General features: G+C 32.1%; 8 protein-coding genes and 1 long non-coding RNA gene across 10 annotated transcripts; 3 read left to right on the top strand and 6 right to left on the bottom strand.

Annotated features, from left to right (window-relative positions):
* Nucleotides 1-36,392: 36,392 nt before the first annotated feature.
* Nucleotides 36,393-39,381, bottom strand: LOC101219328 (glucan endo-1,3-beta-glucosidase, basic isoform). Its single transcript, XM_031881428.1, has 2 exons — nucleotides 39,260-39,381; nucleotides 36,393-37,455 (listed from the first exon to the last, which is right to left on the bottom strand). Exons 1-2 carry the CDS (start codon nucleotides 39,327-39,329, stop codon nucleotides 36,515-36,517), a joined length of 1,011 nt encoding a protein of 336 aa, XP_031737288.1. The 5' UTR covers nucleotides 39,330-39,381; the 3' UTR covers nucleotides 36,393-36,514.
* Nucleotides 39,382-48,661: 9,280 nt separating this feature from the next.
* Nucleotides 48,662-52,470, bottom strand: LOC101219568. Of its 2 annotated transcripts, none has more exons than XM_004142507.3 (3): nucleotides 51,918-52,470; nucleotides 50,492-50,833; nucleotides 48,662-49,674 (listed from the first exon to the last, which is right to left on the bottom strand). In XM_004142507.3, exons 2-3 carry the CDS (start codon nucleotides 50,818-50,820, stop codon nucleotides 49,020-49,022), a joined length of 984 nt encoding a protein of 327 aa, XP_004142555.1. In that variant the 5' UTR covers nucleotides 50,821-50,833; nucleotides 51,918-52,470; the 3' UTR covers nucleotides 48,662-49,019. The 2 variants fall into 2 exon arrangements, with proteins under 2 accessions (XP_004142555.1, XP_011660237.1); XM_011661935.2 differs by having other exon boundaries at nucleotides 51,976-52,470.
* Nucleotides 52,471-64,137: 11,667 nt separating this feature from the next.
* Nucleotides 64,138-68,489, top strand: LOC101212560 (homeobox-leucine zipper protein PROTODERMAL FACTOR 2). The gene is made up of 7 exons (XM_011650251.2): nucleotides 64,138-64,695; nucleotides 64,809-64,916; nucleotides 65,420-65,623; nucleotides 65,762-65,939; nucleotides 66,641-66,915; nucleotides 67,958-68,053; nucleotides 68,139-68,489. The coding sequence occupies exons 1-7, from the start codon at nucleotides 64,138-64,140 to the stop codon at nucleotides 68,487-68,489; spliced, it is 1,770 nt and encodes a 589-aa protein (XP_011648553.2).
* Nucleotides 67,917-88,033, bottom strand: LOC101219811 (AP-5 complex subunit zeta-1). Its single transcript, XM_004142508.3, has 16 exons — nucleotides 87,791-88,033; nucleotides 87,443-87,583; nucleotides 86,251-86,342; nucleotides 82,040-82,136; nucleotides 74,925-74,968; nucleotides 74,587-74,675; nucleotides 74,387-74,478; nucleotides 74,152-74,298; nucleotides 72,815-72,962; nucleotides 72,628-72,704; nucleotides 70,514-70,585; nucleotides 70,068-70,115; nucleotides 69,851-69,978; nucleotides 69,605-69,764; nucleotides 69,209-69,419; nucleotides 67,917-68,979 (listed from the first exon to the last, which is right to left on the bottom strand). Exons 1-16 carry the CDS (start codon nucleotides 87,899-87,901, stop codon nucleotides 68,930-68,932), a joined length of 1,707 nt encoding a protein of 568 aa, XP_004142556.1. The 5' UTR covers nucleotides 87,902-88,033; the 3' UTR covers nucleotides 67,917-68,929.
* Nucleotides 76,138-82,032, bottom strand: LOC116403560. The gene is made up of 2 exons (XR_004216362.1): nucleotides 78,542-82,032; nucleotides 76,138-77,936 (listed from the first exon to the last, which is right to left on the bottom strand). It is a non-coding gene; the product is annotated as an uncharacterized LOC116403560 (long non-coding RNA).
* A 6,577-nt stretch (nucleotides 88,034-94,610) lies between the features above and the next one.
* Nucleotides 94,611-98,729, top strand: LOC101220046 (glucose-6-phosphate/phosphate translocator 2, chloroplastic). Its single transcript, XM_011661933.2, has 5 exons — nucleotides 94,611-95,754; nucleotides 96,143-96,368; nucleotides 96,662-96,884; nucleotides 97,522-97,735; nucleotides 98,273-98,729. The coding sequence occupies exons 1-5, from the start codon at nucleotides 95,239-95,241 to the stop codon at nucleotides 98,282-98,284; spliced, it is 1,191 nt and encodes a 396-aa protein (XP_011660235.1). The 5' UTR covers nucleotides 94,611-95,238; the 3' UTR covers nucleotides 98,285-98,729.
* Nucleotides 98,730-100,575: 1,846 nt separating this feature from the next.
* On the bottom strand, nucleotides 100,576-104,505 carry LOC101220286 (tryptophan synthase beta chain 1). The gene is made up of 5 exons (XM_004142510.3): nucleotides 104,044-104,505; nucleotides 103,210-103,566; nucleotides 102,157-102,599; nucleotides 101,960-102,054; nucleotides 100,576-101,203 (listed from the first exon to the last, which is right to left on the bottom strand). Exons 1-5 carry the CDS (start codon nucleotides 104,389-104,391, stop codon nucleotides 101,028-101,030), a joined length of 1,419 nt encoding a protein of 472 aa, XP_004142558.1. The 5' UTR covers nucleotides 104,392-104,505; the 3' UTR covers nucleotides 100,576-101,027.
* Nucleotides 104,506-114,942: 10,437 nt separating this feature from the next.
* On the bottom strand, nucleotides 114,943-117,636 carry LOC101220513 (septum-promoting GTP-binding protein 1). The gene is made up of 6 exons (XM_004142511.3): nucleotides 117,039-117,636; nucleotides 116,803-116,923; nucleotides 116,606-116,702; nucleotides 116,490-116,529; nucleotides 115,547-115,630; nucleotides 114,943-115,348 (listed from the first exon to the last, which is right to left on the bottom strand). Exons 1-6 carry the CDS (start codon nucleotides 117,456-117,458, stop codon nucleotides 115,184-115,186), a joined length of 927 nt encoding a protein of 308 aa, XP_004142559.1. The 5' UTR covers nucleotides 117,459-117,636; the 3' UTR covers nucleotides 114,943-115,183.
* An 18,016-nt stretch (nucleotides 117,637-135,652) lies between these two features.
* On the top strand, nucleotides 135,653-143,127 carry LOC101213036 (pentatricopeptide repeat-containing protein At4g32450, mitochondrial). The gene is made up of 3 exons (XM_011661932.2): nucleotides 135,653-135,854; nucleotides 136,323-138,651; nucleotides 142,786-143,127. Exon 2 carries the CDS (start codon nucleotides 136,439-136,441, stop codon nucleotides 138,632-138,634), a length of 2,196 nt encoding a protein of 731 aa, XP_011660234.1. The 5' UTR covers nucleotides 135,653-135,854; nucleotides 136,323-136,438; the 3' UTR covers nucleotides 138,635-138,651; nucleotides 142,786-143,127.
* Nucleotides 143,128-144,179: the final 1,052 nt, after the last annotated feature.

The following is a 144,179-nucleotide window of genomic DNA, read 5'->3' as shown; positions in this document are numbered from 1 at the left end:
CAGTAGAGGCATGGATCAGATGGATTGAAAAACATATAAAGATACATTGTATTAAATAATGAAGGTCTTTAACAACGTACAATATAACTAAATACAATGTAAAATAAATAGTAAAATAGAAAGAGAGAGAAAATAAAATACAAGTTGAGAGTGAGGGATGGATTCTTCTCCTCTCAAACTCTAAGCTCTCGCGTTAGAATCTGGTCGGAGAAGAAAGAGTATTGTACAAATGGTGGTGAGGCTAATCCTTGCCACCAACTCACTTAGCTGCTAGCCCATGCAGGCCCCCTTTTTGGTCTATTCAGACCTCCTTCTCTTGGTGGGGATGAAGTGCTTTTATAGGAATTTTTAGGTGATAACTTCTATTCCTTTGAGGTTGTCAGTGTTGATTTTGATCCTATGAGGTCACATCACTCCAACTACCATTCTTGTCCTCTAACGAGCCTTCCTCACGTGATGATGTGGTTCCTCGTCTGGAGATGTTAATCGTCTAATCAGTTCTCATTACATAACCCTACGCGAGATGCCTCTTTTGATTCACTAATTTCTTTCTTTATTCATTATCCTATGTTTAGACATGTTAGTCGCGTAAAACTGGCATTATACTTATTTAAGATGTATTTCTAAATACTTATGTATTTACAACGTTAGTTATGCGATCATTTTCTTATGCATTTTAACCTCATTATTCTAATAAAAGAGATTCAAATAATGGATATTTATACACGTTATCAGCAGCAAGCAACTTGTGTGTGTATGGTCGAGAAGGATGAATAGAACCTTCAAAGAGTGTTGGCATTTTGGTTATGGCTAAGCGAAAAGAAGGCTTCCTTAGAGGTTTGCTACGCGAGAAGGCTTCCTTAAAGGTTAGATGGACATTTAGGACTTGGCGAGGAAGCTTGTATAGAGGTGAGGTTGGTGATGAGAGGTTGGGTGTGAAGGTCATGACCATGAAAAATGAGGTTAGCGACCATACAAAGTAAGGTTAGCAAGTCGTTTGGCTTAGTGTTTGACACTTTGATATTTTGGTTAGGTGAAATGATGACGAGATAAAGACGATGGAGTACTTTACAGGTGTCCTTGCATGCTTAAGTTCAATTTCGGCTAATGGGAGGTGTCAATGAAAACTCATGTAGGGATTAGTATAAATAGGTCACTTCAAATGAACATTTCTCTCAAACCAATTGTGAGTTTTGGCTGAAATTAGTCTCAAACATTCACAAATTGAGTCTACTTTCTATATTGAGGCTGCAGGTTTAATATAGTGAGAGAAAGATTGAGTTTGAGTTGAAACAAGAGAGGAAGGTCATTCTCGAGAGAATATTGGGCAATCTTCACTTCAAGGAGGCTACAAAATGCATTATGTGAAGTTGTTGGCTGAAAGTTTGAGGTAAGGACATTAAACTTTTTCCACCAATTGTGTACAAGGAAATATTCCAATTTAAGTTGTGGGTTTTATGTAATTAAGCTCTAAAGTGAAGTTTAGGGTTCTGGCCAAAAAAATGGTAATCTGAGTAGTGTGTTGGATGACTGAATGTTAAGTTGTTGCTAGGCGAGATGGGTGTAGAATTTGGCTTAAAGAGGTTAGCATGGTGCATTTGGGCTTTTGATGGATGCACAACATGCGTAAGGCATGCGCAACAAGCACTTCGCACAAAGCGGAAGCGTGCGAGATGTCAGGCACATGACTAGGGTGAGGCACAAGGAAAACCTCTTGTGAGGTTACCACAGGTAGCCTATCACGTACGACCAAGGCCTACTGCCCACCCCCTCACGTTAGCCATGCTAGTTAAGTGAATTTTAAGTTGTTTTTTTTTATGTTTTGAGGATTTTTAGTAAATTTATGATGTTTTTATGATTAAAAAGAATTAAATGAAATTATTTTTCGTTATTTCAGGTCCAGAGAAGATTGGGCAAGTTTACAGACCAAGGGTCTAAGCTTCTTTCTGTGACTGACAAAATGAGTTTAAAGTTGATTTCTAATTATGATTTATTATCAAGTGTTTAAAGCATGCTTTGATGTATGAGTATTTGAGTATGCTTATTTAGAAAGTGTTTCCATAGCACGAGATTAAAAATATTTGATTTCTAATTATGAGTTATTATCAAGTGTTTAAATCATGCTTTGATGTATGAGTATTTGAGTATACTTATTTAGAAAGTGTTTCCAAAGCACGAGATTAAAAATATTTGATAAGCATGTATTTCTTGATGTATTTGTTAACAAAATTAAGCAAGTATGTTTATGATTAGTTTTCAAAGTATTTAAGTATGCTTTAGACTATATTATTCGATATATATAGCAACCCTTCGAGGGATATGACCTATGCACAAAGGTTCATTTGATAATGATATTAAGTAGATATCTAATATCTTATCATTACGACACATATTAATGAGATGAGGATTCTACAGATGCTTACTTTCATCTCAAGAGATGAGGTACTATACGAACATCTAGTTTCCATCTCATTCTAGTTATAACGAGAAAGGGCACTACTGATGCCTAGATTCTGTCTTGTAAATATCAAATCACAGGATGAGGACCCACAGAGTTCTATGATTTCATCCTTGTGATTCATGTAGCATAGTAATAAAAAATAGAAAGAGGTTTTAATGATATGTTTTATGATTTATTTGTCTAAAAGCCAAGATTTAAGTTAAATTGTTTTGAAAGCATGTTTTATAAAATTGTCATTCATTGGGCCTTTTAGCTCACTTTTTCCAAATATTTTTTCACATTCAAGGTAGAGGTCGGGATCCACAAGCCTGACCGTTATATCCAAGTTTGCTGTGCAAAGTTGTAGATGGTTTTACTGCTATTGATTAGTACTTAGGTTTACTCATGTTATGTGCATGGGTGGTTAAAGTGTTAAGTGAAGTTTTCATTTGGTCTAAAAGAATAGTCTGTAAAATCAACGACATGTAGCCTTGACTTCTTTTAAGTTTATGTAATAAAATCTGTTAATGTACATTTATCATGTTATTTCGCTGCGTAATATAGATTTTATTCAAGTTCTTAAGCATTGTAAAAGGTTTAGAAGTCATGGTCAACTAAGGTTATTCAAAAGGGTAATAATGTCACAGTTAACTTCACGCCACATCTCTAGATAAGCAAGCAGGTGCTCGGGGTGGGATGTGCAATAATAGTTACAAATAGTTTAGTTCCAAATTGTTTATGTGAAGACATGTGAGTGGAGATATCCTATACAAAACAAAGAGTGTGTTTTTAAATCTATTACAAAATTTGTTAATTATGAGATTCATGTTTCATAGGATGATGATGTGCGATTCAATATTCTTAATTTGGAGCCTATATGTGAGATTAGTCTCGAGAGAGCCCAATTCACCAACTTAACAAACCTATCATTTTTGGAACTTGACTAAATCGAGAGCTGGGAGTATAACTTAACAAGATGAAATTCACTCATTTTCATATAGAAGAAGTAGGTGAGTAATTCTCTCAAGTGTCAATTTCAAGTTCTGAAAAAAGGGTCCACCCTTTCACTAGTTCGAGGGTGACTTAGTTTATGGTTAAACCATACACAAATTGACCCGTTGGAGGAATCAATGGCGGTGAAGAAGAAATTATATAGTAAAATATAATGAAAAAAATAAAAAGGAAAAGAAGGATAATGTACGGAAGTAAGATAATGAAGAAGCTAAAAGAGAGTGACCTGAACATTGGACGTATGAGCAAAAGTTGGAGTAGTAGGAGGGACAGCCAAAGGGAAATAATCAGAACCCAAATGATTGGTTACAACTGCAAACTGATAGCAATTAGTATTGTATGCATTATCCTCACTCATCAAATTCCCAATTCCTGCTTCACACCTGTATTCATAATCCTCATCACAACAAAATGCAAATAAAAATTAAGCTTAAGTTTCATTATTATTTCAAGCTTAGTCTTGTAAAAGTCATAGCTTAACTACTAAGGATGTATTTGAAATACATTTTTATTTTTTAATTAATTTAAAAACTGAAGGACTTTATAAAACATTGGAATGTTTGATAACCACTGAAAAAATAGGTTTCAAAACACTAAATAGTTTTAAAAGTTTTTACTAAAAATGAATTTTTGGAAAAACATTTTTAATTGTTTTAGCAATTTACTATATAATTTCATAAATTTTTTTTGTTAAGAAATTGTTGTGGTACATTTGTTTTGGATTATGATTGGTTGTAGTAACTTACGGGAACGAAATTTGTGAAGAGGAATCATGGTAATTAGGAGGGTTGAAGTTCATCATCCCTTGATCAAAGTTCATATTCCCGTAGCCTTCTCCTTGTGCTCGATTCACCTACATATAAATAAAAATAAAGAAGGTTACAAAACAAATGTGATATCTGTGGCATGTAGAAAGTTAAGAATTTAGTCTTCATAATCAAAAAGTATGAACTTATCCTTATAATTTGATGAGAGTGATGTTTTATCAAACCATAGTATGTCACCCCACCACGATCACCATTTTTTAGAAGTGCTAATTTCATTTTATAGTTCTCACTATGAGTTGAGTGAGAAATACACAAAATGATGGTCCTCAAATGACAAGTAGTCAAATATTCAATAGATTTAAAATAAAGAGAAAACTTGACAAGACCACAAAGAAATCACACACTCCCCCTAGATTCAAATCCTTTAATTTAATTAATTTAGAAATCAACCTTTGTGTTTTTTTTGTTAAGAGAATTTGCCTAGCAATACTTGACACTTTTGATGACTTGTAGAAATACAAGTTATTGTAGCCTTTGGGTAGAATAATGAAGCTTTAAAACATAAAAAATGAAGAAAACATGTAGTAAAATAGATAAAATAACATTGTTATCTGTTACAGACTACAAAAGAGTTTTATGCCTATTTATTGTCTTTTCCATGTATATGCATGCATGCTTTTAGAGAAAAAAGAGAAGCGTAGCTAGTCGACAAATGTCAGGCAAGGAGGCACACGACCAACAAGACAATCAAAAGCATAAAGTTGGGTGCTCTATATCGGTAGCTAGCGAACAAAGAGTTGGTGTGAATGCTAGAAAAGGACGAATGTGACTTCTACAGCACGAAGCAACTTTTTCAGAAAATTAATGAGCCAGGATTGTGACACAACATGTCAATCCTCCCTATATATAGAAGACTACTTCTTCAAGAATCGTGTGTGAAAATCTACGGAGAGCAAGCTCACTTCCATCCTCCATTTATCTTCTTTGTTTCAGATGAGAGTTTAGAACATAAACGCGAGATCCCCCTTTAGTGTAGGAAAAAAGCAGATCTAATGAGTATGAGAATTCTAGAAGAAAACTACCCTACAATGACAGTTATATATCTCAAAAAATGAATGGAAGGAAAAAAAACTGTCACGAAATATAAAATTTCGCGTTTTTGGCGGGAAAAGACGGAAATTTTCGGAAAACACTTTTCGTGACAGTTATTAACTGTCATAGAATGTTACTCAGAGGCTCAACACAATTATGTATTTCCAATTGTAATTTTTGTAATTGTATTTATACCATAAGCTCCATGACCGAAAGACTAAAACTTTATTCATAAATATAATTTATTTATACTTCCATTCTCCTTTTTTTTTTTTTTTTTATCTTTCACACGGGCCTATTTAAGTATAAGTAAGTAGAGGTAAATAATTTAAAGAATGATTAATGTTAGAAAATCAGGATGTCTACATTATTTGTCTTGTTCAGTTAAATGCAACTATTGATGTATTATCTTATTTGAATGAAAATATAAAGTTGTTAACTATTGTCACTTGATGCATGATGACTTGGATTTAGCTAAATAAGTGAAAAAATGATTGTAGCAATACAATCTTTTCACCGTACATATCCGTAGCATACATATTAGAAATACGAGTGTGTGCAGTGAAGGCACCAAGAGGTTGCTCGCCTTAATATAGGATAGGTTAGGCATAATTAATTCAAGGATTAGACGGATTCCAAAAGGCGAGCTAGTATGATGAAAGCACCGAGAGATTGCTTGCCTTAAAACTAAAGTTAACAAATGCTTCATGTCACCCCGATGCATTTAGTTGTCCTTACTTTACACTTAATTATTTAAACATTTCCCACACATCATCGTCAACGTACATGAGTTCATATTCCAGCATATCTCACCGCAATGTCCACCCTGCTACTCTATCACACATAGTGTGTAAATATATAGCATAAATCATATTGTGCATATCACTTATACTGTATAGATATCGCATGATCTTAGGATGCATAGTTAACCTATTAGAATCACTAATTCCTCATGTTTGACTCTGACATACCTAAGAAACCTCTCTCTTCACTTACACTTGGGTAAGAGAGGGAAAAACGTATACTCAAAACGATGAATCGATGTAGTTAGCAACATTTAGGTAGGAATATGCACCTTTTATCGCATCAACGTAGCTTAATTGTCAACTTTAGTTGCATAGTTAGAGTCTAACCATAACATATACACAAATTGAAACCAAACCACACTTGATAGTCTATTAGACTTGAAAATTAAATAACTCATTAACCTAATTAACATCATAAATCAATGAATTAATCAATAAACAAACAGGCCCACTGTTGTCTCATAGTCGACAAAGGTAATATCGTCCATCATTCGTTTTCTCTCTCAATTTGTTTCACTTTTTACACTTTAAATTTAGCATTTAGTTAATTCTGTCAACTGAAACCTCCCATCTTTTACTACTTTCTTAAAGACAAATTTTACCTTAGAGAAACTCTTTCTTAGACTCCCATGATTCTTGCTAATGATACACTACCTGAAGTTCATGCTCGATGTTATAGATGTTTTTTGTCAATTAGATGCCTTGACATCCTTATAAGTTGATCAAATCGGAGACGAGATACTCTTAGAGCATGTGTTACAACAATATTTTGGGAGGAATGACAAACATAGGAAAATCTATCAATATACTATATCATTGATATACTCCTAAGAACGAAATAAACCATCAATTGTAGGCTTCAAGAGCTATAGTTCAATTTTCTATATCTTCAAATTCCATTGCACTGTGTCATACTTACTAATAGTCTCGAACTCATTTATTATATTTGCCACTCTTCAGACTTCAAAATTCTACTTCTTGCCACAAATATCACTTGTGCTTATGAAAGTGTTTTTACGTGGAAAAACCAAATATTACTGAGCTCCTAGGAAAGATAGTCAGCCCACATAGATCCGCACCTTTGTTATTGTAGTTTGCCTCTTCCACAAGTTCGAAATGAAGTTTTTGTATTCCAATCAAATTTGTAGATGGGCAACCCACAACCTATTTTGCTCCTTTGAAAATAGATGCATCCAACCATGCTATTATCAAATCTCATTTACACTTAATTGATCTCAATTTCATTTAAGATTTCTAAACTGAATGCCAGAATAGTTACACAACATTGCACGGTCCAAGTGCTGCTAATAGCTAGCTACCTTTACCAAAAAAATTTGGTGAGAGGAATTAGAAGGTAATTACGAGCGGAAGCATTAAAATAATGTTTATGTTCAACATAAGTTTTATGTTAGGTTGAAAAGTTGCAACCATGCAAATTTTCTATACAACTTTCCATGAAAGAAACAGGATGAGTCATTTCAAAGAAAGAAAGAATGATAATTAAGGAAATTATATGTAGATAAATCAAAATTAATCAATTATTACTTTAAAACTAAACTTCATGTCCACATGGCGAAGAATTGCAACTTTTCAAATTTCTCTATACAACTTTCACGAAAAAATGTTGGTATATTAGATAAAAGAAATAAAACATTCTGAAAGAAAGAATGTCGAGAGTAAAAAGTAAAAAGTATAATAAAGTGAAATAAAAGATTTGGTGGATAGAAAGAAAAAGAAAAAAAAGTTAGTCTCGAGCATGCAACTTGAATATTAAAGTTGAAAAGATAATGGCTCAAACAATACTTTGTAATATGTAAATTTAGTATAGCAGAAAGAATAATTATTAGCTATTTAAGTATAGGGAGAGACTTACATTAGCAGATGCAAAGAGGCGTGCAGAAGAGGCTGCTGGGGAAGTTGATTTTGAGAAACAAGTGCCTGAATGTTGTTGGCTAACAGGTGGAGTGCTCACTTCAATCATTTGTTGACCACTATTAAAATGAAATTTGTCATGCAATTTATATTTGCTAACTATACGTTATTTATGAAAAGATTTTAATAAACATTACAATTTCGAAGTTCGAATAAGAGGAGGTCAGCTATTAGAATCATGTTTTAAATCTCATTTTTATCTTTTGAATCATTGATATTCTCAAACGATCAAGAACTAGTTTATGTAAAATAACTTAAATATAATTGTGATGAACTTGCTTGATTCTTTCTATTGATGTATGTAAATATTTATACATAATAAAATTAGATAAATATGGTAAAGTATAATGAAAGATAATTTACAATAATGGGCTAAAACACGATCTTGAGCCAAAGATATAGCAGAGTAGTATCACATCATAATGTTGGTGTAGTTTTCAGAGGAACACAAAGATCACAAATAAGTTGTCAAATCCATTAAAGATCGACAGTAGTAGTGGCAAGAGAACGATATTCTGCTTATGTGGAAGAACAAGAGACTGTAGGTTACTTTTTAGAAGACCAAGAGATTGGATTAGAGCTGAGGAAGGCAACGAATCCTGAGGTGGAGCGTTGATAAGAAGTATCACCTGTCCAATTAGAGTCACAAAAGGTTTGGAGAGAGAACAAACCTTTGCAAAAATGGATTCCAAGAGTTGCAATACCACATAAATACCGGAGGAGGATGCATTTAACTGTCAAAAAGTGAATGACGGTTGGTTTATGCATTAATTAACTAACACGGTTTACAGAAAATATGATATCTAGGCAAATAAATATGAGATATTGCAGGGAACCAACTAGTTTGCAATATATGAATTGGTCATTAAAAGGGGGTGCAGTGGTGTAGAAGTCCAGAGAAGTAGACATTGGTGTGGTACAAGATTTTGCATAGGTCATTCTGAATGTGTGAAGAAAACCATTGAGATATTTGGCTTGATTGACAAATATGCCATTACATGAGGAATATATTTCGAGACCAAGAAAATACTTTAAAGGACCAAGATCGGATATTTTGAATTCAAGAGCCAATTGAGTTTCTAGAAGGGAAATATAGGAAGAGTTTGGGTCAGTGATAATGATATCATCAACATACAAGAGTAAGTAAGTGAGAGAAGATCTGACAGATCGAATGAATAAAGATGGATCAGCAGTAGAAGCAACAACACCCAACATAAATAAATAAGAGATAAAGCGTTTAAACCAAGCACGTGAGGCTTGTTTGAGGCCATAAAGACTCTTGTATAAAAGTCACACGTGGATTGAACATATTTTGTTTTGGAAACCAGTAGGTTAAGACATGTATACTGTTTTCTGGAGAACACCATGAAGAAAAGCATTTTTTACATCTAATTGTGTCAAGGACCAATTGTATTGAGCGGCAAGAGCAAGAATAATTCGTATAGTAGGTTTCTTGACAACAGGACTGAAACTTTCGGCAAAATCAAAACCTTGTACCTAATGATAACCTTTGGCAACTAGGTGCGCTTTGTGACGAGCAATCGAGCCATCAAGATTATATTTTGTGCAAAAATTCATTTGCAGCCAACAACATTCATAGATGGATGTCGAGGTACTAAGAACCAAGTACCTTGTGTTTGAAGAGCATTGAATTCCTCACACATTGCAGTTCTCCATTCAGGATACTTGGAGGCTTCAGTGTAGGATGTGAGAGTTGGGAGAGAAGTTGAGATATGGAAGGCTTTTAGTTTAATTTTTTTTTTTTTTTTTACCTGAGTTTGCATGGCATGAGTATTACGAGGAGGAGTTGGAGTTGGTGTGTTGGTGATGGCAACATCTATCTCATTTCTTTTATCATCAACAGATGAAACATGCAAAGACTGACGACAAGTATTAGTATCCATAAAAGGTGAGCAAGTATGTCAACAGTGGGAGGGTTAGGAGTAGGAGATTGTATGGAGGATTTATGATGTGGAAGGTTGAATAAGGTGAGTAGTAAGCTCGGATAAAAAAGGGATTGAGTTTGGGATGAGAAAGAGGTAGAAGACTGGGCAAAAGGAAAAGTTGTTTCATGAAAGATAACATGGCGGGAATCAATGGTTTGTTTGGCTAATGAATTATAACAAATATAGCCTTTAAAATTGTGAGGGTTGCCCAAAACTACGTGCTATGTGGTTTTTGGTTCAAGTTTATGTTTGATGTAGGGTTTTAGGAGAGGATAACATACACATCCAAAAAATTTTAAATAACACAAATCAGGAGTATTACCAAAAAGCATTTCCAATGGTGATAACATTTAAAGGGAGGGGGAGGGCATGCGATTAATAAGAAAAACTGTAGTAAAAAAGGCATAAGGCCAAAATTAAAGAGGTGACGATATTTACGTTCTATAATGTCATTTTCTTCAGTATATAAGGACATGATTTTTTATGAGAAATACCTTTGGAGTAAAAAAAAAAGATTGTAAAGAATTGTTGCAAAATTCGCCACCACCATCGAATTGAAAAACTTTCAATTTCTGAGATATTTGATTTTCAATAAAGGGATCAAATTTTTGAATAATAGAAGGAACATCTAATTTATAAGCAATAGGAAAGAGCTAAGTGAATTTGCTAAAATTGTCAATAAAACTAACATAACATCGATTTCCACTAGAAGAGATTATTGGAGAAGGACCTTATACATAACTGTGAAGAAGTTCAAGTGGTGTAAGAGACGTGGAGAAAGACATAGGAAAAGGTAATTTAGTCATTTTTTCTTTTAAACAACTAATGCAATTGCAAGTAGAAAGCGAAGATGACATAGATAAACCAATGTGAGATCAAATGGAACTAAGAATCCTTGGAGCAGGATGACCTAAACGAATATGTCATAGTTATGAGTTCTTCTGTTGCATAAAAATTACAATTTTTGGAATGCATGGTAAGAGGTGAATAAAGTAGAACTAAAGGGAATGGGGTACAGACCATTGATGCTTTCACCAGTATATAAAGTTTGACTGATGACTTTAATCTGAACGAGGAACCATTTAGTATCAAAAATGAAAATGAAGTTATTATCAAGACAAAATTTATGAACATATAAGAGATTTGTAGCAAGTTGTGGAGCATGGAGTATCTTAGAGAGATTAAAGACATGAGTGGGATTTGAGAGTTTACTACTGCCGATATTTTGAATATTTAAAGGTTGACAATTTTCTCACTATAATAATTGTTAGATAAGTTGAGATTTGCCAACACATTTGTCATATGAATGTTACATCCACTGTCAAATAACCATAAATTATTAGTATTTTCAGTAGAAGATTGAGAATTCATAGAGTTTACTGCTAATTGAGAGGGTGGATGTCGGTCTTGATAAGAGAAATTCATGCGGTTGTAGCAATGAAGAGCTCAATGTCTTGGTTTCTGACATAATATACATCCAAAGAGCCAATAATTTGTTTCAGGCTCCAAAGTAGGCCCATGTGTGGGAGGACGCCCAATAAGGCTATGGTGAGGAGATGAATTTGTTAGTGGGTGAATTGGGCGTAAGGGATTATTAGGCCAAGAGTAAGTAAATTGGTTGGGTTGGCCAAAATTTGTTCCACGAAAATAATTAGAATGATTTCAGGAATTAAAATTGGGGTTACCATTTCGTCTTCCTCTTTTGCAGCTGCCATTAGATTGAAAGTGAAAGGTTTGTACTGCTGCTATTGCTGTGGAAATGGGTTCAATGGAGAATGATTTAACTATGGTGGATTCTTATGAGATGACTAGTATGTGAAGTTCTTCAAGACATATGGTACCACTTGGAGTTCTTATTGATATTTGAAAGGCATTGAAGGGTGGGGGAAGGCCATTTAAGGTATGGACTAAAATTTCTTCATCTTCTAGAGAGGCAGAGCTGGCAACAAGCTTGTCAACGAGGGCTTTTATTCAAGAAGTGTATTGGTCGATTGTTTCAGTTGGATTTTTCTTTATGGTGTAAAGGGCATATTGGACATCTAGAATATTGAATCTAGTGTTGGAAGAGTATCATTTTTCTAAGGAGAACCACAGTTCTTTGGATGAGGTTGAGTCGATGACATGAGCAAGTGTAAAAAAGGATAAAGTTGTGTTTATGAATGTGATAAGGGCTTAGTCACTGGAGAGCCATTGAAGAAGTTTAGGATTGGTTTTAGGCGTGGTTCCAGTGATCGTTGAAGAAATTTTAGAGGACAGGGGAGGGAATCGTCAATGTGACCAAAGAGAGAACAAACTTTGAGGATGGAAGAAACTTGATATTTCCACACAACATAGTTGGTGGAGTCTAAATGAAGGGGCACGAGGTTGCAAATATTGGATGACAAGAAGAGGGTAGAAGTAGGAAAGAATTTGTTTTGTGATGATTCTGTGGAAATGGGAGTTTCAGTGGAGATGGGATCAAATTGGGAGCTAGAGGCGGCCATGGAGAAGGTATGTAAAAATTATTTTATTTTGAGGTATGCACTGATACCATGTAAAATAACTTAAATATAATTGTGATGAACTTGCTTGATTCTTTCTATTGATGTATTTAAATATTTATGCAAAATAAAATGAAATAAATATGGTAAAGTATAATGAAAGATAATTTACAACAATGGGCTAAATTAAAGGAGGAGATATGGGATCTTGATTTATTTCCTAATAGTTTGCAATCATTAATAAATCATGGTGCATGCTCCGTGATTTAGTTAGTTCGAAACTAGTTCTATAATTTTTTGTCATAGATTCTTCTCGTAAAGTCATTGTGAGTAACTTGTCCTTATTCCTTTTTCAACACAATGCACGATCTTCTTTCTTGCTTATAAAAAGCAATAAAAAGGTGTTTTCTATTTCTTAGATTTTTTTTTGTTTCTATTATACGTTAAATGTGTTTGGCTGATGCAATAAATGGATAAGATGCAATAAATTGATAGGTAGGAATCAAACATTGAATGGAATTAGAAGAAGAAACTTAATCAAATAAAATTGCCTTATGAGGAGTAAACTGTCACTAGTTAAGGCATAAAAAGAAACCCAAGAACGCATGGAAAGGACACATCACCACTAGGATCTACACCAAAATCTGTAGCTATAATAAAGGGCCGCTGACAACACTCTACCCTAGAATATACTTGAAATTTTGCAAGACTTGGTGCAACGTAAGAGGTTTTTTTTTATTTCTTTTTCCTTTTTTTTTACAGCAATATAACACATCATCATTTTTCCAACATTAATATGACTCTAGTGTTAAATTGTTCAAAAACATAGGTGACAGTGTTAACCAATCTGAGTACGCTAGTATTATAGGTAGTTTGAGGTATGCTGTTGATTGCACTAGACCAAGCATAACTTACGCTGTATGATTACTATGTAGGTTGACCAGCAGACCTAGTCTAGAACACTGGATTCTATGGAAAGACTAATGAGATATCTTAAGAAAACACAAAATCTAGGATTACATTATCAAAAGTTTTTCGTTGTACTTGAATGTTACAATGATGTTGATTGGAACTCCCTCTCAGATGACTCAAAGGCTACAAGTGACTATATTTTTAATATAGCAGAATGAGTTGTTGGTTGGAAATCCAAGAAACATAAAATCTTAGCCTAATCAACAATGGAGTCAGAGATGATAGCACTAGCTACTGCTAGTGAAGAAGCAAGCTGACTTTGAAGTTTGCTATCAGAGATTCCCACATGGAAAAGACTAGTACTAGTCATACTAATCCAAATTGAGAAGCAACGGTAAGAGACGATAAATACGTCGTAAGTACAGTACCATTAGAGAATTTCTCACTATTGGTGTAGTGGTAGTGATTATGTACAGTCTAATGACAACTTGGTTAATTCTTTGACGAAAGTACTAGCAAGAAATAAGGTTTTTAAAACCTCGGAAAGAATGAGACTCAAGCCTACTCAAAATTGAATCACTGTGTGGTAAACCCAACTTGAAAGACGAATATCCTAAGAAACAAGTTTAATGGGTAGTAACTAATTATAAGTAATATGACGAGAATCATGCTAAATTATTAGGAGTTCCATTCTTATGATTTAGTGATTAGCATGACATTCTGAAGTGTATGAGAAGATTGAACTTTGTTCTTAATGAAATCTATACTACATATCAAGTAGGGTACCTAGCTACAGAACTACTCTTGATAAATTTACCTTGGTGAAGGTGGAAGTGAGGGTCTCTTCCTATGAAATTCTAGGCAAATTCGTAGAGTGTTCACTAAAATGGGATTACGTGCAAGCCCATAAAGCACGAACTATTTTAGAACTTCAATCGAATAATGTTGTATGTGTAATAGCGTTACAAGTAAAGTTTAAAACTACGAGTTACTTTTCAATACTCTAAACTATTGTCACTATGTAAAGGCTCAAGTCATCATACACATTTACTTAAGCACAGTAGTATAGAGATAGACACTGCTCGATGAAAATGTTTTAAAAAAAATTCAAGTGGGGGACTGATGGTAAAAATTTTCCAAGTGGAGGATTATTGGATGAAAAGCTTGTGAAAGAAAAATATATTATTATTTTATTCCCACGTTGTGCAATGTGGAAGTCCCTTCATATACCCATTGATTCATCCATGGGTTTGGACCCTTGAGGCACCCATGTTTTGGAAGGAGGGAGGAGATAGACAAATGTAGATATGCCCATATCTCCACGCTGCCATCATCCGGGGAGGAATAAAATAATATGTATTTTTGCTAGAATATTTTTCTTTGACTTTTGACTTTCCAAAACCAAATTGTTATATAATTAACTAATATAATCGTTTTTATTTTCTGAATTAATTGATAATCGTTTTGGATTTCTAAATTAATTGGGTATTAACATGTCATTAACCTTGTGACCGTTGGTTGCTGCCTCTCCACTTCTATATATACAATCTTTCTCACCTAAACATAACAAAAAAAAAAAACAAATTCTCCCAATTTCATATTCTCCTGAAACAAAATTGCTTTTTGCATACCAAGCAACAAGTATCGTTTTAAGTTTGGTTTTGGTGCAAAAACCAATTAAAGACCAATATTGTTTTATCTTGGGGATGACGAGGCTATCATTAAATATTGTTTGCACAAACAGAGTAGAGTCGCGAACGTCTTAAAGAGAGCGTGATTCGCGACCCAGTTGTCTACTAATATGTTTTCTGTTTTGCAGTTTCTGTTTGACCAAACGATTTAATTATTTGTTGTTCTGATTGGTATGCGAGATTTTTTTGTGAACGGATCAGGAGAGGAACCGTATTGTACATGAGATACAAACCAAAGTGCAACAACAAATCAAATAATTCTTGGGCGTGAACAGGTAAAACCACTCATAGAATTTACTCAAGTTTTAAATGTCCTAGGAAGGGAGGTTTTAAAGGCTAACCATGATGCAAACCAAATTAGGGTTAAGAAATCGACATGATAATATTTTACACACAAATTCAACTGGATTTCATAAGTTGCAAGAACAGAACTACATTATGTTGTGTTGTGTTGATATTAAGGAATTATAAGTGTTTCTTTCATTGTTTTAGTAACAATGGGTAACAGTATTCTATCTAAATATGGTCACATGTAATAGATAAGAGAATACTAAAGATTCCAACCATAGAATTTTCAATTTATCACATAAGTACTAATAATTAAGTCAATTAGATCTAATTAGAATTATGTTATAAAATGTTTTTATATTGAAGGATTATTCAAGGAGTTGGAAATTTCTAATTCAACTAAATGAAAACACATAAATAAGGAATCTTCATCCATAAACTTCTAAAAAATCTAGAAAACGTACCCATCAATCATATATTGTATGTACCTCCAAACAAAAGTAACAAATACAAATAAAATATACATTTTAAAACTTCATATAGACAAAAATATAACTAATAAAGACTACAATCATATTTAATTAATTTAAAATTTCCTAGGCAACTTGGTCATCTCAAATATATTGAGCTATACTATGGATTAGTCTCATATATGGCCTATTAATGTGGTTGTGATTTATATACGTCTCACGTTAATAGATTAGTATATATATATACTCCAAACTATGTTAAACTCCAAACAAAAGTAAGAACAAAAATGGATACTTTTCTAGATTTTCTTAGGCTAATCCATAGTATATAGCCTCAAAAGATATATATATATATATATATATATATATATATATATATATATTATATTACCAAATATATGGCCTATTAATTGCATGCTAAATGGTAATCACCAAAATGGCTTTTTTTTTTTTTTTCTTCGTAGTGCTTTGAGTTAGATATATTTAAGAAAGAAGTACTTACGAGGGAAATTCTAAAGTTGTTGATTGAACTTCTGTTTGCTCAATTTCAAGCGCATTTGGTTTTGATGAATCAATAACTAAATTTGTTGAAGATGATTCTCCTTCCTCCAAATGTCCCTTCAAGTTGAGAAAGAATGTCAATAAATCACGAGACCTTAGAATAGTAAAAACAACCATGTATGCAAGTGAAATAATGAAATGTATTGCATCATTGCTTTACTAGATTTTTTATTATCTACGTAAAGATTTATCATCTTCTAGTCTAATATATAGATATATTGTTTTGATGATAAGATATTTAAGAAGTTTAACATTAATATACATACGTTATTTAACTAAATAAGCTACATTAGTGTCTTTAATCTCACTAATTTATAATGATAAGTGAGTTTACATGTCCATATTTGTTGGATTTCTAAAGATTCATGCATCCCACAGCATTAATATTTAGGATCAAAGAGATGTGAAAAGAGGAAAAATCCCCTGAGACCTGGTGTTGCGGTGTCCTAAGCAGATAGAACACTGTTAGTTATGTGATCCCAACTTCCCTTACTTTGTTTTAATTAATTTAATTTGGTTGTTGAGATTGTTTGTTCCCCGTTGAGTAATCATATTAATGTTATGATAACTGCTATTATACAATTTAGTTATGATTGTTGAGTTAGTCCATGGTTAGCACATTGTTTTATGTTGTTATACCCTCAGTCATTAACATTAATTATAACGTTGTTCCCTTTTGTTGTACCCTTAGTTGTTCAAATTATTATATATGGTTGTAAGTGGTCATTGATTAAGGGGAGTAATCCTATTAATGTTATGATATTTGTTATTATACAATTTAGTTATGATTGTTGAGTTAGTCTATGGTTAGCACGTTGTTCCCTGTTGTTGTTCCCTCAGTCATAACATTAATTATAACGATCAATTACTACAGGAGCAATATAATCTATTATCATGGGTCTAAGACCTTCAAGACCTTCAAATGTGATGTTATTAAACCACCAATTCAGGGGCTTGAACATACGACCTCTCTGGACCACTTGTTCTGATACCATATTAAACCAGCAATTCATTCAAAAGGTTAAGCTGGTGGTTGAAGGAAAATTTAATTATATATCACCAACAGATGTTTTGTCATCTAACTGGGTTATCAAAGTTATTTTCGATGTGTTTGATGTAATTTTATGTGCTTCCGTAGTTGTTCTTTCTATTATTAACTGACGGTACAACAATAGTACTACAATAACTAAGTGTGTTTTCTCAATCATGCGACAATGCCAAAATCGCTTGTGTGTGGTGTCGTGTCACCATCAAAATTTACAGCAAAGATGTATGTGCGAACATCGCAAAGCTGCAAAAGATTTGTCATAGAATTGCTACAATGTTCTATTTTCTATATGTAATCTCATTCTTTCAAGGTTAGAAAGTAGAGTAAATTAGGGTATTTTTTAGTTTTAGGCTTGGTTTTGGCAATATCTTTTCTTCATTATTTTGGGGAATCGTAAAGATTATGGCATCGAAGTTCAAGTTTGTATAACTGACTAGGCAGTCCAATAACGATTTTGAAATATTTGGGGGTATTTGCTTATGGATTAATGATGAGATTTTGACGATTTTTCATGGGTTCTTGTTTTCTATTTCCTTACTTGAATCCCTATGCAATGTATGTTTTATTAATTTGACAGATTGGTAATCTCAGGCATAGGTTGTTTAGTATTCATGTTATGTACGTTGAGTTTCGTAGTGAAAGTGTGCTTAAATTGATTAGCAAATAAGTCTGGTTGTACGTTGTGGATATGGTTTGCATGAGATAATTTTCTATATCAGTGAATAAATTACACTAAATAAGAATCTTTTACACAGGTCAATAACTAAAGTCCAATAAATATGAAGTAGCCAGAATGAGTAACTATATTCACGAGGACACGGGTTCAAATCCTTCCGCTCTAAGTTGTACTTAAAAAGACTTTCTCGAAAAAGGGTTCTAATCCCCACCCCAAGTTGCATTTATAAAAATCTTTCCAGAAAAAAGTCCAATAAAGGAAAAATACGTAAGAAGGAAAATAATAATTAGCAACAAACCTATTTTAGTTATAAACCCTAATTATTTTTGTTTGACATTCTCCTTTAAACACAATATGGTAGAATCACAAACAACTTGAGTTTGCTAAGAAAATCCTAAAATGAAATCAACATATTTTGGCTAGAACAAAAATATAACCATTAAAGAACATAAACAAGAACATTGGTAGGACTATATTTGATATGATTTTAGTGTCTAACTCTTTCCCCACATCACTTTATAAAAACAACTAAGAATCGCTTAAAATTGAACTAAAACAAGCAAGAACCGACCAAAACAAAATCAAGGGCAATTTAGTGAGGTTAAATTTAGGTTTTTGTGACCTAAGAAAAAATAAGTTGGTGAGGTTTTTGCATTCAAGGTACATGTGATGAATAGACGAGTTCCGCAAGGAAGAAAACTAATTTCATTTTTTTTTTCTATCACTAAGAAATGATTTTCAAAAATATATATTTAGAACTTGTCACTCACTAAGCATTTGGCTTACATTTTGAAAATATTTCTCTCTTCCTAGATGGTAAAGAGTTGCAGACGCTTACAGAAGTTGTTGTCTACCCTATTTGCCACATTGAATCTCGAGTTCCTTTCGTCGAATAGTTTGGAGAATGTTAGAACTTGTGTAAACATTCATAGCCAGTTTGTACATGTTACAGTAGGTTTGTGGCATCCAATAGTATACTATTTTTGTGGAATAGGGTTTTTAAATTGTGTATTGCTAGGATCAAGTTCAAGACTAAGTGAACCATACTCATGTTGTATGAGGCATTGAAAAACTAACAAGAGTATGAATGTTTGCTATGCCTTCTCATCTCCCAAGTTTTGAAAATTTAGTTACTTGGCGAATGACTCTCGATGTTGAGTATGTGTTTAAGTTAGGCATCAAGAGTGCCACTCCAAATGGGGATGTTGGCATTTCACTCAGCAGTTGCATCATCTCTTAGTTCAAAGTTGGTGAATCGATAAGGAGAGTGTCAACACATATTATAGACTATTTGTGACCATTCAAATAGTCGTATCTCTAATTCAAGTTTATTTTTCAAAAGAAATGTTTATTTGTGAAACAATGCAACTCTACATGAATTGTTACACATCATTCAGTCTAACAATATGATCTATTAAAATAAGAGGAAGCTTTTAGAAAATTCAAGCTAGTTTTTAACGAAATAGGTAGGAAGATAAAGTATGTAAGGGTAGATAAAGGTTTAGTGTTTTGTGTATCGTAATTAAATTTCACAAACTACCCAAATCTAAGAAAATCATGAAAAGTTTTACTGTTGTGTACACTCCACACCATAATGGTTTAGCTAGGAGGTTAAATAGAACAATAATAATAGATCATATGAAAGATCGTTTCACACCATACTTCCTTTGAAATAGTTCTTGAGAAAAGTGGCTCAGGTAACCTTTTATCTCAACAGTATAATAGGATTATGTGTCTCCTACTGTAGGCTCAGTGACTACTTAGAAGATAAGGCTAGGGAAAGCTCCAAAGTTGTTCGGGTATTTAGTTTATACTCATGTCAAGAAGAGAGAGTAGGATAAGTGACAATTGGCTATCATTAAGATGTTAAGTGGTAGAGGCTTGGTAGTTGGAAGAAGGAAGAAGGAAGAAAGAAAGCGTAATTTGAAGAAGAGTGACATTTAAAGAAACATAAAATGACACTTTCTAATTTGTTATTGAGCATCTAAAGAGCAACTAGTTCAACATGTTGATCTAAAGGTGATTTGATTTTCATGCACAACCACCAACTATTTTAGGTTATAAATCACAATCTTCCCAATTATATCAATTTCACGTTGAACCATAAGAGAATTTTGATTGATAAGGAAATGATTGCTGAAAAGTGTTCTCATAACAATCGATTATCGAACTATTAGCTTATACATGACAAACTTAAAGATGGATGGACAATCTCGACAATGTTTATTCCTTTTTTTTCATTTTTATCTTCTTTTTTATATTATTATTTAAAATTCTTTTTAAGTTAAGATAAAATGTTATCTTTTTCACAAGTGTATAGACAAAAGTAAATTTTGTCAAACAAATTATTCTCCAATATTATTAAATTACCAACCATTCTTATTATCTAGGAATCTTGGTGTGAGTTTGTTTCCTTACGAGAATTTATATAAGTGATATTTGATGGGTATGGTAGCTAATGAAGAAATTAATATTTAGAAGATCCGAACAAGCTCGTGAAGGGAAGCCGGTCAAGGTGAACGTTTAATGGATATATTGTATTTCGCTTGATATTGAAGGCTTCTTGTTGTGATGTGAACTTTGAGAAGATAAGAAATATACATGAAAATCATTAAACTGAAGGATCAATTCACAAAGTCAGGAGGATCATGGACTAGTCTTAAAAGAGAATCAGATTACCTTCAGGGGAGCCTGAGTTTACTTTTAGTTATGGTTATAGCTATTTTATGTAACTAGGTGACATAAGTTATAAGTTACAAGTGATGAGTCAATAATATTTCTTATCTGAGCACAGAAGCTTCTCAGATGTAGACTGTATTTGTCGAACTGGATTACCAAAATGTATTGTGTTATTTATCTTCTGTGTGCTTTAATTACTCTGGTAGTTAAATACATGTATAACACGGGTGTTTAAGCTTCTCACTTCTCAACATGCATCAAATCAAATGAAATTATGAATGTTTATATAATCAAAGTATAGCAAATTCAAAAGTATAACAACCACGTATAATTATATATATTCACCCATGTAGTTCATTTATTCAAAACTATAAAAATGAGAGATTAGTAGAGATAAGTACCCCTCCATGTTCCATGATCTCCCCAGCCAGTTTCACAAGAGGATCACCTTCTTCAGTTGCCATTTCAACTCAATTCTCTGCAAAAAAAAAATTTAAGAAATAATAATACATTTTGTAATACAGTTTATTTATTAATTATAGTATGATAATACTTTTAGGCAATATATATAATACTACTCATCTTTAAATTCTGAGTCAGTAGTTCAATATTTTAATATTTCATTCTGTTAATAATACTTACTTGCATTCCAATTATTCATTCTCCAATTAGTAAATTATATTATTCATTTTGAAAGAGTAAATTAGATGCATGTAATCAATATTTTCAGATATAGGAAAATGAGTTAACTTATTTATAAATATAACAATATTATACTTTCTATATATATATATATATATATGATAGGTTAAGATAGATATAATCATAAAAATGGATAGATATAAAGTTAAATTTTAGAGGCTTTTACAAAAATAGCAAAAAAAATTATGATAATAGAATTCATGTTATATTACTGTTTGATAGTCTTTCGATAGTCTTATAAATACCGTCTGATATCAGTAATTTTTTTGTATTCATAATATGCAAAAAATAGGTGCTATGAACTATTTTTTCTAAATGTTTTTGTCATTTGATGCAATTTTCTTGGATTTTATATCAGCAAAGTTTTTCATTGTTATTTTTGTGGGAATTATGTTAATTTCATATCCTTCTAATTTTATGAGTTTTAATTTATAGTTTGTTATCTTCGAATGGTAAACCAACACCATTGGATAGAGAAAAAACATCTTTTAATTATATAAATATTTTTGTAGCTTTTAAATGGCAACAAGTGAATCAAAATATTTACAAATATAACAAAATGTCATACATAGTAATAATTTGTTATATTTGGAAATATAACAAATATAGCAAATATACCAAAATATAAAAGTTTGAATTTGTTATATCAGTTTTACTACTTAAAGAATTGTCCACCAAATACAATGTTGTTTTTATTTTTTTTTATTATTTTTTTTCTTTTCATTAGTCATGCACCCAACAAAAATCCCACTATTATGTTATTGCATTATTGTTGATTGCTAATTCTCATACTACTTTAAAGAGGGAAAAGAAAAAGGAAAAGGTGAAAGGAATTTTTTTAATAAATATAAAAATAATAAACACCAAAAAATGATAAATAGAAAACTCATCAAGTTTGAATAATAACTCAATGATTTTTTTATAAAAAACTATTGATAAATAAATAGAGAAACAAAAGTGAATACTTATTTTGCACGTGTCGAAGTTAAAAGTGATTAGTAGATAATGTACCGTAACGAATCCTGTTGAGATGGATGTACGTAATAAAACTACGTTATCACCATATTCTTTAGATATTATGTATGAGTCAATGATTTTGAAAATAAAAAAGATTGAGAATGAGGAATAAAGTAAGATAATAAGTAGGATGGATTAACTATCTAACCAAATATTTTCAATACAAATCTAAAGCTTTATATGAAAACTATTAATTCATATGACAATCCCAAATCAGAATAATTTAAACTTTAACCTAAAAGAAAATGCAAAAAAGTTATAGTGAGAGAAAGGTTCATACCAAATTCCTGAAGTCTCTCTTAACTTCTCCCTATTCTTTCGTGAGTTAACTCTTGTTTTCCTTCCAACTTTATATTTTGGTTTAGAAAGGCAAGTGAGAGTATATAACAGATATATTTATATTATATATATATATATTAAAAAAAGTTATTTTCTCTTTCTTCACAAGGAAAACCCTTCCTTACAAAATAGAAAAATTATATAAAATGAAATTTCCAGCAAAGGATGTAGTTGGGTTGAGAGAGAGCAAGTATGTATATATATATATTTCATGAATATTTGTTTTGTAATAAATATGAATGTGATTTAGTTTTAGTTGGACCAATAAGGCAATAAGACAATGTATTTACTTTGAATATTATCATATAAGTTTAATATTTTTTTTTTTTTTGTTAAATATTCAGTTGTAAGTAGATGCCTTTTCTTTTAAGAATTAAAAGGTGGATCTTGAACGGAAAAAATTTCTCTAAAGAGATGACTTCTCGAATAATTCTAAATCTATGACTAGATAACATGCAAGGGTATTTTTAGAAGTAGCAAAATAAATTAAATTATAGGTACATGAGTAGAATGTGCATGTCCCTATTCTTGGATTCAAAGTCCTCAAACGCAGCCAAAGGAAATTTTTGCACCTAAGCTCTTCTACAGTCTCCTCACACTCTTCCTTTTTTTTCTTCGTTGCAATAGTTGATTGTAATTCTGAAATATATAACAAATTTAATATCAAACATACATACAATCTACCATATATACATACAATATAAATACAACAACAAGAATATATACGTACATCGAGAGCTCTTCATCCATAAATTCTTACAAGATCAACAATCGAACACTTATTTTCTTCAAATTTTTACACATACAACCAGAATTTACACATACAAACTCATACAATTTTCACATAAATTACACATACATAAATTATACATACAATCTAAAATTCAAATAACACAAAATATCAATACACACATTACAAATACTGTGTAATTTCATCAAATTTATCAATTTCATCGATTCAACGATCTACCATAAACATACATACAATAACAATTTCAATTTCAATTTACTTTAACTTATTCCTACAACATATATAATAACATACACACAAATAAAAATTTCAATTTACAATTTAATTGTAATAAAAATACATACGATATACAATTTTTGTAGTGTCTCTTAGGACGTTCTTTAGCCCCATGCCTTTTCTTGTGTTGGGATAACCTCAAATTTTTGTAGTGTCATTACTATGTAGTTTTTGATTATTCTTCATTTTTGTGATCTACATAACATTGTCAATCATCTCATTGTCACTATGAAAAATAACCTTTGGAAGCTTAACTATAACAACAAAATACTAAGTTGGTCATTGGATCACCTTTTGATTGTCATTGAATTACATTTAAAAAAAAAAATTAGTTAGTTTTCTAAAATAGACATTTGATAATAGGAAGTTTGCAAAAATAGCAAAAAAATTATGATAATATAGCCCATGTCACCTACATTTTCTAAACTATAAAAACAGCAAATTACCGTGATTACCATCTTATAGCATTAATTACTAGTCATATTTGGCAAATTTGCAATATAAAAAAAATTGTTATGAGCTGTTTTTCTAAATTTTTTTGTCATCTAATGCAATTTCCCTTTGATAATTACCTTCGGATTGTTATATTCTACTTTTCTTTTTCCATTTAATTTAGTTAGACTTTTGAAATGATCATTTAATTTGATTTCCTTCTAATTGTCATCTAAGTACCTTTTGATTGTCATTTAATTACCTTCGAATTGTCATATAATTACCTTCTGATTTTCACAAAATTTCAAAGTCCAACAAAGTGGATCATAGCTCCACGTGATACCTGATTCTCTTTTTCCTTGTTTGTATTCTGAAGGTAGCAAAATTCAATCAGAAACTTCCTCTTTTGTCACCGTCGTCGTCGCTCTGTCAATATGAATGGAGTAATCGAGAAGAAATCAGAAGCTTAGTATCTCATAGAATTGACAAAGAAGAGGTTTAGAGATTCCAAACTTAAGTTTGCTCTCAAGTACGCAAACCAAGCCCATCACATCAATCCAAACTTTGACCGCGCTGCCAAAATTCTCACTTTCTTTTAGATTCTTCGAGTTGTCCCTAACTCTTCAGACGACTGGTGCCAAATTCTTCATGTGGATGCATTCACTCACATCAACACAATAGGAAAGCAATAAATATTTATAATTTTCCCTATTCAATATGTTTTACCCTAGTATACAGAAGTAAGGGTCGAACATAAGGGAGTGATTTTGGATGCAGGGTCGAACATAAGAGAGTAATTTTGGATGCAATCTTTATCATGGGATAAGGAAGCAAACAAAGGGGATTTGAAATTTAAAATGACTCTTCATCAAATTGTTCACGAGTTTAACTTGCTTAAATCCTCCAACAATTTTTACAAGATCCAAGACCTCTAATTGATGAGAAATGAACAATCATGCATTTGTGGAACTTGTTTCTATTCCCAAAACTATGAATTGAAAAGGTTTGATAATTACAAAATTAAAAAATAAATCTTAGAATCATAGCAGGACTTAATTAAATGCAAGATTCTTGTGAAAGTAATTTTGCAATCAATTTTTGACTTCATTTCCACAAAAAATTGTACATGACATACTTGAAGGGAATGATAAAAATAGTAAATTGAATTCAATCAATCAAGCTCGACCAACAAAATGATGGGACCAAATTCAATTATGCATAACATAAAGCAATTCAAACAAGAACTCAAATCACTCCTTGTTCAAGAGTTGTTATTTAAATTCTAATAAGAATTGCGAAAGCATTTCAACAAAACTTAATTTCTCAAAAGAAATGTATATATATTATATACAAAAAGCACAAGATGCTTTAAGAATTCAAGAAACGAACTTAAAAGAATTAATTTGGAAACAAAATACAGAAAAACTGAATTTAATGTTCTTGAAAGAAATTAAATGAATTGTACAACAATCTTGACAAAATTAATGAAAAATCTCAAAAGAATTGCAAATTCCAATGCTCTTACCTCACAAAGAACTTACCCCCCTCTACTTTAACCAAGAAAATCTGTTGGAAATAGATGTTTGTGTGCAGAGAAAAGCTAGGAGAAATTTATTTCTTTTAAGAGGAAAGTTGTACAAAAATTGAGAGGATTTGAATTGTTGAGAGAAATAATGAATTGATGTCAATTTTTGTGAAAAGGAAGGTATTTAAAGAAAAATTAATATATGAATAACCGTCGACTGGATCGATCCGAAACCTTGACCAGTGTGAATGGAAAACGTTGAATTTCGTAAAGTTGCAACTTATTTACAACTCTCCCATTGGAGAAATTCGTCAAAAAAATGTCTTACAGGCTGGAGATTTGAAGCCACGACAATGACATCCAACGCGTATAATACATTTGAGAAATGATCGTTTAGATTCAACTATTTCTCCCTATACGATTGTTTAGATTTAGATAGTCAAATCTAAACAAATTTTTTCATGATTTTTTTGGTCAGCAATCGTTTAGATTTGGCACACGATCGTTTAACTTCATCGTTTAAATTTGGGTAGTCAAATCTAAACAACATGTTTCAAGATTTTTTGGTGTGCAGTCGTTTAGATTTGTCACACGATCGTTTATATTTAACGCACATCATTTAGAGTTGACACACGATCGTTTAGATTTGATTGTTTAAATTAGGGTAGCCAAATCTTAACGCTTTTTTCAATATTTTTTTTGTATATGATTGTTTATATTTGGAACATGATAGTTTAAATTTGGCTATCTTTTGTACACGATAGTTTACATTTGGCAATTCAATATTCCAATGATTTTTTCACTGTCTTCTATATTTTGACACATAATCTTAAAAAACCAAATAATAGTTTAAAAAAATTGCAGAAGAAAGAAAAAGACGTTGAGAAGGAAAAGAAAAAATTACAGAAGAAAAGAAAAATACGATGAGAATGAAAAGAAGAATTGCTGAAGAAAGAACGTGAAAATGAAAGGCAAATGGAAATATTTAAAACAGTTGCAGAAAAAAGAAGAAGATGATGAAAAGAAAAAAGGAAAAATGCATGAGATAGCATTTTGAGAATATGATATAGCAATTATAGCCCATTGGCAAAATTTTCACTTCTCCATCTTAAATTTGATATTATTCCTAAACTAACCTTCAATAATTTATTTTTCTTCCTCTTTTTAACGCCCTACTCATTATTTATTTATGCTCTCATTTTTTAATACCCTAGTTATTTGTTTGTTCTTATATTAGAAAAATTATTTATTTTTTGTCTTAATCTTAATTTTAAAATATCAATAGTACAATAATTACAATATGGAATATAATATAATGGTTGTTGATCGGAGTAATTTAAATTTATTTGTGATTTTTTTTTTACTTTCTTCGATGTGTATTTTGAGTTGAATCTAATTTCAAATGATTTTGTTTTATTTTTTACATTATTTTTTTTGTTTTACTTTGTCTTAGTTTCGTATATCAGTGTTGTAATATACTTATATTATATGTATTAGTTGGTTAATATATTTACTACGTGATTTTTGTTTTTTCAAATCTTATGCAGTTCATTAGAGTATTATTAAGTATATGAATGATGTAACTCACTGTATCATTATCAAGTATATCAACAATATGATGTTAAAAAATATTAGTAAAGTGAATCATTATCAAGTATATGAATCGAGTTTACAAGTGTGTATATCAATAGTACATCAAATGTATAAATAGGACTTCAAGCATATCAAGTGCATTTAATTAATCAATTATATAAGTGAAAAATACAAAATGTATATGCATTGTATCAAACATATATTAGTAATGTTTCGATACCGAGTGTATTAAAGAGTATTAGGTGCATTAAGTGTATCAATCAAATTTATCGGGTGTATCAAAAAGTATCAGGTGTATCAATTGGTGTATTAGACATGTATAAGGTGTATTAAACGTATATTAGTAACAAGGGTATTTGTGACATTTTACCTCTTGATGTGTGGGCTAGGTTTCGTTTTGTCATTTTCGCAAATAATAAAATGTGTGATATGGACTTAATTATTATAACTTATTTTGCCAATTTTGCAAGTGCCCCAAGAAAAAATACCGTAGAAGAGGAGAAAAAAAGTATCGCAAAAGAAAAAAAAGTATCGCAAAAGAAAAAAAAGTATCGCAAAAGAAAAAAAAAATCGTAGAAGAAGAAAAGAAAAAAGATCGCATCAGATAAAAGAAGAAAGATGATGATAAAGAAGTTCAAACTTGAAATTATATTTTTTGAAAAAAGGTAAATTTCTATGGACTTTTTCATTTTGTTATACGAGGTCGTAAATATTTTGCTCGTTTGTTATATTTTTTATTTGTACAATATTATTAATAACTTTTGTCATATTTACAGTATACTATAGAGATGATAGAGACTTAATTTTATTAAAAGATTTGACTGTTAAATGCAAATTCTCAAAATTTATTTCATTCTCTATCGTACAATAATAAACAACAAAACCGACCAAATTCACTTATTCAATATTATATTTTTAGAGACGGTGGAAAAATTAACACCAAAATTTTAAATAATAACTCGATTTCGAACCATTTTTAAATGGGGTATTTTTAAAAATAGCAAAATAATTTAAAATATTTACAAGCTATAACAAAATTTTGAATTCTATCAATAATAATATTTTATCACTATAACATACCAATGACGATCAGTGATAGAATTTGGTATATGTTGGAGATATTTTGTAAAATTTGTTATTTTTGAAAATTTTCATTTTCAAATATAGTAAAATGAATTAAAATATCTATAAATGTGTAAAAAAATTCAAATTTATCTATGATAGATACACTATCGGTGTTGGAAGATTTCTATGAGTTTCTATCATCGTTTATCACCAACTATCAGTATTATCATTTATATAATCTAAATTTTACTCCCGTTTTTATTTTCAATAGTTTTGTCATTTATCATGATTTACCTTCGATTTTTATATATTAAAGAAAATTTTTTATATTGTGTAATTTTATTTATAAACATATACTTCTATACAACATAATAAATGAAGGTGTTGAAGAAAAATAACAATAAGTGTGACATTTTTTTAAAAGATGAAAACTACTCGAGTTTTGTAATATATATACAAGCATTTATTCTATGTAATTATAGTAATTTTTTTTATTAGGCAACATATTAATAGATTAATGTAATCTCTTCCACATAAAGAGAGAGAGAAGAAATCTGAGATGTATTGTCCTAAAAAGTAGTGTATATAATTCTAAATAAACACTCCAAACTTTTGATGGAAATCACAAAGAAATGGTTCGAATTTTGCACAATCGGTTTGTGAAATTCAATTTTGAATTCTAACATGAATGGCAAGTGAGTTGTACCATAAACAATCCAAATATGTCAACTAAATATTCAAATATGGTGGTAGATATTCCCTCTCAACTTGGAATAATATACTAAAATCTTAACTCATTAATCTATCGAATATTTTACGACTTCTTTTTTTAAAATAATGCTAGAGTGAGGATTTGAATCCGAAACCTTTTGTCCACAAAAGCATACAGGTGTTTGTGGTGAATTGTAGTGCAAGAATCTCATCCATGTCTTCCCTTTTGAAAAAATTATATCAATAATTCACTTTTCAAACTAGTTACCAAAATATTATTCTTTTTATTTTTCCCTTTTTCTTTTCTACAGAGTGAGTATTCAAAACTCGTCCTATGTTTCTTTTGTTTTTTCTCTTTTATATTTAATTAATTTTTATTTACAACTTGTAGGAAAATCATACTACTGATAGTCATTGATATGCTATAGCGTGTAAATATTTTATTTTTAAAAATGATCAAAAATAATTTTATTTTTTAACAAAATTAAATTCTATTTCTTAAAAATTTAAATATTCATTTATTTTTCTCTCTCCAATGAAAAAGAATTATTATTTATTTTAAAATCAATTTTATTGTTATTAAAACCTATTGAGAATATACTCATTGTATTTTTAAATCGACAAAATTTTGTTCAACCTTTTTTTAATTTTAAAATTTATGTTTATGTTAATTTTTTAACTTACGGATATTTGTCGTTATAATCCACTAGTTTTTTTATTAATTGAAATCCATAAGTTTATAGTAAGTGCTCTTGATTGAAAAATAATTAAAGGATGAAATAGGGGATCTAATACAACAATTTAACAATTTTCATACAAAGAAAAAAAATGAATGTATAATTAAAATTAATTGTTACAATTTTATCTGATATCAAAGTTAATTAAAATATTATAAATATATTAGTTATATTTAAATTATATTGACGTAAACTATATTACTTATTATTATTATTCAGTACTTAAAAGATAAATATATGAGATACAAAAATTATAAAAAATATATGTTTTTTAAAATATAAATTAGATAATAAAAATACAAAACATCTAAATTTTTAAAATTCAAACAAAATCGAAACAACATTTATTATCTCATTTATAATTTATAATTTAAAACTTAAAACATTTAAAATTTGAAAAACTCTTGTAATTTACTATTAATATATTTTCCAACTAAATTATATTTTAAAAACAATCTATAAATCTCGTACATAATTAAATCTTGTCAAAATTTTGTAATGACAAATAACAAGAAAAGTATATGTGCTAATATAGTATTTATGGACCAAACAACTTTAATGTATGTGAAGATCCCGTCAACATTTGTTTGTTTATTTTTTAAAACAAATTTATCAGTCATAGTTAATGCTAATAATATAAATTAAACTCTAATAGCATATATATTTGTATGTTTGTTTTTATTAAACAAATTTATCAATCATACTTAATGCTAATAATATAAATTAAACTCTAAAAAATAATCTAAAATTATATAAATTACAAAAAATAAAATAAAATAGATCCAGCCACTAAAAACATATACGATCACACTAATCACAAAAATTACATATAATAAAATTACAAATATTTTAATTTAAAGAGGATTCTTTCTTTTTTTTATATATTAATTAAATAGGGCTAGTCTCCTCTTTTTTTTTTTCTTTTTTTTTTTTTGAATAAAGGTTAAAATCAACAATATTGTGGTAAAAAGTTTCACAACAATAATATTTTGATAATAGGTTTTAAAAAATACATTATTACGGTATTTTATCCCTTTTCATAGTTATTTTGAATTAAGTATTTTCCTTTACATACAGCAGGTAGACTAGAAATTTTGCAAATATTTCCATCATGATAGTGTTGGTGATATGATGGTGCATTAAGGATTACGTAGTTAACCCATTTAAGTTTTCTACATGAAGATCCAGGAATTCAATGATGTTAACAGCAACTACAAAATATTTATTTCAAGAATTCAATGATGCATCTTCAACTCTCTCCCTGTCGTCCTGTCTCCATCTCTCTCAGCTTCCCCTCAATCTAAATTTTGTTATGTTCTTGTTATTCTCCTTAGGGCTTTCATTTCTCTGGGTTTCAATTGATTAATTTGTAATTTTCCTTTAATTTCTCTGTTCTTATTATGCTACAATTGTTCTTATTGATTAATTTGTCATTTTCCTTCAAGTAGCTTAAAAAGTCTTTTTTCATCTTTTTTGAATGAATTAGTTGTGCAATATTATTTTCATTCCGACTCTAATACTTGAGGATGGATGGAGTTGGAGGATTTTGTAATGAATGTAGCTCTTGCATCCAATGCTCTTCCTTCTATTGGATGAGATAGTTTTTAGATCTCACGGTTATACACTTTTTTTCTCTCTTGACAAAATAGGTCTGATTCTAGTTTCCATGTTTCAGGAGGCATTGAAAAGAAGGCTAAATGCTAGGATATAATATGCCAACTTTCTTCAGGATATTGTAAAGGAAATGGCCAAATAAGTCTAAAACTCCAGAAGTGGAGAAATTAAAAAGACAATTGAAGATCTCGATGAATTCATGACTAAGACAACTAGATTTTATCCTTCATTCCTGTTGTATGTGTTCCAGTTACATCTTGCTCAATGAGAGGGTGTTATATTATGTTTATATAGGCTAGAAAGGGTGCTAGTGTTAACAATGAGTAAATTTTGGGATTTGCCAAGTTAATTCAACGATGAGCTTACATTGGATAACATAAGCAGGTCCAGTTTTTATTTATTATCTAAGTTCGTTCATCTTTTAGCTTGTGTGTTTTCAAATATATCTCCAGTGAACCTCCATTCATTCCTATCATAGAGAGATAGGAAGAAACTTGTCTGAGGTTTGAATTTTGTTTGCGTTTGTTTGAATTTTCTGTTTGTTCTGTTTGAATTTTTGCTGATTCTACTTTTTTTTTTTTGTTTGAATTTTATGTTTGTTGATCTATACACTCATTCATTCTTCTGTTTGTTCTTTTTGCTGATTCAGTTTGAATTTTCTCTATTCCATTACAAATGTTGAGTGTTTCCGGCTTTGTTCTTCATTTTATGATTGAATAAGTGCAAGTTATATCTACAACTTGGTTTTATGAATTTTCTGAGGTTACATCACACGTTTACACTCTAACTTTGGTCTGTTTAGGCTACACATAGATGGAAAGTTTAGGCTATTGTTTGAAGTATAGGCTAACTACATATATGTACATGGTTCATTGATATATATATATACATATATATATATATGCAATATGTTAAAGTATTATTAGTTCTTTGATGTAAAAAGTTTAGTTGATTCAATTGTTCAATTAATGTGTACATTAGCATATTTGTACATGTACTCTCTTGCTTTACTTATTTATGTTCGACATTGTTGATACTTTAGCATATTTGTACATGTACTCTGTTGCTTTACTTATATATGTTCGGCATTGTTGAACGTCAAAACAGGTGCATGATAAATTATGAGGATATTTTAAAATATATAATTTAAAAAAAAAAAAACACTTGACATGCAAAACGTGTCAAGAGTAAACAAATTATTGACATGTAAAAAATGTCAACAAATCTTATCTACTTGACGTTTATAAACTGTCAAGTATAATTCTACTTGACACTTAAAAACTGTCAAATAAAACCCCTCTTATTCTTGACACTGGATTACTTGATGTGTAAAAAGTGTCAAGTAATCTCATATACTTGACGCTGTTTACCTGTCAAATAAACTAACCTTACTTGACGCTTAAAAATTGTCAAGTATACCTCTCTTATTCTTGACACTGGATTACTTGACACATTTTAAAGCGTCAAGTAAACAGATACTTGATCGTTTTTAAGCGTCAAGGAAAGCCAGTTTTGTAGTAGTGATGTCTCGTAAACTTCTCATGTCACGAGGCCCTTCACTTGAACTTGTAGATGATGAAGATGTGTTTTGTTGTGGAATGATTGGCGATGTTGATGGTGTTGATGGAGAAGCAATGTCACTAGGCTCATCATGATCATTAGGAAAAACAAAAAAATTGTAGTCTTCTGGTTCATCATTTCAATTCCATAATGCTTCTTCATCAAACACAATATCTCTGCTTACCATCATCTTCTTTACAACAGGATTGTAAAGTTTGTAGCCTTCTGAGCTTGCATCATAGCCAACAAAAACATGTTTCACACTTTTATCATCAAGCTTACTTTTGATTTGGTATATGTGCAAGCCATACATCCAAATACTCTCAAATGAGCAATGAATGGTTTTCTTCCTGTCCATACTTGTTGAGGAGTTTTGTTCCACAAGCTTCTAGTAGGGAAACGATTTGACAAGTACACTGCACATTCAACAACTTATGCCCAAAATTCTTTTGGCATCTTCTTGCTCTTCAATATGCTTCGAGCCATGTTAAGTATTGTTCGATTCTTCATCTCAACAACATCATTTTGTTCAAGAGTAAATGGAACTGTCATAGGTTGACGAGTTCCATTTTATGTGCAAAAAGTTTTGAATTCATTTGGAGTGAATTCATCTCTCCTGTTGATCTCAATGCTTTTATGTAATAACCACTTTCTTTTTCAACAAGGGCTTTAAATCTCTTGAACATGTCAAATACTTCTGATTTCTCTTTGACAAAATAAACCCAAGTTTTTTTTACTGAAATCATCAATAAATAATAAGAAATAATTATTCTTACCGAAAAAACTTGTTTGATCTGTCCACAAAGATTAGTGTGAACCAACTCTAGTGGTCTCCTTTCTTTCCAAGACGATTCTTGTGAAAAACTCTTCCTTGATTGTTTGTTGTAAAGACAATCTTCACAAAATTGATCTGGATGTTTAACATATGACAACCCTTTCACCATGTCCTTCCTGGCTAATACTCTCAAACCATCAAAGTTTAAATGCCAAAATCTCAAGTGCCAAATGTAGTTTGGATCTTTCAAATATGACTTTAAACATTTCGCAACATCAGTTTGACTGTTTAATAAAAACATTCTATTTTTTATCGATTGCACTTTAGCAATCATATTATCATAATTATCTCTTATCAAATGACTATAATTCTTCATCAAAATATTATAGCCTTTCTTGAAGAGTTGTCACAAACTCAAAATGTTGTTTTTCACATCAAGCACATAATAAACATTAGAGATAAAATCATGCTTTGATTCTTCAAATCGATCAAAATTTTACCTTTTCCTCAAACTGGAATTTACATGGCATCACCAAATACAACATTGCCACCAACATATTCATCAAGCTCCACGAACATTAATTTACTTCCTCACATGTGATTGCTTGCACCACTATCGAGATACCATGCATGATTTTCACATGTTTCCACACCTTTGCATGCTAGAAGCAATGATGAATTACCACTTTCTTCATCTTTCTCAGCATAATTTGCATTTCTCCAACTCTTCTATTTCTACATTCCGAGGAATAATGGTCAAATTGATGACAATTATAACATTCAACTTGTCTTTTGTCATACCTCCTGTCATTATTTGATCTTTCTCCATTTGACCTCAAATAATGTTGTCTTCCACGACCCCTTGATGAATTTGAGTTTGAATTACTCTCATCAAATTTTGTTTTACCATAGGTTCCTCGACCACGATCTCTGAAATCACCACGTCCATAATTACCACCAAGTCCTCGACCTCGATTGCCTTTTTCTAGGTTGTCTTTCTTGTCTTTTAATTTCAACTTTGACTGAAAAAGTTGCTCAGTCGCCTGCTTTTTCTACTTAAGAAGCTTTTCTTGGCTTGTAAAGAACTTATAAGTTGATCAATGGACATTGTACTCAAATCTTTTGATTCTTCAATATCTACAACAATAAAATTGAATTTTTCATCCAATGAGCGAAGTATCTTTTCTACTACTTGCTCATCACTTATTGTCTCACCATATCTTTTCATTTCATTTACTACTGCTGGCAATCTTAAAGTATAATCTAAAACTGATTCAGACTTCTTCATATGCAGTGATTCATAATCACCTCTCAATTTTTGAAGGCAAACCTTCTTGACTCGATCTACTCCTTTATACGTATTCTCCAAAATTTTGCATGCTTGAGGTGCAGTAGTCGCTCCATAAATTTTCTCAAAACTTGAATCATCAATGGCTTGATGAATGATGGTGAGAGCCTTTTGATCTCTTTTCTTTGTATTTTGTAAATTTTCTCGTTGAGCTTGACTCAAAAGATTATTAACAATGTCCCACACATATCTTGTGAACCAAGTAGAGCTTTCATTTGATAATACACTATCTGCTATAATTTTCTTTCGTAAGTCGATGTAATTGGAAGGGAACTAAATTGTTGTTTGCCATTTGCAAAAAAAATAAATTATACTCCAAACTCAAGCTCTGATACCACTTTGTTGGAAGCGTGTAATGAACACCCCAAATCGATAATCACCAAATAGAATATTTAAGAGGAAAAATAAATTTTATTGAAAAACTTTAACTTTTTTTATGTGTATTCTACTCACACTTAGATAATTTAGATTACAATATTTCAATCCTATTTATAAGATTGTCACAAGCATAACTCATATCACAAATTAAACACAACAATTTAAAACCTCCACTTAATTAATATGAAACTTTTACTAAATTAACTCTAAATATTTTAACTCTCATCCTTTACCTTTTTCTAACTCTCATGAATTAATTCACATATAACTTATTTATTCAAAGCATGTTTATTTTTCAACACAAACATTATGTCATTGTTAATTTCAAATCTTGTTTCAATGAATTAAAATTATGTTTTTGTACGCTTGTGGCCGATGCATGGTTTTTGCTTTTATTTATCATATGACATGTGACACTCGATTGCATGTTTAAGCATTATGTTAGGTTAGTTGTCGATTGAATTAGTTTCGCATTAATCTAATCAACTTAGAATTAAACAAATTGAACGATTAGGTTGGCACTTGAAAGTTAATTATTTAGCTTAACATGTCCTAGATCTTAATGCAATTTATATATAATTGGAACCAAGCATACTCTTCATCTTCTTAAGCTAATCTAATTAGATTTTTTTTATTAGATTGGTTATGAGAAAGCATGCATTAAGTACTTTGAATATATATATATATATTAGCTAAGCTTGGTTCATTTGATTATTGAATTCAATCTATTTTACTTTTCTATCATTAAAGAGATATATAGTTGGATAGGATGGCATATTAATGGTTGCTTTTATTTAATAGATAATTAGGAGTTATTTCCAACATTACAAGCTCTAAGAGATTATTCTGAAAGCTTTAATTTCTTCTTATATCTATATCGATTCTATCTGAATCAATTGAAGTTGATTGGATATTTAGATTGTTTGTTTGGAAAGAAGAGGCCAAAATGCTTCTCCAATTCAGGACTTTTTTTGTTTTCATCAAACATGGCAAAAATATAAGTCTCAGTTGGCCTTCCAGGGCGTCTAGGAGTTCCTCTCTTAACATGCTGGATCAAATTATTAATGTAAGTCCTTGCATTATTGATCGATGTAGCCGTTCCCCCCGCTGACGGCCACCCACTCTCTGATATCACGATCTCTAAATTTCCTCCACCGACCTTCTCCAACGCTGCGTAAAGTGCATCAAGCATTGCATCAAATAAATTCTGGTAAAGATATTGGCCATCGTTGACCACAGTTGACGGAGCTGTGAAGAGGGCATAGTCCAAACGAATGTCCCTTGGGTTGCCAATGTAGCTAAAATAAGGATACAAATTGAGAAGCAATGGAGATCGGTTGTTGTTTAGAAACCTAATGATGGGGTTCATTAATGGCATGACTTCGTTTTTTATTGTGCCTCTAGACGGAGGGTACGAATCGGCCATAATACTGGTGGCAACGGCAGTGGAAACTTTGATCTTGCCCAACCCGGCATTGTTAAGTGCAGTTTGGATGTTTACCATTGCTGGGACAACGAATGAGGCAGCAGAACTAGATGGTTGGACTTCATTGCCAACGGCGATGTACCTGAATCTCACGTTTGGGTAGTTTTTGACATTGTTTTGAACCCACGCATTGGCTTCAGTCTGGCTTGAAGCGATTCTTTGGAGGTCGGAGTTGGGAACGCCAAGCATGAGCTCAATGGGGGAGCCTCTAAGAGCATCAAGTGAACCTCTATTTGGATCATAGAGTCTCATTCTTTTGATGTTGTTTTGGTTGAAGAGAGTCACCACTTCTGTTTGGGGTGGAAGGTTGTTTCCCATCTGTCCATAGCAAACACCAATTTGTGCATCTTAAAACAAACCACGACAAAAGGTTAGTTTGCTTTGAAGACTATAAATGATTAGGTGCATGGGAGCAATAAAAATATAAAAAGAAAGAATGAAAAAAGAAAAAGTATTATATTCTTTTACTGTTTAGTATATAAAAAATGAGCTCTTGCAAAAATAACAAAAAAAAAATATGATAATAGAACTCATATCATTCATTTTTTAAATTGTAAAAGTATCAAAATAAAAAGTAGATAACTCTATAATTATTATCTGATACCCCTTCAATAAAGCTATGATTATTGTCTGATAGTTTGATATCACTAATTTATCATATATTCGCAATATTAAAAAAGAGGGAGGGAGGGAGAGAGTAATTAAAGTAATTGGAAATCAATTAATATACTAAAATTATCTATATTTTTATATTTAAATTAGTTTTTCCTTTATTACTTGATGTATTTAAATAATTTGTTTGTTTTAGATATTTTTCAAAAATATCAATACAAAAATATTAAAATTATTTACAATATATACTAAAATCCATTTAGTAATAGTAAATTAAATTGGTAAATTAAAGAGATTTTGTAGAAATAGAAGAATTAGAAAATGATTTACCCTTGATAACAAAATTTTATTCCAAATCCAAAATAGATAACTAAAATTTTAATCTAAAATTAAATTCATACGGTAAATATTTTCCATTCTTTTATATTTATGTAAATTTGTCTGAATTAAGTTGGTAAATAATTTCAATATTTTTTTGCTATAATTTGTTTAAAAAAATCCAACTTTTGTTGATTTTGTATTACTCCTTTTTTCTTTTGTTGATTTTTATAATCAATACTTCTTTTTCCTTTTCTTTTGAGTAGTTACTTTTTTTTCTAAACTATTTATTTATTTCTTACTTTAGTATGTTTATATATGAATTTAGCTCTCAATTTTAAATCTATACATTATTTCAATTTCTACTGTTATATTAAATTTATTTAATTTGAAATTCGAATTCTGTAAGAACAATTTTGAAAACGAAAAAAACTCACCAGTCACAACGTGAAATAACAAAATTATTTTTCAATTAATCAGTCACATACGTGAAAAAAGAATATTATACTCAATCTAAATGATCTTGTACCAAATCTAAACGATCTTACATCAAATCTAAATGATATGAATATAAATATAAAAACAATATTACTCAATTTATTTTTACCAAAAGAAGCAATAAATTTGATGGACCACACATACCACATACTCTAGAGCTCAAACATGGTAGATATTTAGTTGTAGTTTTAATATGGATTATACATTCATTTGATTAATTTACAAGCTTATATTTTATTAAATGTTTTACTAAAGAAGCAATAATCTTTTTAGATTTTGAAAGTGTTATATATTTGAGTGTAATATTTATATTATCGAAAGTAATTTAAATCCAAGCCAAATTCTTAAAATAAAAAATTAGAAAATTTGGCTGAATTTTGAAAACAATACTCAAAAGTAGACCACAAATAAAAAAAAACAAAAATCAATTAAATAGAAAGTGGAGTTTCTAAACTAAGTTTTCAACCGTGAAGAGTTCAAGAGAATAAGGTTATTGAATAGAGTTTAACAATTTTATATGGGAACTTCAATAAAATTTTAGAAATGAAGCAGATAAATTTCATAATATATAGGAAAAACAACAATCAAAATTGTTGAGTGTATATACAAAAATTATATTGTTGATTCTTGATCATTTTGCATACAAACAAAGTTGAAAAGCATTGCAAAGAGAAGAAGGACAAGAATATTTTTAAAAAATGCATGAGAGAGGAAGAGATATACTTGTTAAGTGTAGGTTTGGCACAAGAAGACCAAGAAGGCATAAGGAAATGATGGGACTAAAATTTGCCATTGGATAAGTAAGAAAAAAAAAAAATATTAGCTTTCCCCTTTTTATAGGTAAGAGAAATACTTGCATTAACATAAAAAAGAAAAGTAAAACAAAAACAAAAGACTTCCACTGCTAAGGGACTTTATTAGCTTCCAAAAGTCAATAAAACTCATTATTGTAAATCCTAAATTCTAAATGTTGTTATCTATTTTGTCACGGTTCAATCGTAAAAAATAGTAAATTTGATAAAATAATTATAACATATAAAAAAATTAAAATTCTATCAATAATACACGTTGATATGCTTCTATTTGTGATATTGATAGACAGTGATAAAATATACTGACATGAATCTTATTATCATAGAATGTTTTTGCTATTTTTGTAAGAACCTCTTTCTATAAATGTTTTGAAAGAATCTTGAGAGGAAGGGATAATGTTATTTGTTAGGCGTGGTTTGTTTCCCGTTATTTTTTCATAAGATTGAAGACACGTTTAGAACATGTTCAATAAAGAATCTAAAAATAAAAAATTGATGAAATGAAAACAAAGTTGAATTTTATGTTTTCAGATTTATTCAGAAATTGAATTTTAATTTAAATAATTGCAAACTAGTCGTAGTTACTCACTAAATATTAGTTGACAATAAACTAATAATAATTTGTTTGTGAACGTGATTTTATATTTAATGGGTCTTTTCAAAATTATAACAAATAGGCAAAATTTATACACGATATAAAACGGTTTTGAAAACGAAAAAAAACTCACATTTCACAATAAAAAATATAAAAAATGCTCCGTGTTTAATTGACATTCAGCAAACGTAATATATTTGCGAATCGATCATTTAGATTTGACTATTCTTTCTTATACAATCGTTTAGATTTGATCGTTTTAAATTTGGATAAACAAATCTAAACGATTCTTTTCAAAAAAAAATTGGTATGCGATCGTTTAGATTTGCACATGATCATTTAGACTTGATCGTCTAAATTAGAGTAGTCAAATTTCAACGATTTTTTTTCAAGATTTTTTGGTATACGATCGTTTAGATTTCGTACACAATCGTTTAAATTTGGCTATTTTGTATACAATTGTTTACATTTGGCAATCCAATATCTCAACGATTTTGTTTATTTTATATTTGGCACACAATCTTAAAAAAGCAACTATCAATTTGAAAAAATAGCACGATTTTGAACTAAATAACAGTTTGAAAAAAATATAAAAAATACTAAAGAAAGAAAAAGACGATGGAAAGAAAAAAAATTACAGAAGAAGAGAAAAAGACCATGGGAGGGGGAAAAGAAAGATTGTAGAAGAATGAATATGAAAAGAAGGAAAAATGGAAATATTTAAAAAAGAATTGCAAAACAAGAAAAAAAGACGATGAAAAGAAAAAATATCGCAAAAAAGAAAAACAAAAAAGATTGCATAAGAGAAGAAAGATGATAATAAGAAATGGCAAACTTAAATTTTTTTTGAAAGAAATGGTAAATTACATGGACTTTTTCAATTTGTGACACGAGTCAAAAATATTTTGCAAGCTTGTTTTATTTATAAATGTTAACCTAAAAAATTATATGAATTATTATTTGTAATGTCATATAATGTATAGAATAAATGGTAAATTTGTCCCTATAGTTCGAAAGAGAGTTTATAATTATTATTTACCTCATGGTTTGATAAAAACTTCATACGTAGTTCCAATGGTAGAGACAGTTTAAGAGGATTTAACAATCTATAGAGACTGTATATATCGAACCATACGAACTTATTAAATTTTAAACTTTAAAATCACGTAGACTCACTTTATTATTTACGATAATTTTAACTCTTATAGCAAGTTCTATCACTAATAGTAATTGATATGGTATAGTGACATAAGACTATCATGGATAAAATCCATAATTTTTCTATAACTTATAAATATTTTAATTCATTTTGTTATTTTTAAAAATACTCATTAATTATATCTATTTAATTACGTTTAGTCAAATAAGTATTCTTTTTTTTTTTTTTCTTACTAACTAAATGATGGTAAATTAATTTAGATTAAATTTAGAAAAATTTTCAAAAACACCAAATTTTACAAAATATTTATATAGCAAATTCTATCATTAATATTTTAATTTAATTACTATAGCTTCTAAATATTAAAATTTATTTTGCTATTTGAAAAAATGTAATTAAATTAGAGTAATTATTTTAGTAAACATACATATTTAAATTTGAGACATTAATTATCATCCACATATATATTTGAAAATTCAACTTGCACATTTCCTTTTATATATTAATTTAACGATGAATTTGATAGATGAGGGTAGGAAAGGGGTTTTAGTCAAAGGCCACCATTAATTTTGTCTTCTTTTCTTTTTTTCTTACCAAACTTGTAATTGTATTCTTCATTTTCTCAGCCAACTAAGATGACTTTTCTTTATAACTCCCAAAATATCAGTCTTCTTTTATTAAAATTAAAATTAAAATTACGAGTTCATCTTAAAATTTATGATTGATAGAGTATGAAATTTTACTTTTATTGTGTAGATATTTTAGTTCACTTTGATATTTTTGACAATACCTCAGTTTTGAAATTATATCATCATTTTAAACCCTCAACTAATATATAAGTTTAACCTTAAACTTTGGAATGTATAAAATAACTCTAAACAAATAATTGTATCAATTTAAATTAATTTACTTTTATAAGGATGAATTTAAACCGTGAGAAATTTACAAATTTTGTAAGTGAATTACTTTACTTGTTTTCAATTAAACTTGCAAATTGTTGTTGTAAGTGAATCACTTTAATTTGATCCTTTATTATGATTATATTTTTAAATGGTCAATTATGCATGTGTAAACATCTATTAATGTCAATTTAACAAAATGCATAAACATCTATCCATGTCAATTTAACAAAATTTACAATTGTAATTGAAATAGCAAGTTTTCAAAGAAAATTTAATTAAGAGTTTAAATGGATTGTTTTATTTAAGTTCAGAGATTTATTCTATAAAATTGCAAACCTAACATATATTTATCTCAAATTTAAAAAGAAAATAGATAATTTAAATTTATATATTTACTAAAGTTGAAAGTTTAAATCTGTTTAAATTTGATAGAACCTAAAATTTAGAATATAAATTTCTATTTGTTCTAAGAATAACTTATAGTCTTTAATTTCTCCCCATCACTCTCTTTTACTTTTCAACATTGATTTTCATCTCTTCTTGGAGTCCATTGACTTAACTTGTCTCTATGAACAACTGTGTTTTAATGTTTATTTCACATTTTGATCGATATATGTGTATTTTAATTTGTTTCTTAAAGAAAATGATAAAAGATCTTAATATATTACGCTCAAAGGGGAGGCACTACAACATAATTATCCTTGCCCTTACCTAAAAGACATGTCATAAGAAATGGTTAATATTAAAAATACTCAATAAATTGATCCACTAAGTGCACTTTTTAACTCTTCTAATTTGTTTGCTACACTTCATGATCTTCTAAATACTAAACTGCTACAAATTAACCCAAAAATCTGCCATGCTTGATGTTTTTCTCCAATCTTCATCTTCCCGATCGTATATCACTCAATGGCAGCCAAGGTTCTTCTTCTTCAAGCAATTCTCTCTAATTCTTTTGTAGAAAATTTGATGAAAAACTTGGTAAAAATGGGATCACTGATCAAAATAAACAATTTGCTTTCCTTTTCCTTTGGATGACCGACAACCTCTCTTTCGTTCACCTTATTATCTTATGTAAACCCTAAATCTAACCTTACTTGAGAATTTCTATGTTCTAAGAGAGAGCTAAGTTTAATGAAAGTTGAAAGGAAGTTGTTGTTTTGTTGTGATTAGGTTGCTAGTGGGAAAGAAGAGTTTAAGTGAATTCTAAGTGTTGAGACTTAAAAGGTTGATGGCCAAGCGAAGAGAAGAAGGGTCGGTGATTAGATGTTTTGTCATGTCGTAGATGTTTTGGATATATCTAGGGGACAAAAGGTATCATGTGAACCTCTAAAGAGTACGTTTTAGGCATTTTGGAAGGCAAGGAAAGCAAGACTTGCCGTTTTGCAAGAAGTTGAGGTGCAACATGAGTTCAAAGCCACCATCTGTCAAACTAGGTGTCATGGCAAGCCATGAACATGCAAAAGTTGAGTTATGCAGCCAAGGCAAGACAGGTTAGTTAGGCAGCAAGAGTGTCAGACACACAACAAGGCCTGTGTTAGGATTTATGAGGTGAGTTGATGTTCAAGGCGTTTTGGATGACCTTTAGACTTTCAAAGGGAGTAAGTTGAGTGGAGAATAAGTGTCCATAACATGGAAGGCTTCAAATTTTGGCAAGTAGGAGGTAACAAAGTTGGCCATGTAGCGAACTCTATAAATAGGTCATTTTCAAATGAAGGTTGCCTCATTTCCCTTGTGGGTTTTCTATGATTTTGGTCTCAAAAGTTCACTAAAAGGTGTTGTTTGTGAGGTGAGGCTGTCAAACAAGGGGGACGTGAGGAAGATTTTCATCAACGTGAAGGAAGAGGAAAAGATCATTTTCGAAGGGTCTAAATAGTGTGGATTAAATTTCTTAAAGGCTACAAAATGCATCACTTCAAATTTGAAGTTGAAATTTGAAGGTAAGCTAGTTAAGACAATTTTAAGAAAATTTATAGGAGTAACATTTTCACTTCAAATTTGAAGGTAAGCTAGTTAAGACAGTTTTCAGAAAATTTAAAGGAGTAACATTTTCATTTTGATGGTAAAGAGGTTTTTTTGGCCTTATTAGCACGCATGTGGCATGGCCAATGCACATTCAGGTCGAGTGGGTCGCACCCTAGGCCATTTGCACGTAGGACGTTTGGATGCTCACGTAGAAAGGGGCGTAGCACTTGCCACGTGTTCACGAGGAGCGCGACATGGCAAGGCAAGCACACGGCCAGATACATTAAATGTCTATGTGCGCACGTGTGTTGTCTGCCTCCTATGCCAAGTGTCTAGCTGTGTCATGATATCATTTTTGGTTTTTTTTTTTGGTTTTTTTTTTTAGGCTTTTTAGCTAAGTTTGGGTGGTTTCTGACTTTAGAGGATTAAATTGGACTTGAATTTTCTATTTTCAGAACAAGAGAAGATTGAGCAAATTTATAAGTCGAGGAGTTAGCTATCATGTGGGAGTGACAAAAATGAGTTTATCAAACTGATTTTCTAAATTTGTTATACTAAGTTGATGTTTAAAATGATTTCCCTATCTAAGGTTCCATGTTATTAATCGATAGCGATCAGACAAAAGAGCTCATTTCCAAACGTGCTCCTGAAGGTCTCATGGTCTAGGTTTTGGTATCTCACCAGGTAGCAGGTAGATATCCAAACTTGTGACAGCCCTCACATACTATTTTAATGGACTGAGACCACGAGAAATAATTATAGTCATTCAAATTTTCTCCTACAACTAACCCTATGAAAGTTTCCATAGAGCCAGACAAATAGTTTGCAATAATTAAAGTAGGAAAAGAGGTTACCGAATTCACTGAATACATCGGTTGACCGGAAGAAATGTTAGAATTCGATGTACTAAAATTCACTATACCAAAAATAAACTAACCGAAAGTTGATGTGCACATAGCTAAACGACGCTAGAGTTGGATGGATATGTAATAACTAAAGGTAATTATGAAAGTCAGCTTGAAGAACAACAGTGGTGTCAGTAGCGAGAAAAACTAATGACTCTAGAGGCAACTGTGGCAAAAGCAAGGTTAGCGCAGAACAAATGTTATATTGCACCAATTGATTTTTGTGATGATTGTTAGGTTTTTGTTGATGATTGCTAGGGTTACAATGAAAGTTACACAAGAAGAAAACTTTATAGGCTCTAGCAAGTCCTAATACAACAAAAGGAAATAAACTAGAGTAAAGTAAAATACTAAAATACTCTTGGGGCTATAAACAATCAACAAAGCACCTTATTTCGAACACAAACTACCACAATATTTTAAAAAAAAAAAATTGATGTATATCATTATAAAACACATCAACTCAATCACCAATAAGAGCTTAGCTCTTCTAGCATCTGTATGCACCTAAGGACAAGAGGTCCTCAATTCAAATTTTCAACCCCAATTTGTACTTAAAAAAATGCATATCAACTCAATCTAGTGCATCATTATCAAATTTACCAGCAGTAAATCAATAAAGTGTATCGTTATTAATATTATCAATCAGTATATTAGCCATATCAATAATAAATGATTGACAAATTTATCGATAGTTTATCAATTAAATACATCATTATCAAAGAATATCAAGTATATCATTAAGGTTTATCGAGTTTACAATAATATGAATGAGTCCATGATTTGCAAGTATATCAAATATAATAATTCAACCCATCATCATCTAGTATATCAATTAAGTGTATTGTAGTAGTATATCAAGCGTATTAGGTGTATCGAGTGTATATCAACATAAAGATGGCATTTGCGACATTTTTCGTATTTTATGGATGGATTGGACTTCGCTTTTTCCATTTTAATTTGCAAAGAAAAAAAAAACATGTGGATAATGGACCTAATTAATGTAATTTGCTTTGGCTTTTTTTTTTTTCAAATGCATCTTAAAAAAAGTTGAATTCTTACTTAAATTCTAAATATAAAAACTGTTTTTTTAGCTTCCAAAGCTTGACTTGAGTTTTGAAAGTGTTGATAATGAACCAAAAAATGTTTAGATGGAATAAATATTTATAGCCTTAATCTTCAATAATTAAAAACAAAAAAAAAATATCAAATGAACTCCAACAAATTTCTATACGTTGCAAAAACAAGACACAATCAGAACACAAAAAATCAAGAAAGTATAATATTAAAATAATAATAAGAAAATTGTAAAAAATAGCAAATTTAACAAAATATTTACAACATATATCAAAATTTTCAGATTCTATCAATAATAGACATTGATAGCCACTGATATGCTTCTATGAGTGGCGTTGATAAACAGTGATAAAAGTCTATTAGTGGTTATCATTGATAGAATCCAAAATTTTATAATAACTTGTAATAATTTTAATTTATTTTGCTATTTTTTAAAATATCCCACCGTATAATATATAATGTAGAAAGAAAGAAAGAAATAAGAAAATAATATGGGAATTAAGAAAATGAAAATCTCATTATTTTCCACTTTCTCCAAATTCTTTGAAAAATCCTCGGATATATGTGTTATTACAAATCCACTAAAGTCCTCTGTTTATAGAGAAAATAACTAGTGGTGAATTACTTGGCCACTGAGAGATGATGTCTTCAAGATACATGTCAAGGGTGTTGGATGATTAAGGAGAAGATATGTGGCAAAATAAGTTAAGAAAAATTTATACGTTATAAATGCATCTTGAGTTTAGGTTCTTGAGAGGAGAAGAACTGTGTCTCATCGCGTACTGCTCTACATAGCCTTCTTGCCCCCAACTCTCTTCTCATGAACTTTCTTGATCATTTGTTACATGACTCTCTACATCACGATCATTCTTCGAAATAAGTCTCTACTCTCAATCGTTCATTGCAATGTTTAAATGATCTTTCTTGGTCCTTATTGCGTAGTAGATAAGATATAAATCTCATTAAACTAATCTCGTACCTCCGACTTTTTAAGGTTCCCAACTTCATTAAGATTAAATGCATTCATTGAGTCTCCTCTTGGTCACTTGTCGAAAGATACACTTAACCCTAGGGTTGGCTCAAGCAATCACAAATTACTCTGGTACCTTGAATCTCTTCACGTGATCTTTGGTTGAACGCATGACTCCCTCCCACACATGCCGCCCATCCCTTCCCTCCCCCTTCATGACTTTTCCTCAACATAAGCTCCCCCACGAACAGACAATCGCCACCCCCTACTTTTTCTTGCAACGACAACAAATAATCGTCGCTCCTTTCATTTTTCTTGACACAGTCTCGACAGTTGCCACCCCGTTCCACCGCCCCCTCATTTTTCTTGCCAGCCTCGTCGTTTTCCTTTTCATCCTAAGTAAGTTTAACTTAGATCTAATTTTTGTTTACATGTTTTTAGATGTAAAAAAATGATAGATCTAGTTTAATTTTTACTTGTTTTTAAATGAAAATTATAGTAGATTATTTCAAGATTAGTTCGTATATGTTTTGAGATTGAAATTATAGTAGATTGTGTGGGGGTAATCTCTTCAATTTGTTGAATTTCTGGTTTATGAGATATACATAAAATTTTGTTTATAATGCATGATTGAAAATAGTTTTTGGGATGTAAAGTGTAGAAGGCATAAGTCAAGTAATGGAATGATTGAGGATGGAGTGTGGCATTATTGTTTGAAATGAATTGTTATTAGCTTAATTTTTTTAATTTTACAATTAAGTATGATTATTAGTTTTTTTTAGAATGAATTGTTCCTAATTTGTATAATTACAAAAACACTCGAGATATTGGGGATGTAGTTCAAAGTTAGTTAAAACTAACTTTGATCTTTTGTGTTTTTTCTATAGGTCTAAGGCTCTAACTAGTTGGAAAGAATATAATTGAAAATGGATAGAGATTGGATTCATCCTTCACATAAGTTTTCAATAACTTAAATTTAGCTATCCAAATTCAAATTTAAATGTATAGTTGTTTTTCTTTTTTTTTGAAAAAACCATTTAGATTTGGATAGCTAAATTCAAATTTAAATGTACAATTGTTTTTCTTTTTTTGAAAAAAATCATTTAAATTTGGATAATAGTTATGTACCAAATAATAGTCAAATCCAAACGATAGCTTACTAAATATATTACGCACTCTAAGTGCCAATTAATCACGAACATTTTAGATATTTTCAATTATGAGGTCTATGGACTTTTTCCATTTTTTAAATTGTTCTATACAATGAGTAAATATTTTGTTGTTTTGTTATATTTTCTAAAAGATCTCTATATATTACTTATAAAAGTATAATTAGATCGATAAATAAATATCACTTTTAAAAGTAACAACCTGAATTATTTTTATTCACCATGTTAATAAGGAATCAATAAATTTGTCAAAATATCATTCAAAATGAAGACAAGTTGATAAAATTTTGCTTCCAGCGATGCAAATTGATAATAAGGATAGTCTTTATTTTATTCCCTCATGTTGAGTAATGTATTGAGTGAGTAATTTGTCTATGGAATGGTTTTGAGTATGAAAAATAAGGAATTGAACATAGTTAGAGTTGTAGAATGCACACTTATAAACGCCCAAAGTATTATATCTATTCTTTCTTTAAATTCTCTTTATAAAGAAACAATATTAAACTTGGGTTTGGAGGTAACTGGAAGATGAATTTGTCATCAAGCTAGCTAATTGTTATAAAAAATAATATTAAAGAAGAAAAAAAAATATTTTTTGCCATAAAAAATTATCCAAAATCCAGACTATTGAATAGAAATTACACAACGAACATACAACAAAAGGAGCCTTACATACAACAAGAAAACTCTAAGCCTTGGGCTATCTTAGCACACTGTGAGAAGAGCCCAGGCTAAGCACTCTAACAAAGACATTTTCTTCTTTCTAGTGACAAACCTTTGGGGTTGACATTTTCAACTTCTTGAATGGTTTGGCCAAGTGCATTCTCAGACACCAAGACTAGAAATATAAATTGCTGATATCTTTCTATATTCATCTTTCACATTTTGGGAACTCAGTCCGAAATGATACAATGAGTGTGTTGGTAATACTAAGGCTTTGATCGTCTGAACTCAAACCAGATTTCGTAGTGATTAAAGAGCAAGCTATCGTGTGTGCGCTTTCCTAGATATTCAAGTCCTAAATTTGTGAGACGCTTCGTACATTCCTCCCCTCCTAACCGTGAACAGAACTTTATGTTATGGGACACAAAAATTCGCCCATCGTATGGCTTTAATTTGTTAGAAAGCCTCTCTAGTCCAACCCACACAAGCTTATCAGGTATGTGAAGGAACACAGCACTAGCATATATTAAATCATAAAGAACTTCAGAGCCAAATTTATTGAAGTTCATGTCCTCCCCTTTCACGATTAATGGTCGCTTGCTTAAGAGACCTTGAGATGGAAGCTCGTACCTGAAGGCAGCCATCATAGAGAGTTCATCCCTCTCGAGACAATGGTAATGTCCACGCTTAAGGTATCGAATGAAATGCAAGCCAACTCGTAGAGTGCCACATCCAATCTCCAAAACATGTGCATTTGGTGTTATATGAGAGAACTCGGCTAGGAATTCAAACACATCTCGCCCGCCTGCCCACGGTTCACCATAGTTACTGTGGTGCTCTTCAACCAGAAGCTCACCAGGGCATGGAAGTGCTGTACGGTTCTGATCCTCTGGTCCCTCATAATGTGATATACCCTTGAATCTATCATGAATTTTACTATGTCAATAATGGATGAAGTATTCATATAACGCACAATATACATGATTCACGAGAAGCAGAAAGAGCAACAAGTTTAAATGAACAAAGAAACAGCAGCAACACAGATACCAAAGTTACAATAGATCAATGAATAAGTAATTTGGCCGACATAAATCATAAGGATTCATTCAAGGAGTATTATTGGATGACATTCTAGGCAGAACATTCAAGGAAATTTTAATTTATACCATAGAAATTATTTTAAATTTCCATTCATATTCCATAATGATATAAACAATGAACATGTAAAAACAAAGAAATCCAAGTTACAATAGACCATCGTTACACTAGATCAATAAATAAGTAATTCGACCAATGAAATCCACAAACATCAATCAACAAGCTTTGACGGAGTTCTATACAGTGCATACAAGCAAGTTTTATACGTTATCATGAAAACTACACCTTTTTCATGAATATACAAAATGATGTGATGCCCAATTCTACCTCTTTTCCATTCAATTTCCGAGAAGACAGTGCAGAGCTTCCAATGCTGTTATAAACCATGCAAAAGAACCTAAGTAAATAACTATCACTAGCAATCTTAGGATGGCCTAAGAAAAATTCTTATCTATACTTCAGGTTCAATTCTAGAGAGTCAACACAAATGACTTGTATACAACCACAAATTTGAGATTAACAATCAAAAGTGGACGGTGCAAGACAACTAGGTAAAGCATAAAAGTTTAATTTTCAATTTGTTAAATTAGGTTTGTCTCAGACGAGAGGAAAAGCTATTAGTTATAATACAAATACTCACTGTCTGAGATCTTCAAGCTGTTGAGCCCTAGTGCGAGGGTTGATGCCTTTCCGAAGCACATTTTCATGCATCTGCAGCCCATTAGCTTTGATTTGATCCTTCAACCAGTCAACATCGTCCTTGTTCGTTAGAACCCCATCGCCAATGTGGGCTCCATTGCTGGCAGCAGTGCCGGAGACAACAATACGGGGAGTAACAGGGCATGAACAAGAGGAGAGATTGGAGATAAAGAAGAAGCAAAAGAGAATCACAGCAAAGCCGGTGAGTAAGAGCACTGGAAAGGTGATAACAATCCCTTTTGGAGACGTTGATGAGGACCACAACGCCATTAACAGAGTACAACTGACAAAAAATGCAAGTTTCAGGCCAAGTGTATCTGCCTACAATGGGCTTCTTGTAAGGTGAGAATCTTAATTTCAAATAATAATAAAATAACAACAATAATAAGCTTAAATTAACAATTTAATCCCAGAAGTTTAAAGCTTGTGTTTATTTGATCATGAACTTTACAATTGTCTAGTAAGTACATGAACTTTATAACTTAAAATAATAGATTCTTCAACTTTCAATTTTGTATCCAATAGGTCCTTAAATTTTAAATTTTGTGCTATATAGGTCATTGAACTATTTAACATTTTAAAAAATTCATGAACTCCATAGATAAAATTAAAAGCTCTGCATCACATTCGACATGCAATTCAATTCTATATCTAGAACATACTTTTTCTTTTAAATTGAACGTTAGACTTATTAATCAAGGAATTAAAATTTCAAGGACAACCTATAAACATATAAAAAGGTTCAAGAACCTATCAACGCTTTTACTAAGGAAATTTTCAAATTTCTTAAAGTCTTGATCTCATTCAATGGGATCTTGAAGTCTACTTACTCACTCCCTACGGTATATAAGATCTAACCTTATAATGACATATCAACCCTCAACCAGTTATACTCGAAGCCCTAATATTTTTCTTACTTTCCTTAACACAAAATCAGCCTAAACCATTTCTACCTAAGACCCTAATATCCTCCTTACTTCCTTTCATACAAACTCAGGGCCTTCTAACCCTTCTTTCTAGACCATGCTTGCCCAATGACCACATGAACGTATACTTTCACATACTTACTCATTATGCACCCTCAAACTACAAGCATGAAACATACAAAGCATTAAGAAAACATATTAAAGAAGCAAAAAAGTGTTAGCATTTCATTCTAAAAGCGCTCTTAAGCTAGTTCATCAGCTCCTGAAACAAGAAAAACTAGATTCTAAGGTTAAAACTCAGTTCTTACCCACGTCGACCTTAAACTTAATTTCAATCACCCTAACCTAAATGCATAAGAATTCGAATAAAGAGAAACACATTTCGAACACTTAATTGAAATGAACAATAATGTAGACGAACGGTTGCCCACTAATCCTTACTAGAAAGAAAAATAGCTTGGGTCTATGCCGGATTGTGTTCGAATAGGTTCAAACTCACAGATCCACAGGCTATGGGTGTTCAGATTCGAGGTCCTTCGGGTTGTGGGTCACAAATCCAATCACAAAAACAGGTTGGGTTTACGGATCTGGATTGCTGGAGTATTTGCTGAGCGTACACACCGCTGCTGAAGGAGCCTTTTCCAGTGGGCCGCGCGTCCGGGTGCTCGTCGTTGCGGCAGAAATCAACCGGCGCCTTCCACGCTTGTGGTACGCTGAAGCCCGTCGCAACGTGGGTGAGTGTGTTAAAGCGTGGGTCTACGTGGCTGTGAAGCTCATCATGGTGTTGAGCGTTGGAGGATGAGACGTGGGCGTTCAGAGATTAGGTTTGCAGAGAGGTTTGAGGCCGCAACGGGGCGGTAAGGTGGCCGGAGAAGAAAGTGTAGAGAGGTGGTTGTGGGTGAAACTGGAATGACTTGTGAGGCCACGGTTTCTTTTACCTTTCCCTTCTCTCTTTTTCTTTCCCTTTTCTATTTTCCTAGAAAGAAGGGTCTAAGCTTTAGTATATTTGTTTGTTTTTATTTTATATGGCCATTACATTTTCTAACCATTCATGTTTTCTTTTCTTTTCTTTTTCTACGTGGAGTCTCTATGTTTTGTTCTCTTTTTTTTTTCTTATTTCTAAAATGATTACTAAAATGATTACTAAAATTAAACTTAAATTTGTTGATGATAATTTTAGACTCAAAAGGGTAGAATTGACTAACATTAATTTGTCCTTGTTTACAAACCATGTTAATCAAATAAATTTTTAAACTCAAATTTATGTTAACTATATAAGTGCCAAGATTCGTCTCCAAACAAAATCTCATTAGTTTAGCTAATGATTGAAATGTAAAAAGCTCAACTAAAAGGGGACTAAACTCAATTAAAGGAATCTAACTTAGGAAAAATCAGAATCTACTCATCTTAGTTTAACACTAAGATATGCTTAATTTTATTATTGATTTGTTTACTTAAAAGCTAATACTTAAATGCCCTAATGCACTAATTAATCTCTTAATTACTCTATATGTGTCACACTTCCTCCCAGACCACCTACTTTTGATTCAAGAGATAGCTTGAGGTCAACCGATATCGTCTCTCTCTCGACAATATCAGCTGACTCTCACTTCTAAACCTCTAATTAAAACTGGGTGAAAGCATATAACTCGATTTTAGAGGGAGAAAATTCAAGCACTACCCATTTTATTTTACAAACTTTTATATGATAATATTCTTACAAAGACATGACTAGACTTTTAATACAAATCAATTATTCGTACTCACAACACCACCAATTGTGATTTAGTATACTACCTTGAACACAATCACTTTACAAACTTTCCTATCAGACTAGTTGGTGTGGCAGTAATAGGCTAAGTTAAGGGAAATGTGATCATTATCTGAAAAGTGAGAAAACATTTTAAAAGAAAGAGCTAAAAAGTCCTGTAAGTGACGATTTTGTAAAACATGCTATGAAAAGGTTATGCTCAAAGTTTAGCTTTTTAACATATGCAAACCATCGTATATGTAGCTTCTAAATAATTACAACTTTGTAAATCAACCTTCTCAATAAATAACTTTCTACTTCATAAAAAATAATTATATGTTTATTCTATACCCTTGCAACTCAATCATGTTAGCTTGATAGCTCAATAATATCGTGCCTGATAAACTAGGTCAAGATATTATCATGCCTGAACTCAGTTAAGATAGCACAGTAAAATTGATAATATCCTGCTTGAAATCGGTCAAGACGGTAGAGTAAGATCAATATTATTTTGCCTAAAATCGGTGGTAGTTGGCTAAGTAGTCAGCAAAGTTGTATATCCTTGATACTCTGTGTATATTGACCATAGATAAGTATATATAACAAACATGGTTTTTGTGAGGCCTTGATCATGTACTGCCAACGTGATAAAAACCTTGCGATAAGGATACTAATGTTGAGATTTTGTGTCCTAAAATTCGTAGCTTGTAAATATAATTCATTTACTGTTATTAATTAATAAAATGTTATTATTATTATTTCAATAAGTGTTATTAATTATATTATTAGTTTTGTTTTAATAACTCAAATCCAATAAACTAACATCTTAAGCTGTTTGATGAGTCTTGAAGAGTATGTAGAGACATACAGGGATCAATGTTCGAGATCGGCTTAAAGGGTCTATAGAATAGAGATAAGGTTGGGTAGCATATTCTGGTAACACTATGGATATGACTCACTTTGTATTTACTACAAACACAATAATCCAACGCATTCGTGTAGGTAACATGCGAGTGAGGGTATCCTATGCAATGAGTTTGCTTAAGACCAAACCACAAAATAGTAACCAGTAGATGTAATTTCATTAACTAGTTGAATTTTCTATTTCATTAGAGTGAGTTAAGTAACTTAGTAATAATCATGAGTGTATTATGAACTCTTGTTCTGGAGAGATTGTCGTTTAATTTGTATGGGTGAGAGTGGTCAGATTGTCAACTCAATATGTTTATCATTTTAGGAACAAAACCGAGTGGGGAGCTAGGAACATAATCACACAAGATGAAATTCACTCATTCCTGACTTTAAGGTAAGTAGATGGGTGTTCCCTTAAATGGTATCTTTGGGACCTGAACAAAAGGACTTACCCTCTCTATAGCATGCGAGAGGTTTCTGCTTATTGGTTAGACCATAAATATGTTGTTCATTAGAGGAGCACTTGTATTTAAGGACTAAAAGTAATCAAGAGGTAAAACGATAATTTGACTCAACTGGTGTTATGAACACTTGTGAATGATTAACTTATTGTTATTAGTGTATATTTGTGGACACATAAATATATCTACAGTGAGAAGAGTTCAACTGTGTGACTTTAGTGGAGTGCACACAGTTAACGAATATTTATTAATATGGTTAATCAATTTAGTCAATTAATGTCATATCGTTGAAGCTTTTGATCTGTAAGTCCATTAGGTTTTCTTCCTATCTCGTAAAGGGTAATGAGATTTATTTATACTGGTTGTAATTTGAAATGTTCAAATTTACTTTGAAAATTCGAATCATGTATGGTGATACATTATAATATAAAGTTTATATTTTAATTAAACTTTACTATATAAATTTACTTTTCGATATGATTTAAAATTAATTTATGAGAAATAAAATGTTTGAATGAGTTCAAATATTAATTTAATATAATTTGGATTCATATTAAAATTATTGGTTACGAGAGAAATTTATATTTGAATATGATTCAAATTTGAACTAAATTAAATATCTGAATAATTAATTAATAGTTTAGTTTAATTTTATTTAATTAATTTTTATTTAATAATTAAATTAATTAAAGTTATAAAATATGCTAGGGATATTCATTTAATAGGATTTGAATGAAATATTAATTAAATATGATTAAATTAATTATTAATTAGTTAACTTGATATTTCTATTAATTTAATATTTTTAAATTAATAGAATTTCATGATTCTCTTATACTTCTCGAAGAAAAGTGAGATATAAATACGCAGAAGAAAACAATTTTTTAAATCTAAGATTTTGCCTCTCTGCAAATTCTCTCAGAGATTCTTTAAAGAACTTTTTTCCATTCCAATTGGTTCCCATAAATCAATCTCATCCCAAAGGATAGAAAGGTCTCCGACGAATGGTGTCCCCAATTCGGTGATTTGTAGATTCAGAGACGTCAACGAGAGTAAGTTACTCTATTATGCAATTCTTTAATCTATAATTTTTTGAAACATGCTTAACCATACTTTAAATTATAAGAAAATTTGTTTCTATAATTGTTTGCCAATGTACGACATTTTAAGTTTTCAATTAAGTTGAAAAGATCTCTATAATAAAAAATTTCACTGCCAAGAGCTTTAACCCCCTCAGCCGAGTTATCGTTCGGTTAAGGGTGTAGTGCTTCATGAGGAAGTGTACAGAAAGGGGGAAACATGTAACACAAAGAGAAATACATGTCTAATTTCCATCGTCAAGGTAAGTGACACGATAAGGATGAGTGGCGAAAAGAGACCTATATTGGACACCAACAATTAGGCGTTTAACAAATTAACGTGATAACAGTTTTCTTTAACCAAATTCATCAAGAAAAAAGCTTGGCTTCTTTCTCTCTACAAAAAGAAGAGAATTTCTCTCAAATATCTCTAAACATTTTTTCATCCCAATTGGTTCCCACAAACCAATCTCATCCTAGAAGATAGGAAGGTCTCCGACGGGTGGTGTCCCCAATTCGGTGATTTGTAGATTCAGAGACGTCATCGAAAGTAAATTCTCTGTATCTTTTAATTTAAAAGCATGCATAGTTTTTATTTAGAATTTTGATTCTAAAATTTTGCCAATTTACTGGTATTTTAAGATTTTCAAATTAATTTGAGTAACGGTTCTTTAAATTCTTTTGCTGCCATAGAGCTTTTATCCCTTCAATACGAATGAGTGGCGAAAAAAGGCTTATAATGGATACCAAGAGTTAGGTGTTTAGCAAAGTAACATGAGAAGAAGTACCTACGCCCTAGGAAGGAGGTGAGAAAGTGGTCTTGTCAGGATGATTGTCAAGATGACTTGACCACTTGCTAGTGGAAGTAAATGTTTGCGGCTTCCCAAGGAGATAAAGAGGATTAGGTTATTTAAGAAAGTTTGGCTTTCTAAGAAGATGATCTGTGCATCTCAATGTGAAGTCAAATCGCCACTAATGTTCAGACCATCTGTCAGGTGTAGGATTGGTTGCATGACATAGAAAAATGATGACAAGACATGTGTAAAGCATGGAAATGACCTTTGGACGAGAAGACCACTATAAATAGAGGTACAAATCAAAGGAAAAAAAGTAATCAAGTTGGGGGAGGAAAAGAGAAGGTCTAGAGTGTGGAACGACAAAATGAGAAAGTTGCTAGGAAGAAGAAGTGTCAAGGAACAAAAATGAAATGTATTGAAATTGAATTCGCATATGTTGTTAGATGTTGAAGCCATGCGAAATAAGGTTCTAAAGTTGTATAGCCAAGCTAAGGAAGGGAAATCGAGTTACTCTATAGTTTTATAACTATGACAGCAGTGTTGTCTTATCTCATGTTTAAAGAGTCGGTTGGTAAGATTGTCGCTCCTTAAGCATCCAATCGAAAGAGAACCAGAGGATCAAATTCTAGAGATCGAATCACATCGCATCAAATCAACAAAAATACAACATCAACTCAAGTTCAATTCCACGAATTAAATTTCTTCAGAAATCTCGTGCGAACAACATTAATTAAATTAATAATTTCTATCAATATTGATTGACGTCTATAATTGGATGTTCATTTGAGTGAAGAAATAAAGTAGCAGCTAACATGATTTTAGAAGTGTCATATGTGCATGGTATTTCATAAAATACCCACATTTGCGAACTATAATTATTTCAATATATGCGTTCTTATCATAAGTCTCTCTAGTGTAATTAATTTCGACGTGTTAATAACTTATCCAACCCTTAACAGAAGTACAACTTTCTAATATCTTGTGATTTAACAATTTGGTTGAAGATTTTAACAACTTTATTCGTTTTTTTTTTTTGGCAAAATAATCATATTATTAATTTTTATTGGCTAAATCTCAACCCTTGTTTTTATCTCAAAATAACATAGTTGAATCTCAACTCTTGTTTTTATTTCAAAATAACCTTAAGGAAAATTGCACAGAGTAGCATTTTAAAAATATAATATAGCAAATATAGCACATTGTTTTAAAATTTTGCAAATATATGACAAAATTTTCACTTATAAAATACTCTTCATCTTAAATTTGTTATTATTCCTAAACTGTCCTTCAAGAACCTATTTCTCTTCATCTTTTTAATGTCCTACTCATTGTTTATTTATTCTCTCACTTTTTAAGGCCCTAATTATTTATTTATTTTTATATGAAAAAAAATATTTGTTCTTTTTGTCTTAATTTTGATTTTAGAATATCAATAGTACAAAAATTGCAATATGAAATATAATATGGGTTGATCAGATTAATTTAACTTCATTTGTGATTTTTTTTTTTCGATGTGCATTTTGAGTTAAATCTAATTTCAAATGATTTTGTTTTATTTTTTTTACATTGATTTTGTTTTGGTTTTACTTTGTCTTAGTTTTGTATACCAGTGTTGTGATATACTTATATTATATGTAGTAATTGGTTGATATACTTACTACGTAATTTTTATTTTTTTCAAATTTTATGTTTATTATAATATTATTAAGTATATGAATGATTTAACTCAGTTTATCATTATCAAGTATATCAACGATATATTGTTAAAGCATATCAGTAAATTGAATCAGTATCAAGTATATGAATCAATTTTACAAGTGTATATCAATAGTACATCAAGTGTATAAGTAGGAGTTCAAGCATATCAAGTGTATTTAATCAATCAAATATATAATTGAAGAATACTAAGTGTATTTGCACAATGGATCAAGTGTATGAAACATATCATGTACGATACCTATCAAATTTGTTGGGTGTACAAATGACGCATGACAAGTTTATTAGTGGTGTATCAAGTTTATCAAACTTATAAGTGAAGCCTTTAAGTGTATCAAACTAATCAAGTGTATCAAGGCCTAAGGGGTATCAAGTGTATCAAGAAGAATCAAGTGTAACAAGGGATATTATGTGTATCAAGATGTTTCAAGTGTAACGAGGAGTATTATGTGTATCAAGATGTTTCAAGTGTGTATCAAAAGGTATCGAGTGTATCAAAAAGTATCAAGTGCATTAAGTGTATCTATCAAATGTATCAGGTGTATCAAGAAGTATCAAGGGATATTAGGTGTATTGAACGTGTATAAGGTGTATCAAATGTATATTAGTAACAAGTGCATTTGTGACATTTTACCTCTTGATGTGTGGGTTGGACTTTGATTTTGTCATTTTTGCTATGTGTGCTATGGACTTAATTATTATAACTTGTTTTGCCATTTTTGCAAGTGCCCCTAACCTTAATTGGTTTAATATGAACCCTTAATAATTTGGAAGTTAAAATTAGTTATCGTATTAGATCTTAATTTATTTTTGAAATTTGAATTTTTAATTCATAGTCAATCTCTTCATTGGTTTGTTTTTCCTCATTCTCTTTTGTATCATCTTCAGTCTCTTGTTCCTCATTATTATGATTTTGCATTTGAAACAATTACCTTGTTTTAAAAGGAAATATCTCTTGTTCACTACTTATAGTTTCGTTTGTTTCATATTTTTATCATTTTTCTAGTTACCCATGTAACTCTCAATCGATCATTGAGTATTGCATTCGTCATGGTCTTCTTGTCTTTTGTCCATTATACAAAATAAAATCGTTTCATAAAATATAATTATAAAATAAAATAGTTTTAAAAGGAATTACTATTCTATTTTTTTCCAACAAAATAGGCTAAAGATATTGTGTTTTTAGATAAAATCTCTCGGAATTCCATCTACAATTTATTAATTAAATAATATAAATGATTTTGAAAAAATTGGGTAAAATTTCCCCTAAGAGACAAAGAAGATGCAACTTTTGTACCTTTGTTCTTCCAAGTGAAGGTTTTCGTTATTCAAACCCTAGTGCTTGAGATTGCAAGTTGTAGACTTGAAAATCAAATATGAATGTAAAATGAAGATAGTGTTTGCGTGCTTCAAATCTGATCGTATTTTGTTTCTATTCTTCTTCTTCAAAATGCATGACGAAATTGAATATAAGATTGATACTTCAAATGTAAATGCAGGATGAAGTTAGAAAAAGGAGGATGAAGATTAAGATTTAACGTTTTAAAGTGAAATTTTAGGGTTTGCTCAATCGAAGAAAATAGAATGTAAGGCGAATGTGTATTTGGAAGAAGGAGGGAGGAAGATGGAGAATCGAAAAATGAAAGTGGAGAAGAATGGTTTGGTGAAATTTGATTAGACATGTGTTTATGTGTAATTGTGTTTCTAAAGTTATTAAAGAGTAATTATGGTTTTCTTTACCGTTAGGAAGTAATTGCCATTTTATGTACATAGGGGTATTTTGGTTTTTGCAAATTTTTATTTGTTGTATTTTGTATTCGTTTCGCCATTTTTTCAAATGGCAACTTATAGATTATATATTTTATCTTTCATTCATTTGTCTCTAACTTTATCAAAATTTAAAATAGGATTCTTGAACCACTTTTTAATGATCCGTAATTGAAAAAATTGAATGTAAATTAAAATATTTTTTCATAACAAAATTACATTCATTTAAAACACAAAAGAAAACCAATACGTTCCACAATCCAGATGTGGTCGATTTCAAGCTGGTTGTCGTTGTCGACTCTGAACTCTATGTTATTTTGGCTCCTTTTGGTTCTTTGGTTCTTGTTGGTACTCTTGTCGATCTGATACTTTTGCAAGTGCTACATAGTACAGATATTCGTTATGTTCTCCATGGCCACGTATGTGTCTATCCATGTAAGAAGTTGATGGACCGACATCCATGTATTAAGACGATGGACCAACTCCTGAATCATAATATCATGTACCGACCTCAGAATCACAATATCCTATTCCAAATGTTGGCATCATCATCATTGGACTACCATACCCAGTTTGGCTCTATGGCTGTGTCATAGGAGGCACTTCTCCCACGTTATGGTAAACTTCGTCGACTCAACTTCTTCCACTCGAACAAGTCTCCTATGAACTGGTGAATGTATAATAGGTAGATCGTACATATTATGTATCTCCCTCGAGTACCTCCATGTACATATTATGTTTCTTCTCCATGTACCTCTTTACTATTACAATAGGTACATCACACTTTTTCCTTAAATTAATGATGATTCTTCCCTTTTTTTTATAGGAAAATTGCAATTAATAACCATTTCAGCAATAATAATTAAGGATATATCAAAAAAATTTTAAAAATTGCAAATATAGCAAAACTGTCACTGATAGACTTATATCGCTGATACATTTCATATAGTCTATCAGTGATAGACCAATATTTGCAACATGGTCTATCGTTGATAGACTCATATCATTAATAGAATTTGACAAATTTTTCTATATTTGCAAATTTTTTAAAATGTTGCTGTATACTTAATTATTTTATTGCAACTATCCCATTTTCATATATATTAATCCAAACTACACAAAAGAATAAAAATAATATAATGAGAAATTTAGTATAAATTATTTAAAACATTAAAAAAATTAAGTACAATTTAGGTAGGTTTTTTATATCTCGATCTACAAAATTTAGGAGTAGTAGTATCATAATATAAATTCAATAAAATAAATACTAACCACTAAGCAAATTTAATTTTTCAATGGAAAAAAATTTGGAGTGACCTATTTGTAAATATTTTTCTTTTATCACTTTTTATATAAAAAATTATCAAAGAATTAAATGATCGAGAAAAAATGGTAATTGACGAGAATAAGACTAATAAAAATATTTGTATATCAGATCTAAAGTTTTGGTTTGAGGGGCTGAATTCGAGTTAGTGAGTCTAAATACAAGCAAAATAGAGGACGGGAAGGTTATTTAGAAAAAAACAATAATTAAAAAGATAGATAGAGTGGTGATGGGTTGTGTTTGAAGAAGCGAAAATATTATTTTAATATAATTATTACTTTATTATTATTTTTATACCTACCAGTAAAAAGAAGAGAAAATATTTATTATTTAGAATTATTTTTAAAAATAGCAAAATAAATTAAAATATTTACCAACCATACCAAGATTTTGGATTTTGTGTCACCAAATATTTGGTTGAATTTACTATTTTAAAATCTATTAAAAACTATAATTTTAAAAGTACCATAAATTTCTAAATATTTATTTGAGTGACGATATTAAAATAAAACCTGGGTTAAATTAAAAATGCGTATTCGGAAAACAATTAAAAAAAGAAAAAAGTAATATACACTGAAAACAAGGAAGAAAAAGAGCGAAAAGGAAATCATGTAACCGTAGAGAATATGAGGAGAGTCTCTCAGTGTATACTCTAAAGACTACAAAATGCCGAAAACAAAAAAGCAAATACCCAAATCAGCTTTGCCACGTGGATCACTCGCTGAAGCATCCATAAATGGAAACCCACAGTCCAGAAAGCTCAACTTGTTCATCGTTTCCTCCGATAAACCAAAAAAAACCTACAACTCCATTGTTATAAATTCATTATATATATGTATATCAAGAACAAACACCTCCTTGCATTAACAACAATATTTACTTTTTTTATTCTATTCATAATTCTCAAACGGTATGTTTTCAATTGTTTTAAATTTTGATTTGATTTTAGAATTGTTGGGTGCAGTTTCTGCTGATCTCCTGATCTCCTGATCTTTGTGTCCTTTCTTTCACTTGATTTTGATCTTGTTATTATTTTCATGCTTTTTTCTTATTCCCTTTCATTTCAGAGGAAGCAACAAATTTCTGGGGAGAAAAAGGATGGAAGGAAATTAAATTAAGGTTTCAAGCTGAAGAGACTGTGAAGGTAAACCCTCTTCCTGATTCATTTCATTATTCATAGTCTTTCAAAGAAAAACCCTAAAAATCGAAACCCTAGATTGATCACTGTTTTGTTTTGTTTTTTTCCTTTCAATTAGGTCATATTTTAATTGTTCTTTAACAAAACTTAAATGAGATCCCAATTTCATAAAAATAATAAGAACAGAAAAGGACCCTAGTTTGATTAATTTTTATCTTTTGACCTAAAATTTGAAGGATTTTTTTTTTTAATTTATTTGTTGGATGAATAGAAAAGGGCCATGCATGTTCATTGATTGTCTCTCCTAACACTAATATAATCTTCCTATTCTAAAAATTACTTTGGAATTTGAATCTATCCTGTTTCTTTTAAGTTCTGAATTTTTGTCATAGAAGAAATTACAAGAAACTATGTTCGTTTTTAAATACTTATACTTGAATTTCAAAAGTGTTTTTTCAAAAAATAAAAATAATAAATTGGATTTTGAATAAGCAGTTTGATATCAAAACCAATTTGTTATGATAAGATCATCTCATAAATTGTGTTTATGAATGTGCATGAGTGGATTCAAAGCCTAAACTAAATCTTAAAGAGAAAAAAAACAAATTATACACATAGCTCACAATTTTAATTGATGAAAGTCTAAGAACATTGAAATAAGTATATCAAAGATCTAAATAGATCAGTATAAATGCACAAAATATCTAAGATCTAAATCTTTAATCCATAATATTTCTTCTTTTAATCGAGAGATTCTCCTCAAAGATCATTACTTTTATATCACCATTTCCATTTGATTTCTATTTTTTTAATTTTAAAATTGTGTTTGTTCTGGTAGTTACATGGTTTTCTAAGAACTACTTAATTTAAGTTTTTAAAACCTAGTTTGATTTTTGAAAACATAAATAACAAAACAAAAAACACAAAAAATTCATAAGTAGAAGTAGTATTGTTCTTAGGTTTAATTTTTACAAGTAAAAAGCTAAATTGAATAGGCCTAGAATTTGGGGAAGAATAGAAAATCTTAGTGTAACCAAAGCCTTTTCTTCCAAACCAAAAGTGATATTAGCCGATGATAATTAATAACCTAAATATATAAGGTTTAGGTTTGGCTGCTGATTAAATAGTTAGAAGTTCGTATAATTTATATATTGATGAAACCACCCAATATATTCTTGTCACTTTAGTACGACCTATAGTGTGTGGCACACATTAGGAGTTTTTGATGCTTTCTAAACTCGCCCTTAAGTTATATTGAACGACTTTCTTTTTCAAATTTGGAGTTTGAAATTTTTTTCGGTAACAACGATTAGTCACCAACTTTTTTTTCGCTATTTTTGAATTAGGGTTGCATGCTTAAGCATTTTAGGTAAAAGTACTTGGCTTTCACAAGGCTTTGTTTGTGAAGTGTTCAAACCTTGGGGGGAGAACTAGTCATCCTTTTCTGATTTTCAAATAAAGGTAACCTTTTGTATAACCCTTTTTTAAGTTGTGATAAATTCAACTTTGATGATTTTACGTCAATTTGTTATTAAGGGTTCAAACAACTAAATAGATCCTTATTTTCAAATTGCTAGGATATTCATATCGTTTGGTATCATAGCCTAAACTCTAGATTGGTCGGTATATATGTATCTTTCTTTTGCATTTCAAATAATATGTGTGTGTGCTCATCCCTCACTTGTTCTCTTTTCAATTGCAAGCAACTATTAGAGAGATGGCAAGTAATAACCTAGAAAGCAATTATGAAGATGTTGATTCTTCTCCTCACACTCCCTATTCTCCTCAATGTGCCTCCAACTTTCACCTCTTGGATAATAATTCAGCATCATCAAACTCCCATATAAGAAGCAATAATGATAGTAATCAACTCCATAGAGCAAGTGACCTTCTCATGGCCGTCTCGGTTTGCACCGAAGGTAATCGGTTGAGAATCACTGAGCTCGTCAACGCTGCCATGGATGAGCTCACAAATTTAGCCCTTGATGGAGATCCTCTATGGAAGCCACAAGAAGATGATCAAGATCAAGCTGATTCTTACTATACATTGATGGATATAATGAAAATGGTTGAGGTTGGTGAGACTCAATGTAGTGATCTTTTAGATCTTGAAATTGACAACACCAAATCAAGCAGTGATTATGAAAACAAGACAAATTTTGGCCATGATGAAGACAAACAACAAGAAAGACACCATCTTCGAACTGAATTTTCAAGACAAATTGCATATGTCAGAATGGAGCCACTCAGAATTGTTGGGTTTTTTATGGATTTGGTGTGTTTTTTTAATTATTATTTAAGAATAATTAAAGTTGAGAATTTTTTTCCTAATTTCTTAAGAAGTTTGAGAGTTCTAATGCTTTTTTTTATTATTGTTATTATTTTTAGGAACAATGGTCGTTTGTCTTCTCTGACATTGTTGCAAGAGCAACAATTCTCAAAAGTTGGTCATCAATGGAACCTGTTGGAGGGAACTACAATGGAACTTTGCTAGTGGTAACATAAAATTTAAGAATCTGCTTTGATTATTGAATAGTGAAAGTTGGTAAGCTAAATAATAGACTTGAGCATTTATTTTTGTCTATGCCCCCACTTTTTTCTTTAGGATTTAGGGTAATTAACATAAACTTTTTTTTATTTTTCTCCCATGTTAGAATGCTAATAAAGAAGAAATATTTAAGGAAAAACTATATATCTTTGTTATTTGAGAGTGATACATAGTTTTTTTTATTTGGTATCTTGGATCGAACTGATAAAATGTAATTCTAAATTCATCCCTTAGTAATGTAACGTAGGTCGAGAAACGAGTTCCCTCAAATCCCATAATGAGTATGAACTTCTTTGGCAAAAATAATGATCAGAAATTAGGGTTTTGTACGTGCATAAGTTTCTTTTCAAGATTTGTCCTTGAGTTCTTTGATTTGATTGGGTTTAGAGAGTAATATAATATTATTGTAATTATAAGTAAATATTAAAAGGGTTTGTGTTTTGTTTTTCAGATGAGAGCTGAGTTTCAAATCCCCTCACCTATCGTTGAGACAAGAGAGAGTTGTTTTGGGAGGTTTTGCAAACAATTAGCTCCATATACATGGGGAATTGTTGATGTTTCCTTGGAAGATCTCTTCCCTTATCCATTACCTGTTGGTTTTAGAAGAAAACCTTCTGGCTGTTTAATCCAAGCATCTCCAAATGATCTCTCCAAGGTTACAATATTAATTACTTGTTCACTACATCCTCCTCATAAATTCAAATTTCTAATAGATATCTATTATCCAATTAATGGATTTTTCTTACAGAAAAATAAACTCTTCATATTTTCATGGACATATTTGATTTTTTAGGTGATATGGGTAGAACATATGGAAGTTGATCAGCAAACAATAATGGTTGATCAAATGTATGAAGCTTATATCAATTCAGGGTTGGCATTTGGTGCAAAGCGATGGGTTTCTTCTTTGGTTAGACATTGCACTTGGGAAGCTACTTTAATGGCTAAGAGTTGTTCAACACTCAACGGAGGTACACTCATATATAACTTGTTATCCCCTATTATATCATTCCCTTTTTTCTTTATCAAAATATAGTTCTTGTTTTATTCACTTTTTTTTGTTGGTTTATTGTTGTCTAGCTAGGTTTAGGAATGATTGTTTGATTGCAGTATCATTGCTATTTCTATTTAGTGATGATTTTATTGTAATCGAGGGACGAAAAAGAGATTGAATGATTTCATTTTAGTTTTAGGGAAAGGTTTTCAAGCATGTATGTGGATGAGTTAATCATGATCTTGAATTTTTCAACTTCATTTAATTCATTAATTAATTCTAGAAGTTAAACTTGAATAACGGGTGCAATTAATACCCTTATGCTTAGAAGAGAGTGGTTTTTCTTATTGTATTGATTTTTCAGCTAGGCTTGAACAATTTTATGATTGGATTTTGGGTATTATATCTGATTGGACTTCGGTGTTCTATTAGTTAATTTTGTATTATTTATCACTAATGTAAGTATAGTAGTTCAACGGGTTAAGACATGTGTTATTAACTAAAAAATGATTAGAAGTTTGAATCTTTTATCACACGGTAAGACGTTTAGAGTGCAACTGTTTAGAGTATACGTAAACATTTACGAGTAGAGTAAATGAGTTGCATGATTATATCAGCGTTTATTTAACAAAAGAAGAGTGTGTGTAACAAGTTTTTGGTGATGTGTTATATATGTAGTATTACTACTACAAGCTGGAAGGTCAAGTGTGTTGAAGTTGGCTGAGAGAATGACGAAGAGTTTCTATAGAAATGTGAGTATTTCTAAAGAAAATCCATGGATTAAAATTCCCTTTCCTGGACCTCAAGACATCAGGGTTGTGGTGACCCCAAATCTCAATGATGATCCTGGAAGACCTCCATGTACCTCGGTGGTTTTCTCCACTTCTGTTCACGTTCCAACCAACCCAAAGCATCTTTTCCATTACCTTCGTCACGAGAAGTCTCGTAACAAGGTACACTATTCAAATTTTAACATCATTAATATAAGGTTTGTTTCTTTGTTTGATTGTTGCATAGTATGATATAATATCTACAGAGAAAAATCGGTCGATTAAATGCAGTCTAATGTCACTATTATTTAGTAACTAAGATTTGTACAAGATAACTATTGAGAAGAAATTAAAAGCTTTTGAGATTTTGAACTGTTGGGGGTAGTTGAAAGATATGTAGAAGTGTGGATTGATGATGGCTACAGAATGGAAGTGGTTTTGGACCATTGGAAACTTTTGTTTGCTTCGAGAAATTGGCTGCAATAAAGTTGATTTGAGCACGTAGATTTTTTCATGCCTCGAGCTACTAAATTGAGAATAGCTTGAAGAATTTATGGTGTCTTTGTCTTTTTAGTCTCTTGAATTTTAAGACTTAAAAACTTTCGATTTACATTCTTTGCAAAATCTAGAATTAATTGATTTATTAAATATAAATTTTTATTTTGTCTAATGAAATTTCTAATGTTATGTCTTTCTTGAATTTGAAAAAGAAAAATCAAAATTAGGCCAATTTTCAAAAGTTGATAGGCTAAATTTATTAATTAAACTTTTTGTTTTTTTAAATTAAACTTTTGTTCAATTATGAAGAAAAGTTTATTTTATACCAATCAATGTGTTGAGGTGGTGCAATGCTTTTCTCAACTTCAAAAATTTTATTAATGAAAAATTCTTCAAATAGGTTTGGATAGATTTTTACTTTTCTTTTATTTGTGAAAATTGAATTATGAATTACCTATCTTTTATCCGTGTCAATTGAATTATGTTTTTGACGTGTCTTGGATAAATTTTGATCAAACTATATGCCAATTAAGTTTAGCCCTCAACAATTGTGGATAAGTTTTGGTATGGAATGAAGTCATGATACTAAACAAAAATATTATATCCAAATTACAATGAATCATGGTTATATAAAATTGAACTAAGATATAAATTGTTTTCATTTACAACATGTAGTAATCAAGATCTACTAATTCGAATCAACTTTCACTATATATATATTGTGCAGTGGGACATCCTTTCATATGGTCATGTCATTACAGAACTTTCTTGCATCATCAATGGCACCGATTCAAGAAACCGAGTGTCCATAATTCAAGTGAATGTAAGTTTGTTGCTTCAACTTTTTTCTACACACCAGTACTTTTAGCTGTTCAAAACTATAACTAGAAAACTTCCCAAATTTGCAGTCAGCACCGAGACGAATTGAGATCTTTTACCTGCAAGAGAGTTTCTTCGACGAATCGGGGTCCTATGTAGTCTTTGCACCTGTTGATATCTACGCAATGGCAGTGGTCTTACGTGGAGGAAACCCAGATTACGTGGCTATCTTGCCTTCTGGCTTCGCAATCCTTCCAGATAGTCCAAGAATGAATGGTGAGGAAGATGTAGCTGATGGAAGCATTCTAACAGTTGCTCTCAACATCATTGATCATTCAGTAACTCAAAGAGTGCCTTTTCAATCAATGGTTTCAATGCATAGAATTATGACTGAAACTGTTGCCTCAATCAAAGGGGCTTTCAATATTCAACAATTTTGAATAAGAAACTGTAATAATTGCCATTGCCATATTTGGTGATTGGTATGAAAACATGTTTTTTCAGATCTTAGGGCAACAAGTACGGCTATATTTTGAAGGTGACAGCCAAAGATATAGCATGAAATAGGTGCCTTTCAACTTTCAACTTTCAACTTTCAAGCTGTTTATGTAATAATTTACAAATAGGTTTCACCCCTTTTCCTTGATCAGTGGGGAGAATGGAAATCGAATTAAAAGGAGAAAATCCGTAAGCAATTTCTCATGTGAAAGCTCAACTTTGAACATCCTACAAGGCACAATACCTCAAGATGAACTACTCGATGATGAATTGTTCGGTAGCTCGGGGGGTGCTGATCAGGAACATTCAGACTGATGATGATATTGAGAGGAGCAAAAGCTTGAAAATGAGACATTATTGCTCTATGCTACATCAGGGTTCATCATCTCCTTGGAAGAATATCTGAAAATGAGAAATCATGGAAAGGAGGACCTGCAAAATAGATTTAATATGTATGGTTTATTACATCGTATCAATATATGATAAATATATGCAAACATAATCCACATATGGTGATGGTTACTTTCATAATTTTTTCCCTTATCTTTCATCTTTATTCTATATTCTGGAGCTTAGAGAATTCAATGTATCAACTTCTTTATAAGAAAACACAAGGAGAAGAAGACGAGAGAGGGGATGAAAGAAGGCATAGAGCAAATACCTTCTTGTTCGCGGAGAATGTAAAATGGAATGTGTGCAACCATCTTAGTTCTGCCTTGACTCCAATCGACAGTGCCTGGGTTGTGTGAATCTTCAATGGCAGGTTTTGAAGGCCCCAAAATGGACAAAGAAACTCCAGGGTCACTCAATAGTCCTAAATAATCGTGAGCCCGAGTCCAGACCCTGGAATCTGAGGTTCGAGACCGAGCTACCTGTTCGTGCAAAATTTAGTTCGGTAGTGTCAATAACGCATTTTTGCCTTATCTAGGAGCATAAAGTAAAAGGGAGAAATGCTTTAGAACATTATTTTTTTTTGTTTTGGCTCGATGCAAGAACAAGACATTGAGATAAGTCAGCCGAAGTTTTTATAGGTCATGCTAAATGCTAAGAAACAAACCTTTCCCAGTGAGACTCGCGCTCTCGGAAGTAATTCGCGGTGGTACGTTGCAAGTTTTGCAATTGCTGTAATAACAAAACATAGAAGTCTTGACTGTGATGACCTTCTGAAGCTTTCACCACTGGAATTATCACCCGAGTCCTGTCTCAAACCTAGACGACTATGGAAACAAACAAAAGGTATGCAACAGATTAAAAGTTGGAAGTTCTAAAACAAAAATGTAAAGGTAGTTTCAATAAAGCATACCTAGATAAAAGATTTTCATATAAAAGCAACTCTAAGCTTTCAAAAAGTTCACGTGCTGCATCTTTGTGAGATCTGCCACCCCCGCCATGTTCTCCAATCGCCCAACACAATTGCAATGCCAGTTCAGTCTAGAAAGAAAACGAGGAAGAAATTCAACAAACAGAAGCAGTTGTTGCATCTATTTGTTTTATTGTACTATACAATAGATTTAAACAACCTTGGCAGGATTCTCATAAGCTTCTCCAAGACGGTCCATTATAGGCTTCTGCAAAAAAGCAAAAAGAAGTATTTTTCATAAAAAAAAAAAAGAGAAAAAAAGAACAGAAATTTGATAAAGCTCAAAGAATGATATTCAATAATAAGACCTCAGCGCGTTGAGCATAAAATACCATTATGCATACTTCCTTCTAGAGGATAGAACCCCTTACCAGTTAGCCTAAATAATATCTCAGTTACCGTCATTGAGAGTGACAAAACATTCACCATAAATGATGAAAAATAAATGACCCAATAATGGATGTAGTAAATAATGACCATCAGAATTGTGATTTACTTCAAAAGTTATCTTTGGAAGGGATAGTGAAAGGACAAAAACTAATGAGAAGTTACATCATCATGAACTAGCGAAAACATAAAGCCAATAAATTAGAAGTACAAGAATACCTTGAGAAGCGCAATGAAAGCAGGCGACCGCTGAAATGCAGCAAGCATAAATTCTAGGAGCCTCTTACGGACCTATAAATATTGACCTAAAAGTTCAAATTCTCAACTCATAGTCTAGTATGATCTGCAAATGTTAATCCATGTACTACGCAACGAAAGAAATATCATCTTTATCAATAGATTTAAGGTAAGCAAATACAAATATATCATATATGGGGAATAAGAATTTGAAAATGCAGATAAAATAGGGCAAGAAAGATTGAAACAATACAATTGGTTTCCAGATTTGGTAAGAACGAAATTGTCTATAGGGGAAAAGAACTAAGTCAATTAAAAAGATTGAACTAGTCTCATAAAGACTCAAAAATTTTAACAATCACCTATTGGCTTTGACCCAAGTCCCAATCTATTTTATAATAAAAAAAATAAATAAACAAAAGGAGCATTTTCAAAAATAGCAAAATATTGAAACTATTTACAAAATATAGCAAAATTCATCCAACTCTCTATAGTCCATTTAAATGTTTTCCTATATTTTGTAAATAGTTTAATTTTTGTGCTATCCATAATTCCTCTAAAAAGTATCAAAGGTTTTCATAAAAAAATTAAAATATTATTGAAAATTATCTGCATGGAAATACACGAAAAGAAACATCAAGAGGAAACCCCAGGCACCAATAGGTGACTCTCCAGTCTCTCTTTCCCTCTTTACTATCCTAGCTTACAACAAAAGGTACCTCCTCACTCTTAAAAGATTTTTTTCCCCACCAGAATCTAAGCTTGTGAAGTTACTGTAAGGCCCCCTATTGTCCATACATACAAAAAGAGAGGCAAGAACGTAAAAGCTCAAGCAGCAAATGATGAGAGAATAATAGGAAAAGATTGTGAAAGTGGGGCCTGAGGCGAGGAATTAATGAGAGGTGAGGTATAAAGTGGGCCTTTATGGGGATTGGGAGCTAGGTTTTATTTTGTTCATCTTTTAATAGGGAAGGCTGCTTGTAGTCTGAGGGAATATCCGACTTGCTTTAAAGAGGCTGGAATCTCTACAACTGGTATTAGAGCCCTCACACTAGGGGTGATAATGCAACTAACAGAATTTCCTCTACAACTGGCTCTTTACAAGAAACACATGGAGGTAGTTAACAGAATTCTAAGGTATTTGAAAACCATTCCTGATAAAGGGTTTAGGAAGACTGACAGAAGGTGTATTGAGGCCTATACTGATTCTAACTGGTCAGGGCTTATTCTTGATAGAAAATCCACCTCTGGTACTGTAACTTTTGTGTGGGGCAATCTCGTAACTTGAAGGAGTAAGAAGCAAGGGGTTTTGGCCAGAAGCAGTAATGAAGCTGAGTACAGGCCATGAGTTTAGGAATATGTGAGGAGATTTGGCTACAGAAGGTTCTATCTGAATTTCGTAAGAACTAGAAGGTGCCTATGAAATTATTCTGCGATAATAAGGTTGTCATTAGTTTCACTAACAACCCGGTTCAACATGATAGAAACAAATATGATGAGATTGATGGACACTTTATTAAAGAAAGACTAGACAATGGTAGCATATGCATTCCTTACATTCCCTCAAGTCAACAAGTTGTTGATATTCTCACCAAGGGACTTCTCAGACAGAGTTTTGATTCATGTGTTACCAAGTTGGGTTTTATTGACATTTATGTCCCAACATGAGGGGAGTGTTAGAACTAGCGAGCATGTTGTGTGTTGAAAGCCCAAGAGTAGTTTTGTAATTTAGGTTACCCTAATTATTCTTTCCTTTTTAGTTAGACTCTTGTTGCCCATTATTTTTCTCCCCTTGTATCATTTGTTGCATAAGAAAATAATAAGAAAACTCTCTACTGTGGTTTCTCCCAGACTAGGGTTTCCATGTAAATCTATGTATTATTTCTTTCTTGTGACTTTCAATTATAACAGCCACAGGTTGTCTAGCCTTTTGAGGCGAGAATGGTAGAACACTTACTCAATCAGCAGAATCATAAATCAGGTCGGCATTATATATACATGTAATTAAAAGCTACTGAAGTCAGCATAATGTGATACCTATATGTATAAAAGCTAACAACAAGAAGAACATAACATAAATCACATTCAACGCACACCTTATAGGAGAAATCTTTGTTGGGAAACAATATTGAGTTTCTTGACATAAGCAAAGGAATCAATGCACAGATTAATGCTGAAAAAGAAAGGTAAAATGTAAATATCAAAAAAAAAAAATCTAAGATTAAACTACAGTAGACAAGAAATTCCAAAATTTAAATGAAATATCAAAAAGCAGGATCATACAATTGTTAACCACTCGCAGTGCCACAGAAAAGTAGACATCAAGAATCCGAGGAGTCATGTTCAGCAATTGTTCCAGCCTATCTGATTGAGCAGTATTTAATGCAGCCTGAATTACTGCAGTCATCCCAGGAGAATTCCAATGTCGTTCCTGAAAGAATATTTAAGTAAACTAAAAAGTTTCTACCACCCAGCGAAAAGAAAAATTACGTAGGCAAAAGAAAGTTTCCCAAGCCCGTCCAGCATTTTTTAAGCCATTTAAAAGCCTATAGTATCCATAGACAATGATCTCACTTCATCCTTCCCCATTGAGGGTCCAAATTCCTTCTCAGCTTTACTTGCTCTTACTTCTTACCATCTTAATCTATAAAATTCGGCTTTAAACAAACTTTTAGAGTTGGTCAACAGTAGTTAAGAAATATGGAGGCCAAAAGATCAAGACCCATTTTCATTTACTTATTGCTTAAGCAAGCTTAACCCACAAAAAGTCATTTGATTGGTTTACATGGAGGTGAATCATTATGAAGAAGGGATATGGAAGATGGGTTTTTTCTTTAAAAGCAAAGATTGGAAGCAAACTTGAAGAACATCTCCATGAGTCTCGTTTTGCCAAAAGAAGTGAGTGTCGAGAGCTTGATTTTGCACAAAGAAGTGTTCTGTAATTTTCTTTCCGTTACATTGAGATTTGAGAGTTTTGTAAGGTTTGTTCAAGTGATTTGTGAGCATTTTCTTGAGGGAAAAGTGAGAAATCATTCTTCAACTTGTACTATTTCTCCCTGATTATTTTTAGTGGAACCTGCGTCAGTAGTGGAGAACTGGACGTAGCTTGAACCAATGTAAACCAAGTATCACCTCTCTTCCTATCATTCTTGTTGCTTGAAAGCTTAGATTGGTTTATCAACTCTTTTAAGCTAGCAAGGTACAAACTGTTTATTCCGCATAATCTGGAACTCAAATTCAATCTAGAATTGTTGGATAATATATATTGTCCGAATTAGATCGATTATTTTAGATTGATATACTCCTTATCAGCAGTCTAGCTAGGTTTCCCTGTCGTTTTCTTATTTAATTAGCTGCATAAGGAATATTTCCAAATAATACGTTGATCAATGCACAAATTAAACAAGCAATTATGGGTTATGAATGTAATACTAGTGCGCGTGACAGTCTGCAGAACATATCCATATACAGATTATGGAGCTTAGACGTAAGTGCAGCTTATTTGTGGAGCTTATTTTAAATTGAAGTATTCCCATGATATAGCCTTTGTAAGTGCTATGATCTTTCCAGTTAACCAGTTATTAAAATGCAGAATACAGACGTAGAGAAGGAACTCATACCGAAAGACCATCATTTTCATCCTTTAAAAGTTCGAGGAAGAGAGGATCAGCAACATCTAATGTGTTGCTATCCTCAGATTCAGAGTCTCCTCCTCCATCCCCGATGGTTGAACCAGTGTAAGCCTCATCCATGAGTGCAAGTAGCATCTGTAACAAATATAACATGAGGATTATATCATGTCATGAATTAGACTTTTATCCATGGGCTATTTGGGAATCTGAATTCTGATAAAACCTCAGGAGCTTTACTCTTCTGGATTGAAGCAATGCTGTTTCCAACTAGTGATCCAGAGCAACGCTCTACCTTTTCCAATGCAACTACCAATACTGAAATCAATAACCAACAAAAGTTGAAATTTGGAATCAAATAGCATGACTACATGAATGGAAACAAAAAAAAAAGGCAGAAGGAAGGACCCAGGAGCTTGAACTCACTAGGGAAATCCATGAGAGATGGAAACAGCGGAAGAAAAGACCCAGGAGAAATCAATGCTGGAAAGATTTTCAAAAATGGTTTCTCTAATCTGCAACCAAGCAACTGCACCAATTAGCTCCCGTCCACAAATTACATCAAGTTAAGCAATTGCCAAGAAAAGATCTACAAAAAATTCTGACCATCGACCTAAGTTTGTATTTCTAAAACTTGCTCATCCATTAAAAATAACAAAAAAAAAACATTTGAGAAAATAGAAGCTCATTCATTAAAAATAACAAAAATAAAAACATTTGAGAAAATAGAATTTGAACAAAAACAATCGTGTATAACAACTTACTTTTCTCCATTCCACGCAATCAGCTTTAGCAGCAATGGAAAGAACTGCAAATATATCGATCTGAATTAGAGGTACATCTTTCTCCTAGTCCCACATTAAATTCTAATCAGTGAATGGCCAAAGAAGACCCTGCTGTAGGTATAGTGAGAACATTTTGACAATAGTGACTATAAACTTGTGTTATCATGTTTGTATAATTAAAATTACAGCAACCCATTGGCAGAGCGTTTAGCATCATTTATGATTTAACAAGGGCAGCATTTGTCGATTTGGTAGCCATCAGAGGGGAAGGGAGAACAAAATCTCTAGCTCACTCAATCAGTTCATATGTAAAATATGAAGGTCTTACCTATAAATGGGAAGAAAATGGAGAAACTTCTATTTTTGCCCATTAATCAAAAGTCCCATACTTCTTGCAAATACATAAACTAATATTTTCTTTTCAAGGACACAGTTGTACAACCTATAGAACAGATCCTGCTCAACTAAGGTCGTAATAAATAAACTAAAATCATAAATTATTACCTGATTTTAAGTATATGTGATAGAACACTGATATAGTGTTTCTATTTTATTGATACCTTCAACAGAAATTACAATATAAAAGAAGTAAAAGAACAAGTAAAATAATTCTAACCCTCTGCCCTTCCTCTCTTTCAAGGACTGTTGCAGCCCTATTTCTTCACCAAATTCTTCATGCCTTTCTTTCCTCCCCAACTCCCTATTTATAACCATCTAACTGCTTTATATAACTAACTACCCTTAGCGCTATCTAAATCTAGGTATCTAACATTCTTTTTCTTCCTTTGATAAGAAACAAATTTCATTGGTGTATCAAAAGAAGGGCAATAACCTAAGGCAATGGAGTTGCAAGAGATTTCTCCAATTGGTCAAAAAGGATGCAAGGTTAAAAGAGCTAAAGAAAGAAAGATGCACCAAGACATAGCAAAGATAATAAGTTAAAAAAGCTGTCAAAAGATCTTCGTTTTTGTTGAAGAGGTGGTTGGTTGTTCCTCTCCTTCCTAGAACTAATTATTAATTATTGGGCGAATAAGCATTAAGACTAAGTAAAAAAAAATTAAACTACTATCATAGTATATAAAATAAAAATATGCAGGCACTTAAAAACTGAAGAACTGTGTCTATAAAATGCTCAAAGAGAAGTGCACTTATCCTGCAGGTTATATGACATGTCTAATTTATTCTGGATTTATACTGATAGAACACTAGTATAGTTGTTCTTTATTCAATTTGGTAAAAGAAGTTACAGATTGAAAGTAAGATTGATAGTTTATCAATCTGGAAATTACACACACAAAATACAGTAAGAAAGCTAGAACAAACCACTCTTTACTCCTCCTCTCAAGGATCCACAGCCTACAGACCAAAATAACTCCACCTAACCCTTTAAAACTACCCTATCCTTCCTAAAAACTGTAAGACTAAACAACTGTAAAGATAGCATCAAAGATACACTGTTGACTTCTCCTTCTTCTTTCTCCTACTATAAGTAAATAATATCGGAGGTCTAACATTACTTCCCCCCTCCAAAACCACCTTGTCCGTCGGAAATTGCTTCTGAAAATCATCACAGTTCTCCCACATTGCTTTGTGAGGCAACAGACCCTTCCAACTGATCAGGACTTCCCACACACCTGTTGTAGGATTTTTTTGATAATCCAGCACTTCTTCTGGTGTAGTAACCCATTCATGGCCTTCCAAAATATAAGGAATCAACTGGTGCACTTCCTTATGTTCTCCAACCACCTTCTTTAATTGAGAGACATGAAATACAGGGTGTATGGCAGCTGCTGGTGGAAGTTCCAGCTTATAAGCTATTTGCCCAATCTGTGCAATCAACATATATGGCCCAAACTACTACGGAGACAACTTCTCATTTCTCTTCTTTCTCAAAGACACTTCTCAATATGGACGAAGCTTCAAAAGTACTAAATCACCAACTTGGAACTCTACATCTCCTCGTTTTGAATCAGCAGCCTTCTTCATTTTCTCCTAGGCCAATTTGAGATGTTCCTTCAATGCTGCTAATGCTACACCTCTTTCCCTAAGATGCTGGTCAAGGGTGGAATTAGATGTTTCAGCCTCCCCATAAGAGATCAAGGGCGGTGGTGCACGGCCATAAACAGCCTGAAATGGTGTAATTCCGATCGCCCTCTGATACGTGGTATTATACCAATACTCAGTCCAGTATAGCCAATTAATCCACTCCTTAGGCTTCTCACCCCATAAACAACTAGATAAACCTCTACACTCCGATTAACAGCTTTTGTTTGTCAATCAGATTGAGGATGGTATGCCGAGCTTCTATTGAGTTTGGTACCAGATAATCTGAACATCTATCTCCAAAAATTAATAAGGAAAACCTTGTACCTATCTAACACAATGTACTTAGGATATCCATGTAATCTAACCACAACACAATTTAGCAGTGTATGGGTGATTTAATGCTATAAAATGTGCATATTTACTCAATTGATCCACCGCGACGAAAATTACCTCGAATCCTGCCGTTTTGGATAATCCTTCAATAAAATCCATAGATATATCACTCCACACAACCTCTGGAATTTCCAGTGGCATTAATAACCCGGTTGGAGACAAAGCCAAGGTTTTGTTCCGTTGACAAATCAAACGCTCATCACAATATTCTTTAACATCCCTTTTGATACCATCCCAATATAATTCACCCTTCAAACATTTGTAAGTCATCACAAACTCAGAATGCCCTCCAATCCCGGTTTATAAATTACTTTGAAAGTGTAGCCAAGCAGCTTAGCTATCCACTTTTGATGTTGAGGTTATGTCACACATTGCTCTAACAGAAACTTCAAAGAACATTAATCAGTTTTCACCACAAACTTTCTTCCAAGTAGGTATGGTCTCCATCTTTGTACAGCCAACAAACAGTCATTAGTTCCCTCTCGTAAACTGGTTTTGCTCGATCTCTTTTAAGGATAGTGTATGGCTAAAATATGCAATAGGTCTCCTTGCCTGAATTAAAACAGCACCAATTCCAAATCCAGAAGCATCAGTTTCGATTTCAAAAGAAAGATTGAAATAATGCTTCAGAAATTCTTTGAACAGTAAACAATAAATCAGTCATGATAGCTTAAACCTTAAAACATGAGGAAAACAGTAACAAAAATCCTGGTTTTTCCTGCTCAAAACCCAAGCATCTACTTCTAGGAGGCGGTAGAGATTGCTCGATACCGTCTCCGATCCTACCCTGTTACGAGTAATTTAATCCTACCCCGTCAAGAGTAAATTTTAAGCATGCCCCGTGACGAGTAATTTATTCCTGCCTCGTACGAGGAAATTTTAAGTAAGCCTCGTAACGAGTAATTTTGAGATAGCTTGGTTCCGATAAAACATTTTGAAACCATAAACCTTAAATCCTTTTGCAATTAGAAACCCTTAATTCATTTTCAATAATCCTCAAACATAACCTCAATAACAGTGATCTTGCATAAATACTTTAAACAATTACATGCTTGAAAACAATTCATAAATAGCTTAAACATTTAACATAAATCATTCATAAATCATGCCTTAAAACAAGCTTTAAATCACTTTTAATAAAATCATTTTCCACTCACAATTCTTGTACAGATCCTTGGTCGGGAAAATTCCTCTAAAGCTTCCTTGATCTGAAAATTCATATTTATTCCATAATTAGTCCTTTAATCATGAAAATATCCAAAATTTCCCTTAAATTTGTCAAAAATACCATGACAGCCCAAAATAGCCCGAAAACAGCCCAACAATGCCCAACGACATAGTGGATGGGGCTGGCCGAGCGCATGGCCTAGGGGCCTTGCGTGCTAACCTTACAATGAGGGGTGTATGCCGCATACTAACCTCGCAATGAGGGTCAACGCGAGCGCAAGGCCGCACATCATCGCCCACCGCGTGTCCTTGTCTGCGTGGTGATGTGCAGCTTGCCGCCTCCTAACCTCTTTTCACAAGTCATGCGCATAACCTGAACGCATGTCTTACTGCTCTGTTGTGCCATGACCTTGTTGCAAACCTCAAAATAACCTCTATGACCAAAATGCCAAGTCCATCTCGCCTAGCATGCATGACATTGACCCACTGCCCAGAACAACATTTTTCGTCCAAAATACATGACCCGACTTTGAAAATTAATAACTTACAATCCATAACTCTTTTGACAAAACTTCCTTCTACAAAGTTGTTCTAAAATGACTTAACTTTCTTACCTCAAAATTTCAGAGCAAAACTCCAAGAAACAAGTTTTATAGCCCTCTGTGAATGCACCTTGCTCAGATTCTCCTGAAATTGACCTTCTCGTCTTTGCTTAACCAAAACATCAACCTTCTTGATTTCAAATTGAATGGCAGCCTTCTCTCATAAACTAGACACAATTTCTGAACTTTCAAGACCAATTTGAGTAATTTTGCACGAGCGAAGTGAATAGTGAAGAACTCTTAAGTGAAGTTGCCTATTTATAGGAATCCTTGCATGAGAATGACTTGACACTTCATCTACCCTTAAACTTCTTTAAGACACCTCAAACTTCATCTCCACCTCAAAATGCATGTTAACATGATTAAGATACTTGGATTATTCCTTAAACTGAATGCCTTAATCATGCCACGTTATTGTCCAAAACACCAAGCTAACCTCCATGACTATAACCATCTCACGTAGCCTTACCTTGGCCGCCTAACCTCTCAATGCATAGCCTTGGCTGCCTAGCTAACCTAACAACAGATAGCTTTCTTTGTGTTGTCTTGCTGCCCAACAAGTCTCAAACGCCTAGCTAACCTCCAATGTCTTCTCGCCTAGCCATCCAAACGCCTAAGCATCACCTTTAGAGGTTATTTACCATATTTTTGGCTGCCCAGTCCATGTCTAAACGCCTAAGCTTGTCCAAATGCCTATGCTTAGAGGTTTTCTACCTTCTTTTGCCGCCCATCAAAAACCATTTAGAGGTTATTTGGCCTTCCTTTGCCGCCTAACCTAACCTCTAAATGCCCAAAAACACTTAGCCAAAATTTTCAACTTTTCTCTTTTACTTAAACCTATACCTTAAAATCTTAATCTTTTCAAGTATTTTTACTCCCTTTTCCTATAAATTTTAATTTCTCTTGTCCTTGACTAATCTTAACAAATTCCAAAGGTTTAAGAAATTTTGCGGTTTCACATTTCACCAATCTTTTTCAGTAACTCCCAATGATTGTAACCATTGCATTCAGAGAATCAAGTCCACCCGCCTAACTCCAAGGGTAGGAAGTTGCAACCACCTTTCACTCTCCAATCACCAATTCAACATTTTTACAGATTCCCCTCCCTTTCACAGTTGTGCCGGATCCCAAAATCACACCACAATTAGATGTCTCCTCCTTCATTAACTACAATAACGAAACCAATTTTTCATATAAAAATTGTGGGTTGCACCACAATCAACCAAAACTACCATTACTTGATCATTAATCTTTCCCTTCATGTTCATGGTGCTTGCGTTAGTTAAACCAACCACCGAATTGATGGATAATTCAACTACTAGTTAGAAACGAATTAACATCCTATTCTTCAAATTCGCCCAATTCACAAACGACTCATGCTCTTCTTGAGAACGATACCAATCCAATGCAGCCCCGTTGAAACTAATCACCACGACAGTCAATTTCTCCAAGTCAGTCAGCTTGTGAATCTGAAAGTACTGGTCAGCTTTGAATAGCCACAAATCCGGATTGGTTCCACTTAATATTGGCATTTCGAATTTCTTAAATTTGTTATGATCGCTGGAGTTCTCATTACCTTCGGATGTATTTGCATTATCTGCATTCACAGTTTCCGTCATCGGCGTGCCCCCTCCGGCAATAGTACCATCAATCACCAGCGTTCTATTCAACAATCCTTCCCCTACAATTGATTTTGTACATGTTTCTACCTAAATTCCCAGTCGTTCGATACTCTTAGCCAAGGACACTAGCTTTTCCTCAATCATCAGTAACTTATGAAGTTCCACTCACAGTCCGAAAATTTCTTGGTCAAAGACTTCCAACTTCTCTTCCATTCGTTACTGTGCCAACGTCTTTCTGCTTCCCAGGTGAAAAGGCTCTGATACCAATTTGATAGAACACTAGTATAGTTGTTCTTTATTTAATTTGGTAAAAGAAGTTACAGATTGAAAGTAAGATTGATAGTTTATCAATCTGGAAATTACACACAGGAAAAACAGTAAGAAAGCTAGAACAAACCACTCGTACTCCTCCTCTCAAGGATGCACAGCCTACACACCAAAATAACTCCTCCCCATTACAGACTCCTCCTAACCCCTTAAAACTACCCTATCCTTTCTAAAAACTGTAAGAATAAACAACCGCAAAGATAGCATTAAAGATACAGAAACGGTAAAGATACATTAACTGGAATTAACTGTAAGAAACTGTTGACTTCTCCTCCTTCTTTCTCCTACTATAGGTAAATAATATTGGAGGTCTAACATATACGCAGCATTATTTTGAAAAATTCAGAAACAAGTCGATGAAAGGTTATGATATGAGGTAAAATTTATTTCCCCTGTATGTTTGAGAAGCTAAATGTGTTTTCGTTCTCCAAAAACAAACTGAAGAACACTTTAAATAAAATTGGGCGTTGCTGTAAGGCCCCCAATCATTCATACGTATGTGAGAAAGGGTAAAAAAGGAAATGCACTTATTGTTAATGAGGAGGGATGATGGGAGTAAAATTTTGTACAGAGTAGGGCCCACAGGGAAGAATTTTAGGAAAGGCTTTAAATAGTGAATGATAGGGAGAGGGTAGCTAGGTTCTTTTATCATCTATATGGGAGTAGGCTACTGTAGCCGATAGGGGTCTCCATTGATGTAAAAGGAGGCTGGTATGTTTCTTTATTTTTTCTTTTACTCCTTGTTATCTTGATTTCGTAGTTTGTGAACATTTTGGCATTTATATATAAATAAAGAACTCCAGAGTACCGCCTGTTTGCCAGTTTTGTGTGTTTTATTTGATATTTGGGGTTGGTAGTCTTACAGTTACCCGTTAGAAAAATTAGAAATGTATTCCTATTATGAGTGAAAAATTAGAAACAAGTCAACAACTCATACCTGTGGCAGCAGTGTAGGAAAAGAAGTAAGAAATTTATTCAGATTTGCATTCAGAAATTCCAAAACTGCTTCTGCAACAATTGGATCTGCAAACTCACTGCAAGCATACTAGAATAAGATCAAAGGGCGCATTATACAGTCAGCATATCAATATACTGTAGAATCGAAATTGAGGGCCTTTCCATCAAAAACTGCTACAAGTTAAAAATTTATTCTGATTTTCATTCAGAAATTCTAGAACTGCTTCTACAACAATGTGGTCCGAAAGCTCAATGTGATCATATTACAGTAAATCAAGAATTTACTATGGTCAGCATACAATATATTGTAAAATTGATGATAGAGAGTTCTCGCACCAAAAGATGCACAATGAAAAGATAGTTGTGAAATGGCACTATACTTTTGCATCTTAGAACTTTATTTATTTACTTATTTAGTTTTGGATAAATAATTTTTTGGTAAGTAAGTTTTTAGGAATAAATGCATTTGGTCACAAGGATTTGTTAGGGTTTAGGGTTTAGAGTTAAGCATCTTGGAGAACCACACCCCACAAGCCAACTGTTGGAGTGGGGGAGCCAAGTCACTTAAGTACCACATTGGTCATTCCATTCTAACAAATGTGAGACAAAGGCATCCCATACTACTTTGGTTCCCAACAATCATTTTAGTCCATCGATTTTAATAAATAGGTATACAAAAGGTACCTAGCAAGAGTTATTAGGTAGTTGTAATTATATTTAATATTGATATGACATTTTGAAAATAAAAAACTACGAAAATATTTCTCTATCCACTCCTCTACCTCTTTTCAAATGTTTGCTCTAAAAAATACTAAATCACCTTTTGCTGTTAAGAAAAAGTAAATCAGAAGAAGATGAAGGAAAGGGGGAGAGAGGGGGGAGGAGAGGATCGACGGGGACGAGAGGAGAGAGGAAATGGCAAATTTGAAACCCTAGAAACCAAATGCACATGTTCCTAAAAACTAAAGGTATTTATACCTTTTTTTTCTCTCCTTTACGTAAACTCAAAACATTCATCAAGAGATACAGAAGTTCAGAGAGGATGCAATTACTTAAGAGGATAATTTTTTTTCCGGTAAAAGAAACATTTCATAGATGAATGAAATAAGGGGAGGACCCCAAAAACCAGAGTAAGATTACATCAGAGAGCGCCAACTACTGACTTAAAAGGATGAACTAAAGTGTGTAAAAGGGTGTTGTGTTTTACACCAGGAAAAAAGCCATAGACAAACAGAGTCCGTAAAACGATTAATCAAAGGTATAAAAAGAGTCGAAAGATGTCTATTCTGCTAACTCCATAAACTCCAAAAGAAAGAACACAAGAGAGTCAATCAAATCAACTTCTTTGTACCACCAAAAGGATGAACGACCAAAAACGGAATTAGGGCATGTGAAAAACCAACCAAAAGTAAGCAAAACCGTGACCCAAAAGATAACAGCAAAAAAGCAGGGGAAAAACAAATGGTTCCGAGTTTCAGCATGTTGACAACCCATATGACACCAAGAGGGAGAAAGAGCCATAAAAGGCATGCAGCACTGTAAACGGTCTAGAGTATCAATGGCACCCAATTAAGCTCCTGAGGAAAATAATTTATCCATTTCTGACGACTGTCTTTCCCAATGATCGAATAAAGATCAGATAAAATTAAATCCATGGTACCCACCAGATCAGCCATCAGAGATTTAAAAGTAAAAATTTAAAGTGGAATCAAGGGGTCACTCTAAAATCTCCATTTCCATAAGACTACATCTTAAACTTAAATCCCAAGCTTTAGTAGACATAATCCACACATCAACCCAAAGATTGAATCAGTTTAAGAACAAATGGATTCAACAAGAATCAACCCACAAGAAAAATGTAGGCTATACAGAGATGTACTTACAAGTGAAAAATGATCCAAAATCTATACAAGCAGGATCCCAATTATCGAATTAGTTAGTTTGTAGTTAATTGCATGTATGCTTGTCCTACGCTCCTAATTGTTAGAAGCAAGGGTAAGTTAATCATGTGCTAAGCACTCAACTAAAACCCATGGAAAGACATTTCTTTTAGCTCCGACTTTCTCTCACTTCACTCTTTATTTTGTGGGGACGGCAAGAATATTTATTTATGGGAGGATCAATGGGTGGGAGAGAGTCCTCTTCGCTCTTTGTTTCCGCACCTCTATCATTTGTCCTCTTTTAAAAATCATCTGGTGTTGGATTTTTTGAGCTGGCCTAAGAATTCGGTGTCCTTTACATTCGGGTTCCGCCGTCATTTAACCAATAGGGATACGAAGGAGCTGGCATCCGTTCTTTCTTTGCTTGAGGGTTGCCCTTCTAGGGAAGGGAGAAGGAATGTCCACGTTTGGAGCCCCAACCCTAGTCAGGGTTTTTCATCCAAGTCCTTGTTTTCCTTGTTGTTGGACCCCTCTCCCACTAGAGAGTTTGTTTTTTATGTCATCTGGAGGATAAAGGTTCGTACGAAAGTTAGGTTCTTTACTTGGCAAGTTTTGCTTGGTCATGTGAACATTGTGGATAGGCTTGTTAGCAGAAGAACCATGATTGTCGAGCCTTTCTATCATATTCTTTGTCGAAAGGCAGAGGAAGACCTTGATCATCTTCTTTGAGATTATCAGAATGCGCGTGCTGTTTGGAGCTCTTTTCTGTCAGAGTTTGACGTTAGTTTGGCTGGCTAGAGGACCGTTCGCAAGATGATCGAGGAGTTCCTTCTTCCTCCGTCTTTCAAAGAGAAATGTCATTTTTTTGTGATTGGTTGGGATGTGCGGTGTGCTTTGGGATATTTGGAGGGAGAGGAATGATAGGATGTTTAGAGGTAGGGAAAGGGACCCTAGTGAGGTTTGGTCCTTAGTAGATTTCATGTGTCCCTTTGGGCTTCAGTTACAAAGACCTTTTGTAATTATTCGCTTGAAAACATTTTACTTAGTCGGAACCCATTTCTTTAGTTGGAGTGTTTCGGTGGGCTTGTTTTTTTGTATGCCCTTGTATTATTTTATTTTTTTCCCAATGAAAGTTGTTGCTTTTATCCCATAAAAACTGTCCACAAACTACTGACTTAAAGCCTTCCTCTGAGATGTAATCCAAGAGGCAGAGAGTTTTGGAGGACTACTCTCGCGATTGCTAATAAACTGTGGAACTTCTATATCTCCAAAGATAGGGCACCCACTTCAGGAAATGTGATTTTATCAGAAATACAAATTTGTAACTTTTTGGTTCTCGAGCCTCTTCTTTTTTTTAAGAGAGACGAAACCTCTTTATTAATATGAACTCAAAGTACAAGAGATTTATCCAAAGAGTGTAATAAAGAAGTTATAATCAAGGGAATCCTAGAGGGATCAAGAGGTCCACTCGGACATCTCAACTAGGATGACAGCCCATAGCTTCAAGCATCATATCCCGAGTAAAAACATAAAAACACCCAACAAAGATAAAATAATAAAACATCCAGCTTGATACAATGGTCCAGAAAACAATATGGAACCAGAAAAAACAGCAAGAAATAATAGGGAAGGCCAAAATTACAATCTCAAAATTAAAGGCTACACATGGGCAATCCTTCAGCATGAACTGTTTCCCACAATTCACGAGCCTCTTACTGAAGTTATTTCAGAATCAAGTACTGACATGAAAAAAATCTTTTCTTCTTTAGTAGTTACTTTTGAAGCTGCCCAAAAGAAACTCGAGGAAACAGTTTCCTTCGGCATAGTAGTGGTATCCATGACTTCTTGTTTCTCCTCATTGGTTTCGGGGACCTCAAATGATAGATTAAGGTTGCTTTTCCAGCCAAATTTCTCGATGATATTCAGGACCATTAAACAAAATTCATGAAATGCAGAATCCAAATATAACTCTTTTCAAAGAAGTAGGAAACGTAAAAGGTATTTATCCCCTAAATGATTGAGAGCCAAGCAAAATATTCAAATAATTTAAGGAAACAACTTCCATACAATTCCACAGTACTGTTTCCCCCTACACAACCTAAATATAGAACCCTTTTGCATTTCTTCTGTTCATACACCACATAAGTCAACTGTCACAAGTAATTCAAAATCATTACTTTTAATGAAAAATCCAAAGAGAAACTTGCATGGAAATTGATTGAGCAGAGTTCGATTTTTTATACCCACTATTTTGATGAACATAAATAAAACCAAGTAGTTACAGACATAATTATTTGAAGCCTGTGCTTACCGGCTCAAACATGAACGAAAAAATGTCTTCAGACTGGGATCCGCATCATGTAAGACTACTTCACCAAAATCAATGAAAAATTGAAGAATGGCCTGGTAAACAAGTGCAAAAATATTAGAAGCTAACTTATAACGACATCTTCACATCTGATAGTTAGAAGATATGCTGTAAAGGATACTTGGTAATAATAATCTTCAAGAATCAAGAAATCAAATGTAGAGGATACCTTAATGACTCTACACTGTACTAGCACATGTCTGCTAAAAGGAACGTACGTGGATAAAATAAAACAAAAACACCCAAAGAAAAGGTATCCTCTACTCCAGTAAATTAACAATAAAATAAAATGGAACTAAAACCTTTTCAAATTCACCAGATGCTCTATACAAAGGAAAAATGGGGGGCCAAAAAACCTATGGTCGAAGAAGACATAAAGAAGACAATTGGACAAGTAAATGGGGATTATCTTTTTGGTTTATAATTAACGCAACCTAACATCTGATCTGACAGATACAACTGCAAAAATAGTAAAATACTCGACAAAATAATTCTGCTCAAACGTAGTATTGACAGTATAATGGATTGTTCCTTCATTTATAGTGGAAGTTAACCCACTAAGTTAAAAAGAATTACTGAAAAACAACCAATATAAAATTTCATATAAAATTATAATAATAACAAAGCCTATATCAAAAACCTACTACATCAGTTTCCTTCTTCTTTAAAAATAACCTGCCAACAAATTCAATTTGGTGCGGGGATGTGATACTTAACAAAGAACATTAAAGGCTGAAATTTCATTTCTGATGAGAAAGAAATGCTGCAACTGAAAATCTGATATTCAGACTATCGGAACACGGGTCACCAATATATCATCTACCAAATAACTGTAAATTGATAAAGCCATCTTGGGGCCTGTGGATTATGCAATCACACACTCATAAAGCATAAAATCCTAGATGAAAATTCCAATCCAACTTCTGAATTTATCTGAATTTAACTAAACAGTACTAAAATAGGGAGGGTGAAGCCTATTGAGAAAGTATTCATTTGACTCCCTCTCGATAATGCCCACGAAACATTCTTTGTCTGTAGTTCTAGTAGATGGAAAATTTTCCCAAAATAAATACTAACAACTATCCTCTAGTATTAAGATCTATGAAATGTAGTTTTAACAGATAAAAAAGCACACCAGTAAGAGGAGACCATTTGAAGTTCTAGATTGAGATAGGGAGGACACTGAACGCTGAAAAATCTTGTTAAACTGTGGATAAACCCGAGCCACCAAATCCTCAGAATTCTCAGCTTTGCACAATTCATATAGCTTTTTAACCTGAAAAAATGTGTATACAATTCTCAGAATTCGTGCACAAACACATGGAATAATCCGAAAGAAAATTTTGTGGAAACCCAATAAAATTTAGCTCTCATTGATGAAGAACGGGCGTTATGGGTCTAACTTTAAGACAGGAAATGAGCATACTGATATCCTCCATGAATTTTTTAGAAACACTAAAGGGAAAACAAGAACAAAACTCACTGATTGAAGGATATTAGGATCGGAAGCGGGATCGTTGGCGACATTCGAGTCCCTAGCACTGTTGGATAAGGTTCTGAGATAAAAATCCCAATCCCGGTCTCGATCCACCATCTTTTCTAAATCAAATTCGGAGAGAAAATAGAAGGGAGGAATGAAGAAGATGCTTTGTAAATGGTTTTTCAAAATGTAGAGTTTTCGGACAACTTAATCTATATCTATACTAAATTTAAAGAGAATAAAAAATAATTTCGAAATATTTACAAAAAAAAATTATATTTATATGTATGTCTATTTCTATTTCTATTTCTATTTCTATTTCTATTTCTATTTCTATTTCTATACAATTCACACTATAATATTTGATTATTTGAAAGGTTACAAATTCATTCACGTTAAATTATTTGGAACGTTTTATATAAGATGGAGAATGTGGTTTTAGCTAAGAATAAATTCAACCATGAAAGCATAATAAATTTCCATAACTATTTACTAATTTATATAAGATGGATTATGGAAAGACCACAATGGTTTTCGTTATCAGGGTGTAATGCGGGACATTGGTGTAAAGTGTGGATGGTCACTCTCTTATGTGCAAGAAGTGACGCAGTCTGAAGCTCCAAAGTCGACTATTGAGCAGGGTGGTATTCCAACTGGGTGTTGCTATATTTTTGTGGATGCCGCTTGTTCATCTGTTCGGAATGCGTCTGGTATAGGTGTTGTGGCATTGGATGCTTGTAGGAATGTTTTAGGGGCAGTTGCTAAACAATTATCAAATCCTTTTAACCCCTTGCTTTCGGAAACTGCTGCTATCAAGGAAGGGGTTATTTTAGCTCATTTGTTGCATACTCTGTGTTGTGGCCATTTCTCTCTGGTTGTCTTACTTCAGTTCAATTGATTAGGGGGTGGTCTTCGTCCGTTGCTGAGGTTGGCGGTGTTTGGGTGTCGGAGATCCCAAGCGTGAGGTGCAGATTTTAGCAGCTTGGAGTTTTATCACATATCTAGAAGAGTTAACAATGCTGCTCACTTGCTGCTAAAATGGGGTGTAGCTAATGGGGCTTGTTCTTGGTTTATTTCCTTTCCCTCTTTTTTTAATGCCTCTTTTCAAGATTTTAGTTCTTTGTTATGTAGTACTGGTGGAGTTAGTTTCTGTTTGGGTGAATATTTTACTTGGTTATAAAAAAAAAACACAATCATTAGTAGCTTGAATAATTAATTATTATCACAAAACAATTTTCCCCAAATAATTTTAAAAATATTAAATAAATTAAAATATTTACGAACTATAATCAAAATTTGGATTCTATCAATAATAAAAATTAATATATTTTTATGATCTATCAACATTTGTTATTAATATAATCAAAATTTTGCTCGATATTTTGTCAAATTTTTTATTTATGGCAATTTCCCTTTTTCTTAACCATTTTTAAAACATTTCCTATCAAATATCATTTACCAATATTAGCACTAAGTTTTTCAATTTTGTAAATATAGTAATTTTCTAATTTTTGTTGATATTTTATATTTTAATCTTTTCTTTATTCCAAAAATGCCTATATCTAAATCTCCATTTTTTTTTCTCTTCTCCTTGGTTCTCTTTTTATTTACTTGTTTTTCGTCATTTTTTCATTATCTTTTTATCGTTCTCGTCGTTTTTTCTCTTCCTCTTTGTGGTCTTCTCTGTCAATCTCCATCGTTCTTGGTTTCTCCTTTGCGCTACGTATCTTCTCTTCGTCTTCTTCTCCCTCTTCTCCACCATTCTTCTTCAGGTATGTATTTCTTTCTATATTCTTTTTTAAAGCCCTAATATTCTTTCCTATATTTTGGTGTCCAAAATTGGTAAGGGACTTTGATCATCATCTTTTTTCTTTCTTCTTCTATGAATCGATCATCATCTATCTGAAATTAAGGTTACAATTTATTCTTCTTCATCTTTTTTATTTGTTCCTCATCTCTTTTACCGAAACGGGCTTTGCATAGCTCTGTTTTATTTATTTATGTTTGGTTTTTTCTTTTTCTTTTTATAAATTTGTATCAGTTTTATATATCAATGATATGATGTACTTATACTATATGTATTAATTGACTAATACACTTGCTACGTATTTTTTATTTTTTTTCAAAATTGTTGCAATTCATTGTAGTTATGGTTTAGCTTGCAATAATATTATTTTTCATGTGGTCAATGGATGAGCAACAACGCTATGTGGATTACAAAACAAATTGTGTTTTGGTTGATGGAGTGATATCATCATTTGATTTTTTTTTTATTGTGAACTTGATACGTACCAAAATTCGAGTTGAATCATTGTATAAAACTTTCAGTTTTGTTGCCTATAGGTAGTAATGGTGTTCATCGTGTTCTTAAGATTGTTGAAGATATGTGACTTAGTTCTTCACATTAATTAAGGATCGATCTACGCAACGTCCTTTAGTTGCTCATTTTATGTATACAATTTTGGATGTTTAATTGATTCTTCAGCTTCTTCTTCCATAGTTGAGATTGATTTGGGGGTGAATTAACAATTTTTAAAGATGTTGATATTACCACTATTGATAATGAGTTGGCTTTTAAGGAGAAGAATTTGTTTTGTACATAGTAAAGAAATCGTGTTGAAGTCATTATGTTGTCAAGACTAATTTTGAGTTTAAGACATTGAGATATAATTCATGATCTATTGAGTTGAGATGTAATGAAGGTGAGTTGTCTTTGGTTTGTTAGAGCATCACATTATATGTATTAGTTTTGTATATCGATGTTGTGATGTACTTATATCATATGTATTAGTTGGTTGATATTTTTACTACATGATTTTTCGTTTTTTCTCAAATTTTATGCAATTCATTTTAGTATTATATGAATGATATAACTTAGTGTATCAAACATATAATATGTATCAATGTTTACTAGTGAAGTATACTAAGTGTATCAACAACGAACCTCAAATGTATCAAATGTATTTTAATCAATCGACTGTATCAGTAAACATAGAAAGTGTACCAATACATCAAGGGTATCAAACATATGAACTGTATCAAGTGCATTAAAATTTTCAAATGTATCGGTGAAGTATAAAATGTTTATCAATAGTGTATTTGGTGTATCAAACTTATAGATAGTGTATTAGACTCATCAAGTGTATGGACAAAACAAAACAAGTCTATGAACAAATTGTAACAAATGTATCGATATGCAATAAACGTATTATGCTTAGTGCATCAATGTATTTAATTGATTGAATGTATTTGCAAAGTTTTAACAAATGTATCAACAACATATCAAGTGTATCAAACCAATTATGTGTATCAAGGGTTATTTAATTCATCGAATGTATCATCTATAAAAAACACATCAATTGTATCAACAACATATCAAATAATACGTGAAAATGTTTATAATTCTAGAGGTAGGTTTGTAATTTTACATTTTTCAAATGTGGGCTGGACTTGAATTTTGTCACTTTTGCAAATCAAAAGATGGTGTGTCATGGGCTTAATTTATAAAACTAATTATGCTATAGGTGCAAGAGCTAATTAAGTATTATGTTTTATTTAAACAAAAAATCTATCATTATATGATTGTTGTTCATTGTTATTTTAATTATACAGTTTAACATACTTTATTTTACTTTTTAAAAGTTTTTCTATTCGATAAGCTTTTAGAAAAATTTTCATAAATAAATATTGTTCACACGAGATTTCGAAGAAATGTATTTCGTGGAATTGGGCTTTGTATATTGATTGATATAGTAGATACAATCTTTAATATTTACTCATTTGATGCTTTCTCTCGAATACAAGTTAAAACTTAGAACTTCTTGATCTTTTTGGTATTCAAGATGTTGTAGTTGCAAGTCGATTTGAACTTCGGTCTTCTGGAATCTGAGAAAAGTTTAATCTTCCAAGTCTTCAATCTTTCAGAAGTTGTTGATCTCGAGGTTGATACGAACTTGCACGTCTTGAGAGCTTGTAGAAGTTTGAATTTTCAATTCTTGCATGTCTTGAGAGCTTGTAGAAGTTTGAGTTTTCAAGTGTTCTTTAGAGCTTCAATTCTTCCTTCAACCAAAGACCCTCTCAAATGAGTGTCAAAAGTCTCTATTTATAGAGAAACTTCATGGGCTTTAAGTGGGCTTGGACTCATTTGTTTGATGGGATCAGGCTTGGGTCCATTTGTCTTTTAGGCTTGGACTTGGACTTGAGCTCATTTTCTTGGCGGGCTCGAACCCTCTTGTTTGGTCAAATTTTTCATCAGACTTGAATTAGGTTGGATATGGAAAAACTTGACTAACCAAATTCAATCAAATTATAATCATCACAATTTTGTTGTGATGATGTGACGAAATTTAATTGACCGAAATTTCTTATTCAACAAATATATTTTTTAATGTTTTTTAAGGTAAAAAATTAAAGGAAAGACTTTAATATTTTTTGCTTTACACATTTTATTACCTTGTTGCATACTTGATAAATTATAACAATATTTACATTATTTTAACAAAATCAAAATATAAGTCACTCAACCAATTCATTAATAAAAAAAAATTAAAGAAAAAAAAAACATGAGCAATATTCGAAATTACTTGAACTAGCAAGTTCACAGGTAGAAAATCTAGGAAGTTTTAATCTTACGGATTGAGATTGAAATTGTATTTCTAGGCTTCCATCCTCATTTTTTACAATTTGAGTTATTTTGGATTTTCAATTGATGGTTTAAAAGCATCTTCTAGATTCCATCTACGATTATGAGTAATTTGATTCCAAGATAGCATTTTTGGAGTGAAGGTATTTGATTATTCTGTATTAGCTTCTATAAGAAGAGTTTGATCTTTAGGAGAAGTTCTAAGTGCTTTAGGAGATAAATTTGTGTGCATTAATTTATAATGTATTCAAAAATTCCTACAATGGATTCGATTTAGGGATCCCAATCCATATTTAGGATTTTAATATCAAGCATTAAAGAACGAAGTATATTTGGATAACTTAAAGAAACAATAATATTTGGATAACTTAAAGAAACAACAAAATTTGGATAACAATTAAAGTAAATTGGTCCTTTTTCGAGATTTGATTCAACTATTGAAAGTAGAGAGTTTTAAAAGTTTCTATTGTCTTTTATCTCGTAAAATTAAAAGAATAGGAGTATCTAACCCAATCATATATAAAAGTTTTATAGCAACTTGAACTAAGCCTAGGTGGAGAAACTTGTATTTTTGTTGATGATGAAGAATTGATTGAAGGATGCCACTACTGTTGACCATTATTTGCTGGCCACACCTCTCCGTCGAGCATTGGAACGAAGCCCTGTCGTCCACCGCACGCTCATTGCAGCCTTTTAAAAAATAACTCCTTATGCATCCCACATACTTTTATTTGAAAATACCTTTTGAAAGAAGTTCAAAGTAGTGGTTTGTCTGACCACTTTGGTAGAGACAAAACCTTCCCTTTACTCAATCAAAAATCCTTTTGGTTGCGACTAAAGAAAGATGTTGCTAATTTTGTTAAAAAATGTTTCATATGCCAAAGCTCTAAAGGATCCTAGTTCAAACGAGGCCTTTATTGTCCACTCCCTATTCCCACTAATATTTGGGAATACATCTCTATGGACTTTGTTCTTGGTTTACCTAGAATCAACATGAGCACGATTCTATTTTGGTAGTTATTGATCAATTTAGCAAAATGGGGCACTTTTTAGCTTGTAAAAAGAGTAATGATGCTTTGAAATGTTGCTAATCATTTTAAAAAAATTGTTCGTGGATGGAGATGCCAAATTCATGAGCTATTTTTTGCGCTCCCTATGAAAACGATTCAACATTAATCTCCTATTTGCTCTACTAGCCACCCCCAAACAGACGACCAAACTAAAGTGACCAATCGAACACTTGGCAGCCTCCTTCGCTGCCTAAGTGGAGACAACCACTCCAATGGGATCTCAACCTTGCTCAAACAGAATTTGCCTTCAACAACACGACCAACCGATTCACAGGCAAATCCCCTGTTGAAAATTGTCTACACCCAAGTACCTTGCCTCACTCTTGACCTTGCACACTTGCCTGTTTCCATTGATTTTACTCTTGAAGCAACTTTTATCGTCGGTCGAATAAAAATAATTCACGAAGAAAAGTTCGCCAACATGTAGAAGCTTTCGATGCTTCCTACAAACTTAAAGCGGATATAAAAAATTTGAATAAAACCATAGTACATTTCTAAGTTACGAAGTCTAAATCGTTAATTAATAAAAAAAACTTAACATTTAATTTTCATAGAAGATCTTAGAGTAAGGATTAAATTGTCTCAAATTTAAAAATACAAAAACTAAATTGTTAGATAGTAAAATATAAAAACAAAATTGTTATAAAATAAAAAATACAAATATTAAATAGTTAAAAGTTGTAATTGTTACCTCTACAAAAGGCAAACACCAAAAATGAAACAAACTTATAACCTAAATGATATATTGGTAAAATAAAGTTATAATGAAGTGAACAAAGATACAATTAAATTAGTTAGATAAAGGTATAGTTCAAAGGTTGGTTTAAATGTTAAAGTCAGGTGGATAGACATAAAATGTATCATAAAGCTATAAGAGTTAGGTAAGAATCCCTGTGGCCACATTTTTATAGGACTGCATAAAAATGAACGGTATTGGAAATGTTTATTCATATTGTATCTTCTTTGATGTAGGAGGAGATTAGATGATTTATAACCATGGAGGAGGGGAACATGACAGCATGGTGAAGCCCTGATTGATGATACAAAAACAAAGTTTCCAATTCTTACAAAGAGAAAAGAGAGAGATTAGATGACAAACTTTCCAATACCAAAAAACTGAACCACCACCTTTTCTTGTGAAAATGATCCTAAAAGTCACATGGCAACCAATCTTCTACTCATTTTCATAGTTCAAAGTTCAAGATTCAAATACAAATACAAATACAAATACAAATCCCCTAAACCGAAACCCAAATCCCATTATAAATTCTTCTCATGTTTACCTATTTCTGAGCTCAGCTCCCCCACTGACCCCATCACTCCTAAACAAAACTTTTGGTGGGTTTTTCTTAATAATATTCCATTCCACCCAATTTCCAAAGCCCCCTCTTCTTGAATTTCCCTTCACAGGCCTTAAGATTGTCGCCGTCTCTTTTGATTCGATCCCCTTTAAAAAATTCTCTTTGAAATTTAGTTTCTTCTCCTGATTTCTGTTTCTGGGTCGGTCAGTTTTGATCATTTTTTTTATTGGGTTCAAAAGTCGTAGTTTATTTGTCCCTTTAGAGTCGTGAAAGATCAGTTCGTTTCACGGCTCTTTGAGCTTTTGAGAAACTTTTTTATTTTTATTTTTATTTTGAGGAGAGAGGTTCTTTCTTTGTTTTGCTGATCTTATTTGCTCGAACCCAGAAGTTTAATCGTTGATTTGTTGGAACTTTGTGATACTCAGTTGGATTTCTACCATGATCTGTGCTGTGAAACAATGCTCTAGGGGTATTCATTGCTCTGATGGTGTTATTCGGAGCAAAACCTCGGTTCCTTCTCAACGATCCTCGTTTCTTCCACCCCTTCCGGTGCAAAAACCTCGAAACTCCGCTATTTCTGTTTATAAGGCTGTACATGTTTCTTCGCTTGAGAATTTTGGAACACTTGGTGTTCGTAAAGCGAATCTGATCAAATGTGAAGCTTACGAGGCTGAGCGATCGCAGCCGATCGAATCGAGCATTGAGTTGCCGCAAAGTCAGGTCCCTTCTGAGGCCGCGAAGAAGGTGAAAATTGGATCCTATTTCGCTCTTTGGTGGGCTTTGAACGTGGTTTTCAACATCTATAATAAGAAGGTGTTGAATGCTTACCCATATCCATGGTTGACCTCGACTTTGTCGCTTGCCGCCGGATCTCTGATCATGTTGATCTCATGGATGACGAGAATTGCCGAAGCTCCCAAAACCGATGTTGAGTTTTGGAAGTCTTTGTTCCCTGTAAGTTGTACTAGGATTTGTTTGGTTTTGTGATGGGGAACGTTTGTTTCTTAAAGAAGACAAAAGAGATAGAAGTTTCTTATTTGTTATGTTGTGATTTTTTGGCCACTGAATTTTACTTCTTGGATGAGGATAAAGCTGATGATAGGGAAAGCTAGTCTAATTAAGCAAAATGGAAAAACAAATCTAGTGTTGTTGAAAATATCACTACACATTTGAAAATTTAAGTTTGACATTAGAAATTTTTATTTCTCTTTTCATTCTTATGTGTTACGGATAGAAGAAAGATTCTCCGAGTTCTAATTTGATTTAGTTATCCTTTTCTTTCTTTGTCTTGATAACTTTAATGTTTGTATCTGCTGATATTGATATAATTGTTTGTTTCAAGGTTGCTGTTGCCCATACAATTGGACATGTTGCTGCAACCGTGAGCATGTCAAAGGTTGCAGTTTCATTCACTCACATCATTAAGAGTGGTGAACCTGCTTTTAGTGTCTTGGTTTCAAGGTTCTTGCTGGGTGAGACCTTCCCACTTCCTGTCTACTTGTCACTCCTCCCGATCATCGGTGGATGTGCTCTCGCTGCTGTGACCGAGCTCAACTTTAACATGACGGGTAACTGAATTCAACCTCCCATTATTAAACCTATAGTTGTGTGCAATTTTAGGAACTCTGGTGTCTAATATTGTTTTCTTTTTAAGTCTATTTTATGCTAATGTAAGTAGTTTGCATTCCTTAAGTCTGCTTTATTCTACAACTTAAAGTTGTTACTTTACCGCAATATTTTATTACTTGTTTGTTTCTTTTACGTTTTTCTGACATTGGCTTGCGTTGGAATCATGCTGTCCCCTCTAAGGTGTTCTTATATGAATTCTAATATAATTGGTTTCCTCTGGTTATCTCTTCAGGTTTCATGGGTGCCATGATATCAAACTTGGCATTTGTATTCCGTAACATATTTTCAAAGAAGGGCATGAAGGGAAAATCTGTTAGCGGGATGAACTACTATGCATGTTTATCGATTTTGTCTCTGTTACTCTTGACGCCATTTGCATTTGCTGTGGAGGGACCACAATTGTGGGCTGCTGGATGGCAAACAGCAGTTTCTCAAATTGGACCTCATTTCGTTTGGTAATTAGGTTTACTTATTCGCTCATTGGCATCGATGATAAGGAGATTATCAACTAATAATTGATCTAATTTAGTCATGTTTACTCCATATCTGATTGCCCCCTTGATGATTCTTCTATTTGGTGAAAGCGATATATTAGCATGATATTATTAAGCACTGTACTTTATTAAAGTGAACCCATGCTGATTTATATTGGGAATGTCTTGCTTATGAGACCTACATACTATGAAACTGAAATAGAAAGTGTCCTCTGTCAATTTCATGCAGGGGAGCGTCCTAACGGTTCAAACAATAATTTCTAGAAATGATTGTTTGAATAGGTAACTAGATTAAAGCATAGACCTCTTCTAGTTCCAGGACAAAGAAATGGATTCTATGCCAAATCTCATATAAGCTTTTTTTGACTTCTGAATCAGTAACATGGATTTTGTCTAGGATGAGTTTGAAATAGAAATATGATTTTCTGGTTATTCAACTTTATAATTAAACAAGTTTCATTATCTTTGTCATATGAATGAATCTTGTATTGCTGTTTGAGCCTAATCATAATGTTTATTTTGTTCCTGCATTGCACAATTGATTGTATCGATTGTTTGCTGCTACTTAATCTTGTAACTTTATGTAAAAAAAATATAGGTGGGTTGCAGCGCAAAGTATATTCTACCATCTCTATAATCAGGTGTCTTACATGTCCTTGGATGAGATTTCTCCCTTGACGTTTAGCATTGGAAACACCATGAAACGTATATCAGTCATAGTTTCTTCCATCATCATCTTCCGCACACCAGTGCAGCCAGTCAACGCTCTTGGAGCTGCCATTGCAGTTCTTGGAACCTTCATATATTCGCAGGTGATTCTTTGTTCTTCGAATTTGCTCCTCCTTGGTTCTTCTTCATTCATGGTTTATTTGGTAAATATATCATCTCATCTTATTAGTATGGGCATTGAAGATAATCTATTGGTCCATACTTGTTCACTTGTTGTGTTAGGATAAGATAAGGTTTATGTGTTCACATTATTCTCATGTCAAAACCCCCAAAAAATATATAAATAAAATAAAGAAACAGAACCCCAACTCTGTGATATGCATGCACTCTGGTCACAAGATTTTTGAACTGAGACCTCATTGTTTGCTGCACAATTTCTTGAATGCTGACTAGGGAGCGGAACTCTCAAAAATTGGTTTTCTGTTTTTTTCCTTTACAGGGTACAGCAACAATTTTGTCCACATTTCTTTTTCTTCCCCCATCTTGAAAAGAATGTCTATATCTCCCTTAAAATTCTTGAGCATCTTTGATAATCTCTACATCAGATTTAACGCGTAATTAGAGACAAACTTTCACAATCAACATAATTTGTTGACAAACTTTTTTTCTCTGCTTTGCAGGCAAAGCAATAAGGAAAGAAGAAAAGAACCACGAAGTTAAGTTTATGATAATTTAGCATTAATGTTCGGAGGGGGCAGTGTGTCTCATAGTAAATTTGAGGTGGAAAAGAATAGGTATAAATGAAGAAGGCGAAGAAAAAGAAGCCACAGCGGTCATTTCGGAATATTTAAGACTGGGAACTTTTATTGTAATGAAGCAAGAGCAAGCAGATGTCTTGTTTGTAGATATAAATAATGTTTAAATTTATAAGTTTCTATATAGGTTGGGTTAAGTAAGTTAATTAAGCATTTTGTTGCAGCTTCTTTGTTTGAGAAGATGAGGAAGGAAGAAAAAGAGAGGGGTTTCGAAGGGATGTAAGGAGAGAAATGGTTTTTAATACATAATAATGACAAGAGAACACCTTGGCTTTTGTCTCCTTGCCTATTTGATTATGAATTATAAATTATTATGTGGACCTCTCTTCTTTTGCTTTAAAGTTTCACATGGTGGTAGTTGGTATGTGTTGACAAGCATCTCCTTTGGATTATCCTCCCCCCAACTTGTCTACTGGCTGCTCCTTTTTTTATGTCTTTTCCATCAACTCTCAAATCTATCTTTGTGTTTGTTTTTGCTCACACGTGTCTGTTGTTTGGATATTTATGAACCCATCCTTTGTTTTTAACATTCATATTCTTTCAACAATTGACCTTTTCAGTTTTCAGTTAACTACGTCCCAAGTAAAAAAATTTATTAGTAGTTTCAATAAAAATTGAGTCGCAGAATGAGTCTGATGGTGACTTGGAGCATTGTGGGTTTTAGTTTTTGCTCTAGATCATTGTCAATTTTTGACAACAATTATAGTATTCTATTTCGAAGATAAGTTTGAAAGAGATCAATAACAATAATGGAAATTTTGGAAAAATGTAAGTTGGTTTGTTAATAAAAGGCAAAGTTAAAAGAATACTCATTACACTTTAATATAACCTACAGTTGATGGGACTAGAGATGCATTTGCCCCTTGTGAATGAAAACTGACCCTCCCAAAGTGACATTAATTTGTGTGGACAAAATATGGATTCTATTCTTTATGCTTGTAAGTCAAAACTTGTACATTTAATATCTGACTTGGACGATAATTGGATTGGCATTCCCAGATGCTTAAAAACATTAACACCTTTTCTTTTTCTTTTTTCATTTAAAAACATTTATGTTTATGACCCAACACTAATTCTTCTTCTTCCATCTTTCCAATTCATGGGTTAAAGAATATCAAATGAGAAGATTTAGACCAAAAAAAAACCTAAATTGACTAACAATTTTCACAAATATACTAAAGTACACATTATTTTCTTAATTAGGAATTCATATATTTTTTTAGACAATACTAACTTTATAACCTATATTAATTATATATTATATTCTTAATAATTTTTAAATTATTTCCTTATTAAAAATACGTTCAATTTATTATGATATTGATTAGTTCCTTGTATAAATGTGTTATTATTATGGTAATATTTTGAGAATACTTTTTAATGAAGTATAATATCAAATATAATCTAATATGGATGATTATAAAAATTAATTTATTATAACCGTAGAAATTATTTCATCTTCATCACCAAACTCCACCCACTTTTCAATTGTCACCGGCAATCTTTAAACTTCATAACGTTAACCTTCTAACATTTCATTCATAAATTTCTAGTTTTCTTCGTCCTTCACACTAAACTTATTTTCTTTTGCAGAATTCGTTGCCTTTAATATCGTTGTTCATCTTTTCATATTTGGTCGGAGTTTTATTTTTTCTTTTTGTTCTTACTAAACTTTCGGATAGTATTCTTTATCAATTATTATCATTATTCTTCATTCCATTAATTACAAGAACACATATACAATACACATATTTTACAGTATGTCATCGATAACATAGTAAACTATAATATACAGTGAAAATATATAATCAATTTATATTTGTTATAAATTAACTATATACCTATAAGGTATAATCGTTTTCTAACATGATTTATTAAATATATACCATATATTATTTACGATTATACTAATTTTTTAATATTCCCGCAAAATATAATACGTTGTATATTTGATTTATTATATATATACCACATCTTATTTTCTATTATAATATTTTTGGTATGTGGAAAGTAATAAAACATTTTCAAAACCGTAAAACCCACAATTAACTCTCTTTTTTTAATTTGTACCCTACATTTGTGAAATATATTGGTCAATTGAGGACTTTTGTGAAAATTATTAGCAATCTGGGTCTTTCACGTGATATCATATATCAATTTAGGCTATATAAGTTAAACACTCTTTTATATATTGTTTGTCCACGTGAAAGTAGGTTTGTAGATCCCACTCCCACTTTCTATACAACACATATCAGTCCAAACACAAGTTACACTGTTTGTCTAACTTCTTCTTATGTAATAAGTCCAAACACTTGATACAGACTCATTCATTAAAACCTCAAAAAGATGCATAAACAGTAAAATCTATCCCCACAAGGCCTCTTCAGACTATTCATTTCGCCAGAATCTGTATCAAAATGCAAACTTTACTTGTATAAATACAACATATAGTTTCTAAAAGAAAGGAAAGGCAAGGAAAGGAAACTTTGCTTTGTAATGTATGCTTTATTGTCTTCAAGCTCGGATCTCATCATATTGGAAAACAATTCAATTTAGACGAAGCTTTCACCAAGAGAAAATGACCTCTAGTTTTACTAGTACTGGTAGCCATGGTGATGTATCAAACTTGCAAATACTTGATCGCTGTCTGAACATCCTTATCTCCTCTGCCGCTGCAGTTAAGCACGACCTTTGTTCCGTCTGGGAGGGTCGGACACAACTTCTCAAGATAAGCCAGAGCATGAGATGTCTCCAGAGCTGGGATTATGCCCTCCAGTCGTGCCAATCTCTTGAAGGCTGCAGTCACAAACCAGATTATGAATTTAGCCTCTAAGGATCAGAAGAACAACAAGAACAAGAAATGGTGAAAGCTAGCTTTCACAACCATCATCTTGGACAGAAATCAAGTTCTAATTGGATGTACAAGTTTCCAAAACAGTCCATAGTGATTCAAGATAACAATCAAAATCAATCAAAAGACAGATACATGGAAGAGAAACCTCCCTCAGGGACCAACAACTCCACTATCAAGATAGATTCTGCAGTAGATTATTGATCATGGAATCAGTGGGTGAAACAGAGCTCAGATTGTAGTAACAGATAGGACTTTATGTAAAACTAATTTAGTACAAATTTATTTAAAACTTAATGAGAACAGATAATTTCTCATCAGGAACCTAAAGAAGAACCACGATAATTGGTCATGATTTAGCATGTGCCAGTGCACAGTTTACAAAATTACTAATAGCTGAAAAGAATGCATAGCAGTTTCCACCTAAAAGGAAGGTGAGAATCAAGATAGGAAAGAAAGATAAACATTGAACAGAGCAGAAAAAATGGACTGAAGTAATAAGTATAAAACACTACCTAAATAGTAAAAACAGATTGTAATTTTCAGAATAAAAAGAGAACTTTGGCTCTGAAAAAGAAGGATATATATATAAGTTATATATATATATATATAATAAATATCTAAAAAGATAACTTTTCAAAAGATAGATGGTATATCTAACAAATAAAATGCCAACAAATTAATGTATTACAATCCAGTACCTTCCAGTGCTTCATCATCAGTTACACTGTGATACTCAGCACGGCCTAGATCTTTCAAATAACTATGCTCTGGTCCAACCCCAGGGTAATCCAAACTGCAGACCATGAAAAAAAAACATGGATTAAATTTGAAAGGTGCAAGATTGGAACAGCAGGCAAACATCATGACAAAGAAAAACTTTGTATATATCCCATACCCTGCACTGATCGAGTGAGGTTCAATTATTTGTCCATCATCATCCTGTAGTAAATAACTCATCGCTCCGTGTAGAACCCCAACTTCCCCTTTGGTTAGAGTGGCTGCATGCTTACCACTATCCAAGCCAAAACCTGCAGCCTCCACACCAACCAACCTAACATCTTTGTCATTGACAAACTCATGAAATAGTCCCATAGCATTTGAACCGCCTCCAACACATGCTACTAGGACATCTGGCTTCCCTCCCCACTTCTCCAAGGCCTGTTTTCTAGTTTCTTTACCAATCACAGCATGAAAATCTCTCACCATCATGGGATATGGGTGGGGCCCAGCAACAGATCCTAAGATATAATGGGTAGTCTCCACATTAGTCACCCAGTCCCTTATAGCTTCTGAAGTAGCATCCTTTAGCGTGGCAGTACCAGAATGAACTGGCCTAACCTGCAAAGCAAGTGTAATTTATACTTTGAAATTCATTTTGAACACCTAGGATGAGGTAGCAACTGCGAATCACACCTATTAGGATAAATCTTTTATTTTCAAATGCTGGTTCATGAAAAGACTTGGAAGAAATATAAACGCTGTGACCAGGTTCAAAACTATCTCTACAAACAATAATGGAAAGAATAGGAAACAAATTATATTACATGCAATAAATATTTGTTGACTGAATAAGCTGCACTTTAAATCATATTCATAGCAAGGATGCAAGTCAGAGAAAGCTCAATCCATAACTTTAGGGAATGCTAACTAGCAATGAAAAAGGAGAATAACTAAAGAGAATGTCTGACTATGCAGTAGAATGGTAATAAATACAAACGTTATCAGAGGGATTTGAAATATGCAAAAAAGTGAACATTCAGCCAGGAGAACAAATAAGATAAATTCTCCTGGTGTGTTGAGCACCCAAATTCTCCAACAGAAATACAATATTCACAGTTTTGAAGGTCCAAGTTGATCATAACAGATTGGACGATGAAATTAGAGTCCTACAAATAAATGGCTGCAGATTAATAATGGAAGAAAACAACCAAAATTATAATGGACAAACCTCAGCCCCAAGAAGCTGCATTCTGAACACATTGAGAGCTTGCCTTTCCATATCTTGGGCACCCATGTAGATGATACATTCTAGTCCAAATCTAGCACAAACAGTTGCAGTTGCAACTCCATGCTGACCTGCGCCTGTTTCAGCTATAATCCGTTTCTTTCCCAAACGCTTAGCAAGCAAAGCTTGGGCAACAGCATTGTTAATTTTGTGAGCCCCTGTGTGGTTAAGGTCTTCTCTCTTCAGGAAAATATGAGGCCCCTCACCATTGGAACGTCTATAGTGCTCAGTCAGCCTCTCTGCGAAGTACAAAGGGCTCTCTCTCCCCACGTAGTCTCTCAAAATTCCATCCAGCTCTTTCTGATGATTAGAGTCAATTATTATAAAGAGTGGGTAAAAAAAGATAATAAGTACTGCTTGGTATGTCCAATTGAGAAACTACTGAATTTCAAAATCATGAACTTTGCAATAAAATTAAAAAAATGTCTCAAAGCCTTCTTCTCTTTGAAAATAACATCTACATACTTAATGGTTTTATTATGTAACTGTGGCTAATAAATGTCAAACTCCCACTTTTCTACTTCCAATTTCAAGAAAGAAAAAGAAAACATTTCAACTTAAATGCACATAAAATCCAATAAGCATTCAAGAGATTCAACTTAAGTCCACATAAAATCCAATAAGCATTCAAGAGATTCAAAATCCGCAAACAGCACCTAATTAGGCGATTAAAACAAAGACCCAAAACTCAGGAAATTAAACTTCCTCCATCTAATTTTTTTTTTAAAAAAAAATAAAGAAGAAAAAACCTCAAAGGAAAACAAAATTCCCACAAACCTGAAAGTCTTGGTCCCCAGCAAGGGAATAGAAAGCAGTTTCGAGCTCGGTAAGGGCGTGCATTAGGGTCTCGGGGACGTACTTTCCCCCAAAACGGCCAAAACGGCCAAATGAATCCGGCCTCTGTTGCAGACTCGAATCATGAACTTTGTCCTCCATTGCCAGCGACGGCTCCCGAGTCAAAGTGCAGGAGACGGCGTTTGACCGAAAAACCGGCGATGGGTTGGAGGAAACTCGGCGGAAACGGACAGGAAAGTGAGAGGTAGAAGAAGAAATCTTGTTATTTGAATGGGAAGAGGAGGGAGAAAAGGTGGGGATTTTGCAGTTGAGCGCCGTAGAGGCAACCATTTTTAGAGAGAAAAAGAGATTATAAGAGAGAGTGAGAGAATTTTGTTCTTATTTTTGTTATTGAATTTCTACTTTCTCCTCTTCTCTCTTCTTTTTTGTGTGTGTGTGTGTGTGTGTTTAGCTTTGCTTTGCTTTGCTTTTTGACGAAGTTATCATAAATAGGGCAGATCGATTTTTAGGAGCTGTTGTAATTTACTAATTTTCTGTTTTCAAATTTTGTTTTTAAAGTTTAATTAATAATATTTATTTCATATTTTCCAAAAGTTCCCTTCTTGACTTCTTTTTATTTTTATTTTAGTCCCTCCACTCCACTCCTCTCTCTTCCATTTTTGTTTCCAAATTAGGATTACATTTGCACCATCGATACACAACTTGGAGAAATAATATATGGTATAAGTAATTATAAGGTATATTTTGGAGGAAATAATCAAATTAGAAATTAAATTTATCAATAGTCAATTTCTTTTAATTAGTGTGATAATTAAGGAAATAAAAGATAGTGAATTTTTTATATCCAATACTATGGAGATAAAGGATTTTTATTTTGAACGTGTGATATCTACGTGGTTGTATAGAGAAACAAACAAAAACGAGGGACTAAAAAACGAAAGAAGTAAAAGTTAGGACATTAAAATAACAAAAAATTAAAGGCTAAGAAGGAAGGTAAGAAAAATGAGGGTTTGTTTTTGTTTGGGGGTTTCAGTTTCCTTATGCAACTTTGGCTCTCATTCTCGTCCTTCTATAATCTAAACCGCTTCCTATATGGTTCTTAATAATTAGTTCTAATTCTCCTCACTCTTCTCCTTCTCAAACCAAAAGAAACATAAAAATAACCCCTCTTCAATTTTAATTTAATTAATCAAGTAAAAGGTTTTTTTTTCTTTTTTTACTGTTACCTTCGTGTGTGAAATCTAGTTGAAGTTAGCAACCCGTATAACCTTTCTAGCCCAACTTAACCCATAAAATACGGGTTGAGTTTTCAAAATTGTTACATTTAAGTTTCAAACATACATAATTCAAAATTTTATAATAAACCTTAATTTATTTTTTATTAATTTCAGTTGTCATAATCAACCTCAATATATCGAGTTAAAGTGGTGAAAGTTGGAATTTTTATTAATTGAGTAAAGAGAGAAACAAACCATCTCATAGATAGATTGAGGGTTAGGGGTTTGATCACATCTAACTATGGAGGAAAAATTTTGGACCAATCACAAATCACTTTATTTACCAAATTAATGACAAAAATCTAAAAATTGAAAATGTTCTCAAATTAAAATTGAAGACATGAAGTCCAAATGTTAAATAAGGCCCAAATTCATATAGTTGGACCCAAGAGTTAGATCCACGGACCAATCAAGTCCAAGTTCATAAACCCTATCATAGAACTCTATGAATAAGGAAGTTTTTTTCATTTGTGGCTTGTGCGTTACTCCAAAGAGCCTAACAACAAGAAGACTCAAGAACTCATGAAGACTAAATTGCTTCTTGAAGCTCAAGTTCTTTAGAAATATAAATATTCCTTTAAGACTCCAACTTCAAGAACATTCAGTGCCCTGTTGTCATGCATCAAGTGTACACATTCAACCGATAGAGAACCAAAGGCTCAAGTATTAGAGATCAAACCACATTGCATCAAATTAACACAAACACAACATCAACAATCAACATAAGTTCAACTCCACGAAACACGTTTCTTCAAAAACTTCATGTGAACAAATTGGCACGTCTTTATTATAATGTAGTGACATGAACATTATTATCATAATTTGTTTTTGCTATTTTTGCAAGCACCCCTTAATTAATAGTTTAGTTTAAATTTATTTATTTAAATTTGATTTAAAACTATAAGAAAATGAAGAAATATGATTTAATATGATTTAATTAGTAGATTTGAAATTTCTATTAATTTAATATTTTGTTCTCCGTAAAAATAGTTTCTCTCTAAACATTTTCCCATCCAAATTGGTTTCCACAAACCACTTTCATCACAGAGGATAGGAAGATCTGCAATTGATGGTGTTCTAATTTAGAGTTTTTGTAGATTCAGAGGCTTTATTATTTTGTGAATTTTTTGTTATTTTGGGATTCCCAAATTAAATTGAGGAATGATTTTGTAAAATCTTCCGCTGCTTAAAGCTTTTATTCTTTCAGTTGCTTCATATCCAAGTTGTTGGTTCATATCTCTCTATTGTTCGTTCCTATTTTGATTCTTGTCATTTTTTGCGAGCAATGATCCCTCATTCAGTTTTTCTCCATTTCCAGTTTCCTTTGTAGATTTTCTTTCTGTTTATTGGACAATTTACATGGGAAAGTTGAATTGAGGACTGAGGGGAATCAAGGGCTGGAGGGTGGGGGAATTAATGTGGGGGTAGGGGTGGGGGATTTAGAGCATAATCATGTTGATGCACAAATTTGGCACCCAACTGAATTCAATACTTTATAACAGTTTTAGGTGTACATACTTTCTCTTTTTTATTTACTTCTAAATTGTTTCAAACTCAATAGAAGTATTTTAGATCCATTATGGCATGTGAAAGATCACTATCCCTCACTTGTGGATTGTTTGGTAGGAAGTTTTGTGGGGTGGTCTTTTGTGGAATGACGGGGTAATTGTTAGGATAGTTTTTATGCAATTTTTATATGCATAAGCAACTCTTCTATCTTTTCTTTCCTCTTTCCATGTATACTTTTGTGTCTCCTCGTGACTATATTTCTACATTTATAGGGGTGGGGTCTAATTAGGATTATAATTAGAAGTTCTTTTACTTCTATGATATAATTGTAATCAATGGCAATGTTAGACTACTAATAGCAAAATGTTCATTATTCCAAACAAATTTGGCACTCATGTGACTTGACTGATTTATGAGAGTTTTAGGTGTACAAACTTTATGTTTTTGTTTACTTATGAATTGATTTGCTTTGAAAGTGTTCTTAGTCATACTCTAAAATGAGATTTTGTTTCTTATTAGGGTTTGCAAGAATCCATTAGAGTAGTGAAATCAAATTGGAGCAGTTAATTGATATAAAACTTTTTATATGGTTGGTACCAAAATTTCCGTTCCAATGTACTTATTTTAGGCTTGTTGGTAGCAAAAGATGTCATTGTTTATTATTTTTGTATGTAAACTACCATTTACAAAAAAAAAAAAGGCTATTAATCAATCCTATTGTACAAATATTACAAAGTGTATGATAACGTATGTATATTAAAATGTTGACTCTTTGTTTTCATATGGGTGTGATGTATTAGAACAACTTTATGATTGAACTGGTTAGTGTAATGACATAACGACAAGAAGAACAGGAACTGTCATTAATGTATTTTATTGTAAAAAAATGTTGTAATATAGGAATATATATGACATTTGATATTTTACAGAACTGTAAAGGAAAACGTATTTTTTACAGAAAAAAAATGCCAAATTATCACAATTTGTGACTTTTTGTACCTGTCTTCAATATTGAAACAATGACATTTGATTTTATAAAAATCGTGTCACGATTGACATATTCTTGACAAGAAAAAAATGGCATATTATACGAATTTGTGACATTTTATAACTGTCGACAATATTGAAACAATGACATGTGATTTTATAAAATCTGTGTCACAATTGACATATTCTTAACAAAGAAAAAATGTCATATTATATGAATTCGTGACATTTTAAAACTGTCGTCTATATGCAAAGGATGACAAATAATTACTCTAATATGTACATATTAATGACAGTTAATTATAGTTATAAAATATTAAATAATGACAGTTATTAATTGTCATAAACTATTAGATAATAACATTTACTTTCTATCATGAAAACACTTATTGTGACCGTTTTTTAAAATAGTCATAGATAGTATTTTCTTTAGAGGCGATTTTATAATTGTAAAAAACTATCGTGAATTTTATTTGTGATAGAAAATAACTGTCATTGTAGACATTTTTTTCTTATCGTGATTACAATAAAATTAGGGCACAATTGACCTACACTACAATGGATGAAATAATATTCTAAATTAAGAAACTCATCAAATATGTCACTAATGTTAAGTATCTTTGACTATTCTTCAAATATTTTGAAATAATTAAGATGCTTTGTAAATAAAAATAAAAGTAATCTTTCTATGAGTTGTTTCATTTTTTTTTTTTTTTTTGGTTTCTTTGTAAATTGCTTATATTTCTATTTATTAGTTTACTTTTCTTTTTTCGTTTAAGGTAGTAGAGTGGTGTTTTGGGATATATACCACATGTATTATCAAGTTTCAAAACTACCTTTCAATTTTTTTTAATACTATAAATATTTATTTTCGGTACACGTGATAACCTTATTAATATATATTTTTGCTAAAATAAATAAATAGTATGTTGTAGTAAATTTAAAAAATAACAATATTAAAGACAGATAATAAAGCTTAAATGAGCGTATCATTTTCTTACTCCTACGTACAAAAATAAATGATTGTAATCATGCACTACAAATTAAAAAGAAAAAAAAAAGAGAACTAAAAGCATTATTGGACTTGATTTCACAAAATTGACATTGCACCATTTTTGTTTGCTCCAGTGCATGCATATTTTTTAGTTTTTCCAACAATGTTAAAATGATGTTAAATTTAAACAATCTTATGAATTATAAGGCTAAGAGTGAATAATAAGAAAAAATTTAAAGAAAGCCTAAGTAGAAGTAGATATTCAAATGTTTGCACGAAAAATGGTTGAAGAGAGTTATTTATACCGTTGATAAAAATAGAAAAAAAAACTTATATGAATTATTCTATAAATTTAATCATTAAACCCTAATTATTTTCTTTACAAATGAAAACCTTTTTAAACAATAAATTTATGTCATCAAACTCATGTGTCTAAAATGAGTTATTCCACAAAGTAGATTCATCACAACGAGAGAGATGAAAAACTTGAGAAGAATTATTAAGGCACCATAAATAAAAGTTATCAAAAGAATGCGTACTTGTCATGTTTGATGCTTCTTCATCAGCGCAGTGACAATACATTTGTCCTTAGTAAATTTGAGATTTAACCCTTGATCAAATTGTTGACTGATACTAATAAGATTTGTAGCAAAACCTTCTACAAGCATAAGATCCTCTAAAGTAGGTAGCCTTAGAAAGTTCAATGTTCCATTCCGAACAATTGTTCCAGAGGCACCATTACCAAAGGTTACTTTACCTGAACTTATAAATTTTACATTAGTGATATAGTCTTTCTCTCCAGCCATATGATGATAACTACCACTGTTAAAGTATCAATTTCCTTTAGTAGATCATCGAAAAGAAGTCAACACAAAGTTGCACTTAAGTTGAGATTCTTTGACTTTCCATATCTGTTTTGTATGAGGTTGATGATAAGAGAATCCAGATGACATATAGATGATAACAGAAAGGACATTTATGCAATGGTTTCTTACAAAAGTGACAAATCCATTTCCTTCTATGAGAATAAGCATGATATGGTTTTTGTTTGTGAGAGGAAGATTCAGAAGTTCCATGAGATTCAGGGAATTGAGCTCAAACAAACTCTTTTTTTTTTTTTTTTTTGATCATTTGCCAAGTTACGAGTGTTTAGATTAACATTTATCTTTGGATGTCTTCTTGCCTTCTGGGAGGGTTTCTTGTCATTTAATAAAAAACATCCTATAGGAAGGATATAAGGAATCATCTAAAGAAAGACTATCTTCAACTCCATGAAAAGATTCAAACTAAGAATTTTCTTATGATGAGGTGTATGAAGATATCTTGCTACCAAGAGCTTTAACATTGATGCCAGAATCACTGCTTTCATCAGAGTCAATATTTGACCATGTATCAACATAACTTTTGTTTTACTTTTTTAGAAATGTTAGACACTCAACTTGAAAATGCCCATAACCTTCTCACTCTTTGCATTTGGAAAACTTCACTTTTTCTGACGAAATTGAAGCACCAGATTTTTCATTACCTTTTTGTGATGTTTGAGTTCTTAGAGGTTTTATGAAAGAAATCCACTTGACTTTGAAGGAAATTGATTTTGCTAGAGCCCTATTAAAGTTTTGTGAACATTCCCTTAACATCATCACAAACATATTAGAGAGCAATTCTTGCTTGTTGGTGAATGTATATGTGTTTTAGTGTTGTTGTAAATATGGCATAATAGTTCTAAGTATGTGACTAATTAAGTTAGGCGGCTAAGTTAAAGATCATGCAATAAAAGAGGGAGACTTAACTTTATGTGTTGCTTAACTCTATTAAATTTGTCTATTACTTACAAGTTTTCCTCTCTCTTGCCTAAGTATAAGCGAAAAGAGAGGTTTTTGAGTAAGCTAGGGTCGAACATATGAAATTATGCTAATCTTTTATTATAACGTTTATAATAGTCACATGCGGTGTCTGTACAGTAAAATTATGTTCACAATATCACCTAACTAATTCTATTATTATTTACACTAAATGTGTGATGTGAAATGGGAATGGAGGTAGTTAGTTATGTATGAAATTGAACCCAAATTTTTTAAGCAAGCAAGGAACAAAAATTTGTTGCAATATGATGTGATACAAGAGGAATGAGTAGCCACCCGAAGTCTTGACCATACTTGCTCGTCTTTCGAGATGAAAATACTTGAAATTGTTGCGTCGTTCATAATCTAACCTATTTGGTCCCATTAATTGCCATCATATGTTAAGGTAAGCAACCTCTTAATATCTTGTTGTCCCACACACTCGTATTTCTTATATGTATGATTGTATGTTAAGAAGGAATTTAGTGAAATGATTGTATTGCTATAATCCTTTCACCACATATTTAGTGAGGTATTAATTACTAGCTCTTTCGAGTAGTCAACGCTCAATACCTCATTTCTTCTTTCGAATAAAACGAGGCATTGACAAGTAATAAAAACATTCATATTTTTTAAGAACTACTACTTCTTTGTGTCATTCATCATAATCATAAAGAACTCGAGCATACAATAAATAAATAAAATGGGTGAATGAAAGTGAAATATCATTGGATTCATAATAAAAGCTTTACGTTTCTCAGTCATAGAGTTTAAACTATCAATACAATGGAAATAAAAATTACAAATGGAATAGAAATGAAATGAGTCAAGCCGCATAACACAATTTTTTGTGTTCTTTGGCTCCATTTTATGCCTATTATTGAACTGAAGGGGAGATTGGGTATGGATTCTTTACAACTCTCACCTAAAGCACAAAGAGAAAAGGTTAGGGATGAAGTTAGATTTCTTTCACTAGATTTCATACACACTTGAAATGTAGGAGATGCTTTCATATTTATAGGCGTTTGAATGATGGGTTTGCACATAGCTAGTCTGATGTGCCATTAATTCTCTGACTTCTAAACACTAACATGCGACACTGGAGATGTCCTTTTATTCTTTTGCTGACAATTTCACCAACTCTTCTTGTCTTCTGGCAATTCATATCACTTGGTATCTCTTCGTTGGTCACCTAGTTGGTTGACGCAAGCAATGGTTGCCTGAGATGGCTCCTTCATTTCACCTTTTGCTTCTAAAATCATGCAATAAGATAATAAAAACTGTGATAAACATGGTGTTTTGTCTTTTGTAACTCGCATATTGCATTCATCCTATTTCAATCTACTTTACTATGCGTTTTTCTTCTTTATATCGTAATTATGCTCCATTATTTTACTTAAAAGACTAAAATAACTTGTATTTCTACAAGTTATCAATTTCCTTATTCCTTTTATCCTACTTTTCCTTGAATGACAACTCAAATGTTAAAAGACATTCAATAAGTTCATTGACTTTCATTGATAAAATACCTTGAGTTTCCTCAATTGTAGTGACTCTCATGTTAAAACACCTCGGCAGGGAAGACAACATTTTTCTAAGGAGTTTCTCTTTAAACATCATTTCTCAAGAAAAAGGAACTCATTAGCCTTATTAACTAAACACACGTTAAATTCAGGAATAGTTTCATCCTCTTACATATGAAGATTCTCAAATTTTGTGAACAACAACTAAAGTCTAGACTGTTTAATTATGGTTGTTCCTCCATGAGTTACAGATAGAATGTCTCAAGCTTCTTTTGTAGAAAAACACTATTATTTTGGTTGTGTTTGTTTGTTTGTGAATTTGTAGGGTAATTACGTAATTCACTAGGACTCAGTATGTGAAATGTGTTGGGTTTATATTCTGATTTAGGTGATACGCCACTGAGCATGTTCATTGCATGTGATATGCTCACTATGTCTCTCGTGTAGTATCTAGGTCCTTGTTGAGTACAAGTTTTCCTACTGTTTGCCCAAGTGCAAGCGAAACAGTAGGTTTACTTGGATGATTCAGAGTTAAACACAAGGAATTGATTCAAGATATTAGTGCAATGAATTACTTTTAATCTAGACAGTATAAACGAATTAAAGAATAACAAATGTAAAGAATATATAGCTAAACTAAATTGCTAAACTAAGTCTAGAGAGTCTGTAAAGAGAGATTAAGATGATGAAATGACAATGCGAACTAACTTGCATTTGAGAAGTGAATTAATTAAGGAATGTATGTGCATTATCATGTGATTAAGTAAGGCAACATGCTAAATGTGGTATAATTTACTCAACCATGCTCATGATTAAGGCGTGCTTCTCTCGAAGTGATTATACGTCACATATGGTAGTCCCTCGGGATCCATATGGCTAAGTATGAATAGGTGAGGTATATCCAGAAGATATCACTTATAAATAGTATAGAACTTCAAGATCAAGGACAACAACCTCTCGGCGCCTGATGTCCACACTTGTTTGCCTTTCAAGATACAAATGTTGAAAGTGATCTCGCAAAGGAGGATAAAACTCTTACTTGCGCGCGTTAGCCATGTCCTTGCTATTTATCCTCTCGCGTAGTTGACTTTTACACTGGCCAAGCGTTGATAGATCTGCGTTTTGCTAACTCCTTTTTTTTCATAGATCTGCGTTTAGACACTGAAAATCGCGTAAAACATGCATAACGCTTCTGTAAAGTATATTTCTAAGTACTTATGCGTTTTTTTTAATACAATGTCCATGTTTTGATATTCTACTTCTATATTTTGGCTTCGTTATTCTATGAAAGAGGCAACAATAACTTGTATTTCTACAAGTTATCATTAATTAGCCGAAATATATTTTGATCAAATCCATTGAAAATAGCATTCAAGGCTTGTGAGTTTGCAGAGAAACTTTGTCTTATGCAACTGTTCATTATACTTTAGCCTTAGGAGATGCTTTTCCATCAACAATATTGGTCATGGGATGAGTCCCAATAATAATAGGCTTCCAAGACTTACTATTGAAAGACTTTATGAAAGTTGTCATCCTAACCTTCCCACATGCATAATTAGTCTCATCTAATACAAGAGGACATGTAGTAGAAATTACACCTTTTTGAAGCAATCCAAAATTGAAGCACCTGAGATGAAAGTGAACCGCTTTGATACCAATTGAAATTATGTAATGACGATTCTCTTGTGTAGGGTAAGATGACACACTTTATTTCTTAGACTTCCTCTAGATGTGAGACTTCTTTTCAAGACTGACGATTCCACAAGGTAGTTGCTATATATTAGTCGAATATGCACTTAGGCTACTTCTAAGTGAATAGAACTTCTTCTATCTTGACGTATTTTTCCTTCCACTAGTGAACTCCCCTTCATGAACTCCCCTTCATGAACGTGACTTAGGCTTTCCCTAAGTTGATGAGAACTCCCTAGGCTTTATATCCCCCTAAAGCAATGCAAATAGATTTGTTTCACATAAATCTTCAACACACTATTCACATGACCAACAAACACGCACATAGATATATGAGAAAGAATGCTTGATCACCAACATTTCTTTATCTCAAAGATGAATAATAAAACAAACATATGCAACAACCCTAGCACAAAGATTTTCTTGAGCTTAAATAGCATAGTCAAGGCAAGGAAATAATAAATGTTATGGCTCTAAATTGTAGCGTTTTTACTTGAGTTGTTCTCTTTGTATCTTTGAGCTTATCTCTAGCCCTTTATTTTGATCATCTTGTACCTTGTGGTCCAATGAATGAAATATTATGGAAGATGATATCCAACGTCCATAGAATCAAAATTAAAATGAAAGTGTAAATATTTTGTCAAATGTTGTATTTTTTTTTATAATTTCTGCTGTTTTTTTGTTTAGAAAAATAAAAATAAAAACTCGGCTATGAATCCATGCTCGAAGCCTTGAACTCACAAAATTAAATTGAAAATGGGATGCGAAAATCATCCCCATCCCCTCCTGCCATGGAACAACCTCCGTAAACGTCTTGACGTCCATTGCTTGATTTCAACTCATACAAACTCTATTTACATATTAATTTCCAAGACATTAAATCACATGGGAGTTGGAGTTGGAGTTGGACAAGAGTTTGCTTCGTCCTTGGATTGTGTCACCTAGAAGTAATGAACATGAAAGCTTCATAGGACAGTTTCCTATCAGCCATGGAAAATAATAATCCCCACCAGAATCTCTTTCCATACCCTCCCTCTAACGCAATCAAATGAAATCTGTCCTTGAGTAAAGAGGAATCTCATCCATTCTCTATTTTTCTTTTCTTTTTATTCCTTTAAATAAGAATACTTTCACTTTGATCAAAACAAAAAGTTACAAATAAGATATCAGATAACAAATCCCAAACAGATCATCAATCAACCTGTTCGGAAAAAAGGAAATTTTTTTCTCCTACTTTCTTCTTTTTCTTTCTTTCTTACGTGTATTGTATGTACATCAGAATCAGGTTGAGTGTAACGAAAGTTAGAAGTCAATGATCGGCTCTCCAATAGTGAGGTTCCGCTCAATGGACCACGGGATGTCAAACAGCTTGGCTGCTATGAACTTAAAAATCTTGTTGACATTGATGTTGTGAATGGAGCTCGAGAAGAATAGAGTAGCCTTCATAACTCTGGCATAAGCTCTTGCCTGTGAACACAAAAACAAGAATTCAAGGACAAGTTTGATGAAGAAAAAATGGAAGGGGTCCCCCTCAAAGCATATATATTATTCCACGCGGTTTTGATGGCTAAAAGTCTTGCCATTAAACCCCCCCAGAAAAAAGATGCAACAGTACCATGTGAGAAAAGTGTTAAAATGGAATTTTCAAGCTGATGATTGATTTACCTGACTAACAATTGTCCACTGCAAATTGGGTGGGAGTCGAACAAAGTCGTCAAATTTGGTTCCTATCAAAATGGGAATGGCTGTCTGCAACAAACAAGAAATGACCCAATAATTACTCTGAGGTTGTTTTGAATAACAAGATTTTAATAAGTTTGAGTTTATGGAGTACTACATACAAATTTCTCAGGCAAAAACGTACTACCTTCTTAAACTCTAAGTTACATGAGCACAGCCCATGAAGCAAAAACCACATAAACTATGATCAGGTCGCTATTTCAAGGTTGTACGACCAATACAAATCCAAGTTATCCAAAAACGTGGTTTAATATATATTTTGTGGATAGTCTATTCCTCTTCATTTTGTTCAACATGTGGGGTTAAGGAGATTCAAACTACTGTGGTCATGTTGGCATCTATTCCTTTTGGTTAGGCAATATAAACTTGATTTGGGAAACCTACCTTTGAAGTTTTATCGGACGTGCAAACCAAACAAAATTTACACAAACACAGAATTTATTAACTCTTTTTTCAACACAATCCATATATAGAAATGGAAAAAGAAAGATTAGGCTTATGGAAACCGACACCCAAAACATCTCATAATAACAAACCATTTTCTTCAAAAAGAAGTTAGGTGGAGGAGAAGTATTCTTTAACCGGTTCACAGATTCAAAAGATAAAGAGAGTCTCACATCTCTTTCTCATCAATTCTCACAGGACTTTCTATCATTCACTTGGTGCTAAAAAAAAAATGTTTCAACCACAACGGCCAAATGGGTCACTCATTATTAGCAATAAAAGCCTCTTAATGACATGGTTTCAGTAAAAGGAAAGAAAATAAAAGAAACAGTTCAAAGTTTGGAATCAAAATCAAACCCAATCAACATTAACTTCACAAAATGCCATTGCCATCAATAGCCAAATATAGAATCAAAAGCTTTACCTGGTTCCATTTCCTCGCTTCCGTATACCAATCAACAACACTGCAAAAACCAAATAAAAAATTAACTCAAATTTCAAATTTCAAACAAGAATGACAAGATTTTCGTAGAAACGGACCTGTTCAGAGTTCTTCGACTTGTGAGATCGAACATGAACAAGATTGCCACTGCATCTTTGCAGGCTAATGGAAGCTGATCTTGTGAACTGCTGTCACCTTCATCGAACTACTCGTATTAGAATTTTTTTTTTCTTCAAATATCTTCAGAACCCATAAAGGAAAAAGGAATCAAGAAACAGGGGAAGTTTAATTTTACCTTTAACATCCCAGATACAGAACGAAATCAGAGCATTTTGAATATTTAATGTTTTGTTCATTAGGTTTATTCCACTCATCTGTAAGCTATTTCTCTCCTGCTCATCGCCCACATACTTGATCTAATGAAAATCAAAAGAACAAACAAACAAACAAACAAACAAAAGGGTTACCAAAGTAGAGAGAGAGAAGAGATTAAAGACTAGAATGAACTTTATACAAGAGGCGAAAATTTACCACAAAGCTTGTTTTTCCAATCTGGCAATCTCCCAAGAGACTAATCTTAAGAGAAACCAAATCAGCAGAGTCGAAATCGAAATCGGAGTCGAAGCCACCGCTAGTGGTAGGCTGGTCCGGCGAGGAGCCACCGTCGGTGGGGGGAGGTGGAGAACGGGAGGGGAGGCGGCGGTATTTTTTAGGAGTTGTTCCAGAAGAACAGGCAAAAAGCCTATCCCAGACGAGGCGGAAGAAGTGACGGACAAGGGAGACCCGTTCAAGGAGCCTCCAACGGACGAGTTTCCGGCAAAGCTTGGTCATGGCGGCGGAGGTGGCGTCATGAGCTAGCTTGGAAGAGAAAAGGAGGGAAGGGAGGTGAGGGAATTTGGGATTGGTTTGAATAGCAGCAGCGGCGTTGGGTTTGTGAATTGTTGTGGGCATTTGGCGCTTTTCCCAACAAATTTCAACGAAGCTAAAAGTGGGAGACTGGTCCAGCAACAGCAACAGCAACAGCAACAGCAACAAGAAGGGACAGTTGACCGGTTTTTTGGTTCTTCTCTTTTCTTTTATACCATTCTCATATGCTTAAATCCTCTCTTCCTTCTCCCTAACTTTTATTTTATATATATAAAACTAAAAAATCAATATCCATTTACAACCATCTTTTTCTTTCATATATATATATATATACATATTACAGAGTTGATTCTAAATAACAGTCTAAGATCATTGATTAAAAAAAAATAGGTGTTTAAATGATATCATTATAAGTCTCACAAGTATTGTTTAACACAAAATAACAGAGCTATTAATGGCGGGGCTGTGGCAAAACAAACTGGAAAGGGAAAAGTTTGTAGGAAATGTGAATGTGAAGAAGTGGCCGTGCATGCCTTTGCTGACACAATTCCCACGCCTTTCATCCTTTTTTATTTATTATTAATAATTAAAATGATATTTCCATCAATCTCGCTCTCTTGTTTGTATCCTAACCCTAATTTCACACTGCCAACCTCCCAAACCTATCCTATACACATTTCTAACCTTAACCTTCTCCATACATTTTTTTCTTTCACACTCAAATCAAATTCCATGTTTTAGATTTTAGATGGGAGAATTTTTCAAAATAATATATTTTAGAAAATATTACAGATTCTATCCGTTCTACGAGTGATAGAAAATTTACAATCCAAAATTTTGGCTATAACTTATTAATATTTTAATTTATTTTGTTCTTTAAAAATGTCGTTTATAATTTCCTTCCACAAATCCTAATGACATATTAGTTTAAATAATATACTATTAATATTATAGATGGACAAAGTTTTAATACTTTAAAATATTGAAACTATTTACCAAATAGGTATAATTCATCTCATTTTCTATCACTTATTTAAATGTTTTGTAATATTTTATAAATAAGTTTTTTTTTTTTTTGCTATTCATGACAATTTTTTCCTTGTTTTTATTTCATTTTCAATTTTCTTTCTTAATTTCAAAACATGATTCTTATTTTTTTAAAACAAAAAAATAAATAGGTTATGAAACATGCCTTACATAAATACATCTTTTTATTTAAAAGAAGTAAATTAAGTTTTACATGGATTTTAAAAAGATTTTATCTAATTTAATATAATTAAGCAATTTTAAACTTAAAACTCAAAATCTAGTTACAATAAAATATAAAATATTGCTTTTAAAATTGGCAATGTTTTGATTATAAAATTTTTAAAGAAAAATAGAATTCATATTTTCGGTCAAACACTTATTTTCTAAATTCAACAAGTCTGAAATCATAAAATAGAATAAATATATGGAATAAAAGCAAACTTTTATACGTGAAAAAAGAATAATATTTTTTTAAAAATAATCAATAATAAACTAATATTGCATGTAGACTAAATTTATTGAAAGGTTATGGATGAAATTTAAAATTACACTAAACAAATATAATAAAATCTCATTTGTCTATTAATTATAGATACTAATAGACAATTTATCAGTGATTTTAGTGATTTATCAACAATAGATAGTAAAATATTGTTATATTTATAAATAAGCCGGTTAATTTTACTTTTGAAAACAATTGTATCACGTAAAGCTCATGAAATTTGAATTGCGTAGATGATGAACTTTTGTAATTGGTTGTATTAGTTAAACACGTGCTACTTCATTCAATTCAACTATGTATCGGATAATATCAAATTATTAAGTTTAGAATGAATGGTATAATGATGCATTATCCAATAAGTCATTCTTAAGTTTACTTAAAGTAATATAATCTCATTTACACTTCAATAAATCAAACAGTCTTACCACATCGAAAAAAATTGTTTTCATAATAATTTGAATTTTTAAAATTAATCTCGTTTGTTTCCCCATTTCTCCACACTCCACAATAATGGTATGTTCTTCGTGTTTGAATTTTCACTAAACTTCTTAAAATTAAAAAGAAAAAAAGAAGAAATTGTCAGAAAAAAAAACTTTTATCTTTTAGTAGATCTTTTTTATGAAGCATAAATAGTTTGTCAATTTTTTTCATTTTTTTAGATTTTTTTTGGGTGAGTTATCCAAACGCTTCATAAACTTTGAAATTGTTCGATCATATAAAATCAAAGAGAAATAATTTTAAAAAATGGAAAGATTATCGAACAATGCCTGAAACATAGTAGAAGAAGCATATATAAAAGTGGTATCTACCCATATAAAGCACTAACGTTTAATTAGTTACGTTAAAGTCAATTGTTATAAATTAATTTTGATTTGTAACTAAGGATTATTTCAACGATGTTCCCCATTGTATTAAAGAATGAAAGTGAAATTTACCAAATCTAATGAATGGATTTGAAAGTTTAGGGTTTACCCTAAATTGTTCCTCTCACCCAACAAATTTTTAGGGTCGTTTTTAATTTATTTTCTTTTTTTTTTCAAACCGGTAGAAATTTTAGAAATAATAATTAAGTATATAACAATATTTATGTAAATATAAAAATGGTTGTATTTGTACTTCGTTTAAATATTGTTATATGTTAATATTTTAAATTTATTTATATTCCCAACGACTTTTTTTCTTCTAATTTCTTCCTTTTTAGAAATTTATAAAATCATCTTTTTTTTTTTTATTTCTAATTATTTAGTACGTTTACCCATCTCTTCTATACTCATTATTGAATAACACTGCTTAAAAAACGCCATCATTTTCAAGTAATATAAAAATATATATATATATTATTCTTCACATTGAAATTAGTATTTAAGAACTAAAAGAAAATTATGATTTGGGTTTATTGATTAATTGTAATTTATTATATATATATATATATATATATATATTCAAAGGAGTGTAGTAATTGAATTGGTTAAAATATTAACAAACTTTCTTACATTTTGTAAATTCAAATTTACACTTTTTGTTTGAGTGGCAACGTTAAACCAAATATTTAAAAATAAATAGATAAATAAAACACACAAAATTATTCCTTTGACCAAATTCAATCGTTAAAAAATATATAAAAGGTAGGTAGAAGCAAACAAAATTGAATAAACAATAATTAAAATGTTAAATTATAGAAAAATTGGAGTAGGTATTGTTGTGGGAATATTATAACACATTGTTTTATAATTTTGTAAATATGACCGTTCTCGTTTTTTTAAACACTCTTCATCTTAACTTTATTATTATTTTCAAACTACTCTTCAATAACTTATTTCTTTTCCTTTTTTTAACGTCTTGATCATCTCTTATTGTGGACTATCAATTATTTTTCTACATATGGTAATCTATGTAGTTGTAGTGTCAAAGGATATAACACTTGTCTAATATGTGGAGAGGAGAATACTTCAATAAGACTCAACATGGAAAAAGAAATTTATACATGGGACACATGAAATATTTGCCAAGATATCATCCATACATAATACAATTTTTTTTTATGGTAAGCAAGAGCATGAAAGTCCTCCACAACCCTTGTCGGGGGAGGTCATGTACTTCAAACTCAAAGATATGATATTTTTATGTGGGAAGAAGTGTGGGAAGACATTGCATAATGAAGGTGGCAATGACTATTGGAAAAGAAGATCATAATATTTTGAACTACCATATTGAAAAAACTTGCATGTACGACATTGTCTAGACGTAATGCATATTGAAAAGAATGTATGCATGAACATAGTAGGAATCTTGTTGGATATACTAGGAAAAAGTAAAGATGGTATGAATATTGGACTTGATCTAGTTGAAATGAAAATTAGACCATAATTGATACCAACACTTTACAGATAATAGAACTTACATACCTACAACATTCTATACATTGTCAAGAGAAGAGAAGCATCAGTTTTATAAGACTTTGTCTGAAATTAAAGTTCCAGAAGAGTATTAATCAAATATTAGAAGTCGTGTCTCTTTGGATGTGTGAAATCCAAAATTTCTTTAACCTTTGGATTTACAAGAAGAAGAAGATTGAAATTTATGGAAAAAGAAAGTAAAATTATTTGGAATTCAAATTTAGGTTGTGAATAAAAAGTTGGAAAATTTTGACTAAGTGTCAAAAATTTGGTATTAAGATGTTTGGAGGTTAGCATGGGTGGCAAGGAAGGCCAAAATAACCTCTAAATGAGTGTCATAGGCGGCAAAGTAGAGTTTGAGAACCTCTAAGGATGGACGTTTGTGAAAGAATAAAAGTCCTTGGCATCAAAATATTTTACAGAACCATTCTTCAATTTAATTTGGAAATCCCAAAATACTTGTACATTGGCAAAAATAATGAAAGAAACTATTTTTCTTATTAAACATGTTATAATAAAGTATATTAGAGAAAGAAAAGTTTACATAGTTTAACGTCTTTAAATTTACTAAATCTCCAAATTTGGGGGCACCACCCATCAGAGACCGTCCCATCCTCTGGGATGAGATTAGTTTGTGGGAACTAATTGGGATGAAAAAGTTTTAGAGAGAATTATTTTGCAAAGAGCATAAACATCAAATTTTTCTTGATTAAATCATTTTCGTTGAGGGAGTATGAGAGAATGAGAAGATTCTATTAATTTAAAAAATATTAAATTAAAAGAATTTTCAAATTAATTAATTTTATTTTATTTAATTAATATAATGAATATCTCTCCAATATCTTATAGTTTTAAATTAATTTAATGAAATAAAATTAAACAAAATTATTAATTAATTAATAGCTAAATTAAATATCTTATATTTAACTTAACCGATAATTTTAATATGAATCCAATTCATATTAAACTAGTATTTGAACTCATTCAAATATTTTATCTCTCGTAAATTAATTTTGAATCATATAAAAAATTATAGTAAAGTTTGATTAAAATTTTATAATGTATCACTATACATTATACTAATTACCAAAATAAATTTGAACATTTCAATTTACAACCAATATAAACAAATTTTATTATCCTTTACGAGCTAGAAGGGGGACCTAATGGACCTACAGATTAGAAGCTACAATGATATAAGATTAATTGGCTAAACTGATTAACCACATTAATCAATATTCATTAACTGTGTGTACACTTCACTAAAAACTCACAATTGAACTCTTCTCACTATTAATATATTTATGTGTTCCACAAATATAGATCAATAGCAGTAAGTTAGTCATTCACGAGTGTTCGTAACACCAGCTAGGTCAAATTACCATTTTACCTTTGAGTTACCTCTATGGTCCAACCAATAAACAAAAACCATTCTCCTACCACAGAGAGGGTAGGACCATTTGTTCAAGTCTCAGAGACATTATTTAAGAGAACACTCATTTACTTATCCTAAAGTCGGGAATGCGTGAATTCCATCTTGTATAGTTATGTTCTTAGCTCTCTACTCGAGCTTGTCTCCATTATGATAAACATATTGAATCGACGAGCTGACCACTTTCACCCATTCAAATCAAAGGACAATCCCTCGCGAACAGGAGTCATAATACATTCAAGATTAAGACTAAGTTATCTAGGTCATCCTAATGAAATAGAAACTCAACTAGTTAACGGAGTTACATTTAATGGTTAATATTTTGTGGTTCGGTCTTATGCAAACTCATTCCATATGATACCCTCACTCATATGTCACCTACACGAACGTTTTAGATCATTGTGTTTGTACCAAATACAAAGTGAATCGTATCCATAGTGTTACTAGGATAGAGTATCCATAGCCTTATCTCTATACTATATACCATTTAAGTTGATCTAAAACATTGGTCCCCTGTATGTCTCTACATACTATTCAAGACTCATCAAACAACCTAGGATGTAGTTTATTGAATTTGGGTTATTAAGACAAAATTAGTAATATAATCAATAACATTTTTTGGAATTACAATAATAACACTTCTGTTAATAAATTATATTTACAATCTACGAGTTTTAGGACATAAATCTCAATAGTTTTGACATTTTGTAGGCGACCAAGGGGAAAAGAACCTCCAAAGGGGGTGTCACTAGGTAATGAACTTGTCTTTAGAGGTTATTTGGCTGAGTATTGACATTGGAAATGGCTAGGGGAGAAGAAGCATGTGGGCGTGAAGAACCTCCAAGGACAAGGTGTGGTGTTAAGATGTTAGGCATTGAAGCTTGCTAGGTGTTTGGCAAGGCGAGATAACCTCCAAAGAGGTTATCTAGGCCACAAGGCAAGGGGCTAGGCAAGGAAGGAAGGGTGCTAGGCGAGAAGGCTTTGTGAGGTTAGCAAGCATGCGGCCAAGGGCTATGCATTTTAAAGGCTTGCGGCCACGCAAGGAAGTAAGGCAAGACGTTTAAGAAGTTGCTAGGCGGCCAAGCTGGGCGTTGAGAGGTTAGTTGGTGGCCAAATTATGCGAGGAAGCCATTGAGGTTAAGCCTTGAGTTGGACATTAACGTGGCATGACTAGGACAAACGGTTTAAAGTTATGTGTCCTAACCATGTCACCATGCATTTTGTGACCAAGTAGGACGTGGAGGAGGTGATTAAGTGTAATTACCAAGTAAGAGGTGAGTCTAATCAAGGATTAAGTGTCACCTTAATCACATGCAAATGACTCTATAAATAGGTCAGCTTCAACCATAAATTTTTCACAACTCACTCGTGCAAAATCACTGAAGTCTTGAAAGTTCAAAATTTGAGTCTAGTTTGTGAGAGATGGCTGTTGTGCGTTTTGAATTCAATGAAGTTTACGTTTTGATCAAGAGAAGGTGAGAAGGTAATTTCTCGAGTGAATCTGAGCAAGGTGATGATTGATTCAAAAAGAAAGAAAAAAGGGCTTTAAAAAAGAATAAAGGAAGAAATACATACCTGAACAAGAATGGTGGAGGAGAGGAAGAAAAATATGAGGAGAAGAGACGTAGCAAATAGGAGAAACCAAGAACGATGGAGATTGAAGGATAGAGAAAACCACGAAGAGGAAGAACAATAAAAAGAGAACGGATAAGTGACGGTAGAGGAAGAAGAAGAGAAAATAGTGTAGATTTAAGAGAAGGACATTTTTGGAATAATGAAAAAATTAAAACAGAAAATATCAACAAAAATTAGAAAATTGCTATATTTGCAAAATTGAAAAGTTTGATGCTAATATTGAAAAATCATATTTGTATTGTGCCAACCAATACATTTTACCTTTATTTTTTGTCATGAAAACACTTATTATGATAGTTTTTGAAAAGTGTCATCGATGGTCTTTCCATAACAGGCGATTCTATGACTGTAAAAAACTGTCACAAATTTTATTTACAACAGAAAATAACTATTGTCGTAGACCATTTTTCTTATAATATAAGCTCACATTGACATTTACTCTAATTTTAATCATTAAATCAACAAGATAATTGCAATCAAGATTGCTCCTCAATCAATTGGCCTTTAAGGAACCAATTGTGCTAATTTAATAAACAAATGACAAGCATTAAATTTCATTCTAATAAATAAGAATTGCATAAAGAATAATGGAGACTTCTAAAAGCGAGGTAGTCTTGAAGGGATAAAAGCCCTAGGCAACAGATGATTTTACAGAACCATTCCTCAGTTTAATTTGTGAATCCCAAAATATCGGTACATTGACAATATTTTAAAATAAAATACTAAAAGGCTAAGCATGCTTTTAAATTAAAAAGATACATCACGTAATTTGACGCCTCTGAATCTACTAAAACCCCAAATTGGGGACACCACCCGTCAGAGACATTCCTATCTTCTCGGATGAGATTGGTTTGTGTGAACCAATTGGAATGAAAAAATGTTTTTAGATAAACTATTTTATATAGAGCCAAAAGCATAGGTTGAAGAAAAATTGTTTTCTTCTGCGTATTTATAATTCATTTTCCTTCGGGGAGTCGAAGAGAATCATCAGTTTCTATTAATTTAAAAGATATTAAATAAATAGAAATTTCAAATCAACCAACTAATTAATAATTAATTAATCAAATAAATCATATTGAATTAATATTTTATTTAAATCATATTTAATAAATATCTCTCAAAATTGTATAATTTAAAATTAAATTAATTAAGTAAAATAAAACTAAATTATTAATTAATTCTCCAATTAATTAATAGCTAAATTAAAAATATTGTATTAATTTAAATTAAATTTGAATTAATATTCAAATATAAATTTTTCTCATAATTAATAATTTTAACATGAATTCAATTTATATTAAATTAATACTTGAACTCATTCAAATATTCTCTAATAAATTAATTTTGAATCATATCCAAAATTCAATTTATTTAGTAAAGTTTCATTAAAATATAAACTTTATATTATAATGTATCATCATATATTATACTATATTTCCAAAGTAAATTTGAACATTTCAATTTACAACCAATATAAATAAATCTTATTACCCTTTATGAACTAGGAAGAGGACCTAATGAGCCTACAGATCAAAAACTACAACGATATGAGATTAATTGGCTAAACTCATTAACCACGTTAATCATATTCGTTAACTGTGTGTACACTCCACTAAAGACGACTCACAACTAAACTCTTTTTAGTGTAAATATATTTATGTGTCCACGAATATAGACCGATACCAACAAGTTAATCTTTAACGAGTGCTTCTAACACCAGTTGGATCAAATTATCGTTTTACCTTTGGGTTACTTCGAGTCCTTAAATACAAGTACTTGTCTAATGAACAACTTGTTATGGTCCAACCGATGAAACAGAAAATCATCTTATGAAACTATGTTCCAGCTTTCCACTCGATCTTATCTCCAAAATGTTAAGCATATTGAGTGAACAATCTAGTCACTCTCTCCCATACAAATCAAAGGACAATCCCTCGTGAATAGGAGTTCATAATATACTCAGGATTAAGACTAAGTTACCTAGGTCATTCTAATGAAATAGAAACTCAACTCGTTAATGAAGTTACATCTAGTGGTTACTATTTTATAGTTCGGTCTTATGCAAACTCATTGCATATGATACCTTCACTCGCATATCTCCTATACGAACACGTTGGTTCATTGCATTTGTATCAAATACAAAGTAAGTCATATCCATAATGTTACTAGAATAAGGTACCCAACCTTATCCCTATACTATAGACCATTTAAGTTGATTTCGAACACTAATCCATGTATGTCTCCACATAAATGGATTGAACATTACCAAAGATTCATGCAAGTATTTTTCATTAAGGAAAAACTACAGAAACTCAGTTTTTAAAAGCATGGTTCAATAATCTGAAATACACTATTCATAAAGATGTTATACAAGTACTCTTTAGTAAACAATGTTAGTGGCAAATAGATAAAGTGTAAATATTGTTTAGAAAAAACAGTAATTATATGTATAATATAAAGAAATTGAAATAAATATTAAAGGTGCACAGTTATCAAAATTGTATGAAATTTACTATTCAACTTATACAGAAATTGAAAAAGGGGATTCTTTTAATTGGCATAGATCAAAGGGAATATATGAATACAATGCTTTTAGAATAAAGGGGAGAAAGGAAAGAAAGAAAGAAAGAAAAGGAAAAAAAAGCTGCATACTTTGATAAAAGAATTACATATATATATTGAAGTTAAAGGAGTAATTGCATGTGATATGATATATTTATGTTGATTATGATATTATATCCCACAAAATTATTCAATTGAAATGATTAAAGAAAAGATATGGTATAAAATATTTGGGTATAGATAATGATGAATCTTCTGCATTCTTAATCATTTTTAATAGTTTGAATTGGTAAGCTCTAATAACATATATTTAGGGTCTTGTAGGAACTCATATTAAAGGTTGAAAAAAACAAGGTATAAAAATTTATGGGATGGATCAAGTCCAAACCAATTGAGGAGGCACAGAGAAAGGTAGGTTCTAAAAGATAAAATGTTAAAGTTTTAGAGTTCGGGCTCACCAACCAAGTTGGTAAATAATACTAATGGAAAAATAATCGATTATATTCACTTTGACACACCTTGCAACCCTCGGTGTTGAAAACAAGTTAGAATTACATGTAATCCCATGTGACTATAGAGGAAGAGTATAATTTACGTGTAACTACATAGGCCAAAATAATAAATAACTCATTCTCGACATCTCCAAAGAAAAAGAGTAAATAGTCTCTAAATGGGTCTTCGTCAAACTGATTAGAACGAATTATGTAACACTCCGAAAACCCAGATAAATTTTTAAGATAACTATCTTAATTTTGTTTAATTGTAGGACATTATTTGATGGAAAAGTTATCATTGATTAATATTTAGTTTAATAAATTGTTGAATTTTTGGACGTTGGTATTGTGAAAGATTTAATTTAAGTTAAATGATATTTAGTAACTTAATTTTGGTGGAATTATGGATAATTTTATATAGGTGTATATAATTAATTAAGCTATGGAATGAATAAGAATAATTATATTATTGAGATAATATAATTATTAAGAATAATATATTATTGATTTTTTGGAAGGATAATTATTTTGAGAGAAAAAATTATCTTATGAAAAATATAATTATTTTGAAGAGATATTGTATTTTGGGATAATATTATTATTTTAGAAAAAGTATTTTATTAATTTGAGGAAAAGAGAAAATTTGGTTTTGTTAAGGAATTAACGAGGAGAGAAGTATTGGAGTTATTTTGAAAAAAGAAAAGAAAAGAAAAGTTGATTGGATCGGAGATATTTAGTGAGAGAATATTTGAACTTTTGAAAAAGAATTTAAAAGAGAAGAAAAAAAGATTTTGTTAATAATAATAATAATATTATCATTAATCATATATTTAAAACTTTCATCGTCATGCATGCAACTTCATCTTCTTCCACTCTTCACCAAAGGAAAACTCTAGTCGCTGTTTCACCTCATCTTTCCGTCTCGCACAGGTCGTCACTGCCACCATTCGATGACGTCCAACCTCAGTTCATGCTTAGACCACGTCGTTGTTAGCCATCAAGCGCAGGCCCATCGCTTTCGTCCGCCCTCGTGGTCGAAAGTTCTTTGTTCGTCGACCATGTCCCTTCATCTCCGCCCTTGCTGAAGCCTTTGTCTGGCGCAAAATGTTACCCGTCGAAAGAAGCTGCTAGCCGAGCCGATTCTCTTCTCCGTCCAAGCCGTCTTTGAACCACCTCTATTGTTCGAGCCGCATTCCATACAAGCCAAATCGACCAAATTTAAGTTCCTACGAGTCACTCGCACATTACTAGTAAAGTGTTATTGTTATAATTTTAATAAATGTTATTAATTATATAATTAGTTTTGTCATAATGACCCAAATCCAATAAACTAACATCCTAAGCTGTTTGATGAGTCTTGAACAATATGTAGAGACATACAATGATCAATGTTCGATATCAGCTTAAACAATACGTCTATAGTCTAGGGATAAAACTCACTACCTTATTCTAGTAATACTATGGATTCGGCTCACTTTTTATTTGATACAAATACAAAGATCGAACGCGTTCATGTAGGTGACATGCGAGTGAGGGTATCCTATGCAATGAGTTTGCATATGACCGAACCACGAAATGATAACCACTAGATGTAACTCTATTAACTAGTTAGGTTTCTATTTCATTAGGATGATCCACTACAATAAAACCTACCTACTATGACATTTGTATACATCTCAAATTGAAAGGAGGAAAGAAAAAAACTGTTACAAAATGTCAAAATTCGCGTTTTTGGCGAAAAAAGATAGAATTTTTTGGATTCGAAGAATTTAAATGTCATAAATCTATGACAATTTTTAAATGTCATTAAATATAGATAATAAAATATAAATTTCACTAAAAATTGTTAAAATATAATTTCTCCCCTTAATTTCCCTCAAACTTTCATTAAAAATTATTAAAATATGAATCCAAAAAACCCAACCCTAATCTCATTCTTCTCCATCTCCATGAACTTAGAATCCAATAAACAAGGTTCCTTGACTATAGTATAAGTACTTGTATTTTATGTAGTGACATAAATGTGGATTAAGTTCAATTAATATATAGTCTAAATGGTATATAGTATAAGAATAAGGTTGGGTGCCTTATTCTGGGGACACTATGAATGCAACTCACTTTATATTTAGTACAAATGAAGTGATCCCTAGACACTTATGTACATACATGTGAGTGGAAGCCCTCCCATGCAATGAGATACTATATGACTGGATAATGAAATGATCACTTGTACTTTATAACACCGTTACTTAATTAAAACTGTTATGCCCCACCCCAAATGTCACTTTCTATGACAAGATGGAGGCCTGCCGCCTAGACACCCGTCATGTTTCTCACAGCAAGATGACACATTGAACGCTTAGTAAGCGAAACAACTCACCTCAACTTGTCTTATCACAAAGCCTTCGCCTTGAACCTCAGAGACTTGCTCATCGCAATGGAAAAAATATGTAATTTTTAGACTTTACTCCATCACTTAGCAGTCTTGCTATAACAAAGATTCATTTACATAATTGTTAAGTACAAATAATTATGCAATGGAATAAACATAACTTCTTATTTTATTAACTTAACACTTTACACGAGGTTCACACTTAACAGTTACATTTCTTTTTTCACAAGGCGCAAAAATAAAACTTAAGTTTTAATCCACACGTCTTCCTTCATCCACTGAAATACTGCTCCTTATGACAAGATACTTAGAGGTGTAAGGACCCTTTTTCATCCTTTTCCTCGATCGTCCAACAACCATTTCAAGGACAATTATTAGTGCTTTAACTTTCCCTGGCTCAGTCCTTTCATGCTCGTCGTCTTTAACCTCACCAACTGTGAAGCATCAGACAGACTTTCTTCAATTTGAGCTATAGCCCCTGGCGTTAAAGATTGAAGTTCTTACCCCGAATGACTCCTTAAATGCGAGATGGAATGACACAACTTGCTCGCCACACAATAATTAATCTCTAATTGTTGAAGCTCATAATTTGAAGGTCTATTAGGTTTCTCTACCAGCTAACTGTGGAATTAAACTTAGAACATAGTGATCATGAAATTCGAATTGTTCAAATTGATTAAAGGTAGAATCGTTGATAATATTTGATATTGTTAACAATTATAAATTGAAAGAGAAATGGTATTTAAATAGGATTTAAATATCGACAATTCAAATAGGGATTCAGATTTGGTCAATCTATTCGAATTTGGTAAATAAGATTGATCGAACTTTACTAGATTTTAATTAATTAACTATTTAATTTAAAATTGGTTATTTAAAATTAATTTTAAAATTCATACATCAAGAGTAAAAATAATTTTTTAATTTGATCAAAAGATCAAAAAGTCAAAATGTTGACTTTTCACAGTGAAAAGTTAAAATGTCGACTTTGACCTTAAATTAGTGGAAAATTCCACATTTTAGTGAAATTATCCCAAATTTGGTGAATAGCCCATGTGCTTGATGTTTTGTTCTTCAAACAAATGATCCACCGAATCCACTTACTTAGTGATTGTTAAGTATCAAATTAATTTGCAAATAAGATTTACATGTGATTTGACTATATAATTACACATTATGCTTGTAAAAAGGATGAATAACTTGAGTGAATTTGGGTAGAAAATCACTTTGTTTAGAGCTCTCTCTCACTCAATACCTCACTAAATTGACCACTAATTTGGTCCCACAACCAAGCTCTAAGTCGTGAGAATAGTGGAGAAGGCTTAGATGGCTACTAGTAGAATTTTGACAACATTAAAACAAGTGTAGTTTTAACTCCATTTCAACTTTAACACTCAATTTTACCTATTTTATCTCTTTTATCTTGTTTACGCACAAAACATGTAATATTATGAAATAAACACATAAATTCAAAGAATAATCTTGAACTAAGTGAAGCGAGAATAACACATTTTCAGTGTTAGCAGTAGTAACACCCTCACCTTGCGTTGAAATACTCTCGAAGGTGTTGCTCGCGGTTGGAGCACAACACCTAACGAAGTCCAACTTTAGGGCAATTTAATCATCTTCTTCCCTTTTTTGAAGATTTAGCTGTCTTTTGATCAGCTCCCCTCTCAACCTCAAGGCCATGGTCAAGACTAACCAAATTGCCTAGGTTGACCCTTTGGCGTAAAAAGCCACACATGTTGGCTAAGTGGGTCAAAATGCCCACCTCCATTTGTGACTCCAGGGTTGAGGTCAAGACTAGGCCAACTCTAACTAGTTCCACCTATGCTAGTCGGATTCAACCTTTTGGAGTCATATTCATGACTATACGTTTATCTCCATTACATATAGAAAACGATATTCTTCATTATGTTAGTTCATCCCCTTCCCTAAAAGCCTGCTATAACCCTGTGGGGAAAAATAACTTAAGCACTTAAATTCTATTGCAATCACCACCACATCAGTGTGTTAGTCTAATTGTTTTCTATGGTGACATATACCATAAAAAATAGATTTCTCGTTACTGTGACATGAAAATCACAAGCGTTTTTTTTTTCTATCTAGATTTTGACATTCAACAACTTATTTGAAGGATCAATAATTTGATCATCTATAGTACTTGAAATTGTTAAACTTAAAAATCCAAACAACAAACCACTATATTTCTAAGAGAAAAAAAAAAGAAAAACTAGTTGAAATTGAAATAGTCAAATTAAAGCAACAATAAAGCAAAATATTAAAATTATTTACCAAACATATCAAAAAAGAAAATGTTAATTTACATATATAGAACAAAACCTAAAAAATAAACTTGGTTGTCTTCCTTCCATGCATATATTATCATAATCATTTGCCTAATCAAATATAAATTAGACGAAAGACATAAAAATAAAGAGCATGTCATAGCCATCTTTCACCTAAAAAGAATGTGATGACCATGTAAATATACATCATATTTTTGTATCACATTGTTTATTTAACCCTAAACCCTAAACTTAATTTAATTTAATTGAATTGAATGAATGTACAATAAGTAGTAGTCAATCCATTTAGAAGAAATATAGATAGATCAAGAAAGTGGCTTTTCTTTTCACATCTTTGCAATTTAACTATTTGCATCTATACAATGGTCGCTTGTACTTCTTAAATTAAATATTTCTTTTTTAAAAAAATAAAGTTGTAATTAAAGCAAATTATATATACTTATATGTTATATTTTTAAAATTAACATGCCGTAGAAATTGAATGAAAGTTTCTTAAATTAGGTATATATACTTATTTACTATAAATTAAATATCTACAACTCCATAGTTTGTTGTACACCTAATGAAATTGTTTGGAAGAGCCATTGTAAAAGAGAATGGAATTTTGTTTTTTCTTCAATAATATACATGAGTATCTATCAATATCTATTATCGATAATGTCTACCAATGATAAATCAATACATATTTTAATTCATTTTGCAAAAATAAAAATTTCACGGGCCTATACCTAATATATCAATGAAGAGTGAGTTTTTATCACAATTTTTTTTTTTTAAAAGAGGGAATTTTATTACTATTGTTGTTGTTATTATTTGTTTAATGAATGGCATTGCCCCATTTTTGTTTGAATTGAAATTCTACCTAACTTGCATTTTGGACCAAAGTATTGGGCATAAGAAATAAGAACCCAACAAACTACATCATCATCATCATCTATAAATATATTATAGTTTGGTATACAATGTCAACAAGGCTTGGATTGGGGTACGAAAGCCACTCTCATAATCTAATTCCATTCTTTAATCATTTTTAAAAAATCATGTCTTACACCAACCAAGTTTATTTTAAATTATTTAATCATTAATCAAATAAATTTTCTTACATGAATAAGTCATCAATCAATCAACAATTTAATCATATTACTATTTAACATCTTTGTAAATGAAATGATTCCAATAAATATAATAAGAATATGAAATACTAATCAACAGTGTTAATTTTATTATTTATTTAGTGTTATCTCAAAAAGACATAATATTCACAATAGTCTCCAATGTTATGTGTTAATCCACTTATGCATTCAATCAAACCAAGGTTGATTTGAAATTTAAAAGGTAAAGAAATTACATGAAAGTAAATGATTTAAAATCAAATAATTTTTAAATATTTAGTACACATTTTATATGTAAACAACGATAAAATAATTCTAATTCATATTTTGGAAAAGAGATTATAGGATGGCCTTGTTTCCAAAATTTCTCACACAAAGTGAGAAACCAGAAATAGTGTTTTTTTGTTTCTCAAAAACAAAAATGAATAAGTAAGAAAAATGTAAATTAAAAAGATAAATAGTGAAAGGGAGCATGGCTCAAACTACGTGTCTTTTTATAAAAATTTTCAACTTATAAATCTTTCGGCTAAATAATTTATCGTTTAGAAGAGATTTATTTTCTCAAAAGTGTTTACACCATTTCATTTTGTTTGCACTATGCTCAACATGCTTTTGTTCATACTGTATTAATCAAAGTATTAACAAATATTATGAACGTTAAAGTTCAAATTTATATATAAAACACTTTGACTAATTGTTGACTATTGTTGGTATATATTTATTATTTTGATATTTGTATGCAGAATTAGAATCTATACTATGCTACAAACCTAATGCAATGAAAATCACTTCAAATGGAGTCCGAACAAAGAAAAACCATTTGGGTAAATAAATTGAACATACCTTGACATGCGTCAACCTGAACTCTCGCACACCACTTCAAGGTGTCATGTTCGACCCAGTCACGTGTATTCTTTTCTTTCACATTTTAAAAGCCCAAAACGCCGTCTTTTCTTCTCAAGCGTTATGGGTTCGAATCTCACTCAACGGAGAAATAATTCGAAGTTTTTTGGTCTCAATCTGCTCGCTCCTCAGACGTTCCGTGTTCGAACCTATGCATTTATAAACTATTTTTTGAAGAATTTTCAGTAGCAAACTTGTAATCAAATAGCAAAAATCCGAAAATCTCCTCTCTTCTGTCAATTTGTACACAAAAAAAATTCACTTAGGTTGTAAAACTCCCTCAAAAATAATAAAGTTTTTCTTTCTTCTCCAATTTTCATCCAAAAATTTGGCCAAAATTTCTTCAATCAAGTATTATTTGTCTTAGAATAAATGGAGGGGTAATCTTCTAAGAGGCAAGAGGACAACGAGTATTCAATTTTTTTGAGAGTTTCTTCCATTTTCCTTCAAATTTAGCATGTTGATTCTTTAATTTTTGTTCAAGAATGAATTCTACTTTCAGTTTCATGTGTGTCTTTGTGAAATGATCATTTAATTATTTCTTTTAGCTCAATGATAAGAATGGAATAATGTCCATTGTCCCTCGTCTCGTTTTTCTCATAGAACTTTATTTCTATTTTTTGTTTGTGGATTGATTTTGCATCTAAAAAATAACTTGCTTTCATTCTTTGTTACAAAGTTTCTTGATATTCTCTGCATATTCTTTTATTTTTTTCCATTTTGTACTAACCACTCTTTTCAAGCTTTGGTTTCAAGAATTTTTGTTAGCAATCATTCCCTTAGGTTCGACACTCTGACTTGCCACCAAGCTACCGTAAAAAGTATGGGTAAATCTAAAAATTCTTTTTACAAGGTAAATTGGTTAGTTCATTACCTTTTTTTGGTTCTTGGTTTGCAATTAGTATTACATTTTTATTATCATTTTTTCACATATTGTTACACGTTATATCTTTAGCGACCTTACTAATTAGTGTATTTTCATCATATGCTTTTTTCCTTGACAATAACTGTTAGTGGTTGACGACAATAATTAGGTGAGAATAGTAGTCTTTGTTTACTTACCACATGATGTTAATTATCAAGAGTGATAATGGTAGATAAAGGAAAATAAGGAAAAATTGCATAGGGTAGCATTTTGAAAATATGGTAGAGCAAATGTAGCACATTATATTAGAATTTTGTAAATATGACAAAATTTTCACTTATAAAAGTACTCTTCCTCTTAAATTTATTATTATTCCTAAACTGTCATTCAATAACTTATTTTTCTTCCTATTTTTAATATCCTAGTCATTATTTATTTACTCTCCCACTTTTTAAGACTCTAATTATTTATTTATTCTTATATGAGAAAAAATATTTATTCTTTCTGTCTTAATCTTGATTTTAGAATATCAATAGTACACTAATTGCAATATGAAATATGGTTGTTGATCGGACTAATTTAACTTTACGTGTGATTTGAAGAAAGAGTATAATAGACCTTTCACCCCAATTTGTCGACTAATTTTTGGTAATTTCCCAAACTTAGTTCACCACTTCATACTTCGTACGTTCGCCCTGCACTTCCCGTTGGCGACCGCCGCCCTCGCCTTTTCTCGAGCTTCACGGCTACTCAACCCTCTCCCTTTCCATCTCTTTACTGCCCAACCTCCTCCTTTTCTCACCATTTTAAAAATCGGCGGTACCTTCCCCGGTCGCGTCCACGTTTCCGGTATCGAGCTTTCCTTTTTGTTTTTTTGTTTACCATCTGTTTTCATTTAGGCTCTCTTATGATTTCATTCTAGCTCTTAGGATCCTAATTGGATGCTTAAGTTTTTTTTTATCCGAACAAAAACTTTGTCCAAGGATTACTAGCTCCATTGGGAGTGAATTAACAAACTAACGACCTTGAAAGTGGAAACTGATGTCCTCAATTCTTACAAATATCATTGTATTGGGTAACTTGTATTGTTTCTGGACTTTCTGGTTTCAAAGGTTTGAGATATTGTTCTTAATTTTGTAATTCTCAGTTGTTGAAGTGTTATTCTTGTTATCCGAGGGGGTTTATTTTTTCTTCTTTGGATATCTATTTGTTTAATTTTTTTGTTCTGTTAGTTGAAAGTTAGAGTTATGTTGCCGTTCCTGTTTTAATGTTTATGCAATGTTTTATGGATTTTCCTTCTTCATTTTTAACATTCAGGTTGTCTTTGGCTTTTCCTCTGTTGGCATAACGGTCGATCAAGCTATCTTTTTGGATTTTCTCTTCCACAGTTTCTCATACACTATTCTTGGTTCTCTTCAACAACAGAACAATTAATGTGTAAGAAGAGAGCTGCAATTCTTGCTAGACGCTCCTTAATAGCACTATATACTCCACGATCTTCATGTAGCTCTTCAGTCTCAAACAAAGCCCTCAATCTAGTAAGAAATTTAAGTATTGCTTCTGAAAGAGAGGAATGTCAGAATGATAATGGATATCATGCAGATAATTCTTTGCCGAGTTACCAAACCCATGGTGGATCTGTTAGCAGTTACAACCAAAGCCCTGGCTACTATCAGCATCATGCCCAAAGTACTAGTTCGCAATCTAGGCCCCATCAAGACATTTTAGATGGGTTTTATACAGAAAACTCCTTGCAGGGCCTGCACAGGCCATCCACTAGTTCGGTTTATGGGCAAAAACCTGGGGGCAGTTTTGCAAATACTTCTCCTATGCATGAAAGTGCTAGTAGGTCTTATGGACAACACTATAGTGGAGTGCCTCCTAATTCTTGTGGCTTTAATCAGAACCATCATGAGGCTTATAGAGAAACCTTTCAAAATACTCACCATGCCAGCCCAGTGGCTCCAAACGGTAATTTTATTGAAAATGGCTATAAGGGAGGGGTGGCTCAAGATCATAATAGTTACAATGGAAGTACTCCAAGAAATTTTGTTGACATGAATAATAATGTGGTTTGTGGAGTTGATAGGTCTATGTCTCAGAATAATCAACTTGGGCATAGAGAAATTTTTTCTGCATACAATGGATATGGATATAACAATGAAGCAACGCAGCAAAACAATTATGGGGTATCTGGACAAAATTTACATGACAATCCTATGTCAGGACCAAACAATCACATACCCCTCTCAAGACAGTATGAGCAAAATTCTATTCCTCTGCAACATCCACAGGGACAATATCATCAAGGTTCTAGTGTTGAACAATATCAGCCAAACACAGATACTAATCAGAATAGCATGATTGGTACTCAGTTATTAAACAACGTTAATGCTAACGAGGAAATTGGAGAGCCTAAGGATTGCCAGGATGGTGGCCCCCTTGAGAAGCTTGATGAATTTTGCAAGGAAGGTAAATTGAAGGAGGCTGTGCAAATTTTGGAAGTGTTAGAGAAACAACATATTCCTGTTGATCTATCTCGGTATTTAGATTTGATGAATGCATGTGGGGAAGCAAGGTCCCTAGAAGAAGCCAAAGTTGTTTGTAATTACGTAATTAAATCTCAAACCCATGTAAAAGTTAGCACCTATAACAAAATTTTGGAGATGTACTCTAAATGTGGTTCCATGGATGATGCATATACGATATTCAATAAAATGCCTAGCCGCAACATAACATCTTGGGATACTATGATTACGTGGCTTGCGAAGAATGGCCTAGGAGAAGATGCTATTGATCTTTTTTATGAGTTCAAAAAAGCTGGGTTGAGGCCTGATGGAAAAATGTTTATTGGAGTTTTCTCTGCATGTAGTGTCTTGGGAGATGCTGATGAGGGGATGCTGCACTTCGAATCAATGACAAAGAATTATGGCATTACTCCTTCCATGCATCATTATGTTAGTATAGTAGACATGCTTGGAAGTATAGGATTCGTAGATGAAGCTGTGGAGTTCATTGAAAAGATGCCATTGGAGCCCGGGGTAGATATTTGGGAAACAATGATGAATATCTCTAGAGCTCATGGGTTGATGGAGCTTGGTGATCGTTGTTTTGAGCTTGTTGAGCATCTTGATTCTTCTCGCTTAAATGAGCAGTCAAAAGCTGGCCTTCTACCTGTAAAAGCTTCTGACCTTGAAAAAGAGAGAGAGAAGAAAAAATTAGCTAATCGAAATCTTTTAGAAGTGAGGAGCCGAGTACATGAATATCGTGCTGGAGATACTTCTCATCCTGAGAATGACAGGATCTATACCTTGCTTAGGGGTTTGAGGGAACAAATGAAGGAGGCTGGTTACATACCAGAGACTCGTTTTGTACTCCATGATATAGATCAGGAAGCCAAAAATGATGCTCTACTCGGTCATAGTGAGAGGCTTGCTGTTGCATATGGTCTAATCAGTAGCTCAGCCCGCTCACCCATAAGAGTAATTAAGAACCTTCGTGTTTGTGGTGATTGCCATAGTGCACTAAAGATAATTTCAAAAATTGTGGGTCGAGAACTCATCATCCGCGATGCTAAGAGATTTCACCATTTTAAAGATGGATTATGCTCCTGCCGTGATTATTGGTGAAGAAAATGGAAGTTGAGGTATGCCCATATCTTTTTTCTCTCCACTTGCTTTCTTTTTAATACTTAAGTTTTTGTCTGGTATGGACATGTTCACAAATTGCTTTAGTTTCTTACTCCAAGTTCAAACACTCCACAAGGAGAACTAGTTTCTTACTCCAAGTTCAAACACTCCACAAGCAAGGAGATCAAACTTACCTGAAATTTCTTGGCATGCAACCCTGAGTAAAAAATTGTAAAATAATGGTGATGGGCTTTGTCATCTACCAGAGAATTTTCATTGATAGAAAACCCCAATTCTTCAAATATCAAAAACTAATGTGTTGTATCTTGTTTCTCTACTTTAAACTCAATGTACTGCACTAAAAGGACGTAAAAGTCCATTCTACCCCTAAATTAAAGGAATTAAAACTCAAACAAACATATATGGGTCCAATAATAGAATCCAAAAAATAAGGTACGTTTTTCCAAAAGAAAATAAATTACAAAGCTTAGTTGATTCCATCATGTAGCTTCAATTGACTCAAATTATAAATCTTCTGATCAATTGTTGCTTTTGAATCTGCGCAATTGACTTCACTTCCTCTTGAATGTGAGAATTCGATGGTAAAGGTAGTTTTGTTTGGCTCTTGAACGTGTAATTGATCCCAAAGGTAACACAAGGGCGTTCTGGATAATATCATCTTCTCCCCTTTTGAAGGATTCGTCCTCGAATCAAGCTTGTTATCTGCATCAAAAGGAGTTAAAGTCATAATCATTAAAAGTAGCACTCACACCATATTTACCTTTAATGATCAATCTTGTAGGCGTTATCATTGATTTTTTTTCTTCACTTGAAAAGGTCTATCTCCTTTTTGGTTTAACTTCGAATCTCGTTGATGTGGAAATCTTTTCATTCGATGGTGTAAACCAAACCTCCCTCCATAAATATCATGGACTTTTGATGTTGGTTAATCTTCTCGATCTTTGCATTTTGTTTCTCAATCCTTTTTTTAACCTCTTCATGGAGCTCTAGAATTGTGTTCACCTTCTCATTGGTTTGAAAATTTACCACCTCGTTGGAAGGAAAAGACAACAAGTCAATAGGTGTTAAAGGGTTAAAACCATACACAATCTCAAACGGTAAACATTTAGTGACAATATGAACAACCCTGTTGTATGCAAATTCAATAAATGATAGAAGATCCTCCCTAGTTTTGGTATTTTTATCTATTAGAGCCCTAAGCATAGTCACCATCGTCCTATTGACTACTTCAATTTGTTCATCAGTCTAAGGATGACACGTAGTGGAGTGACTAACTTAGTACCAAATTTTCCCCAAAGTATTTTCAAAAAATGACTGAAGAATTTCATATCTCTATCACTAACAATGTTTCTAGGAATGTCATGCAATTTAACTACATCCTTAAAGAACAAGTCGGCCACATATTTCGCATCATTAGTTTTATTACATGCAATAAATGAGCCATGTTGCTTAATCTGTCAACCACCACAAAAATGCTATCCTTCCCTCTCTTAAATCGAGGTAAACCCAACACAAAATCTATTGAAATATCTAACCAAGGTCCACTAGGAGTTGGTGAAGGCAAATACAGTCCATGTGCATGTGGTTTAGATTTAGACTTAGCTTCCCCAACACGGTATATCTCTCACACATCTTACATATATCATGTCTCATTCTAGGCCACTAAAAGGTTCACTCAACATGTCATATGATTTAGTGATCCCAAAATCTCCCATATGGCTTTTTAACTAAAAACTCCTGAGTAGAACTAGTGAGAATGCAAAACTTAGTCTTCCTAAACCCATCAAATAGCATATAATTAGACACGACACATTTTTGCTTGAGATTTTCAACAATAGGTGCAAAATAAATGTCTTTTGAATACAATACTTTAATATGTTCAAATCCAAACAACCTAGTGTGTAGCATGTCTGCAACTACATTTTCTTTACCTTTCTTATACCATATAACGTAAGGAAAAGTTTCAATGAACTTCAACCAGTTTGCATGTCTCCCATTAAACTTTTGTTGGCCTTTTAGGTGTGGTCAGTATGGACAACAAACTCTTTTGGCTACAAGTAATGTTGCCAAGTTTGTAGTGCTCTCACTAAGGCATAAAACTCCTTGTCATATGTAGGATAGTTTAAGGCAGTTCCATTCAACTTCTCACTGAAGTACATCAACGGTCTTTGATCCTACATTAAAATAGCTCCAGTTTCTATTCCATTGGCATCACACTCAATTTCAAATGTTAGTTCAAAATTAGTTAATACAAGTAAAGACGCATTGCATATCTTATCTTTCAAATCATTAAAGGCATGGTCCTCAAACCTTCTTAATAAGTTCATTAAGTGGTGCAACCATGGAACTAAAACCTCTAATAAACCTCCTATAAAAGCCAACTAAGCCATGAAAACTTATAATTTCACTCACATTCTTAGGTGTAGGTCACTCCCTAATTTCTGCAACCTTCTCAGAATCAACTTCCACTCCATTTTTAGAAACTACAAAACCTAGGAAGTTTACCTTTTTCATGCAAAAACAACACTTTTTGAGATTAACATAAAGCTTTTCCCTCCCCTTCAACTACCTATGAGTCTCTATTTGTAGGGCTCGCAATATTAACGATGTCTGGAATTCTCTTAAGGAGCGGTTCATATATAAAGTTGATATATGGAGGAGTATTTCTCTTCAAAGGTGGTAGACTGACCCTTGTGCAGTCAGTGTTGAATAGCCTTCCTTGCTACATGTTCTTCCTTATGCAAGCCTTAGGTGGCGTCATCAATAGAATGGAAAAGATGGTCAGGGAATTTTTCTGGATTGGGGTCAACTAGCGGACTGCCCACCTTGTTAAGTGGGGCACTTCTTCCTGCCTAATCTATGGTGGTCTTGGATTTGGGGCCCTTGGACAAAAGAATATTGCTCTTCTCACAAAATGGTTGTGGAGGTTCTGTAAGGAAGACAATGCTTTGTGGAGGTGTATAATTATGGCCGTTTACAGCTTGGAGGAGAATGGTTGGTCTACTAATGTGCCAAATAGGGGAAAGTTTAATAGACCATGGGCTGATATTTTGAAACATAAGGAGACTTTAAATTTGTGGCTTTTTTGTTGGGAGATGGGAAAAATATTAGATTTTGGACAGATAGTTGGTGTGAGGCTCAACCCCATTCGTAGAAATTCCCAGATGTTTTCTCCTCATCTCTGAATAAGGATGCTTTTATTGCTGATTGTTGGTGAACAGTTAGTCATTCCTGGAATTTGGATCGGGAATTTGGCAATGTAGCTGCTATTTTGGAATTTCTTCATCCGTGAGCTCCAATAGGTGATCGCAGTAGTCTTAATTGGAAGCTTAATGCTTTTGCAAATTTCACTAGGAAGTTGACCTTTCTTAACTTAACTAAAAAATCTTCCACTACCGCCTTACCCTTGAAGCGCAACATTTGGAAGATTAAAATCCCGAAAAGGATTAAATTCTTCTTATGGTCCCTAGCTTATATTCTCACCCATCTATGTGTTGCCTTTGTTTTAATAATGAGACCTTGGACCACTTATTCCTGCATTGTGACTTCATTATGAAAGGCTGGTCTCTGTTGTACAGAGTTTTCAGTCTGGATTTTTGTCTTCCCAGCAAGATCGGTAGTTTGATGCTTGAAGGGCTCAATAGCAAAGTTTTTCATCCGAAGGAGATGTGCTACTCGATCGCTTTTGCGATGCATTTTTGGAATGAGAGAAGTAGTAGAATTTTTTAGGATAAATATAATTCTTTTGGTTGAATCAAATCTTATTTTCTTGAAATAAACATTTTAAATACAAAAAATTTTAGGTTATGATTTTGAAAAATAAAAATTTATAGAATAAATCGACTGTAGATACAATTTGGGATATTTTTTTAATCTAACAATTAGTGGCTAATTAAATTTAAATTTGTTTTGCTATTTTTCCTAACCTAAACACATCTTGCTATTTTTCAAAATAAAAGTTTAAAAGATGCTCTTCAAATTGATCTTAGTTTATTAACAAAAGAGTGGCCTCTAAAACCTTGTAATCATCTCATTGATCTTGTTTGGAATACATGCATTCTTGTTCACAACCTGTTTTATTAGGCACTTTCCAAGTCTCTAACATGTCTCTCCTTCCTCTGGTCTTGTAGAATCACCATTCCCTGGCGCAGTCACCCACACTTGGAGGAGATGAATGCTTGAGAATATATGGAACAAACCGCTGATGGCTTATGCTTTGCTTCTAGAGATCTGATAACAAGCTAATTTATTCTTCATAAATTGCAGCCATTATTTATTGACATCTCTTTATTTACTTAGTAGTGTAGTAACTATTAGGATATCTCCAATTTTGTTGTTGAAGTTAGCAAGAGAAATAGGGATATACAAAACGAATCAAACCAGTAGTCTAAACTAAAATAAGTTGTACCGAAAGATTTATATTTTGTTTTGGCAGTAATATATTGGTCCAATTCTATTTTGTTCTGTTTTTATTTATTTATCTGGATTGATTCTATCAAATTTCTATTGATCCAAAGCCGTCAAACTACACATATGTTAGTGAACAAAACGTATCGTGCAGTTATGATTATATCCCTCCAAGCAGTTCAATACAACTTCAAATGGAGATACTTGTGGTGGGAAAATTTGTGCATTCTGCTAATTCAACTAGGAACATTGAAAAGGAAGAGAAATAGACATGATTACATATTTTTCCCATTATTGTAAATAATTGTCATATTTATCATCTGCTTCCTTGTTCAAATTATCCTAATTTTAAGAAAATTATTGTAATGGTTGAAAATGTTTAAAATTATAACAAATTTTTACTTTCTATTAGAGATAGCCCGTTATAAACTACTTATGAATTAGATCTAATTTGGAAAGTAAAATGTTGTTTTTGTAAATAAATTGACTCAATTGACTATATTTTGAAACATCCCTCGTTTTTACTCAAAACTCCAATAATTTTAAAGGAATCTATGACACAATGGTTTTAAGATAATTAATTTTTAGTTAAAATATTAGACTTGACATTTGTACTAGACTTGACATTTGCTACTCAGTAGGGATGATCAGTAGGTATCAGTCTAATCTCAAACATGATGACTGGACAACCGTTAATAATATTCTAAAATATCTTAGAAGAACAAAAGATTACATGTTCGTGTATGGTACTAAGGTTTTTATTTAAGCTTTATTTTATTTTTTATTTATGACATCTTCTCAAGTAGTTGCCTTCTTGTTTGTCTGTTGTTATCTATTTTGTTTGCACGATTTAAACATCAGTACTTTAGGTGATTGTTGGCGGTGGAAGTGGTTTCATTGGTGGTGGTGGAGCTGCCCCTGCTGGAGGAGATGCTCTAGCTGCTGCAGAAGCCCCAACTGAGAAGAAGGAAGAGGTGAAGGAAGAGAGTGATGATGAAAACCTTGACTTATCACTTCTTGATTAGATTGGTATTAATTACTTGTTATGTTTTTGTCAATCTAAAAGAACTGTAAAATCAAAGAAGATAGAGCAAAGATTTTAATGGTGTTTTTAGCA

The sequence above is a fragment of the Cucumis sativus genome, chromosome 1, assembly GCF_000004075.3.
Source record: "Cucumis sativus cultivar 9930 chromosome 1, Cucumber_9930_V3, whole genome shotgun sequence".
In the NCBI taxonomy this organism is placed as follows: Eukaryota; Viridiplantae; Streptophyta; class Magnoliopsida; order Cucurbitales; family Cucurbitaceae; genus Cucumis; species Cucumis sativus.
This window is presented reverse-complemented; position numbering and strand designations above follow the sequence as displayed.

Excerpts from the sequence above, each read along its gene's own strand:
- LOC101219328 (XM_031881428.1), bottom strand. The coding sequence starts at position 39,329 with ATGGCAAATTTTAGTCCCATCATTTCCTTATGCCTTCTTGGTCTTCTT. Across the intron at positions 37,456-39,259 it reads GCCAAACCTACACTTAACAA|ATGCACAAATTGGTGTTTGC; the intron begins GTATATCTCTTC and ends GTTTGTTTTAAG.
- LOC101219568 (XM_004142507.3), bottom strand. The coding sequence starts at position 50,820 with ATGGCGTTGTGGTCCTCATCAACGTCTCCAAAAGGGATTGTTATCACC. Across the intron at positions 49,675-50,491 it reads CAGCTTGAAGATCTCAGACA|ATTCAAGGGTATATCACATT; the intron begins GTGAGTATTTGT and ends AATTCATGATAG.
- LOC101212560 (XM_011650251.2), top strand. The coding sequence starts at position 64,138 with ATGGCAAGTAATAACCTAGAAAGCAATTATGAAGATGTTGATTCTTCT. Across the intron at positions 65,624-65,761 it reads CTCCAAATGATCTCTCCAAG|GTGATATGGGTAGAACATAT; the intron begins GTTACAATATTA and ends TTGATTTTTTAG. Across the intron at positions 68,054-68,138 it reads TGTCCATAATTCAAGTGAAT|TCAGCACCGAGACGAATTGA; the intron begins GTAAGTTTGTTG and ends CCAAATTTGCAG.
- LOC101219811 (XM_004142508.3), bottom strand. The coding sequence starts at position 87,901 with ATGGTGGATCGAGACCGGGATTGGGATTTTTATCTCAGAACCTTATCC. Across the intron at positions 72,963-74,151 it reads ATGAAAATGATGGTCTTTCG|GAACGACATTGGAATTCTCC; the intron begins GTATGAGTTCCT and ends ATATTCTTTCAG. Across the intron at positions 68,980-69,208 it reads CATTCTCCGCGAACAAGAAG|GTCCTCCTTTCCATGATTTC; the intron begins GTATTTGCTCTA and ends TCTATTTTGCAG.
- LOC101220046 (XM_011661933.2), top strand. The coding sequence starts at position 95,239 with ATGATCTGTGCTGTGAAACAATGCTCTAGGGGTATTCATTGCTCTGAT. Across the intron at positions 96,369-96,661 it reads GCTCAACTTTAACATGACGG|GTTTCATGGGTGCCATGATA; the intron begins GTAACTGAATTC and ends TTATCTCTTCAG. Across the intron at positions 96,885-97,521 it reads ATTGGACCTCATTTCGTTTG|GTGGGTTGCAGCGCAAAGTA; the intron begins GTAATTAGGTTT and ends AAAAAAATATAG.
- LOC101220286 (XM_004142510.3), bottom strand. The coding sequence starts at position 104,391 with ATGGTTGCCTCTACGGCGCTCAACTGCAAAATCCCCACCTTTTCTCCC. Across the intron at positions 102,600-103,209 it reads TGCAGCTTCTTGGGGCTGAG|GTTAGGCCAGTTCATTCTGG; the intron begins GTTTGTCCATTA and ends CTTGCTTTGCAG. Across the intron at positions 101,204-101,959 it reads TGATGATGAAGCACTGGAAG|CCTTCAAGAGATTGGCACGA; the intron begins GTACTGGATTGT and ends TTGTGACTGCAG.
- LOC101220513 (XM_004142511.3), bottom strand. The coding sequence starts at position 117,458 with ATGCCCACAACAATTCACAAACCCAACGCCGCTGCTGCTATTCAAACC. Across the intron at positions 116,924-117,038 it reads TTGGAAAAACAAGCTTTGTG|ATCAAGTATGTGGGCGATGA; the intron begins GTAAATTTTCGC and ends GATTTTCATTAG. Across the intron at positions 116,703-116,802 it reads CTGTATCTGGGATGTTAAAG|GTGACAGCAGTTCACAAGAT; the intron begins GTAAAATTAAAC and ends AGTTCGATGAAG.
- LOC101213036 (XM_011661932.2), top strand. The coding sequence starts at position 136,439 with ATGTGTAAGAAGAGAGCTGCAATTCTTGCTAGACGCTCCTTAATAGCA.